Raw genomic sequence first — 144,179 nt, forward strand, 5'->3', positions numbered from 1 at the left:
CTCAGTTTTGAAAGAGCAGCCCCTTATTCTAAGACTATGCCCCCTAGTTCTAGTTTCACCCATCATCGGGAACATCTTCCCTGCATTCACCCGATCCAACCCCTTCACAATCTTATATGTTTCAATAAGATCGCCTCTCATTCTTCTGAACTCCAATGAGTAGAGTCCCAATCTACTCAACCTCTCCTCATATGTCCATCCCCTCATCCCTGGGATTAACCGAGTGAACCTTCTTTGTACTGACTCGAGAGCAAGTATGTCCTTTCTTAAGTATGGACACCAAAACTGTACGCAGTATTCCAGGTGCGGTCTCACCAATACCTTGTACAACTGAAGCAATACCTCCATATTATTATATTCTATCCCCCTAGCAATGAAAGCCAACATTCCATTGGCCTTCTTAATCACTTGCTGCACCTGCATACTAACCTTTTGAGTTTCGTGCACCAGGACCCCCAGATCCCTTTGTACTTCAGTACTTTCCAGTTTCTTGCCATTAAGATAATAACTTGCTCTACGATTTTTCCTGCCAAAGTGCATAACCTCACACTTTCCAGTATTGTATTCCATCTGCCAAATCTCTGCCCACTTACTTAGCCTGTCTATGTCCCCTTGCAGGTTTTTTATGTCCTCCTCACTCACTACATTCCCCCCCATCTTAGTATCATCTGCAAACTTTGATATGTTACACTTGGTCCCCTCCTCCAAATCGTTAATATAGATTGTAAAGAGTTGGGGACCCAGCACTGACCCCTGCGGAACACCACTAGTTACTGATTGCCAGTCTGAGAATGAACCATTTATCCCAACTCTCTGCCGTCTGTTAGATAGCCAATCCTCTATCCATGCCAGAATATTACCCCCAATCCCGTGATTTTTTATCTTAAGCAATAATCTTTTGCGTGGCCCCTTGTCAAATGCCTTTTGGAAGTCTAAATACACTACGTCCACTGGTTCCCCTTTATCCACCCTATATGTTACTTCCTCAAAGAACTCCAGCAAATTTGTCAAACATGACTTCCCCTTCATAAAACCATGCTGACTTTGTCCTATTAAATTATGATTATCCAAGTGTCCTGTTACTGTCTCCTTAATAATGGACTCCAAAATTTTACCTACCACAGATGTTAGGCTAACCGGTCTATAGTTTCCAGCCTTCTGTCTACTGCCCTTTTTAAATAAGGGTGTTACATTTGCAGTTTTCCAGTCTGCCGGGACCATTGCCGAGTCCAGGGAGTTTTGGAAAATTATTACCAATGCATCCACAATCCCTACCGCCACTTCCCTCAAGACCCTAGGATGTAAGCCATCAGGTCCAGGTGATTTATCCGCCTTGAGTCCCATTATTTTACCGAGTACCACTTCCTTAGTGATTTTGATCATGTTTAGCTCCTCCCCCCCTTTAGCCCCCTGTTTGTCAAGTGTTGGGATATTCTTAGTGTCTTCTACTGTAAAGACTGATGTAAAATATTCATTCAGTGTTTTTGCCATCTCCATATTTCCCACCATTAATTTCCCGGTCTCATCCTCTAAGGGACCAACATTTACTTTAGCCACCCTTTTTCTTTTTATATAACTATAAAAACTCTTACTATCTGTTTTTATATTTTTTGCTAATTTACTTTCATAATCTATCTTCCCTTTCTTAATCAATCTTTTTGTTATTTTTTGCTGTCTTTTAAAGTTTTCCCAATCCTCTATCCTCCCACTAGATTTGGCTACCTTATATGCCCTTGTTTTTAGTCGAATACTATCCTTAATTTCTTTACTTAGCCACGGATGGCTGTCTTTTCTTTTACACCCTTTTCTTCTCAGTGGAATATATATTTTTTGGAAGTTGTAAAATAACTCCTTAAATGTACACCACTGATCATGTATCGTCTTACCCTTTAATCTATTTTCCCAATCCACTCTACTCAATTCCGCTCTCATACCTTCATAGTCTCCTTTATTCAAGCTTAGCATGCTTGTTTGAGATCCAACCTTCTCACCCTCTAATTGAATATGGAATTCAACCATGTTATGGTCACTCATTCCAAGGGGATCCTTTACTGGGACATTTTTATTTCATCCTGTCTCGTTACACAGGACCAGATCTAAGGTTGCCTGCCCCCTGGTCGGTTCAGTTACATACTGCTCAAGAGACCCATCCCTAATACACTCAATGAACTCATCCTCAAGGCAGCCCTGCCCAATTTGATTTGTCCAATTAATATGATAGTTAAAATCCCCCATAATTATAGATGTTCCCTTATTACAAGCCTCAACTATTTCCTGATTGATACTCCGTCCAACAGAGTTGCCACAGTTCGGAGGCCTATAGACTACGCCCACTAGTGTTTTTTTCCCCTTATTATTCCTTACCTCCACCCAAACTGTTTCACTATCCTGATCCTTTGACCCAATATCATTTCTCTGTATTACAGTGATTCCTTCCTTTATTAACATAGCCACCCCACCTCCCCTTCCTTCCTGCCTGTCCTTCCTGATCGTTAAATAACCTGGTATGTTTAATTCCCAGGCATTGTCACCCTGCAGCCATGTTTCTGTAATGGCCACAAGATCATACCCATATGTAGTTATTTGTGCCATTAACTCGTCTATTTTGTTACGAATGCTACGGCATTCAGATAGAGAACTTTCAAAGATGTTTTGTGACACTTAGTTCCTGCTTTTGCCCTTTTTATTACTTTACCTTTTACTCCATACCTTCTGCCCCTTCCTGACATGCTCTGGTTTTTAATTTCCCCACTGCTACCTAAGTCTATGACCTTCTCTGTTGTCATTTGTATTATTTGCTCTCTAGGAACCTCCCCCCCACTAGTTAGTTTAAAGCCCTCTCTACAGCCCTAGTTATATGATCCGCCAGGACTCTAGTCCCAGCACTGGCCAAGTGAAGCCCATCCCAACGGAACAGCTCCCTCCTGCCCCAGTACTGGTGCCAGTGTCCCAGGAAGCAAAACCCATTTCTCCCACACCAGTCTTTGAGCCACGCATTTAACTCTCTAATTTTATTTGAGTGCGCAACGCCCCGGTAGCGCCCCGGACCGGACATTGAGTGGCGCCCCCTGCCTTACCGCCTGCCGCTAGCAATGACAGATTGAGGGTAGCGTTTTGCAGTCAGGAAGGGACTGGGGGAGCGCTATTTAAAGGCGACCACTTCCTGCCTTTTTTTGTTGGTGACATTTTAGCACCACGCATTCTGAGAGAGAGAGAGAGACTTCTGGAGAGATTCAACACTGTGTAAAGGAGTTTTGGGTACTGAGCAGCACTTTGCAGGTTCATTTTGATTTTAATCTCAGGATTGCTACCAGTGACACGTGCTAGTCAGAGTAGAAATAGAAGGATATTTCAGATGATTACGTGGCTAGAGGAATGGTGCCAGGGGGAGGGATTCAAATTCCTGGGACATTGGAACCGGTTCTCGGGGAGGTGGGACCAGTTCAAACCGGACGGTTTGCACCTGGGCAGGGCCAGGACCGATGTCCTAGGGGGAGTGTTTGCTGGTGCTCTGGGGGAGGGTTTAAACTAAAATGGCAGGGGGTTGGGAACCTGAGCAGGGGGACAGAGGAAAGGGAAACAAGGATAAAAGCAAAAGATAGGAAGGAGAGAAACAAAAGTGGTAGTCAGAGAAATCAACGGTTTAAATCAGTAAATAATAATTCTAATAGGCCTAAAAGCATTAAAAAAAACAAGCCTCAAGGCCTTGTGTCTTAATGTGAGGAGCATTTGTAATAAGGTGGATGAATTAGCTGTGCAAATAGAGGTAAAAGAATATGATTTGATTGGGATTACGGAAACATGGCTCCAGGGTGGCCAAGGCTGGGAACTCAACATCCAGGGGTATTCAATATTCAGGAAAGATAGGCAAAAAGGAAAGGGAGGTGGGGTAGCATTGCTGGTTAAAGAAGGGATTAACACAATTGTAAGGAAGGATATTAGCTCTGACGATGTGGAATCTGTATGGGTAGAACTGAGAAATACCAAGGGGCAGAAAACGTTAGTGGGAGTGGTATATAGACCTCCAAACAGTAATGTGGAGGTTGGGGATGGCATTAAAAGGGAAATTAGAGAAGCGTGCAATAAGGGCACAACAGTCATCAAGGGTGACTTTAATCGACATATAGATTGGGCTAACCAAATTAGTAACAATACTGTGGAGGAGGAATTCCTGGAGTGTTTATGGGATGGTTTCCTGGACCAATATGTCGAGGAACCAACCAGAGATCAGGCCATCTTAGACTGGGTATTATGTAACAAGAAAGGATTAATTAGCAAGCTTGTTGTACGAGGCCCCTTGGGTCAGGGCGATCATAATATGATCGAATTCTTCATTAAGATGGAGAATGAAGTAGTTGACTCAGAGACTAGGGTCCTGAATTTAAATAAAGGCAACTACGATGGTCTGAGGCGCGAGTTGGGTAGGATTGATTGGGGAATGTCACTCAAAGGGTTGACGGTGGATAGGCAATGGCAAACATTCAAAGGCCGCATGAATGAACTACAGAATTTGTTCATCCCAGTTTGACTCAACCATGGCTAACAAGGGAAATTAGGGATAGCATAAGATCCAAGGAGAGGACATATAAATTGCACAGAAAGAGCAGTAAACCTGAGGATTGGGAGCAGTTTAGGATTCAACAAAGGAGGACAAAGGGATTAATTCAGAAGGGGAAAATAGAATATGAGAGTAAGCTTGCAGGGAACATCAAAGCTTTTATAGATATGTGAAGAGAAAAAGATTGGTGAAGTCAAGCGTAGGTCCCTTGCAGTCAGAATCAGGGGAATTTATAATGGGGAACAAAGAAATGGCAGAAGAATTAAATTCATATTTTGGTTCGGTCTTCACAAAGGAGGACACAAATAACCTCCCAGAGATGTTGGGAAACATAGGGTCTGATGAAAGGGAGGAACTGAAAGAAATCAGTATTTGTAGGGAAATGGTGTTAGGGAAATTGATGGGATTAAAGGCCGATAAATCACATGGGCCTGATAATCTACATCCTAGGGTACTTAAGGAAGTGGCCCTAGAAATCGTAGATGCATTGCTGATCATCTTCCAGCATTCGATGGAATCTGGAACAGTACCCATGGATTGGAGGGTAGCTAATGTTACCCCACTATTCAAAAAAGGTGGTAGAGAGAAAACGGGGAACGACAGACCGGTAAGCCTGACATGGGTAGTGGGGAAAATGCTGGAGTCCATTATAAAAGATGTAATAGCAGAGCACTTGGAAAACAGTGACAGGATCGGACAAAGTCAACATGGATTTACAAAAGGTAAATCGTGCTTGACTAATCTACTGGAATTTTTTGAGGATGTAACTGGTAAAATAGATAAGGGAGAACCAGTGGATGTGGTGTATTTGGACTTTCAGAAGGCTTTTGATAAGGTCCCTCATCAGAGATTAGCGTGTAAAGTTAAGGCACATGGGATTGGGGGCAAGGTATTGACTTGGATAGAGAACTGGTTGGCAGACAGAAAGCAAAGAGTTGGAATAAGCGGGCCTTTTTCCGAGTGGCAGGCAGTGACTAGTGGAGTACCGCAGGGATCGGTCCTTGGACCCCAGCTATTCACAATATATATTAATGATCTAGACAAGGGAACTAGATGTAATATCTCCAAATTTGCAGACGACACAAAGCTGGGTGGGCGTGTGTGCTGTGAGGAGGATGCCGAGAAACTCCAGGATGATTTGGACAGGTTGGGTGATTGGGAAAAAGCATGGCAGATGCAATATAACATGGATAAATGTGAGGTTATCCACTTTGGTGGCAAAAACAGGAAGACAGATTATTATCTGAATGGCAATTGATTGGGAGAAGGAGAAGTGCAACGAGACCTGGGTGTCCTTGTGCACCAGTCGCTGAAGGTAAGCATGTAGGGGCAGCAGGCGGTTAAGAAAACAATTGGTATGTTGGCCTTCGTAGCGAGAGGGTTTGAGTACAGGAACAAGGATGTCTTGCTGCAGTTGTACAGGGCCTTGGTGAGACCACATCTTGAGTATTGTGTGCAGTTTTGGTCGCCTTATCTGAGGAAGGATGTTCTTGCCATGGAAGGAGTTCAGTGAAGATTCACCAGGCTGATACCTGGGATGGCAGGAATGACGTATGAGGAGAGATTGGGATGATTGGGCTTGTACTCGCTGGAGTTTAGAAGAATGAGAGGGGATCTCATTGAAACTTTAAAAATTCTAAAAGGACTAGACAGACTAGATGCAGGAAGGATGTTCCTGATGGTCGGGGAGTCCAGAACCAGGGGTCACAGTCTAAGGATAAGGGGTAGGCCATTTAGGACAGAAATTAGGAGGAATTTCTTCACCCAGAGAGTGGTGAGCCTGTGGAATTCTGTACCACAGAAGGCAGTAGAGGCCAATTCATTAAATATATTCAAGAAGGAGTTGGATATATTTCTTAAGGCTAAAGGCATCCAGGGGTATGGGGAGAAAGCAGGGTTTGGGTACTGAAATTGGATGATCAGCCATGATCGCATTGAATGGCGGAGCAGGCTCGAGGGGCCGAATGGCCTACTCCTGCTCCTATCTTCTATGTTTCTATGCCCTTCCTTGTATCGATTTAGAAGAGACTGTGCGGGCTGCACTCTGAGCTCTTTCCCTGGGTCTCTGCATTGTTCTTTCCAGTAGATTTGATGTACAGGTCTCTCCAGGCCGAGATTCAAGGCTGCAATGAGCAGGATTTGGATGGAGAGCAAAATCAACCCTCCCCTTTAAGATAAAAACAGAAAATGCTGGAGAAACTCAGCAGGTCAAGCAGCATCTGTGAAGAGAGAAACAGAGTTAACGTTTCAGGTCGATGACCTTTCTTCAGAACTCCCCTTTAAGAACTGGCCGGCGCCAGTGTGTCTGTGTTCCATTGTTGACTGACATCACGAGCTTCGCCAGCGCTCTGAGGTAGCGTCTCGCTCCTTGGCCTTTGCGCCTTAAGACAGGTGTGAAGCGCCTGATTTAGCGCTCCAATCTCCTCCAGGGGCGATAAAAGCCAAGTTTGCCGTCGGAGGCGATAATTAGCGCCAGGCGCTAAACTTTGCGCACAGCCAATAATGGCGCCCCAAACGGGGCGATACTGAATTTATTCCCTATGGAGTCATAACGGCACAGAAGGAGGCCATTTGGCCCAACAAGTCCATGCCGGCTCTCTGAAGAGCAATCGAGTCAGTTCCATTCTTTTGCTCTATCCCTGTAGCCCTGCAAGTTTATTTCCCTCAAGTGCCTATGCAGTCTCCCCTGGAAAACATTGAGTGTCTCCGCTTCCACCACTTCCGTCGGCCGTGAGTTCCAGGTCCTTACCACTCGGTGCGTAAAAAAGTTTTTCCTCACATTCTCCCTGTATCTCTTGCCCAAAACCTTAAATCTGTGTCTCCCAGTCCTTGTACCATCAATAAGAACATAAGAAATAAGAGCAGGAGTAGGCCATACGGCCCCTTGAGCCTGCTCCGCCGTTCAATAAGATCATGGCTGATCATCAACCTCAACTCCACTTTCCCGCCCGATCTCCATATCCCTTGATTCCCCTAGAGTCCAAAATTCTATCGATCTCAGACTTGAATATACTCAAAGGCTCAGCATTCACAGCCCTCTGGGGCAGAGAATTCCAAAGATTCACAATCCTCTGAGTGAAGAAATTCCTCCTCATCTCAGTCTTAAATGGTCTACCCCTTATCCTGGGACTATGTCCCCTAGTTCTAGACTCTCCAGCCAGGGGAAATAACCTTTCAGCATTTACCCTGTCAATCCCCTTCAGAATCTTGTATGTTTCAATGAGATCACCTCTCATTCTTCTAAACTCCAGAGAGTATAGGCCCATTGTACACAATCTCTCATCATAGGACAACCCTCTCATCCCAGGAATCAATCTAGTGAACCTTCATTGCACCGCCTCCAAACCCATCATAATCTTGTACACCTCTATCAAATCACCCCTCAACCTCCTTTGCTCTAATGAAAACAAATCCAGCTACTCCAACCTGTCCTTGTAGCAAAGACCCCCCATCCCCAGAACCATTCTGGTAAATCTCCTCTGCACCCTCTCAAGGGCCTTCACATCTTTCCTAAAGTGTGGTGACCAGAACTGGATGCAATACTCCAGTTGTGGCCTAACCAGCGCTTTATAAAGGTTCAGCATAACTTCTCTACTTTTGTACTCAATACCTCTATTTATGAAGCCCAAGATCCCATATGCTTTGCTAACCACTCTGTCAATATGTCCTGCCATCTTCAGGAACCTATGCACATTAACTCCCAGGTCCCTCAGTCCCTGCACACTCTTTAAAACTGTGCCATATTGCCTCTCCCTGTTCCGTCTGCCAAAATGCATCACCTCACACTTCTCTGTATTAAATTCCATCTGCCACTTGTCTGCCCATTCTGCTAGCCTTTCTATGTCCTGTTGCAGTCGATTGGTATCATCCTGACTGTTTGACATACCCCCAAGTGTGGTGTCATCGGCAAATTTAGAAATTCTACTTTGTATTCCAATATCCAGATCATTTATATGTATCAAAAAAGGCAGTGGCCCCAGCACTGACCCTTGGGGATCACCACTGTCTACCATCCTCCAGTCTGAAAAACAGCGATTTACCACAATTCGCTATCTTCTGTCTTTAAGCCAATTCTTTATCCAAGCTGCCACTGACCCACCTATTCCATGAGCCTCAATTTTGTTAACCAGCCTTCTATGTGGTACTTTGTCAAACGCCTTCCTAAAATCCATGTAGACAAAATCCATTGCATTCCCTTCATCAATCCTTCCTGTTACTTCATGAAAAATTCAATTAGATTAGTCAAACATGATCTGCCTTTTACAAATCCGTGTTGGCTCTCCTTAATTAGCTTAAACCTCTCCAAGTGCCCGTTAATTTTTTCCTTGATTATTGTTTCTAAAACTTTACCCACCACTGATGTTAAACTGACCGGACTGTAGTTACTAGGATTGTCCTTACACCCTTTCTTGAACAATGGTGTCACATTTGCCACTTTCCAATCCTCAGGCACCTCCCCCACATCTAGGGAAGATTGCAAAATTATGGCAAGCCCTTCTGCTATCTCCTCCCCCAATTCCCTTAGCAATCTGGGATGCAAGCCATCTGGACCAGGTGACTTATCCACTCTAAGCATACCCAACCTTTCTAGTATATCCTGTCTATCAATTTTCACCCCTACCATTGCTTCCACCTTTTCCACTGCTACCGATATTTTGTCAGCATCCACCTCCTTAGTAAACACCGATACAAAGTACTCATTGAGTATTCTAGCCTTGCCCTGTGCCTCGAAGCATATATCACCTTCTTTGTCTCTAATAGGCCCTGTTGAATCCGTGAATGTTGATGTATGGTGTCCTTCAATAAATCGACAGAGACTGCAGAGGAACAATCAACAGGTGTTTACTGGATGCCGGTTACTCTAAAACTAAAGTACAAATCCCTACTCAGGGTTTATATACAGGTGTGGTCACTGCCGGTACTACAGTATACAGGAGCTGTAAAAAGTAGTTCTCCCCTTAAAGGTACATACACTACAATTCCTCCCCTTTTAGATTAACAGTACCATAACATTCATTTAACAATTAACACTTTTAACATGCAACATTAACTGCAAATAGTCCATTTATAAATTCAGTCTTTGGGGCGGCTTCCTGATCCTTTCTGGATAGCGCCTTTCCTGAGTGTCTTGCTCTTGGTGCGGAGGCGATTCTGGCCCCCTGTCATCGGTTGGTTCATCAGCTCCCGATGCTACTGTTTCTGGGGTAGATGCTACCTGTATGTCAGGTTCATCACGAGACCTGGGGTTGACTCGTTCCTGTGACGCTAGGATCTGGTCGACATGGCGTCTCACAATGTTCTCCCCAACATCCACTGTGTACATTAGTGGCCCCTGCCGTGTGCATATCGTTCCTGGTTGCCATTTCTCTGTTCGGTAGTCGCGGGCCAAGACTGGTTGCCCTACATTGAAGCTCCTTGTCGGCTTCTCATTGACGTGCTGGAATTGCTTATTCTCAACATCTCTTCGTACATTTGGTCTGAGCAAATCCAGACGAGATCTCAACCTTCGGTTAAAGAACATCATGGCCGGGGTCTGGTTGGTGACTGCATGTGTCGCATTTCTGTAGGCTAACAGGAAATTGTCCACCTTATGCTGCAGTGGAATGTCGTCATCGCACATGGCCCTTACTGCTTTTTTAAAGGTTTGTACGAACCTCTCAGCCAATCCATTGGTGGCTGGATGATACGGGGCGGAGGTGGAATGCCTTACCCCATTCCTTTTCATAAATCTTCGAAACTCTTCGGACACAAACTGTGGTCCGTTATCAGAGCAAATCTGCTCTGGCGAGCCGTTCCTGGCAAAGATGGTCCATAGGACTGCAATAGTTTTCTCCGTGGTGGTGGAGGACATTTTGATCACCTCAGGCCATTTCGAGTGCGCATCCACAGCTATTAAAAACATTGAGTCCATGAATGGACCAGCAAAATCAATATGCACCCGTTGCCATGGAGATGAGGGCCACTCCCATGGGTGTAGAGGGGCATGTGGTGGTGCATTTTGGACCTTCTGGCATCCTGAGCAGCTCTTTGTCAGGTCCTCGATTTGCTGATCGATCCCCGGCCACCACACATAAGCCCTAGCAAGGCTTTTCATTTTCACCCCTCCCAGATGGCCTTCGTGAAGCTCATTGAGCACTCTCTCCTTTAACTTGGGTGGAATTACCACTCGGGATCCACACATCAAGGTCCCCTGGCATACTGACAGCTGTTCTCTTCTGGATGAGAATGCTGGCAACAGTGAGTCGCCATGTGCTGGCCATCCCTTCACCGTCAAATCATATACCCGAGACAGTGTCGGGTCATTTCGGGTCTCCTCTATACCAGCGTTAGTTACTGGCAAGCATTCAATTATAGTCGAATGAAATATTTCGACAGGATCCACTGCTGGTGCTTCCTCCGCAGTAGGCAGTGGCAGGTGTGATAGCCCATCAGCATTTCCATGCTGTTTCGTGCCCTTATACTCGATATCATATTGGTGCACCCCTAGAAAAAGGGACCATCTTTGTAGCCGTTGCGCAGTCATCACCGGAACGCCCTTCTTTGGGTTAAAGATGGAGACAAGTGGTTGGTGGCCAGTCAGCAAGGTGAACTTCTGCCCGTGCAGATAGTGGTTGAACTTTTTCACTCCCCACACTAGGCTGAGGGCCTCCCTGTCAATCTGGGCATAGTTACGCTCAGCTGAGGTTAGTGACCGAGACGCAAAGGCTACTGGCCTCTCCGAGCCGTCTGGGAATTTGTGCGACAGCACCGCTCCAATGCCATAGGGTGATGCATCACACGCCAGCCGAATTGGTAGTGCTGGGTTGAAATGAGCCAACACCTCTTTTGATGTGATCCATTCTTTGCACTTCTGGAAAGCTCGTTTACATTCGTCATTCCACTTCCATGGTACCCCCGTTTGCAGTAGTGTGTTCAGTGGGTGTAGAACTGTAGACAAATTCGGCAAGAACTTATGGTAGTAGTTCACCAACCCGAGGAACGACCTCAGTTGTGACACATTTTCCAGTGCTGGAGCCTTGACTACTGCCTCAATCTTTTCAGGGGACTTATGTAACCCCTCTTCATCAATAACGTGGCCACAATACGAGATCTGCTTCTGGAAAAACTCGCATTTGTGGCGATTAGCTCGGAGCCCATAATCCTTCAATCTAGTGAGCACCTGCTCCAGGTTGGCGAGGTGATCACAGTCATTTTCGCCCGTGACCAGGATGTCGTCCAAATAACACTGGGTCCCTGGAATCCCTTGCAGGACTTGATCCATTGCCCTTTGCCAAATAGCCGGAGCTGATGCTACCCCGAACACCAGCCGGTTGTATTGGTAGAGACCTTTATGAGTGTTGATCGTGAAGTACTGTTTCGAGGCTTCTTCTACCTCCATTTGCAGGTACGCCTGGGCCAGATCAATCTTAGTGAAGCGTTTCCCTCCAGATAGCTAGGCGAAAATATCTTCAATCCGCGGAAGCGGATATTGTACAGTGTGAAGGACTGGGTTCACTGTCACCTTAAAGTCCCCACAGATTAATTCTCTGGGGTTATTAGGTTTCGCAGTAAGCCATACGTTCACCCTTATTTTTCCTTTGGGGTAGACTTTTTGCCCCGTGTATGTCTTCAAGACAATCTCTGTATCTCTCAAGGGTATATGTGAGAATAGCCACTTGTAGTCCCTTCGGTTTATGACTGTTAGGGCTGATCCTGTGTCCAATTCCATTTTCACTTGGACTCCGTCTATCTTGAGCGTGACCCAGATAGTTTGGTGATCCTCCATTTTGATTACATGATGTAGTTTCAGACAACCCAGCTCCTTGCTTCCGGAGTCTGTATCACGTTTCTGTTCATCTGAACTACTCTCCGTCACCTTATGTACCTTTTTGTACTTCTCCTGTGGAGATTTCTTGCTGCTGGTTTTCTTTCCCGACCTGCAGACACTTGCTATGTGTCCTACTTTTCCACACTGTCTGCACACTTGGTCCTTGAACCAACAATCCTTATGGTCGTGTGTTGTTCTGCCGCAGCGATAACACTTCACTGCTCCATATGACATTTCATTTGTGCCATATTCTTGCGATCTCCGTTGTATCTCTGCAGCGCCCCGTGCGGCTGCTTCATGTGATACTGCCATGCTGAAAGCCTTGTCCAGCGTAAGATCCTTTTCTGATAGAAGCCGTTTCTGGGTTCCTTCACTTTGAAGCCCACACACAAACTTGTCCCTTAAAGTATCTGCTAGTGCCGTTCCAAACTGGCAGTGTTTTGATAGTTTGCGCAGTTCCGTTAAATACTCAGCATTACTTTTGTCTTTATGCTGGTTCCTTTTGTGAAACTTAAATCTTTCTGCTATCAACAGTGGTCCTGTAGGATTGCCACTATGCTTTCAAAATCCTTTTCCACTGGCTTCTCTGGGGTTATTAGGTTTCGCAGTAAGCCATACGTTTTTGCACCCATGGAATTCAACAATACCAGTGCTTTCCTGGCATCTGGCACTTCATTCGCCTTGCAGTACACTTCTACACGTTCTATATATGTTGCCCAATCTTTGACTTCATTGTTGAACACTGTGACACTGCCACTCTTCTGCATCCCTGGGTGTGGTTAGACTGGCTAAAAACGGCGTCTCCCGCGCTCTCCCTTCTTCTCCGCTGGCTCAAAATGGCGTCTCCTGCGCTTCTTTCTTCCCCCGCGGACGCTGCTCAGCCCTTGAAACCCCAGCCGTGCTCTGCGCGTTTTCCCTTCTCTCGTTGACGCCGCTCGGTCTTCAACCCCGGCTGCACCCTGTGCGCTTTACCCTCTCTCTTACCCCGTCGATGCTGCTCGGCCTTTTTCTGTGCTGTCGGTCGGCTCCAGCCGCTGCCGTCCAGGAAGGGTCTGCGCCGTACCTGCTGCCAGCCCGCTGCGCCGGATCGTCTCTCCCAGCTCTCCACAGCCTCCTCTGCGATGTTCAAGTCCTCTCCGGATGGTCGACGCCCACACTGGTGGAATCGGCCACCTTCTACAGAGTTGCAGGTAGGTTCGAATCGACTCGTCGCCACTGTTGAATCCGTGAATGTTGAGGTATGGTGTCCTTCAATAAATCGACAGAGACTGCAGAGGAACAATCAACAGGTGTTTACTGGATGCAGGTTACTCTAAAACTAAAGTACAGATCCCTACTCAGGGTTTATACAGGTGTGGTCACTGCCGGTACTACAGTATACAGGAGCTGTAAAAAGTAGTTCTCCCCTTAAAGGTACATACACTACAGGCCCCACCCCGCCTCTTACTACCCGCTTACTGTTTACATGCCGGTAGAAGATTTTTGGGTTCCCTTTTATGTTAACCGCCATTCTACTCTCATATTCTCTCTTTGCCAATCTTATTTTCATCTTCACTTCCCCTCTCAACTTATTGTATTTGGTCTGGTTCTCCCTTGAGTAATTCACCTGACATGCATCATACACCCTCTTTTTTTGTTTCATCATCTTCTCTATCTCCCTCATCATCCAAGGAGCCCTTGCTTTGGTTCCCTTACCCTTCCCTCTTGTTGGAATGTAACTAGTCTGTACTTGGAACATCTCCTCCTTAAAGATCACCCATTGTTCCGTTACAGTTTTTCCTGTCAGTCTTCAGTTACATTTTACCCTGGCTAGATCCTTTCGCATCCCATTGAAGTTAGCCCTATTCCAGTTTAGAAGTTCCACTCTAGATTCTTCTTTGCTCCTCTCCATTGCTAATCTAAATCTTATGATATGATGATCACTCGTACCCAAGTATTCTCCCACAGACACTTGGTCGACCTAGCCCACCCCAGCACCAGATCCAGCAATGCCTCCTTTCTAGTTGGGCCAAGAACATACTGGTCAAGGAAATTCTCCTGAATACATTTCAGAAATTCCTCCCCCTCCTTTCCCTTTACCCTAGCATTATCCCAATCGATATTTGGGTAATTAAAGTCCCCCAATATCACCACTCTATAGCTCTTGCATATCTCTGTGATTTCCCTGCAGATTTGCTCCTCTACCTCCCTCTCACTATGTGGAGGCCTGTAGAATACCCCCAATAGCGTGATCATACCCTTTTTGCTCCTCAACTGCCAAATGGATCTGTCCTTGTCCCCTCAAGAACATCCTTCCTTTCCAACACTACGATGTCTTCCTTAATCAGCACTGCCACCCCACCTCCCTTTTTTCCTTCCCTATCTTTTCTGAACACCTTGTACCCTTGAATATTAAGTGCCCAGTCCTCACCGTTTTAAAGCCACGTTTCTGTTATTGCCACAACATCATATTGCCTCACGGATAATTGTGCTTGTAGCTCACCAACCTTATTAACCACACTTTGTGCATTTACTTACATGTATTCTAAACCCATTTTTGAATTTTTCGTAGTCTTTCTTAGTCTGCTCCTATCTAATATGGTACTATTTCTGCCTCTAGTACTACTTTCTTCTCTAGTACTATACAACACACTCACTCTTTCATGCACCTTATTCCTCTTTTCTACTCCTATATGCTGGTGCCCATCCCCCTGCCAAGCTAGTTTAAACCCTTCCCAACAGTACTGGCAAGCCTCCCCACGAGAATATTGGTCCCGGCTTTGTTGAGGTGTAACCCGTTCCACCTTCCCCAGAAATGGTCCCAATGCCTCAGGAATCTAAAGCCCTCCCTCCTGCACCATCTCTCCAGCCACGCATTCATCTGTTCTATCCTCCTATTCCTGTACTCACTAGAACGTGGCACCGGGAGTAATTCAGAGATTACTAGTAAGGGCATCAAGGGATATGGCGATAGGGCCGGTGAATGGAGTTGAGGCAGAAGATCAGCCATGATCTCATTGAATGGCAGAGAAGGCTCGAAGGGCCGAATGGCCTACTCCTGTTCCTATTTCTTATGTTCTTATGTACTACCTTTGAGGTTCTGCTTTGTAATCTCTCTCCTAGCTCCCTAAACTCTGCCTGCAGGACCTCATCCCTCTTTCTGCCTATGTCGCTGTTACCGATATGGACAACGACCCCTGGCTGTTCACCCTCCCCCCTCAGAGTGTCGTGCAGCCGCTCAGTGACATCCTTTACCCTGGCATCAGGGAGGCAACATACCATCCTGGAGTCACGTCTGTGCCCGCAGAAATGCCTGCCTGCTCCCCTAACTATCGAATCCCCTACCACTATTCCACTCTTTTCCCTCCCCCGCTGTGCAGCTGAGCCACCAGTGGTGCCTTGGACTTGACTCTGGCTGCACTCCCCAGTGGATCTATTGCCCCCACCAGTACTCAGAACAGGTTGGAGAGTGAGATGCACTCCGGGGACTCCTGTGCTACCTGCCTAGTCCTCCTCTTCTGTCTGGCGGTCACCCATTCACTCTCTGCCTGCATACTCTTGAGCTGCGGGGTGACCACCTCCAGAAACCTGCTATCCACGTAACTCTCAGCCTTGCGGATACACTGCAGTGACTCCAGCTGCTGCTTAAGCTCTGAAACATGGATCTCGAGCTGCTGTAGCTGGTGACACTTCCTGCACATGTGATCGTCCAGACTACGCGAAGTGTCCACGACATTCCACATGGCACAGGATGTGCACTCCACGGGACTGAGCTGCCCTGCCATGCCTCTATTTAAAAGATTAAGAACTAAATTAGCAGAAATAAACTTAAAACTTAAAAAAAAAACACTCACCAGCTACTCACAAATCAGCTCCTTCACTTGTGCTGACGTCACTTTTTCTACTCAACCACCACAACCATCTTCCTTTGTGCTAGGTGTGACTCCAGCCAGTGGAGAGTTTTCCCATTGATTCCCATTGACTTCAGTTTGACTAGGGCTCCTTGATGCCACACTCGGTCAAATGCTGCCTTGATGTCAAGGGCAGTTACTCTCACCTCACCTCTGGAATTCAGCTCCTTTGTCCATGTTTGGACCAAGGCTGTAATGAGGTCGGGAGCGGAGTGATTTTGGCGGAACCCAAACTGGGCATCGGTCAGCAAGTTATTGGTGAGTAAGTGATGCTTCATAGCACTGTCGATGACACCTTCCATCACTTTGCTGATGATTGAAAGTAGAGTGATGGGGCGGTAATTGGCCGGATTGGATTTGTCCTGCTTTTTGTGGACAGGACATACCTGGGCAGTTTTCCACATTGTCGGATAGATGCCAGTATTGCAGCTGTACTGGAACAGCTTGGCTAGGGGCACGGCTAGTTCTGGAGCACAAGTCTTCGGCACGATAGCCGGGATGTTGTCGGGGCCCATAGCTTTTGCTGTATCCAGTGCGCTCAGCCACTTCTTGATATATGTGGAGTTAATCGAATTGGCTGAAGACTGGTTTCTGTGATGGTGGGGACCTTAGAAGGAAACGATGTGGATCATCCACTTGGCATTTCTGGCTGAAGATGGTTGCAAACGCTTCAGCCTTGTCTTTTGCACTCAGGTGCTGGGCTCCACCATCATTGAGGTTGGGGATATTCATGGAGCCTCCTCCTCCCGTTAGTTGTTTAATGGTCCACCACCATTCACGACTGGATGTGGCAGGACTGCAGAGCTTTGATGTGATCCGTTGATTGTGGGATCGCTTAGCCCTGTCTATAGCATGCGCTTACACTTTTTAGCATGCATGTAGTCCTGTGTTGCAGCTTTCCCCGGTTGGCATCTTATTTTTAGGTATGCCTGGTGCTGCTCTTTTACACTCCTTATTGAACCAAGGTTGGCCCCCTGGCTTGATGGTAATGGTATAGCGAGGGATATACTGGGCTATGAGGTTACAGATTGTGGAATACAATTCTGCTGCTGATGATGGCCCACAGCGCCTCACGGATGCCCAGTTTTGAGCTGCTAGATCTGTTCTGAATCTATCCCATTTAGCACAGTGGTAGTGCCACACAACACAATGGAGGGTGTCCTCAGTGTGAAGACGGGACTTCGTCTCCACAGTGACTGTGCGGTGGTCACTGCTACCAATACTTTCATGGATAGATGCATCTGCGATAGGTAGATTGGTGAGGACGAGGTTAAGTAGCTTTTTCCCTCGTGTTGGTTCTCGCACCACCTATCGCAGGCCAAGTCTGGCAGCTATGTCCTTCAGGACTCGGCCATCTCGTTCAGTAGTGGTGCTACCGAGGCTCTCTTGGTGATGGACATTGAAGTCCCCCACCCAGAGTACATCCTGTGCCCTTGCTACTCTCAGTGCTTCTTCCAAGTGGTGTTCAACATGGAGGAGTACTGATTCATCAGCTGAGGGAGGGCGGTAGATGGTAATCAGCAGGAGATTTCCTTGCCCATGCTTGACCTGAAGCCATGAGACGTCATGGGGTCCGGAGTCAATGTTGAGGACTCCCAGGGCCACTCCTTCCCGACTGTATACCACTGTGCCACCACCCTGGTGGGTCTGTCCTGCCGGTGGGACAGGACATACCCAGGGATGGTGATGGAGGAGTTTGGGACATTGGCTGAAAGTTATGATTCTGAGAGTATGACTATGTCAGGCTGTTGCTTGACTAGTCTGTGGGACAGCTCTCCCAATTTTGGCATAAATCCCCAGATGTTGGTAAGGAGAATTTTGCAGGGTTGACTGGGCTGGGTGTGCCGTTGCCATGTCTGTAGCCAGTGCCCAGGTGGATGCCGGGTGGTCCGTCCGGTTTCATTCTTATTATTGTGTTTCGTACTGGTTTGCTAGGCCATTTCAGAGGGCAGTTAAGAGTCAACTACATTGCTGTGGGTCTGGAGTCACATACAGGCAAGACCAGGTAAGGACGGCAGATTTCCTTCCCTAAAGGAGATTAGTGAACCAGATGGGTTTTTACAACAATCCGATAGTTTCATGGTTACCATTATTGATACTAGCTTTTTATTCCAGATTTATTTCATTAACTGAAATTAAATTCCCCAGCTGCCGTGGTGGGATTTGAACTCACGCCTCTGGATTACTAGCCCAGTGGCATCAGCACTATGCTACCGCTCCCTGGAACCCGGAAACCAGCTCTCCCGCCACCATTCCGCCTCCACTGGGAATTCGCGGCCTTTGTGTCTGTCTTCACAGAAGAAAACTCAAAATACTTCCCAGAAATAGTGGACAACCAAGGGTCTAGCGAGAATGAGGAACTGAAAGATATTAGTATTAGTAACAAAGTAATACTGGAGAAATTAATGTGACTGAACGCCGATAAATCCCCATGACCTGATGGCCTACATCCTAGGGTTTTGAAAGAGTTGGCTATAGAACATAAGAACATAAGACATAGGAGCAGGAGTAGGTCATTTGGCCCCTCGAGCCTGCTCCGCCATTCAATAAGATCATGGCTGATCTGATCTTGGCCTCAACTTTACATCCCTGCCCGCTCCCCATAACCCTTGGCTCCCTTATCGTTCAAAAATCTGTCTATCTCCACCTTAAATATATTCAATGGCCCAGCCTCCACAGCTCTCTGGGGAAGAGAATTCCAAAGATTCACAATCCTTTGAGAGAAGAAATTCCTCCTCATTTCCATTTTAAATGGGTGCCCCCTTATTCTGAAATTATGCCCCCTAGTTCTAGATTCCCCCACGAGGGGAAACATCCTCTCTGCATCTACCCTGTCAAGCCCCTTCAGAATCTTACATGTTTCAATAAGATCCCCTCTCATTCTTCTAAACTCCAATTAGTATAGGCCCAACCTGCTCAACCTTTCTTCACAAAACAACCACTTCATCTCCGGAATCAACCTCATGAAACTTCTCTGAACTGCCTTCAATGCAAGTATATCCTTCCTTAAATAAGGAGACCAAAACTGTACGCAGTACTCCAGGTGTGGTCTCACCAATGCCCTGTACAATTGTAACAGAACTTCCCTACTTTTATACTCCATTCCCTTTGCAATAAAGGCCAACATTCCATTTGCCTTCCTAATTTTTTGCTGTACCTGCATGCTAACTTTTTTGTGATTCATGTACAAGGACCCCCAGGTCCCTCTGTACCTCAGCATTTTGTAACCTCTCCCCATTTAAATAATAATTTGCTTTTTAATTTTTCCTACCAAAGTGGATAACCTCGCATTTTCCCACATTATGCTCCATCTGCCAGATTTTTGCCCACTCACTTAGCCTATCTATATCCCTTTGGAGATTCTTTGTGTCCTCCACACAATTTGCTTTCCCACCTATCTTTGTATCATCAGCAAATTTGGCTACATTACACTCAGTGCCTTCATCCAAGTCATTAGTATAGATTGTAAATAGTTGAGGCCCCAGCACTGATCCCTGCGGCACCCCACTAGTTACAGTTTGCCAACCTGAAAATGACCCATTTATCCCGACTCTCTGTTTTCTGTTAGTTAGCCAATCCTCTATCCATGCTAATATGTTACCTCCAACCCCGTGAGCTCCTATCTTGTGCAGTAACCTTTTATGTGGCACCTTATCGAATGCCTTCTGGAAATCTAAATACACGACAGCTACTGGTTCCCCTTTATCCACCCTGCTCGTTACATCCTCAAAGAACTCCAGCAAATTTGTCAAACTTGATTTCCCTTTCATAAAACCATGCTGACTCTGCTTGACTATATTATGATTTTCTAAATGTCCTGCTACCACTTCCTTAATGATGGACTCCAGCATTTTCCCAATGACAGATGTTAGGCTAACTGGTCGATAGTTGCCTGCTTTCTGTCTCCCTCCTTTCTTAAATAGGGGCATTACATTTGCGGTTTTCCAGTCCGCTGGGACCTCTCCAGAATCCAGGGAATTTTGGTAGATTACAACCAATGCATCCACTATCTCTGCAGCCACCTCTTTTAAGATCCTAGGATGCAGGCCATCGGGTCCAGGAGATTTGTCCACCTTTAGTCCCATTAGTTTGCCTAGTACTTTTTCTCTACTGATAGTGATTGTTTTAAGTTCCCCCCCCCCCGCCACCCCAATAGCCCCTTGATTATCCATTGTTGGGATGCTTTTAGTGTCTTCTACCGTGAAGACCGATCCAAAATATTTGTTCAAAGTCTCTGCCATTTCCTGGTTTCCCATTATTAATTCCCCAGACTCATCCTCTAGGGGACCAACGTTTACTTTAGCTACTCTCTTCCTTTTTATATACCTGTAGAAGCTCTTACTGTCTGTTTTTATATTTCTTGCTAGCTTTCTCTCATAAGCTATCTTCACTCTCTTTATCATTTTTTTTGTCGTCCTTTGCTGGTTTAAAAAAATTTCCCAATCCTCTGGCCTTCCACTATTCTTCGCAACATTGTATGCCTTTGATTTCAATTTGGTACCATCCTTTACTTCCTTAGTTAGCCACAGATGGTTCATCCTTCTCTTAGTCTTTCTTTCTCATTGGAATATATCTTTGCTGAGAGTTATGAAATATCTCCTTAAATATTTGCTGCTGCTTTTCTACAGCCTTACCCTGTAATATATTTTCCCAGTCCACTTTAACCAAGTCTGCCTTCATACCCTTGAAGCCTGAGATAGTGGATGCATTGGTTGTCATTTTCCAAAATTCTATAGATTCTAGAACGGTTCCCGCGGATTGGAAAGTAGCAAATGTAACCCCACTATATAAGAAAGGAGGGAGAGAAAACGGGAAACTACAGACCAGTTAGCCTGACATCAGTAGTAGGGAAAATGCTAGAATCTATTATTAAGGATGTGGTAACAGGGCGCTTAGAAAATAATAATAGGATTGGGCAGAGTCAGCACGGATTTATGAAAGGGAAATCATGTTTGACAAATCTGTTAGAGTTTTTTGAGGTTGTAACTAGCAGAATAGATAAGGGGGAACCAGTGGATGTGGTATATTTTGATTTTCAGAAGGCATTCGATAAGGTGCCACACAAGAGGTTATTAAACAAAATTAGGGCTCGTGGGATTGGGGGTAATATACTAGCATGGATTGAGGATTGGTTAATGGACAGAAACAGGTCATTTTCGAGTTGGCAGGCTGTAACTAGTGGGGTACCGTAAGGATCAGTGCTTGGGCCTCAGCTATTCACAATCTACATCAATGGTTTGGATGAGGGGACCATATGTAATATATCAAGGTTTGCTGATGATACAAAGCTGGGTGGGAATGTAAGTTATGTGGAGGATGCAAAGAGGCTTCAAGGGGATATAGACAGGCTAAGTGAGTGGGCAAGAACATGGCAAATGGAATATAATGTGGAGAAATGTGAAGTTATCCACTTGGGTAGGATAAATAGAAAAGCAGAGTACTTGTTAAATGGTGAGAGATTGGGAAATATTTCTGTTCAGAGGGTCCTGGGTGTCCTTGTACACGAATCACTGAAAGTTAACATGCAGGTACAGCAAGCAATTAGGAAAACAAATGGTATGTTGGCCTTTATTACAAGAGGATTTAAGTATAAGAGTAAAGACATCTTACTGCAATTATATAGGGCCCTGGTGAGACCACACCTGGAGTATTGTGTACAGTTTTGGTCTCCTTACCTAAGGAAGGATATACTTGCCATAGAAGGAGTGCAACGAAGGTTCACCAGACTGGTTCCTGGGATGGGGGGATTGTCCTATGAGGAGAGATTGAGTAGACTAGGCCTATATTCTCTAGAGTTTAGAAGAATGAGAGGTGATCTCATTGACACATACAAAATTCTTACAGGGCTTGACAGGGTAGATGCAGGGAGGATGTTTCCCCTGGCTGGGGAGTCTAGAACCAGGGGTCACAGTCTCAGAATAAGGGGTCGGCCATTTAGGACTGAGACGAGGAGAAATGTCTTCACTCAGAGGATGGTGAATCTTTGGAATTCTCTACCCCAGAGGGCTGTGGAGTCTCAGTCATTGAGTATATTCAAGACAGAGATCGATAGATTTTTGAATATTAAGAGAATTAAGGATATGGGGATAGTTCAGGAAAGTGGAGATGAGGTAGAAGATCAGCCATGATGTTATTGAATGGTGGAGCAGGCTCGAAGGACCAAATGGCTTACTCCTGCTCCTATTTCTTATGTTCTTATGATCCTGGGCTTCATAAATAGAGGCATAGAGTACAAATGCAAGGAAGTTATGTTAAACCTTTATAAAACACTGGTTCGGCCTCAGCTGGAGTATTGTGTCCAATTCTGGGCACCACACTTTAGGAAGGATGTGAAGGCCTTAGAGAGGGTGCAGAAAAGATTTACAAGAATGGTTCCAGGGATGAGGGACTTCAGTTACGTGGATAGATTGGAGAAGCTGGGGTTGTTCTCCTTAGAGCAGAGAAGGTTGAGAGGAGACTTCAGGAGTCCAGACAGAGTAGATAGAGAGAAACTGTTCCCATTGGCGGGAGGGTTGAGAACCAGAGGACACAGATTTAAGGTGATTGGCAGAAGAACCAAAGGCGACATGAGGAAACAAATTTTTACGCAGCGAGTTGTTATGATCCGGAATGCACTGCCTGAAAGGGTGGTGGAGGCAGATTAAATCATGGCTTTCAAAAGGGAATTGGATAAGTACCTGAAGGAAAAAAATTTGCCGGGCTACAGGGAAAGGGCGGGGGCGTGAGACTAGCTGAAGTGCTCTTGCAGAGAGCCGGCACAGGCTTGACGGGCCGACTGGCCTCCTTTTGTGCTGTAACCGTGATTCTAAGATTCTACATACTGCTTGAATAATAGTCAAAAATGGGGTAGAGGAGCAAAGGGATCTTGGCGTACAGATACACAAATCACTAAAAGTAGCAATGCAGGTTAATAAGGCTATAAAAAAAAGCAAACCAAGCACTGGGGTTCATTTCTACAGGGATAGAACTGAAAAGCATAGAAGTTATGTTAAACTTGTATACAATATTGGTTAGATCACACTTGGAGTACTGTGAACAGTTCTGGTCTCCATATTATAAAACAGATATAGAGGTACGAGAAGATGCAAAAAAGATTCACAAGGATGAGACCAGAACAGAGAGGCTATAACTATCAGGAAAGATTGAACAGACTGGGTCTCATTTCTCTAGAAAAGAGAAGGCTGAGGGGTGACCTGATACTGTGATTATGAAAGGGTTTGATAGGATAGTAGTGGATAAAATGTTTCCACTTGTGGGGAGACCAAAACTAGGGGGCATGAATATAAGATAATCACTAATAAATCCAATAGGGAATTTAGAAGAAACTTCATTACCCAAAGAATGGTAAGAATGTGGAACTCACTACCACAAGAAGTAGTTGAGGCAAATAGCATAGATGCATTTAAGGGTAAGCTAGATAAGCACATGAGGTAGAGAGGAATAGCAGGGTATGCTGATAGGGTTAAACAAAGAAGGGTGGGAGGAGGCTTGTGTGGCCGAATGGCCTTTTTCGTGCTGCAGACTCTACGTAATTCCCCTTCTTTTATTCAAAAAACTGCCATGGGAACATTTACGTCCACCTGAGAGGGCAGATGGGGCCCTGGATTAACGTCTCATCCGAAAGACAACACACCCAAGTGCAGCACTCCCTCAGTACTGCACTAGAGTGAAAGAATCACATGGCCTCCACCTCAGGCTCAAAAACAATCACTATGTTAATTGTGACAATCCAGATGTGGTACTGTGGCGGTACCACTGGTTATCCCTTACATTGAGATATACATAATTCCCTTTAACTTACCTTACTGTATGTGTCTGTTACTATACTCAGGCTTCTCTCCTGTACTCTGCGTCATGACGTCATGACGTCAGAACCTTCCAACAGTAGAGCTCGGAACCTGCTGGCAGTTGAGCTCGGAACCTGCTGGCAGTTGAGCTCGGAACCTGCTGGCAGTTGAGCTGGGAAACTTCTAGTTAGCCCTCGTGGCGTCCCCACTGGGGAAAGACCTACATCACGGTGCTCCTACAGTCAGCCATCTTACCTGCTACCTTATCTGTTGTATTTAACCTGTTCCTGTAAATAAACAACTTATTTATAGTTCGTCGAAATCGAACTCGATTATTTAGTGGCGATGTACACGAACCGCTACATTGGTGACCCAACGACGTGAGTACGGGAGCTCATCAATTCCTACACTACAATTGGTGACCCCGTATCCGTGAACGATTTTCACGGAAGCAACGCGCAGCCTGACCCTCGTCTTCACAGAAGATGACCGACGAACACCAATCGCTACATTGGTGACCCAACGACGTGAGTACAGGAGCTCATCAATTCCAACGCTACAATTGGTGAACCCGTATCCGTAAACGATTTTCACGGTAGCAACGCGCACCTGAACCTCGTCTTCCCACAAGACGACCAACACACAACCGACAAACAACCACGGAACAGCAACCGCCTCACTCTGCCAAAGACGACCCCGTCTTTGCGAACGTATTCGCAAGGTAAGCGCAGCCTGGAGCAGATCCCGTTTGACACGGACAAACCTCAACCGGACACCGTTCGTTTTTTTGTGAGCAATTTTCACAAAAGAAGCATGCCATGGAAGCACCAGCCATTTTGCTGTCGCTACCGCAATCCAGGGAGCCACAGTCTCCCTCGTGCTTTATACCGGTAGAAGCCCCGTTCGACGAGAACATCGATGCGGCGCCGACCACGCACTTGCTCACGGTCCCCGTACTCGTCTTTCCTACCGCCACACGGATCGTCCGCCTCTACGTCCACAGCGACAGCAAGTATAAATCTCTCCAAGCGCGGGGTACAGCATGTTCGGGCCCACAAAATCGGAGCGCGCCCTGCGGGGATACCACGAGGACTCACCCCCGCGAAACACGAGGGCCCATCCCTCGCAAACCACAAGGACCCATCCCTCATGAAAAACGACGACTCCTCCTCCGCCGATGACGCACCAGCCCTTCAGCCTGCTGGTTGTGTTACCTACTACACGATTCAGCATGAACAAAAGGCGTGCCGCCCTCCCGGCTGTTTTCTCCTAAATCTACAACTGTTACAAGTGTTGCCGCTCTCCAGGCAGAGTTAACCCCTCCTGAAAGCAACAACAACCTGGGCTGTTGCCGCCCTTTCTCCAGTTTTCCCTTTAACAAACGCAAACGTCTACTGAAGCTGCACACATCGAGGACGGGCCAACGGGCATCCTGCGGCCGCGATCAGCCACGTGAAAGTTGCTGGCCTCACCGATCACAGGTTAACGCAGTAACTCTTCACCCTCTGTTGTGTTAACGTCGTAGCCCTATGGCACGCACCGTTCTGCGTGTTCCAGCCTCCTGAAGGTTTCGCTCACCTGTCGGCGAGTTCACTCACCTCGCCTGTCAAGTCCTTCTGGAACGTTCATTTGGCGTTCCTGCAGAGTTCGTTATAACAAGGACTTGTTCCAACATCAACAGAATCATCGCCCGCGTCCGCCCAACCCGCCCGTCACTCTGACAAGGCCTGCTGTTTCGCACGTCTCCACAGTCCTTCGCCTGACGGATACACTTTATTCGCCACGACGCGCGTACGGATCCCCTCACGAGCAGCATCTTCGGAACTCGCTCGCCAAGCCGAGACAGCACGACCGCTGAGACCACCAGCGTCACACCATCTCATCCTTGGACTTTCGTTAAAGCGAATTCTGGGCGGGCCTATGTGGCGGTACCACTGGTTGTCCCTTACATTGAGATACACAATTCCTTTTAACTTACCTTACTGTATGTGTCTGTTACTATACTCAGGCTTCTCTCCTGTACTCTGCGTCATGACGTCATGACGTCAGAACTCAGAACCTTCCAACAGTAGAGCTCGGAACCTGCTGGCAGTAGAGCTCGGAACCTGCTGGCAGTTGAGCTGGGAAACTTCTAGTTAGTCCTCGTGGCGTCCCCGCTGGGGAAAGACCTACACCACGGTGCTCCTACAGTCAGCCATCTTACCTGCTACCTTACCTGTTGTATTTAACCTGTTCCTGTAAATAAACAACTTATTTATAGTTCGGCGAAGTCGAACTCGATTATTTAGTGGCGATGTACACGAACCGCTACAGTACCACAATAAAGTGTGCAATTAAATGGCAAGTTTGTACAACACGCTTTCCCTACGCACCATCAAAGAAGCAACAGTTATTCTGATAGTGGGTTTCCAATCAGATCCTCCCACTCAAGATAAAAAAAAATTACACAATCTCCGACTAGACTATGCATGGACAGCAAGCCGTTTTAATAGACTGGAGCACTGTTGATTTTTAAATGGTGTCCAGAAATTTCTAAGTCCTTAAATTTTCTACTTATCTCTGCATTTTAAAAGATTGAAGATTGTGATTCTCTGTGAATTGTCAACAGCAGTCAAACAATTATTAGACATTGCTCCATGGTCCAACCCCTTTCCTAGCCTTGGCCAGTATTGGACTTAGCAAGCCATAATGGGATCCAAAAATGTTAACTAACGTGTCACTAGCACGTACCCTAACCTTACTGATTCCTGGGATTGGGGGATTGTCCTATGAGGAGAGATTGAGGAGACTAGGCGTATAGTCACTAGAATTAAGAAGAATGAGAGGTGATCTCATTGAAATGTATAAAATTCTTACAGGGTTTGACAGGGTAGATGCTGAGAGAATGTTTCCCCTGGCTGGGGAGTCGAGAACTAAGGGTCACTGTCTCAGAATAAGGGGTCGGCCATTGAGGACTGAGATAAGGAGGAATTTCTTCACTCAAAAGGTTGTGAATATTTGGAATTCTCTCCCCCAGAGAGCTGTGGATGCAGAGTCGTTGAGTATATTCAAGGCAGAGATCAATAGATTTTTGGGATATTAAGGGAATCAGGGGATATGGGGAAGGTAAAGTTGAGGTAGATTCAGCCATGATTTTATTGAATGGCGGAGTGGGCTCAAAGGGCCGAATGGCCTACTCCCAGAGAAGATTTACAAGGATGATACCAGAAATGCGAGGGTATACATATCAGGAAAGGACGAATAGACTGGGTCTCTTTTCTCTTGAAAAAAGGCTGAGGGGTGACCTAATAGAGGTCTTTAAAATTATGAAAGGTTTTGATAGAGTGGATACAGAGAGAATGTTTCCACTTGTGGGGAAGAGCATAACTAGAGGCCATCAATATAAGATAGTCACCAAGAAATCCAATAGGAAATTCAGAAGAAACTTCTTTACCCAAAGAGTGGTGAGAATGTGGAACTCACTGCCACAGGGAGTGGTTGAAGCGAATAGTATAGATGCATGTAAGGGGAGGCTGGACAAGCATATGAGGAAGAAGGGAATAGAGGGTTATGCTGATAGATTTAGATGAGGAAAGACGGGAGGAGGCTTGAGTGGAGCATAAACACTGGCACGGACTGGTTGGGCCGAATGGCCTGTTTCTGTGCCGTTTGTCCTATGTAATCCTTATGTTCTTATGTTCGTTTAAAAAGACGATAATCATTTTTTTCATACAAGCACTTTAGACTTCTTAGCCCTACTACGGCATATTTAAAATAAACTATAATCAACCTGTTCCAATTGAGTCTGATAACATTCCTGTGACGCGCCTTGGGACAATTTACTATGTTAAAGGAGCTATATAAACACAAATAAATGCTAGAGTCCATTATAAAAGATGTAATAGCAGAGCACTTGGAAAACAGTGACAGGATCGGACAAAGTCAACATGGATTTACAAAAGGTAAATCATGCTTGACTGATCTACTGGAATTTTTTGAGCATGTAACTGGTAGAATAGATAAGGGAGAACCACTGGATGTGGTGTATTTGGACTTTCAGAAGGCTTTCGATAAGGTCCCGCACAAGAGACTAGCGTGTAAAGTTAAAGCACATGGGATTGGGGGTAAGGTACTGACTTGGATAGAAAACTAGTTGTCAGACAGGAAGCAAAGAGTTGGAATAAACGGGTCTTTTTCCAAGTGGCAGGCAGTGACTAGTGGGGTACCGCAGGGATTGGTGTTAGGACCCCAGTTATTCACAATATATATTAATGATCTAGACGAGGGAACTAGATGTAATATCTCCAAGTTTGCAGACGACACAAAGCTGGGTGGGCGTGTGTGCTGTGAGGAGGATGCAGAGAAACTCCAGTACGATTTGGACAGGTTGGGCGATATGGCAGATGCATGGCAGATGCAGTATAATGTGGATAAATGCGAGGTTATCCACTTTGGTGGCAAAAACAGGAAGGCAGATTATTATCTGAACGGCAATAGATTGGGAAAAGGGGAAATGCAACGAGACCTGGGTGTCCTTGTGCACCAGTCGCTGAAGGTAAGCATGCAGGTGCAGCAGACAGTTAAGAAGGCAAATGGTATGCTGGCCTTCATAGCGAGAGGATTCGAGTACAGGAGCAAGGATATCTTGCTGCAGTTGTACAAGGCCTTGGTGAGACCACACCTTGAGTATTGTGTGCAGTTTTGGAAGGATGTTCTTGCCATGGAGGGAGTGCAGCCAAGATTCACCAGACTGATACCTGGGATGGCAGGAATGACGTATGAAGACAGATTGGGTCGATTAGGCTTATATTCGCTAGAGTTTAGAAGAATGAGAGGGGATCTCATTGAAACTTATAAAATTCTAACAGGACTAGACACATTAGATGCAGGAAGGCTGTTCCTGATGGCGGGGGAGTCCAGAACCGGGGTCACAGTCTAAGAATAAGGGGTAAGCCCCTTAGGACTGAGATGAGGAATTTCTTCACCCAGAGAGTGGTGAACCTGTGGCATTCTCTACCACAGAAGACAGTTGAGGCCAATTCATTAAATATATTCAAGAAGAATTTAGATATATTTCTTAAGGCGAAGGGGATCAAGGGATATGGGGAGAAAGCAGGGACAGGATACTGAATTTGGATGATCAACCATGATCGCATTAATGGCAGAGCAGGCTCGAGGGGCCGAATGGCCTACTCCTGCTCCGATCTTCAATGTTTCTAAGTTGTTGTTGTTGTTCCGTTTAAAATAAAGTGAAGGTTCGCGCATGCGCAGATTTACCGGCCAACGGGCGGGGCAGGGATCGGGCGGCGAGGTGCGCGCGCGTGCACAGCGGCCGGGCGGTTCCTTTGAGGTTTAGAGCGCGCTCGGGATTGTAACTGTCGCGCGCGCACACACGCTCTGTCTCTCGCCGAAGTTTCTGCGTCTCATAGAGATCGCATTTTGATCAATCTTTCTTCCATATACAATCTCTAGGGATCTGAAAAATAGCATGTTGGAACCTATCCACTGTGTAAATTGCTCCTTAATTCCTGCCGGCAGCACGGAAGCTTCTAATGTGAAAGCGCTGGGCATGCGTTTAACGGTCGGGCGCGCGAATACGTTTCGCCGCGTATGCGCATGCACAACTCGGCAGGCCCGCGTTTGCCGGTCGTGTGCGCACGCGCAGTTCAGCGGGGACGCGAGGGTGGTTTGGTGCGCGCACGCGCAGTACAGCGGGGACGCGAGGGCGGTTGGTACGCGCAGTTCAGTGGGGACGCGCTGGCTGATGGTACGCGCACGCGCAGTTCAGCGGGGACGCGAGGGCGGTTGGTACGCGCACGAGCAGTTCAGCGGGGACGCGAGGGCGGTTGGTACGTGCGCGCGACGTTCAGCGGGGACGCGAGGGCGGTTGGTGCGTGCACGCGTAGTTCAGCGGGGACGCGAGGGCGGTTGGTACGTGCATGCGCAGTTCAGCGGGGACGCGAGGGCGGCTGGTGCGCGCACGCGCAGGTCGGACCTCTTGTACCCCCATCTCCCCTCACCGGAGCCAAGTGTGGGCGAGCAGAAGCGCGCGTGCGCAGAGTCGATTCCCTGCGCCGGAGCCAGCCGCTCAGTCAGTCAGTGAGAGAGAGAGTGACGCGGTGGAGGTGTAAGGGACTGACGCGGTGTTTACGTCTCGGTGTGAGTGTCCAGTGGCAGCAGAGAGAGCCGGGACTGAGGGAAATAAAACCGGTAAGAGACAGAGAGCAAGATAAATCAAGAGAGAGAGAACCGGGGGGCGAGGGGGGAAGCAGGAGCCGCAGAGAGCGCGGGGAGGGAGGGAGGTGGCTGGGGGGTGAACAGCAGCTTTCTCCTGCATCTGAACAATGGCGGCTGCGAGTGCACAGGGCTCCCAGGCTGGAGAGGGAGAGAGAAGAGGGAGAAGGGCTCTCTCTGCTCATGCAGCAGCCTCCAGCACTGTTTACATCGAAAAGGAATTTCCCCCCCTTCCAGAAAAAACCCGCCAAAAATCTTATTAAACCACCAGCCATTTTTTTCCACTTTCGATTTTGGCTTGTTAGCTGGAAATAGTTTTTAAGTCCAAATGCAGACAGAAAAGCAATTTTGTTCCGATTGCAACACCACATTAAAAAAAAATCATTGCTGTTTAAAGAAAATGGGCGCGAGACCACTAATATTAACAAGAAGTGAGAGACCACGAAGTAAATGTTTCCTGTGCCATTGCTGTCATGTCTCTACACACATATAACCAAAAAAACACAATCCTGCTCATTTTCTCTCTCCTGTTTCATGGGTTTACAAGAAGTAGGTAATTGCTGTACAAGTACCCTCTGAATATAAAGGTGCAGAAATACATAAGTTGCACACGTAATGGTGCAGGGTATGAATTCTTCCAGGAGTGCAGAAGACCCATGGTTGTGGGTTCATAATGGTCTTTTGTACAAGTGAAAGAATGTAGTTTAACCACAGTTACTGATTTGTGTCACTGTTTACAGCAGTTGTATGCAAAATTACATCAAAATTATACATTTTCACAGGTATTAGCTCCACGATAATGAATGATGTTGCAAACAGCTTCAACTGATTTTTTTGGCTTGTTTTTGTTGATGAAGCTGCAGTAAAATGCAGATTATTAAAAGTTATAAGTAGAATATGCCTGACCAATTGTGACATTTCCTCAATTTGTAGAACCAGTTCAAATTTAAAATGTTCTATGCAACACCTAGAGGGTAGTTAAAGGATTCATTTTGTTTCATAGGAACCATGCAAATCGATAAAGCAAATTGGTTTTTTTGTTAACTATATACAGGTATGTTAACATTTTTTTGTATATTTCCTGGGAGATCTTTGGATTTAGTGCTGTTGTGCTGGCCTAGATTTTCCTGCAACATGTAATACAGCAATAAGAAAGAAAAGAGCTGACTTTTAAATAAAATGACTATTGGCATCAGTGCATTCTTGGTTTTACCATCAAGACTTAAAAAAAATGAAACAGCTGCTAATCACAGTACATAATACTGTACAGTCAGAAGTCTTTGTGATATATTTTTGCATGAAGTACACAGTGAAGTGCTGATTTTATCTGAGGTCATAACACTATACAGCCAGGTGATGCTGTGTACTTTGGTTGGATTGTATATTTTGGTGGCCCACATATAGTAATTGCTCTCGGGTATTGGTGTCTGTTCCAGTCAAGGGATTAGAAACCACTCATATTACAGGAATTTTTTTTAATTGACATTTTTACCTTTGCAGTCATAAGTGGAAGAGTTAAGACTGGGAATCATTTATCTAGGTATTTTTTAAAACTGCAAGTAGGTTTCAAGTGATGTAACATACATATTTTTCAGAATACTTGGTATCAAAGTTTTTTTTAACTTTTATTAATTCATAATTTATTGTAAAGTGTCATACAGATTTACACAGGATATCTTGAACTTGGTGTCAGTATGGGACAGATGGATGTCCACTTTATAACCATTAGACCTCATTAAAGAAACACTAGTAAATTGCCTCTGGCATTGCCAATGGTCAGTTGGTGAATATAACTTTTTTTAATATATTGGGAGAGACTTCAGAACTTGCTGCACAGAGCCGCCTAGTGGCTGGAACCCACACTACATCTGGCTTGGCCATCTATCTATCACCAGATCTGGCAGGAACACAGCAAGCTGTACTGGGCCTCACTCTCTGCCAAAACTGCTCACCCATATAGGATCATTTTGGATAGCACCCCGCCCCTTCCGGCTGCTTTTCTCCACTACCAAGCACCTCCTTGGATCCCACTCCTCTGCCCCTTCCACTCTCTAACTGTCCCGCATGCTAGATGACATTGTAAATGGTTCCCGCTCCTTTGGGACTGTCCCCCCTCCCTTTTTAAATACACGGTCATCACCCCACTCCTCAAAACACCCTTGATTTCTCTAATCTTGCAAGCTATCGCCCCATGTCCAACTCCGCTATCCTCGCTAAAGTACTTGAGCATGTTGTTGCCTCCCTCGCCTGTTTCCATCTCACCTGCTGATTCCTGTCAGTCAGATTTCACTCCGAAGCACTGAACTGGCCCTAACCATAACTGACCATACCCTCCTCCCCCAATGCCTTTCCTCTCACTTGGCTCCACTATTACCAAATTGAGAGATGTTTTTCTTCTCATCTACACACGGTTACCTCGGGTAACCCCCCACCCCCAGGATACATCCTTAACCCCATCTACATGCTGCCCGTTGTCGATGATATCTGCAGACATGAGGTCAGCTTCCACGTGTACATTGATGACACCAGCTGTACCTCTCCACCACCTCTATTGACTCCTTCACTGCCTCTGTCAGTCTACTTGTCTGATCCATTCTTGGATGAGTAAGAATTTCTTCTCGCTGAGCATTGGGAAGACTGAAGCCTCCCCATCTCCCTCTGCAGCCACTGTTTGCAACCTCGGTGCCCCATCCGACCCCAAAACTGAACTTCCGCTATGTCAAGTGTCACGATATGCAACGACTTGCATTTATTTAGCCTCCTAACATAGAAAATCATCCCAGAGGACTTCATAGAGGAGCAAGGAAAAAATGAACAGTGAGACAAAGAAGGAGCTGTTAGGGGTGACCAAATGTTTGGTGAAAGAGGTGGATTTTACTTCCACCTCTCTTGAAATGACCTGTCTCTGCCTCAGCCCATCTTCCAACGAAACCCTCATCTGTACCTTTGTCACTTCCAGACCCAACTATTCCACTGCTCCGAGCCAGCTTCCCATCCTCCGCCCTGCACAAACTTATGCTCATCCAAAACCCTGCAGCTATTATCCTGTCTGTCTTGTCCAATGCTCCTGGTCCCCCAAACCGCATTTAAAATTCTTGTCCTTGTGTTGAAATCTCTTCATGGCCTCGTCTCTCACAATTTTTAACCTCGTCCAATGATACAACACCCCCTTCCCCTGAATGCCTGTTTCTCCGAATCCAGCCTGTTGTGCATCCACCCCCTTTCTCTTTGCCCACATTCTGGAATTTTCTCCCTAAACCTTTCTGTCTCTCCATCTCCCATTCCTTCTTTAAGACGTTCCTTAAAATTCACCTCTTTCACCAGCATTTTGTCACCTCTTTCACCAAGCATTTTGGTCACCCCATCTAATATCTTCTTTGTCTTGTTGTCCATTTTTTCCTTTGAAGCCCTTTGGGATGATTTTCTATGTTACGGGGCTAAATAAATGCAAGTTGTTGTTGCATATCATGATATTTGACGTAACAAAATTAATGGGAAATGTATGACTAAATATCGAGACTTCAGGGAGTGCGGCCTGTAGATAGGAAGTGCACATGCTACTAGTTTTTTTTGTAGAGGTTATATGTCAATGTCAAAAAAGTATGTATTTAAGTAGATCTAAGTTTACTGTTGCCCACTCAATACTGCATTTGTAACTTTCCTGTCTGCCATAAAGACCAGTTTTATGCTTCAGTGGTGTGTGCAATCCTGTGTGTACCATAGCAGAAAACTAGTGGTTGTAAACTTTACAGAACAAGCTATTTATTTCAAAATAGATAAGAGGAGGTTACCCAGACTGTTGCTGAATTATTGGGTGAATATTTGTTTTTTTTCCCATTTTGATGTGCTTTGCAAAAAGCAACCAGACTTGAAGAGTTAACATATACCTGTCATTGTTTGACACTTACAGTTTGGGAGATGAAGAAAGAAAGAACTTGCAATTATATAGCACCTCTCACAATCTCTGTCCCAAAGTACTTTACAGCCAATTATGTACTTTTGTTGACGTGTACTCACTGTTGTAATGTAGGAAACACGACAGCCAATTTGCGCACAGCAAGGTCCCACAAACATCAGTGTGATAATGACCAGATAATTTGTTTTTAATTATGTTGGTGCAGGGATAAATATTGGCCAGAACATCACGGCTAACTCCCCTGCTCTCTTTCGATATAGTGGCGTGGGATCTTTTACATTCACCTGAGGGGGCAGCCAGGGCCAGGGTTTAATGTCTCATCCAATAGACGGCACCTCCGACAGTGCAGTACTCCCTCAGTACTGCACTGGAGTGTCAGCCTTGTTTTTCTGCACTGCAGGTGGACTTGAACCCACAATTTTCTGACTGAGGTGAGAGTGCTACCACTGAGCCACGGCTGACCCCGTTGGGTCCAAAGACTTCTGTTGTACATATAGCTAGGAGGGAGACGGAAATGGGGAAAGTATCAGAGCAAGCTTTTTAATAGATGGATCGGCTAAAGAATGGCAGTTTGATTTTTACTGTAACTAAATGAAAGTCGTGCACATTGAGACATGAAGTGCACAGGATAAAGATATATTGGTCATCCAAGCTGGATGAGGGAAAGGATTTTGTGATTATTAATCATTCACTGATTCTATTCTGTTAATGTGAAGCTGTTATCACCATATACTGAGATGCCGCTCAAGGGCATTTGATTGCAAGCTGAAACAAGTTATTCTAACCTTTATACATAGTATTTCAATGGGGCCTTGTCAACGATGTGCAGTTTATCTTCAAAAGAACAATTGATGTGTAGAAGAAGGTTCATGAAAAGCGAGAGCGATTCCAGGAGGTCTAAGTTATGAAACGAGACTGACAGAACTGAAACATAGAAGATAGGAGCGGGAATAGGCCATTCGGCCCCTCGAGCCTGCTCCGCCATTCAATGCGATCAAGGCTGATCATCCAAATTCAGTACCCTGTCCCTGCTTTCTCTCGATACCCCTTGATCCCTTTAGCCTTAAGAAATATATCCAACTCCTTCTTGAATATATTTAATGAATTGGCCTCTACTGCCTTCTGTGGTAGAGAATTCCACAGGTTCACCACTCTCTGGGTGAAGAAATTCCTCCTCATTTCTGTCCTAAATGGCTTACCCCTTATCCTTAGACTGTGACCCCTGGTTCTGGACTCCCTGACCATCGGGAACATCCTTCCTGCATCTCGTCTGTCCAGTCCTGTCAGAATTTTATAAGTTCCAATAAGATCCCCTCTCATTCTTCTAAACTCCAGCGGGTATAAGCCCAATCTCTCCTCGTATATCATTCCTGCCATCCTAGGTATCAGCCTGGTGAATCTTCGCTGAACTCCCTCCACGGCAAGAACATCCTTCCTCAGATAAGGTGACCAAAACTGCATACAATACTCAAGGTGCAGTCTCACCAAGGCCCTGTACAACTGCAGCAAGACATCCATGTTCCTGTACTCAAACCCTCTTGCTACGAAGGCCAACATACCATTTGCCTTCTTAACCGCCTGCTGCACCTGCATGCTTACCTTCAGTGACTGGTGCACAAGGACACCTAGGTCTCGTTGCACTTCCCCTTCTCCCAATCTATTGCCATTCAGATAAGCTGCCTTCCTGTTTTTGACACCAAAGTGGATAACCTCGCATTTATCCATGTTATATTGCATCTGCCATGCTTCTGCCCAATCACCCAACCTGTCCAAATCATCCTGGAGTTTCTCGGCATCCTCCTCACAGCACACACGCCCACCCAGCTTTGTGTCGTCTGCAAACTTGGAGATATTACATCTAGTTCCCTTGCCTAGATCATTAATATATATTGTGAATAGCTGGGGTCCAAGGACCGATCCCTGCGGTACCCCACTAGTCACTGCCTGCCACTCGGAAAAAAACCCGTTTATTCCAACTCTTTGCTTTCTGTCTGCCAACCAGTTCTCTATCCAAGTGAATACCTTGCCCCCAATCCCATGTGCCTTAACTTTATACGCTAATCTCTTATGCGGGACCTTATCGAAAGCCTTTTGAAAGTCCAAATACACCACATCCACTGGTTCTCCCTTATCTATTTTACCAGTTACATCCTCAAAAAATTCCAGTAGATTAGTCAAGCACGATTTACCTTTTGTAAATCCATGTTGACTTTGTCCGATCCGGTCACTGTTTTCGGAGTGCTCTGCTATTACATCTTTTATAATGGACTCTAGCATTTTCTCCACTACTGATGTCCGGCTTACCGGTCTGTAATTCCCCGTTTTCTCTCTACCACCTTTTTTGAATAGTGGATTAACATTAGCTACCCTCCAATCCATGGGTACTGTTCCAGATTCCATCGAATGTTGGAAGATGATCAGCAATGCATCTACTATTTCTAGGGCCACTTCCTTAAGTACCCTAGGATGTAGATTATCAGGCCTTGGGGATTTATCGGCCTTCAATCCCATCAATTTCCCTAACACCATTTCCCTACAAATACTGATTTCTTTCAGTTCCTCCCTTTCATCAGACCCTATGTTCCCTGACATTTCTGGGAGGTTATTTGTGTCCTCCTTTGTGAAGACAGAACCAAAATATGTATTTAATTAATCTGCCATTTCTTTGTTCCTCGTTATAAATTCCCCTGATTCTGACTGCAAGGGACCTATGCTTGACTTCACCAATCCTTTTCTCTTCACATATCTATAAAAGCTTTTACAGTCAGTTTTTATGTTCCCTGCAAGCTTACTCTCATATTCTATTTTCCCTTTCTTAATTAATCCCTTTGTCCTCCTTTGTTGAATCCTAAACTGCTCCCAATCTTCAGGTTTACTGCTTTTTCTGTGCAATTTATATGTCCTCTCCTTGGATCTTATGCTATCCCTAATTTCCCTTAGCCACGGTTGAGTCACCTTTTTTGTTTTATTTTTATGCCAAACTGGGATGAACAAATTCTGTAGTTCATCCATGCGGTCTTTGAATGTTTGCCATTGCCTATCCACCGTCAACCCTTTGAGTGACATTCCCCAATCAATCCTACCCAACTCGCGCCTCATACCATCGTAGTTTCCAACTGAGCTTGGTTTCATTCGAAAAAGATTAAGAGGCATGATGCATATTTTTAAAACACTGAGGATTGCATAATATAGTTGCAAATAGGTCATTTAATTTAGACTAAATGCAGAATTAGAGGACGTGAATGTAAGTCTACGACATCTCAAGCAACACCGGATTAAGAGGCCTGCTATTCTACCCCCGCCCCGTAGAGTTGTGGATCTGTAGAATAGACTTCCACATAAAACAGTTAATGTGGTTCTGATTAATACCTTTTAAAATAGGAGCCAGATAAATGTTTGGAAATCCTACTCCACCTCCTCCGGCACTTTCTCCTCCTTTGAGCATCTCACCTTATTCCACCCCTCTCACCTCTCATTTAAAATTCTTGTTCTCTACCGCCCACCCAAGTACCATAAAAATTCTATTACCGAGATATCTTCACTGCTCTCCTTCCTCAGCCTCTGCACTGAATGACTTCTCATCCTCGGTGACTTCAACCTCCATCTCAATTCATCATGCTCTCTTTCCTCTGAGTTCACTAGCCTCCTATCCTCCCTTAATCTCTCTTTCCATGTAAACTCCCCAACCCATATTCCCGGCCACCCCCTCGACCTCGCCATCTCTCATGGCCTTGCTACTCCCATCGTGTCAATCGCAGATAAGGCCATCTCTGATCACTTCCTCATATCGCTCTCCACCCCCCCCCCCCCTCCCCAATCCTACTTCCTTCTGTGTCTGCCCCTGGGAAAAAAAACTCTCCCAACTCTCAAAGAACTGCACTTATGAAATCCCAACTGTCCAGCCTTTGGCCCTCCGTTCACCACGACATTTCTGCAGCTACCGATCTGCTCAACCACACCCTCCTCATCACCACCTTTGATGTCCTAGTCCCTATTAAAACAATTACCCTCTCTCACCCTGGCCGTTCCCCCTGGTATGGCCCTCATCTTCGCTCCCTTAAGTCTAAGGGACGCAAACTTGAACGGATATGGCGGACAACTGGTTTAGCCATTCACTGCCAGATCTGGCTGGACCACATAAAGCATTATCGGGTCCTGCTCTCGTCTGCCAAAACTGCTCACTGTTCCAGGATCATTCTGGAATGCAAAGATAAACCCCGGCTCCTATTCTCTACTGCTAACCGTCTTCTTCAACCCCTGTTTCCTCTACCCTCACCTCCGACAAGAAGTGTGAGGAGCTCATGGACTTCTTTGTCTCTAAGATTGAGACCATCCGTTCAGCTGCCTCTGCTACTTCCCTTCCTTCCCCTAGCCCACCGGGCCAAACTTCCTCTAAGGTTCCCCCCTGCCCTAGCCCTGAACTCACATCTTTCTCCAGCTTCTTTCCGATCTCCCCTCATGACCTCGCCACGATCATCTTGTCCATGAGACCCACTTCCTGCTGGCTCGACCCTATTCCCACCAAACTGCTGACCACCCAACTTCCTTTTCTGGCTTCCATGTTAGCTGATATTGTTAACGGTTCTCTCTCCTCAGGTACTGTCCCCCTCCCTCAAATCTGCCGTCATCACCCCCTCCTCAAAAAACCAACCCTTGACCCCTCCGTCGATGCAAACTACCACCCCATCAACCTCCCTTTCCCCTCAAGTCCTTGAACGTGTTGTCACTTCCCAAATCCGTGCTCATCTTTCCTGCAATTCCATGTTTGAATCCCTCCAATCTGGTTTCTGCCCCTGCCACGGTACTGAAACAGCTTTCATCAAAGTCACAAATGACATCCTTTGTGACTGTGACAAAGGTAAACTATCCCTCCTCGTCCTTCTTGACTTGTCTGCAGCCTTTGGCACGGTTGACCACTCCATCCTTCTCCAACGCCTCTCCACCGTCGTCCAGCTGGATGGGACTGCATTCGCCTGGTTCCATTCTTATCTATCTAATCATAACCAGCGAAACACCTGCAATGGCTTCTCTTCCCGCTCCTGTATCGTTACCCCTGGTGTCTCCCAAGGATCTATCTTTGGCCTCCTCCTATTTCTCATCTACATGTTGCCCCTTGATGACATCATCCGAAAACACAGCGTCAATTTCCGCTGATGACACCCAGCTCTACCTCACTATCACTTCTCTCTACCCCTCCACGGACTCTAAATTGTCAGACTGCTTGTCCGACATCCAGTTCTGGATGAGCAGAAATTTTCTCCAATTAAATATTGGGAAGACTGAAGCTATTGTTTTCGGTCCCAGCCACAAACTGTTCCCTAGCCACTGACTCCATCCCTCTCCCTGACATCTGTCTGAGGCTGAACCACACTGTTCGCAACCTTGGTGTCATATTTGACTCTGAAATGAGCTTCCGACCACATATCTGCAGCATAACTAAGACCGCCTATTTCCACCTCCATAACATCGCCCGCCTCCACCCTTGCATCAGCTCATCTGCTGCTGAAACCCTCATCCATGCGTTTGTTACTTCTAGACTTGACTATTCCAACGCACTTCTGGCTGGCCTCCCACATTCTACCCTACATAAACTTGAAGTGATCCAAAACTCGGCTGCCCGTGTCCTAACTCACACCAAGTCCCATTCTCCCATCACCCCTATGCTTGCTGACCTACGTTGGCTCCCGATTAAGCAACGCCTCAATTTCAAAATTCTCATCCTTGTTTTCAACTCCCTCGCCGCTCCCTATCTCTGTACTCTCCTTCAGCTCCACAACCCCCCCACATATCTGCGCTCCTCTAATTCTGCCCTCTTGAGCATCCCTGATTATAATCGCTGAACCATTGGTGGCCGTGCCTTCTGTTGCCTAGGCCCTGAGCTCTGGAATTCCCTGCCTAAACCTGTCCGCCTCGCTACCTCTCTTTCCTCCTTTAAGACGCTCCTTAAAACCTACCTCTTTGACCAAGTTTTTGGTCACCTACCCTAATTTCTCCTTATGTGGCTCAGTGTCAAATGTTTTGTCTTGTAATACTCCTGTGAAGTGCCTTCGGACTTTTTACTACGTTAAAGGCGCTATATAAATACAAGTTGTTGGAATGAGATTGAGGGTTACCTAGAAGGGTAAGTACACATATGTGATTGAATGCTTTGTTTGAGCATGCTTCCTGAATCACTAATACCCCCATGGAGAATGAATGCCAAGAAATGCACCTGGTTTAGAATGTATACTAGGTAGGCTGTGTATACTGTGGAGTTTTGCTTGATGCACCTTCAAAGAGGCAGGTGGATCTTCAAGACTTTGCTGAGGATGTTACGAGGGTTGGGTAGAGTCCACAAAAGAGGGAAGATGGTAGAATAGGTTTGATGACATGAAAAGGTGGCTTTCATTGTTTTCTTAGGTTCTTGATCTCCATCATCTCATAAACCCTCTCTCACCAGAAGTTATTAATTATAGTCTATGAAGCAACCCATTTCTTCCACTGCTATCTGCCCAGAGCAAGATATTTGACATCATCTTGCCTCACACCCAGCAGATAACCATTTTCTACAGTTAATGTTTATATTTGCAAATCTGTACCAGATTAGTCTTGTCTGTGGGTTGTTTCCACAACGAAAGGCATTTTTACATGGACAGGTCATTAGCCTGACTCTCAGCCCCCTACGTTCGTGGGTTCAAGTCCCACTTCAGAGACTTGAGCACAAAATCTAGGCTGACACTGCAATGTTGCACTGAGGGAGTGCTGCACTGTCGGAGGTGCATCTTTCGGGTGAGACGTTAAACCAAGGCGCCATCTGCCCCCTCAGGTGGGCGTAAAAGATCTCGTGGTGCTATTTTGGAGAAGAGCAGGGGAGTTCTCCCTGGTGTCCTGGCCAATATTTATCCCTCGACCAACATCACTAGAAATAGATTATCTAGTCAGATATCTCATTGCTGTTTGTGGGACCTTGCTGTGTGAAAATTGGCTACCATGTATCCCACGTTACAACAGCAACTACACTTTAAAAGTGCTTCAGTGGCTGTAAAGCGCTTTGGCACCTCCGACAGTGCAACACTGCACTAAAGCGGTGCTTGGTGATTAGGATATTAGAGGCAATATAGCACAAATTCAAACATATACAACAGTTGATCACTTCATGCAACTACAGCATACTAAAGCACAAATTCCTGTCACATTCCTACAGTCACACCTCGGTTCAAGAAAAAGACTTTCCCTTTCTGCCACAGCTTCACTCCACATGTTTGATTCCCATTCTCTGCTCAGTTTGGTGATCTGAGGCAGGGCCGCTGTTGGCTGCAATCGTTGTTCAGTGGCCCCTGCTGGGAAATTCACGTTTGTGGGTCTTGGCTGATGTCTTCCATGACCGGCTTGGCTGATGTCTTCCATGACCAGATAGGCTGCTGACTGTCCCAGTGACGGTGTGTTATGATTCCCGTTCTGTGCTAAGTTAGCTGATTTCAGCCAGATGGCAGCACGTGCAGAATTGGCCAACATGCCCCAAAGCCTGGCGAGGGAAAATACATTCCCGATTGCTGTCCAAGGATCCCTGTTAGAATGAGCATGTGTGTGGATACCTGGTCAGGACAGAATTGGGCTTGGTTGTGATGCTCATTTAAGTTGAATATACCACCAGCTCTCACTGGGCAAGTTATTGGGGTGTTGCTGGCACTCGTAGAACTGTTCACCAGCATGAGACAGCACCTTCCAGAGAAAATGCAAGAAAATCTGGTCCGAAAAGAACTTTATTAGTGCACACTGTTGTGGGGAGGGGCTGACGACAGAGGGAACATTCCAGTTTTACAGTTACTATGTTGCCCCCCCCCCCCCACCCCTCATTATAATTTCCAAATTGGAGATGTGTATGCATATTATTGGAAATAAAAACAGAAAATGCTGGAAATACTCAGCAAGTCAGGCAGCATTTGTGGGGAGGGAAACAGTTAACGTTTCAGGTCGATGACCTTTCGTCAGAACTGGAAAAAGTTAGAGATGGAACAGATTTTAAGCAGGGGAAGGAGGATGGGGAGGAAAGAACAAAAGGGAAGGCCTGAGAGGGTGGAAGGCAGGAGTGATTAAATGTTACGGTATGATAATACAAAGCAAAAGGAGATGGTAATGGGACAAGTAAAGAAACAAAAGGTGAGTCTGGAAGAGGTGTAAATGGGAATGGCAGAATCATCAACAGCTGCCGTGTGAAAAAATAGGGGCAGAGGTTATGGTCTGAAATTGTTGAACTCGATGTTGAGTCCAGAAGGCTGGAAAGTGCCCAATCGAAAGTTGAGGTGCTGTTCCTCGAGCTTACGTTGAGCTTCGTTGGAACAGTGTAAGAGGTCAGAGTGGGAGTGGAGTGGAGAATTAAATTGATAGGCGACCAGAAGCTCGGGGTCATGCTTACGGACTGAACAGAGGTGTTTTCCAATAAGTTTTTTTTATTCATTCTCGAGATGTGGGCGTCGCTCACAAGGCCGCCATTTGTTGCCCATCCCCAGTTGCCCTCAAGAAGGTGGTGGTGAGCTGCCTTCTTAAACCACTGCAGTCCGTGTGGTGAGGGTAGTCCCACAGTGCTGTTAGGTCGGGAGCTGCAGGATTTTGAGCCAACGACGATATATGTCCAAGTCGGGATGATGTGTGACTTGAGGGTGATGGTGTTCCCTTGTACTAGGAGGCGATGGAGACTGTGGGTTTGGAAGGTGCCACCAAAGAAATAAGTTCAATAAAATATAAACTGCCTTCGTACAGTCCCCACCACTTAAACTGTCCACATTTAAAATGGGCAGTCGATTATATCGGCTAAAAGCGATAACCATTTGTATTAAGGTGTATTTCAAAGTTACTGGCTATAGCATCTTAAGTGCTCCGTTTATTTTGGGCAGACGCTGTCCGTACTCACTAGTTCTCGCCTTAAGGTGCACTGAATGCAAGAACAATCATAAGTAAATAATACAAAAGCAAAATACTGCAGCTGCTGGAAATCTGAAATAAGTAGCAACACCTCATTAATGTTCAGTTACCTTTTGAATACTTAAACCCTTCTAATCCCTCTAAGCGGTGTGGTTACAGTTTGTACTAAGCACTGACTACGGGTTAAGTAAAGCTAGGTGCATTGCATGCAGTCTTGTTTACTTTATTCAGTGGTGATCTACAACGGGTTCTCAACCATTTTGCTTCTGAGACCCCCCCCCCCCCCCCGCACCGTGTTATAAAAATTCCACGGACCCCATGTAACACAGCTATTTTTTAAGAGTGGCTCCTATCACGGTAAAAACCGGCAGCAAATTCACGCACAGCATGATCCCACAACAGCAAATCAGATAGATCACCATATACGAAGTGCACCTAAGCTCCAGGCTCACTTCCCAATGCAAAATAGAGTCAACTTTCATGGCACGTGAGTGATGCCCCTGGGACTCGGATCGCGAGCTCCTGGCGGCAGCAGGCAGTTTGATCAGCCGCCCGTGCCTTGCTCGGCTCTATAAACAGCTGCCATGGACAAGCAGCGGTTGGCCGCATAAAGAGCAAAAGGTGAAGTCAGCCGAACATTCGCTGGCACTTTTTGGTTAATTCTCAGCACATTACCCCACAAAACAGACATCAAACCCCACCGACCTGTTGCTTCACTTACCTGATTTAATCATGGCAGGCAGGAGAGCGCGTGCCGTGCAGCCTGCCAGGAAAAGAACCTGCTGCCAACTGTCACTACCAGACCTGGGGAGGAGAGAGGGCGGGCTCTCCTCTAATATCAACATCAGCGGCACATCGGCTCAACCTCGCATTGGTGCTCTGAATGAAACTTTTTTTGGGAAGTGGGTAAAAATATATATAGTCTATTTCGAGGTCTCATTCTTGGTAATAAATGGGGCACCACTGACATCGGTAGTGATCAGTCTTGCTCTTTTTTTTTGTTGACCCTGTTTGCAGAATTAGATTTTTTTAAAGATTTTATTCTTGAAAGGTGCTGATTTGGCAGACCCCTTGAAACTTTCTTGCGAACCCCGGTTGAGAACCCTGGATCTACAACATTCGTGTTGATTACTGTAATAGTCCTACCACGCTATACGCGGTAGGGACTGTATTGGCATCCTTTAAATTATGACATTGATTTCATGCACTACAGGTTAACTGATAGTTGAAAAAATGAGATAGCTTTCTGAATAACAAACAAGGGGCAGAACTGGTACATTGTCTTGCCTAGAAAAAGACAGCAAGTAGTACAGTTCTCTAACTGGAACATCTCCAACTCTGTAATTCCAGTGGGAAAATTCTGAAATTTAATTTGAAGTTAGCCGCAAAGGAATTAAACTGATGTGTTAAGTATTAATTGGTGATTTTTTTTTCCTTCTGCAGTTGGGGACACTGGCTTCACCCTTTCATCACCATAAACTGAGGCCTTACCCCCAAAAATGTGTTTAATGTTACCTCCCTGACATTTTCTAATGTTTGCTGTGAGCATTGATGACACAAGCGTGCTGATCTGGTACTCAACAGGTGTTACCTCTTTAGAGACATTTTGGGCTTTTTTCAACCTCCATCCTTAAAGTAGTGGTGCTAATTGATTAACTTGGGGACAGCCCTTTTTATTCATTCATGGGATCTGGGCGTCGCTGGCAAGGCCAGCATTTATTGCCCATCCCTAATTGCCCTTGAGAAGGTGGTGGTGAGCCGCTGCCTTGAACCGCTGCAGTCTGTGTGGTGAAGGTACTCCCACAGTGCCGTTAGGGAGGGAGTTCCAGGATTTTGACCCGGCGACGATGAAGGATCGGCGATATACTTCCAAGTCAGGATGGTGTGTGTGTGACTTGGTGGGGAACTTGGAGGTGGTGGTGTTCCCGTGCACCTGCTGCCCTTGTCCTTCTAGGTGGAAGAGGTCGCGGGTTTGGGAGGTGCTGCCGAAGGAGCCTTGGCGAGTTGCTGCAGTGCATCTTGTAAATGGTACACACTGCAGCTACGGTACACCGGTGGTGGAGGGAATGAATGTTTAAGGTGATGGATGGGGTGCCAATCAAGCAGGCTGCTTTAAAGCAATACCTTTGTGAGCAACGAAAATCTATGTTTAGGTTTCAACTCCAGCCTTCATATCTTAATGAGGTACTAGAATTGCATAGCATTTGTGTGTCATTTTTATGAATAAAGTGATTTCCATTCTCGAAAGGATCTTTTATGATCTTTAAGGTAAAGTAGTTCTATGTGAAAAAGGTGTGAGCTACCTTCTATGTGAGTATGCAGACAGCATCTTATTTCATGTTATTAATCCCTGGTAGCAACAAAATAAATTGCCTCCCAAATCGTGGACTCTATCTTTCCTCATCCTTTGTGCTCTACTGAACATGTAGTGCTGGAATACCACCTTCCATATCAGTGATTCCAATATATGTCTTTTCCGCAACCGAGGATTCCACCCCACCCCCCAACCGTGTTTGACGGGACCCTTGACCGTGTCCACCCCATTTCCCTGCACTTCTGCTTTCACCCCTTCCCCTCCCTCCCAGAACCACGATAGGTTTCCCCTTGTCCTCACCAGCCTCCCAATTCAACGGTTCATCCTCAGCCATTTCTGCCACCTCCAGCATGATGCCACCGCCAATCACATCTTCCTCTTCCCCATCCCTTTCAGCATTCTGAAGAGATCGTTCCCTCCACGACACCCTGGTCCTCTCTTCAGTCACCCCCTCCCCATTCCACAGCACCTTCCCGTGCAGGCGCAGGAGGTGCAACACCTGCTCTTTTATCTCTTTACTTCACACGTCCAGGGCCCCAAACACTCCTTCCAGGTGAAACAGCGATTTACTTGTACAGGAAACTTTGGTTTATCCGGAGGTTATATGTCCGGAATACTCGATCTAACGGCAAAAATCAGGAGCCATTTTCTTTATGTTTTTTTAGTTCTCGTTGCTTTTTTTTTCCCAGTCAAGCACTGCAAGGTCTGTAGCTATAGCAACAGCTTCAGCTACAGGCGCTTACAGCTGCAGCCAATTGTTTTGAAGCTGTTGCTAAGCAACAGGGTTTGTTGATTCACACGGAGCTTCTCAGTTCTGTATGTTTAAACATTAACTCTGGTATGTCCGGCACTTTTGATGTTACGGAGTTTCCTGTACTACTTTCAATTTAGTCTACTGTATTCGCTGCTCATGATGCGGTCTCCTCAACATTGGGGAGACTGAACGCAGATTGGATGATCGTTTTGCGGAACACCTCTGTTCAGTCCGCAAGCGTGACCCTGGGCTTCCGGTCGCTTGTCATATTAATTCTCCGCCCCACTCCCACTCTGATTCTCTGTCCTCGGCCTCCTACACTGTTCTAAGGAAGCTCGAGGAACAGCACCTCATCTTTCGATTAGGCATTTTACAGCCTTCCGAACTGAACATTGAGTTCAACAATTTCAGATCGGAGCCACTGCTCCCATTTTTTTCGGACATCAGTTGGAGGTCACAATTCTGCTTTTGTCATTTTCATCTCCTCTAGACCCCTCTCTTTTTATTATCCCATTACCACCCCATTTGCCTTGCATCACCATCCCTTTTGTCATTTAATTTCTTCTGCCTTCCACCCGATCACAAAGCTTCCTTTTTGTTGTTTCTTTTCCTGCCTCTGCTTGCTTAAAACCTGTTTCATCCAACGTTCCCTATACCCTGTGTGAACGTGCGGCTCTCTGCTGATCCCGGGTTCTGCACAGCCTGGGACAGGCTTTTTCAGTTTTAAAATTCGCACAGCTGCACACCCAAAACAAAAGTTACAGGGAACATTGATTACATCTCTAACTTTTTCCAGTCTGATGAAAGGTCATCGACCTGAAATGTTAACTCTGTTTCTCTCTCCACAGATGCTGCCTGACCTGCGTATTTCCAGCATTTTCTGTTTTTATTTCAGATCTCCAGCATCTGCAGTATTTTGCTTGATGTATGTAGTGCTGGGATACAGTTCCATGGGAGTCAGCGGCACTTAGATGTTCTGCTCCATTTCTGAATAACTTTGAATTTATGATCTATGTATCTGTGTTTCTTCTGGCAGGCATGCAATTCTACTAAATGACCTGTCCTGTTTTGACTGTAAACAAATTTGGAAAAGTGTTTAAAAAGTTGCAAGTAGTCTTTTAAACTCACTTAAATTAACTTTTCATAAACAGAAAATGCTGGAGAAACTCAGCAGGTCAGGCAGCATCTGTGGAGAGAGAAACAGAGTTGACGTTTCAGGTCGATGACCTTTCATCAGAACTGGAAAATGTTACAGATTTGTCATGTACTCATCTGTTAACATTTTTCAGCTCTGATGAAAGATCCGTGATCTGAAACATTAACTTTGCTTCTGTCTCCACAGATGCTGCCTGGCCTGCTGAATATTTCCAGCATTTTCTGTTTATCTTTTAGATTTCCAGCAGCTGCAGTATTTTGCCTTTTAAATTAACTTGGCATTCATCAACATTTTTTTTGAACTTTAATCAGAGAAAATTCATCTTCAAATGGAATAAGATGGATCATTATTATAGCTGAGAAGAGCAGGATAGGAAATATTTGGAACTAATCTCAAAGAATGAAATGCAACAGGAAGTCAGAAAAAGAAGCTGGGAAGAATGAGAAAGTGCCTGAATAATAGAAGCTAATATTAGTTGCAAACTGTGAGTTGCTTTGTTTTCAGCTCAAAGGTGGTGATTACCCAGGTTAGTTGGCATGTGAAATTATAGGTGCTATACAGTCACGCCGTCCACAGTGGTGGCTTATACATTCCTTTTGTGCAAGAGTCTGTGGCACAGCTGCAGGATGTCTGTCATGTAAGGGATGTGATGAGCAAGAATTGACTGATCACATTGTCATAATAACTGCTCGTCAACGGTATGGGGCTTGTGTAGCTTTGAGGATTAGAACATGTGGTCTGTTGTCGTGTTGCTAAGTAAACATAGTTATCAAACTATGCCTGGAAGCCTTCCTCAGGCTGCAATACCAAGGATGAATTAGTTTATTCGTAGGAGGTGGCAGCATATGTGGGTTGCGCTTGATTATACATCGTTCCTTCGATTTTTATAAGTTTGTCATTATCATCATGAGAACTGTCAGTGCTGGAGAACCAAACACTTTTCCTACTTTTGAAACCGTCAGTATTTAGTACCCCAGGATAGGTGTAGTTTCTGTGTGAGTTTTCCATACCAGTCAGCCTTGTAGTTCTCCAGGGTGCCTTTACATTACAAGTTCAGCATCGGTGTAAAGCAGTCTTCATTCTCCATTGACACTGAACTTGTGTAGTGCAAATTGGAATTAGGGCCCAACTGACTCTAGGGGGAAGTGAAGCAAGACTGGCCTCCTGAAGTCGAGCCATGACTCTGGGTTTAGGTTGCAATAACTACTATTGAGACAAAATGGTTCCACATTGTGCATTTACACTACACCTGTGGCTTTGATACAATGTGTGACCCTGTCAATTAGTGCCAGATAATAACTGGACACTGTTGCGTCCGTGTATAATAAGACACAGACTGCGGAGAACGGTACAACAGGTGTTTACTCAACGTGGTTCACACTGCAACTGATCTGTACAGATTACTACTCAGTGCTATATACAGGTGTGGTCACTGCCGGTACTGCAGTATACATGAGCTGTAAAACATAGTTCCCCCCCTTAAAGGTATATACATTACAATTCCTCCCCTTTTAGATTAACAGTACCATAACACTAATTTAACAATTAAATATCAAACTAATTACAATTAACACTTTTAACAGGCAACATTAGCTGAAAATAGTCTATTTATATATTCAGTCTTTGGGGAGGCCTCCTGATCCTTTCTGGATAGCGCCTTTCCCGAGTGTCTTGCTCTTGGTGCGGAGGCGATTCTGGCCCCCTGTCGTCGGTTGGTTCATCAGCTTCCGATGCTACTGTTTCTGGGGTAGATGCGACCTGTACGTCGGGTTCATCACCAGGTACGTATGGGCGAGGTTAGTGATCGTGACGCGAAGGCTATTGGCCTCTCTGAGCTGTCCGAGAATTTGTGCGACAGCACCGCTCCAATGCCGTAGGGTGACGCATCACACGCCAACCGAATTGGTAATGCTGGGTTGTAATGGGCCAATACCTCTTTCAATGTGATTAGTGTTTTGCTCTTCTGGAAAGCTCGTCTACATTCGTCACTCCACTTCCATGGCACCCCGGTTTGCAGTAGGGTGTTCAGTGGGTGTAGTATTGTAGACAAATTTGGCAAGAACTTATGGTAGTAGTTTACCAGCCCGAGGAACGACCTCAGTTGTGACACATTTTCCGGTGCTGGAGCCTTGACTACTGCCTCAATCTTCTCTGGGGACTTATGTAACCCCTCTTTATCGATAACGTGGCCACAATACGAGATCTGTTTTCTAAAAAACTCGCATTTGGGGCGGTTAGCTCGGAGCCCATATTCCTGCAATCTAGTGAGCACCTGCTCCAGGTTGGCAAGGTGATCACTGTCATTTTCGCCCGTGACCAGGATGTCGTCCAAATAACAATGGGTCCCTGGGATCCCTTGCAGGACTTGTTCCATTGCCCTCTGCCAAATAGCCGGAGCTGATGCTACCCCGAATACCAGCCGGTTGTATTGGTAGAGACCTTTATGGGTGTTGATTGTGAGGTATTTTTTTGATGCTTCTTCTACCTCCATTTGCAGATACGCCTGGGCCAGATCAATCTTAGTGAAGCGTTTCCCTCCAGATAGCGAGGCGAAAATATCTTCAATCCGCGGAAGTGGATATTGTACGGTGTGAAGGACCGGGTTCACTGTTACCTTAAAGTCCCCACAGATGCGAACCTTCCTTGGTTCCCCAGGCGTGCTGCTCAACGACTTTTTCATCACAGGGACGATGGGTGTAGCCCACTCGCTCCAGTCTACCTTGGACAGTACACCTGAACGTTCCAGACTCTCCAGCTCTGCTTCGACGGCTGGGTGGATCGCATAAGGTACCGGTCTGGCCTTAAAAAATTTTGGGCTTGCGTTTTCTTCAATTTTAATCGTCGCTGTCATGCCTTTTAGTGTTCCGAGTCCTTGCTGGAACACTTCTTTCACGTCAGTTAGGATCTTTGACAGTCGCCCGGGTGTGACGTCGTCATCCTTTTTGTCAGCCACAGTCAGTGCCTGTTTGGAATGCCAATCCAGTTGTATTTTCCGGATCCATTCACGTCCCAGTAATGGTGGTCCTCCATCTTGCAATACATACAGGTCTAGTTTTGGTGTTTCCTTACCGTTATATATAACGGTCACCCTTATTTTTCTTTGGGGTAGACTTTTTGCCCCGTGTACGTCTTCAAAATAATTTTTGTGTCTCTCAAGGGTATGTGTGAGAATAGCCGCTCGTAGTCCCGTCGGTTTATGACTGTTAGGGCTGATCCTGTGTCCAATTCCATCTTTACCTGGACTCCTGCTAACTTGAGAGTGACCCAAATGGTTCGGTGATCCTCCGTTGTGATCACATTATGTAGTTTCAGACAACTCAGTTCCCTGCTTTCGGAGTCGTTATCACTCTTTTGTTCGTCTGAACTATTCTCCGTCATCTTATGTACCTTCTTGTACTTTCCTTTGGTAGGTTTCTTATTGCTGGATTTCTTTCCCGACCTGCAGACTCATGCTATGTGTCCTACTTTTCCACACTGTCTGCACACTTTGTCTTTGAACCAGCAATCATTCTGGTTGTGTGTTGTTCTGCCGCAGCGATAGCACTTCTCTGTTCCATATGACATTTCGTTTGTGCCATATTCTTGCGGTCTCTGTTGTATCTCTGCAGCGCCCTGTGCTGCTGCTTCATATGATACCGCAATGCTGAAAGCCTTTTCCAGCGTAAGGTTCTTTTCAGATAAAAGCCGTTTCTGGGTTCCTTCACTTTGAAGCCCACACACAAACTTGTCCCTTAAGGTATCTGCCAGTCCCGCTCCAAACTGGCAGTGTTTCGATAGTTTGCGCAGTTCTGGTAAATAATCAGCATTATTTTCATCCTTATGCTGGTTCCGTTTGTGAAACTTGAATCTTTCTGCTATCAGCAGCGGTGTGGGGTTTAAATGTTCCTTTAGTATCATTACTATGTCTTCAAAACTCTTTTCCATTGGCTTCGTTGGGGTTACTAGATTTCGTAATAAACCATACGTCTTTGCACCCATTAAATTTAACAATACCGATGCTTTCTTGTCATCTGACACCTCATTTGCCTTGCAGTACACCTCTATTCGTTCGACATATGTAGTCCAATCTTCGACTTCATTGTCAAATGCGGTGATACTGCCACTCTTCGGCATTTTGGGTGTGGTTTAAAATGGCACCTCCCGCGCTTTCCTTCCTCCCCTGCTGCTGCCAACGCCGCTCCCGGCGGTTCTCGTGGCAATGGCGGCGCCCTGTAGGTTTCGCGCACTTCTCCTGCGCTGCTGCCAACGCCGCTCTCGGCGGTCCTCGTGGCAATGGCGGCGCCTCGCGGGTTTCTGCGCGTCTCTCTCTCCCTCTCTCCGACGCTGCTCGGCCCCTGAACACCGGCTGCGCCCTGTGCGCTCTGCTCTCTCTCTCTCTCTCTCTCTCTCTCTCTCCCTCGTCGACGCTGCTCGGCCCTTTGCTGTGCCGCTCGGTCAGGCTCTAGCCCGCCGCTGTCCGGGAAGGGTCTGCGCACTACCTGTGGCCAGCCCGTTTCGCTGGACCACCTCGACTGGAAAGCCAAGCCTGGCTCTCGACAGCCTCCCCCGCAATGCTCGAGTCTCTGCTGGATGACTGGGCGGTTGCCCGTGGTCGACGCCCGAGTCTCTGGCCTTGACCTCCAATCCACTGATCTCCAGGAACGAATCCCCGGGAGGTGATGCAGAGTTGCAAGTAGGTTCAAACCTGCCTCGTCGCCAATGTTGCGTCCGTGTATAATAAGACACAGACTGCGGAGAACGGTACAACAGATGTTTACTCAACGTGGCTCACACTGCAACTGATCTGTACAGATTACTACTCAGTGCTGTATACAGGTGTGGTCACTGCCGGTACTGCAGTATACATGAGCTGTAAAACATAGTTCCCCCCTTAAAGGTATATACATTACAGACACGTGCTTACTTTGACTAGGTCTGAGGCTGTCCAATCTCATTTCACGGAGGTCCTTTACAGCCAAAGGTGACTATTTCATCCAGTCAGTTTGGTCTGGATTTGAATCTAGAAATAAAAGACCAGTATTTCAATCCACTGCACCACCCAGTCTCCTAAGGATTTGATTTTAAATGAGCAGTTTCACAAGGTAAAATACCTCGCCAGTTAATGAGGTTGGGGAAAACTGCAGCGGGCCACAAAAGAGTTGCTGTGACAACCATAACCGCTTCCCTTCCCTCAATGGAAGAACATCCAGTGATAGCCACCTGAGAGACACCTGGAAGCTTCAGACTGTCGTCCTTCTAGTAATGTTTGTCTGAAACCTTCCAACTCGTGCCTCATCCATTTTGAACCTGTGATTTCACATGATCCTAAGCTCTTCCCTTCTAACTCCATATGCTCTTAATGCTCAAAGATTTTAAAATCCTCAATAAGTACCACCAAAATATTTGTTGCTCCACCATTCTTTATATACTGTTCATTGATAAAAGTTCCATTTCATCCATGCGACTGCAGCCTGTTGAATTCAATGGAATGGATGAAGTGAAATCAGGGGAACCAGTATCATTTTGACAACATTTAAGTAGATTGAGGATTCAACATTTTTAATCACTGATTTTCCCTAAGGTATCCATTAACAGTTAGGATTTTAAAGAGCGTGCTGTTTGCTGTTAATTTATATAGATGCTGTTAACTTTTTACATGATATTCTTGTGTCCACATTTAAACTGGAAACTGCCTATGTAAACTTGTCACACTGTAAGTACAGCCTCCTCCCACTGGATGTGCTGCAAAAACTGGCAGGAGGATGTAATTGCAGTGTGACAAGATTATGTAGGCAGCCCCCTTTACAAATGCAGACATAGGAATTTATAATGCAAATATATAAAAATAAGGACAGAATATATGACTAGCATGGGGACTGAATTATGTTTGTGCACCCTGTTCCAATTATCTTCCCCCTCCAATTATCCTCCCCCTCCTCTACACTTGATCTTGATTCCCTGTGTGCAAAGCTATGGTGAAGGTAGAGACCATTGCTCACGGGCAAAAGAGTCTTGTCCTAAATATGTCTGCTTGTCTCTCTCTTTGTTGACTACTATTTTTGTTTCTTTTTTTCCTCTCGCTATGCTCACAAGGTCTTTTGATTTTGTGCTTGTCTCTACCACTTTTTCTCATTTTCTCTTTTTGTATGGCTTGCCTTGTATCAGTCTCCCCTTATTTGTATATCTTGTGCTCTGCCAATGCCTTCCACACATTGTCCTTTTCACATATATAGGGATGGATACATGCTCTCGCACACATTCTCTCCCTTTGTTACTGTCTGTCTTGCACTCTTTAATTTTCCTCTTGGCTGTCATGGAAACCTGGAGGTAAACTTAGGGCTCCAAATTTCTGGTAGGTGTAGAAATGACCTTGTCTTTCTGGGAGCAGTAGGAAGGGGCTGCTGAGCTGGGGTGTGCATTGATTTGTTCCTCCATGCAAAGGAGTACATGGGTTGGGGCTGAGTGGGGAGGGAATTTGGTGGCTGGATATAAGGACAGGAATGGTTGGGCATCTGGAGTTTGGGAAGGAGCAGGGAAGCAGGGCCTAGGAAGCATGAACCAATCCGATCTGTCGGACGCAATGGAAAACTAGGGACAAAATCTTTTGAGATGAACTACAGTAATAATGTTATAAATTGTTATGCAAACACCCAATAGATCATCAATTATAATCTCGAAGTGAGTATTGACAGCACTGTCGGACAATGAATTGGAGGTGGGCAGGACTTGCAGCAAATAGAGCCTATATAAACTACTGTGAAGTGAGACAATGTCTCGCAATACTTAGTCAGATAGTAAAAATACAAGACAGTAGAGATTAAGCTGTATGCCATGGGTGGGGAAGATGCTGTTGTAGCAGGCATAGGCCACAGAATCGTTTTGGTGTGGGTGATTGTTTACAAACAAATTACACTACAGAAATGGTTCTTCAATCTGATGGGATTTAGTTGAAGAGAATGTGGTTTTGCAATTTGATTAGTTGCAGGGGCTCTACGCTATTATGGAATTGCATTCACACAGGCAAAAGCTGTTAATAGCAGATAGGCTTTGTTCCTTGAAATAGCTTGAAAATAATTGATTTTGTCCTACCCTTTCAAATAAGGGTAGGGAAGTCCATCTGGCTGAGGGTAGGAAATAGAAAATATCTGAGATGAGTCAGCCCATTATGGTATATGAACACACTGTTTGGAATGCAACCTTTGATTAGGTGGGTAGAGCAAAATAGTGCAGGACAACTTAAAAATGTGCTTCTTTTGTTTTTAGGCACCTTGTAGAATTTGGTGAAATACTGGTTATTGCTCACTGTCTAATTGTAACATCTGCTGAAGACCGTGACCTCCTCCAAGTCTAGATGGAAGTCTTAGTCTGCAGTAGCAACACAGCGAGGGTTGAACTTGAAGTAATTCAGTTACTGTCACAAAAATAAAGCTTAACGTACAGTTCACCTGGACTGTGTGCAAACTAAACCTCAGCAATTAACTTTTTTTGTATCCTTCAACTAGTTCTCCCTGGGAGCAGTGTGCTTTAATCCCCACTGTTGGCAAAATAATTATACAGGAAACTTTGGTTTATCCGGAGGTTGTATGTCCGGAAACCTCGATCTAACGGCAGAAATCAGCAGCCGTTTTGGTTAGGTTTTTTTTCTTCTAGCATTTTTTTTAATTTTTTTTTTATATTAAACAGTCAGGCTCTGGAAAGCGTCTCTGTAGCTTAGCAACAGCTTCAGAGACGTTGCCAAGGTACGGGCCGAGTGTTTACAAGCTGTTGCTAAGCAACAGTGTTTGTTGTCAGATACGGAGATGAAAACCTCCGTATCCTTCAACATTAGCGCTGGTCTATCCGGAAGTTTTGATAGATCGGCAGCAGGTCGGTGCCGGATATCGCGAAGTTTCCTTTATATTCTCCATGAATTATTGCTTGGTTGAGAGGAGGTGGGCAAACATCCTGCACCCAGGCCTATACAATACAAATCTTGAGCCAAAAACTCAGTGTGTGACAGCATAGCCCTGTTGTAAGGCAGTCCATTGATGGGGCAAGACATTTTTTGTGTGACAGAAATTGCTATAAAAAGAAATTACAGGCAATTGTTGTGTAAGGCTGTCTTTTTTTGCCCTCATGTTGTTTGCTCTGCCTTTTAAACTTGCCTTTCTTGTTCAGTCACTGATGCTGGGTATGCTGACGCTGCAGTTACTTCTAACTTGGTGAGCTCTAACTGCTTCTGCAACTTTTTAAGCAAAATCATGCGACTGGGACAGGAAAATGTGCTACAGGTAGTAAGCGAAGAAATTTGCATACTACAAATCACTTGGCTGATGCAAGGCCTGCGTTTGTGCACGGTCTCCCTTCAATGGCATTAGGAACACAGGAACGGGAGTAGGCCATTCAGCCCCTCGAGCCTGTTCCACCATTCAGTGAGATCATGACTGATCTGTGATCTAACTCCATATACCTGGATCTGGAAATTATATGGTAGTTATGGATGAAACGCCATATTCTAACTACTTGTGGCATGGGTGTTGGTAATTTTGCTGCGTTGGATACTAGATATCCAGACTTCAAGAGGTTACAGTGACCATTCAGTACTCAGTGGTAGTACTCTCGTCTCTGAGTCAGAAGATTGCGGGTTCAAGTCCCACTCCAGGGACTGAGCAGATAATCCAGACTGGTACTCTAGTGCAATGCAGAGGGAGCGCTGCACTGTCTGGGGTGCCGTCTTTCGGATGAGACGTTAAACCGAGTCCCCGCCTGTCCTCTCAGGTGGACATAAAAGATGTTATGGCACTATTTTGAAGAAGAGCAGGGGAGTTCTCCCCGGTGTCCTGGCCAATATTTATCCCTCAACCAACATCACCAAAACAGATTATCTGATCTTTATCACATTGCTGTTTGTGGGAGCCTGTTGTGCACAAATTGGCTGCTGCGTTTGCTACATTACAGCAGTGACTACACTTCAAAAATACTTCATTGGCTGTAAAGCGCTTTGGGACGCGGCGCTATGAAAATGCAAGTCTTTCTCTTTCAAAGGGTTAAAAATGTGTATCTTGTGTCACATGGTCAGAATGAAAATTTTGGAATTAATCACAAAGACCAGCATATGGTGCAGCAGTGGTTACTTTTGTTGCTAAGGCTACTAATAATTGGTGTAAGGCGACAACTGCTTGACCTTGTATTTTTCGAGACGATCATACCATTTAGCTAATCTTGTAATTATGGCTGAGTAAATTGTGGCCACTTAAACTTACAAATAATATTACAGGATTTGTTGTCATTTGTGTGACCATTTTTTTACCTCGAGTTGGAATTCATTTCTCATTTGATAAGTGCTCGTGAAATGTTTGTGATTGATCAAAGGATAGCGGTGTTCCCATCAGTAATGTATAATTGTCATTTTTTTACGATCACCACTTGAGCAGTGAAAAACATCCATCAGTTTGCCTGGACAGAGCATGTTGGACTCTAACATTAGAAGTAGTGCTGGTGGTTACATGTGGTGGGAGCAATGCTACCACTTTCTCATACATTGGCTCAGGTATTGGTACAGAAATTAAACAGTAGAAGTTATATAACCATGTGCTGATACAGTGGTTCTGTTGGGATAGTTATACATGTTGGGACACAGGGTGGGCATGGGGAGCGGATGTAGTTGGTGCATAGGAGCTAACCCTCGCATTGACTTGTTCCATTATTCTTGTGATGCCAGAAGCATTTAATGGTGTGTTTCCATCGTCCCTCTTGTATCGTGATGGGAGCAATTTTAGGTGATGCATTAAGAATATCACACAAGAAGCATGTTGGTTCAGTACTGAGTCACACAGAATTAAGTACTTTTTTCCCATAGCATATTTGTACCAATACATTAAGTAAGACTTGTGACAAACTGGGGTGTTCTGAAAATCTAAAGCATGGTAGAAGTGTGCCACAGACTGTTTAGGCTTTAAGCCTGTGGTTTCTGCATATAACAACAACTTGCATTTATATAGTGCCTTTAATGTAGTAAAACATCCCAAGGTGCTTCACGAGAGTGTTATGAAACAAAATTTGACCAAGCCATGTAGGGAGATATTCAGACAAGTGGCCAAAAGCTTGGTCAAAGAGCTAAGTTCTAAGCGTCTTAAAGGAGGAAAGAGAAGCGGGGAGGTTTAGGGAGGAAATTCCAGAGCTTGGGTCCTAAAGAGCTGAAGGTACGGCCGCCAGTGGTGGAGTGAAGAAAATTAGGGATGTACAAGAGGCCAGAATTGCAGAGATCTCTGAGGGTTGTAGGGCTGGAGAAGGTTGCAGAGATGGGATGGGGCAAGGCCATGGAGGGATTTGGAAACTATGAGAATTTTAAAATCGAGGCGTTGCCGGACCGGGAGCTAGCATAGGTCAGCGAGCACAGGGGTGATGGTTGATGAGCTGAATTCCTAATCTTGGCTGTACCATCTGAGGGAAGTGGTGAGTGGAGACAAAAACAAATTTAAAAGCAGCACTTCACTTCTTAAAAAGCAGTTAACGGAAAGCATTTGCAAATCCTGGGACCAGAACGCCTGCCTGCCTGCCCTCACAATTAGGGAATGGTGCAGGGAAACTTGAAGAGGAAGAAAACAAAATTAAATAGGGGAAGTAAAAGAAATTGCAAAAAATATTTCTGTATCACAGCTGGAATCAGCTATAGTTAACAAACAAGTGCTTGAACCGTGCTTCCTTTAATGTAGTAAATAGTTTCTGTTGATGTGTTATTTACTGTATAAGAATTACAAATTCAGAATTAAATTAGCTCCCCTTTTAAACAGAGCCTAGCAAGTAATTTCAATCCAAACAAGCCTGAACCAGTTATGCAAATGAGAAATCATTGAACAACTGACATTTCTTCTTAAGCTATATACACAAATTTATAGACATCTGAAGGGAATTTCCCAGTTCCACAGTAAAGAGCTTCTTCCTCGGAGAGTCTCTGGGACCTACCTCCATTTAAAATATCAAAGCATTTTTACGTAAGATCAAGGAACCTGAACAACTCCTGGCTTGCAAAGGAACTGACTGCATAGGTTTAAAAAAAAATCACTTTCTGCCACAATGCGGAGGTGCTAGTAAACATATTCATTAACCCTTTGAGTACAGGATTTCCTCTGCAACATTTAGCATGCCATGCACAGGACAGTTATTTAACCGTATTATCTTAATATCATTTGGGTAAATTTTGGGTGAACAAATAAACATGCATTAGGTGTACAGATGCATCGAAACTTTAAATTATGGCATTCCCCAAATTACCAGGGCATAATTTTGATTTACTTTTTGGTCAAAAATATGAACCTCAAAGCAAATCTCATTTTAATAGGATTTAACCTTTCGTACCAGGCTACACATGCAGGAACAGGAAGAGGCCATTCAGGCCACCAAGGTTTGGTCCATGCTGAGCTAGTTTTGATTCCCCTCTTTCCTCAGACCCAAGTGTTTAATCCATTACGTCCCGTTCAATCTGTAAGCTGTTTCATTTCTTTAATCCTTTAACCAAGCTGAAATTCAATAAATTGAAATAACTCTTTACATTAGGGAAATTACTACATTTTATGTTCAGCTATTCATAAGTGTTTTTAGGAACGGAAAAGTCATTCGATTCAACTGGTGAGCCTGTGTATACTACCTGCTTCATTACATTAATCAGTGCATTACATCTTGTTACACATCTTTATTTTTTAGGTGAACATTTTTTATCTGATTTCACTTTTTCTGACTTCCCAGTTTTAATTTGTGTCCCCCATATATTCGAGACCTGCACGATAGTGAAAGATTTGTATGGATCAACTTAATCAATTCCTTTCAATTAGATTACCTCAAAGTATTTAGTTTTATAATGAAAAGAACATCAGCTATTTTTAACATTCCCCTCAGTGTGAATTCCTGATATTTGGAATCCTATTTGTTGTTTGCCTCTGTGGACTGTACTCACAGAACTGCCCACGCTGATGGGGTCTGTGGAAACCTGAATTTTGCCCGGGTTGCTGGAGCTGGATTTTTAAACTCATATTTCTGTAATGGCCTGAAAGTTAATTTTGGCTTACAGTGTCAATTTTTAGTGTTAATTAGTAAACAGAGGGAGCATATTCAAGTACAATCTCAAACGTTTCTTGCAATACCCGAGGATCCTGGTGTCAACCCATTTGTACAGTGAGGGGCTTAGCTGAAGCACATGCTGAGAAACTTCCTGCTTGCAAGGTATCAGCCTTGGCTCAGTGGTAGCACTCTCACCTCTGAACCAGAAGGTTGTGGGTGCCACTCGAAACTTCAGCACATTTTCTAGGCTGACACGCCAAGGGAGTCCCTAGAGGTTCCCAGACAAAATCCTGCAATTCATTTGCCTCTCAGGAAATATTTGTTGAATTTTATGCAAAGCTGAGACAAATGCTCCATAATTACATCTTTAACTTCTGGGACTGACATTTTGCAGTCCATGATAACAGAAGACAATGTCAGGAATATAGTTACATTGTCTTGCAGCACAAAGCTGCTCCGCAGCAAACGTTTTTTGCAAAGCTCTGTGCTTGTTCGTGCACAATGAAAATGTTACCGTCCTTACCTTACAATGAAAGGTTGAGTTCATTGAGCCTGTCAAACACGTCAACCGAATAGCCCAGTAAAATCTGGAAGCGCTGGTTGAGGAATTGAAGTAGATTCAGAGTCAATCAAAGCCATGCAGCACTCCTCCCAAGGTTCGCAGAATCACGCCAAAACTTTACTATAACCATTGAACTTCTTCGGTTTGTTGTTTCAGTTGAAGGAATCTCTGAAAAAATCCTGTAGTTTATCTTTGAGGGCAGGATGTTTGGACTCCAAGTGGCAATTTAGTTTGCTATCCTGAGCAAGACCGTCGGCACAGACAACACATTGTGCTTGATGATTTTTGTCAGAACCAATAAATGAATCCCAAATCCAAGTAGGAAAGATTGCATTTACTATTTTTCATTTTCTCGGCTCTATTTCTTCGTTATAAGGGATCAGTAACGAGCTGTTTTTTGTGCAAACATGATGTTAAAAGAGCCTATTTGGACATGGAAGCACTTGTTAAATGATGCATGGACTTAGGCTTTAAAAAGAGTTAAAAGGGAACAAGTAGTGTTTGGTATGAAGCAGAAAACCATGGGGGGGAAATTGGGTCGCACTCCCTTAGGGCTGCTAACTTCGCCAGAGCGCTACTTTTAACGCCCCGAAAAAGTTAGCACCCCGGTGCCCGAAATTGAATGGTAGCACCCCAAGCAGGAGGCGGGGCGCTACTGGAAGCGCTCCCCCCCCCCCCCCTTGTGCGCTCCCATTGAATATCGCGGTGCCACGTGCGTCGAAACATAGCGCCGCGGTACGATTAAAGGGGAGGGGCCTAGCGCACCGGGGCCCTGCTAGACCACTGGGGAGCAGGGTGCCGGCAGAAGCGCCTGGCACTCCAGCGTCCGGCAGTAGGTCAGAGGGCGCGAGCAAAGTTTGCGGCCGGGGTGCTGCGCAAGGCAATGACATCATCGCCAGCGGTGCGGGGTGCTACCGCCGCCGCTAACCTTCTGCTGAATTTCGCGGGAAGTGTTTGCCGTGCCCGGGCGCTAGGTGCTTTGCACCCCATTAGGGGCGCTAACGGGAGGTGCAAAGCAACCAAATTTTTCCCCACAAGCTTTTTGGAAGCAATAGAAGATATGTGAAATAACAACAGAGAATGCTGGAAAAATTCAGCAGGCCAGGCAACATCCGTGGAGAGAAACAGAGTCAACGATATGTGAAGTTCTATTTGAATCAGAGGAGATAGTGCAGCAAAAAGTGTGGGTAGAAGAGGACTCGGCCTAGAGCCACTAAAGCGGTTGGTTTGACTTGTGAAAGATCAGAGTCCCCTGATCGCTCAAGATCTGCATCCAGTAATCAGCTGAGATAGACAAATCAGAAAGATCCTGGATTCGATTTCTGGTCTGTGCTGAATAAGCTGACAGCACAGGCGACCCTAGTGACACTACAATTGGCCTCAACCCCCTGGTTAGGAATCAGAACACCAGCCTGGATTATTCCTCCCAGTCACTATCCAGTTACTTCTGCTTAAAAAGTGCATTTGTACAAATATTGGATGGGTACAGGATTGGGCTCAGCTGTGATTTCTTCACTCCCTCTCCCCGCAGCCCATGGTCTCCTGTATGGGATCAGCAGTACGGGATGCCACCTGAGTGTTTTATTTAAGGCTGCAACAATTTGTAATACCAAAGTTCTGATTGGTTTCCTTGGAGGATAAGACCAGATTCCTGATTGGTCCCCTTGGAGGATAAGACACACCCAGCAGTTTGTCTGGAATGTGTAATTAGACCCTGCCTGCCTACGTAATCAGGCACTTTGCAATTTGTAATTTGATCCATTTATTCTGACTGCCAGGCTCCAGACACACTACTGCTTTCAGAGAACAGACAGGGCACACCTTTGCGGGTTAAGACCGTCTCCACCCACCCCCGCAACAGTTCCTGACCGTCCGCCCACACCCCAAGTTCATGACCTTCCCTCTCTTCCACCCCACCCCAAACAAGTTCCTGACCTTTTCCCTCCTGGACAAGTTCCTGATCTTCTCTTCCACTCCCACCCCAAGTTCCTGACCTTCTCCGCCCCCAACAAGTTCCCAGCCTTCGTCCACGCGTCTTCCCCCCGCCCCCCCATAGAAGGGGCATTGTGTGTGTGTGTCACGGATTGTTAACAGGTTTATTGGGTGTGAAGTGCATAGTGACAGTGTCATGACTTCTGGATTTCGTCCAGTCCAAAGATATCACTTGCCACACACATGGCTACCTGAAAAATCAACCAGTTCCAGCGGGAGGAGAGGGAGAACACGGTGGGGTTGGAAGAACGTGATCTGTCTTTCCATCTGTAACATGTCCTCACTCTCACCTCTTTTCCCCCCCCGCCCCCCCCCCGTCGATTCTCTCTCTTTCCCCCCCCCCGTCGATTCTCTTCCCCCCCTTCGATTCTCTCTCTTTCCCCCCTTCGATTCTCTCTCTTCCCCCCCTTCGATTCTCTCTCTTCCCCCCTTCGATTCTCTCTCTTTTCCCCCCTTTGATTCTCTCTCTTTCCTCCTTCGATTCTCTCTCTTTCCTCCTTCGATTCTCTCTCTTTCCTCCCTTCGATTCTCTCTCTTTCCCCCCTTCGATTCTCTCTCTTTCCCCCCTTCGATTCTCTCTCTTTCCCCCCTTCGATTCTCTCTCTTTCCCCCCTTCGATTCTCTCTCTTTCCCCCCTTCGATTCTCTCTCTTTCCCCCCTTCGATTCTCTCTCTTTCCCCCCTTCGATTCTCTCTCTTTCCCCCCTTCGATTCTCTCTCTTTCCCCCCTTCGATTCTCTCTCTTTCCCCCCTTCGATTCTCTCTCTTTCCCCCCTTCGATTCTCTCTCTTTCCCCCCTTCGATTCTCTCTCTTTCCCCCCTTCGATTCTCTCTCTTTCCCCCCTTCGATTCTCTCTCTTTCCCCCCTTCGATTCTCTCTCTTTCCCCCCTTCGATTCTCTCTCTTTCCCCCCTTCGATTCTCTCTCTTTCCCCCCTTCGATTCTCTCTCTTTCCCCCCTTCGATTCTCTCTCTTTCCCCCCTTCGATTCTCTCTCTTTCCCCCCTTCGATTCTCTCTCTTTCCCCCCTTCGATTCTCTCTCTTCCCCCCTTCGATTCTCTCTCTTTCCCCCCTTCGATTCTCTCTTTCCCCCCTTCGATTCTCTCTCTTTCCCCCCTTCGATTCTCTCTCTTTCCCCCCTTCGATTCTCTCTCTTTCCCCCCTTCGATTCTCTCTCTTTCCCCCCTTCGATTCTCTCTCTTTCCCCCCTTCGATTCTCTCTCTTTCCCCCCTTCGATTCTCTCTCTTTCCCCCCTTCGATTCTCTCTCTTTCCCCCCTTCGATTCTCTCTCTTTCCCCCCTTCGATTCTCTCTCTTTCCCCCCTTCGATTCTCTCTCTTTCCCCCCTTCGATTCTCTCTCTTTCCCCCCTTCGATTCTCTCTCTTTCCCCCCTTCGATTCTCTCTCTTTCCCCCCTTCGATTCTCTCTCTTTCCCCCCTTCGATTCTCTCTCTTTCCCCCCTTCGATTCTCTCTCTTTCCCCCCTTCGATTCTCTCTCTTTCCCCCCTTCGATTCTCTCTCTTTCCCCCCTTCGATTCTCTCTCTTTCCCCCCTTCGATTCTCTCTCTTTCCCCCCTTCGATTCTCTCTCTTTCCCCCCTTCGATTCTCTCTCTTTCCCCCCCTTCGATTCTCTCTCTTTCCCCCCCTTCGATTCTCTCTCTTTCCCCCCTTCGATTCTCTCTCTTTCCCCCCTTCGATTCTCTCTCTTTCCCCCCCTTCGATTCTCTCTCTTTCCCCCCCTTCGATTCTCTCTCTTTCCCCCCCTTCGATTCTCTCTCTTTCCCCCCCTTCGATTCTCTCTCTTTCCCCCCTTCGATTCTCTCTCTTTCCCCCCTTCGATTCTCTCTCTTTCCCCCCTTCGATTCTCTCTCTTTCCCCCCTTCGATTCTCTCTCTTTCCCCCCTTCGATTCTCTCTCTTTCCCCCCTTCGATTCTCTCTCTTTCCCCCCTTCGATTCTCTCTCTTTCCCCCCTTCGATTCTCTCTCTTTCCCCCCTTCGATTCTCTCTCTTTCCCCCCTTCGATTCTCTCTCTTTCCCCCCTTCGATTCTCTCTCTTTCCCCCCTTCGATTCTCTCTCTTTCCCCCCTTCGATTCTCTCTCTTTCCCCCCTTCGATTCTCTCTCTTTCCCCCCTTCGATTCTCTCTCTTTCCCCCCTTCGATTCTCTCTCTTTCCCCCCTTCGATTCTCTCTCTTTCCCCCCTTCGATTCTCTCTCTTTCCCCCCTTCGATTCTCTCTCTTTCCCCCCTTCGATTCTCTCTCTTTCCCCCCTTCGATTCTCTCTCTTTCCCCCCTTCGATTCTCTCTCTTTCCCCCCTTCGATTCTCTCTCTTTCCCCCCTTCGATTCTCTCTCTTTCCCCCCTTCGATTCTCTCTCTTTCCCCCCTTCGATTCTCTCTCTTTCCCCCCTTCGATTCTCTCTCTTTCCCCCCTTCGATTCTCTCTCTTTCCCCCCTTCGATTCTCTCTCTTTCCCCCTCCCTTCGATTCTCTCTCTTTCCCCCTTCGATTCTCTCTCTTTCCCTCCTTCGATTCTCTCTCTTTTCCCCCTTCGATTCTCTCTCTTTTCCCCCTTCGATTCTCTCTCTTTCCCTCCTTCGATTCTCTCTCTTTCCCTCCTTCGATTCTCTCTCTTTCCCTCCTTCGATTCTCTCTCTTTCCCTCCTTCGATTCTCTCTCTTTCCCTCCTTCGATTCCCTCTCTTTTCCCCCTTCGATTCTCTCTCTTTTCCCCCTTCGATTCTCTCTCTTTCCCTCCTTCGATTCTCTCTCTTTCCCTCCTTCGATTCTCTCTCTTTCCCTCCTTCGATTCCCTCTCTTCCCCCCCCCTTCGGTTCTCTTTTTTCCCCCTGTTTATTTTGAATGTGTATTAGAATTGTCCCACATGGGATACCGGAGTGGTGATTTGCAATGCACTATGGGAAATGTAGTGCATTGAGTGAAGAAGTACATTGTAAATGAAACGGCCGTTAACTAAACTCTCCAGCCCGGAGTCCTTCTTAATTGTTATATAGGTAAGGGTATAAAACCCCTTGAGACACAACAAAACTGGCGACCAGGACGACGGATTTGCGCATCACTTTGCACTGGAATCGGCGATGTTTAAAGTAAGAAGTTCCTGTCTTAATGGCGCGCCCGCAGTTTAATGCTAATGCAATCGCCTCGTAAAGGTGACGGTTCGTGTGTTACACAAATAAGAAGGGGGAGAGTAATGATACAGTGAAACGAAGTGGAGGAAAAGGACTGTAAAGATTTTTAAAAAAAATAAGATGGCTATGCTAACCGGAGCGTTTGGACCATTTGATGAAACGGCGGAGCAATGGAGTGCTTATACAGAGCGTTTCGGATTTTTCGTGACTGCAAATGGCATTAAAGATGATGTGAAAGTGGCGACGTTCCTCAGTGTGATCGGAGCAAAAACATTTGGCTTGTTACGGAGTTTGATGCACCCGGATAAGCCCGGCGCTAAGACATATGATCAGATTGTGGAAGTTTTGGAAACACATTTCGCACCCAAGCCACTGCTGATTGCCGAGAGGTTCAGGTTTCACAAACGAAACCAAGGGGAGGGTGAGTCTGTAGCCGAATATGTTGCAGTGCTAAAGAAGCTAACTGAGCATTGTGAGTTTGGTGAAACTCTAAATGACACTGTCCGTGATAGGTTTGTGTGTGGATTAAGATGTGAAGCAACACAGAAGCGCTTGCTCACGACTGACAAACTGACGCTTAAATCAGCAGTGGAGCTCGCTGTGTCTATGGAGTTAGCAGCTGAAGATGCACAGCTGTTGGGGGCTGCAACAAGAGTGCACAGGGTAGCAGCTACACTGGATAAGCATGCAAGGGGCGCCAGAGAGTGTTACAGATGTGGAAGGTCAGGTCATCAGCCATCTGACTGCTGGTGTAAAGACCTGACCTGTCGGAAATGTGAAAAGAAAGGACACATTGAACGTGTGTGTAAAGGGCAAAGCAAACAATCCTACACAGAGACACACAAAAACAAACAAGGAAACACATCCAACTGGCGTTCTAAAAAGAAAAACCTACACATGGTGAAACAAGAACAGGAAGACAGTGACACAGACTCTGATGGGGAGCTGAATCTCCATGTGTTAACGGTGAATGGAGGCTCATCAGGCTATGGAGTCACTCCACTACTAGAGGGAATACCGGTCAAAATGGAGCTGGATACGGGGGCCGCTGTCTCCTTGATTTCAGAGAAGCTATTCAAAGAAAAACTGAACCACCTATCACTGACGCCGGCCAAGCTCATCTTAAAGACCTCCACTGGGGAAACAGTCCCAATGCTGGGTAAGATGGAGGTCAAGGTGGAGCTTAATGGACAAACCGTGATGCTGCCAGTTTACGTGGTCAAGGGTGACTATCCATCCCTGATGGGCAGGCCATGGTTGGAGAAAATTCATCTGGATTGGAAAAAAGTGAATGCGGTGTCAGTCGAAGAGGTGGGGCTAGCGGCAGTGTTGACAAAGCATGCGGCTGTCTTTGACGGAGAATTGGGGAGTATGAAGGGGATTACGGTCAAACTCAAGGTGAAGCCTGACAGCCAGCCACGATTCCTGAAGGCCAGGAACGTTCCCTACGCACTCAGACCAAAGGTGGAGGCTGACCTGGAGTGTCTGGTCAAGATAGGGGTCCTGGTGCCGGTTTCGCACAGTGAGTGGGCCACGCCCGTGGTACCAGTGATGAAGAGTGATGGCGCAGTTCGCTTATGTGGAGATTTCAAAGTAACAGTGAATCCTGTGCTCTCAGCTGAACAGTACCCCCTCCCCATCATTGAAGATCTTTTTGCGGGTCTAGCAGGCGGTCAGAAGTTCAAGATTGATCTATGCCAAGCCTACTTGCAGATGCATGTAGAAGAAGACTCACAGAAGTACCTCACCATCACCACCCACAAGGGCCTCTACAGGTACTGCCGCCTACCCTTTGATATAACGTCAGCACCAGCATTGTTTCAGCGGGCTATGGACCAGATCTTAAACGGCATTCCAGGGGTACAATGTTATCTCGACGATATCCTTGTCACAGGAAAGGACGACAACGAGCATCTGCAGAACCTGACGAAGACACTGGGAAGACTTGAAGAATATGGCTTACGCGTTCGCAAGGACAAATGCGAATTTTTCAAGCCATCAGTTGAGTACCTAGGCCATGTCATCGACGCGGACGGCCTACACACAGCACCGTCGAAAGTGAAAGCCATTGCCGACGCTCCTGCACCTACAAATGTCAGCCAGCTGCGGTCATTCTTAGGTCTCCTGAACTATTACGGAAAGTTTATTCCACAGCTGGCATCACTGTTGAAGCCATTACATGAGTTGTTGTGTCAGGGCAAGGCCTGGGCGTGGACGAAGGAGTGCGAAGCTGCATTCAAGAAAGCCAAAGCAGCTTTGACTGACCCCAGAGTGTTGACGCACTTTGACCCGTCGTTGCAGATTCAGCTGGCCTGGCCTGTCCCTGGCGCTGTGTTGCCTCACAGCGCCAGGGACCCGGGTTCAAATCCGGCCTTGGGTGACTGTCTGTGTGGAGTTTGCACATTCTCCCCGTGTTTGCGTGGGTTTCCTCCGGGTGCTCCGGTTTCCTCCCACAGTCCAAAGATGTGCGGATTAGGTTGATTGGCCATGATAAAATAAAAAAAAATTAAATAAAAATTGGCCCTTAGTGTTAGGGGGGATTAAATACGTGGGGTTATGGAGATAGGGCTTGGGTGGGATGGCTGTCGGTGTAGGGACCGGGTGCTAGGGTTTGGATGATCAGCCATGATCTCGTTGAATGGCGGAGCAGGCTCGAAGGGCCGAATGGCCTACTCCTGCTCCTATCTTCTATGTTTCTATGTGACGCGTCGCCTTATGGCGTCGGCGCGGTCGTGTCCCACATCTTTCCCTCAGGCGAAGAGAAGCCGATTGCATTCGCGTCAAGGTCCCTGAGCAAGGCGGAGGTGAAATACCCGCAGATCGAAAAAGAGGCTTTGGGCATCATCTTTGGAATCAAAAAGTTCCATCACTACTTGTTCGGAAGGAAATTCACCTTGCTGACGGATCATCCTCCTCTGACATCGATCTTTGGTCCACACACAGGAATACCCTCCCTGGCAGTGTGCAGGATGCAGCGCTAGGCGCTGATGTTAAGCGCTCACAATTACAACATCAAATACCGGAGGTCAGCAGCACATGGCAGTGCGGACGGATTGTCAAGACTTCTGCTGCCGGTGCCCTCTGAAGGCTGTGAGCAGAAGATTTTCTACTTTGACATGGTGAGCAATGCCCCTGTCACGGCCCGGCAGGTCAAGAAAGAGACCAGAGTGGACCCTACGCTATCCAAGGTGCTGGATCGGGTGATGCGAGGAGACGGATCACGGGTGTCAGACGCACCACCTGAGCTCCTACCTTACCTGTCGAGGGAAGGAGTTGTCTGTCACGTCAGGATGCCTCCTTTGGGGCATGCGAGTGATCATACCACCAAAGCTGCGGAAACATGTCCTCAACGAGCTGCACTCAGGACATTGTGGTATTGTCCGGATGAAGGAGCTGGCACGAAGCTACTTCTGGTGGCCCGGTCTGGATCATGAAATTGAAGTTGAAGCGAAATCATGCCCATCATGCGAGACAACCAGGGATACGCCAAGAGCAGCGCCACTGCATCCAGCAGGATCAAGTCAGCAGACGAGCTCAGAGGTCCAAAGAACGACACTTTGTGGTGGGGGGCAAAGTCCTCGCGCGTAACTACACCACCCCGGAGCGGTGGGTCCCGGCTACGGTCATTCAAAAGACGGGCCCCGTTTCCTACCGAGTCCGCACCGGAGACGACCGAACATGGAGACGGCATGTAGACCAGTTACTGCCAAGACAGTCGCCACAGGTAACCCAAGAAACAAAGGATCAAGGACCTGCTGGGGGCTCCAGCAGGGACTGGTCGTCCAACCCTGAGACGGTGGCACCATCCACTCTTGTGCCATCGAGGGAGGAAGCCACGCCTGCAGAGTCACGGGAGAGCCAGCCAGAGCCTGCTCCTGAGACTAGGCGTTACCCCCAAAGAGAAAGGCAGCCTCCAGAGCGCCTTAGTTACAGTTAGTGCTAACCTGTGTGCATGGGGCAGAATAATCCCCAGGGTTAGCGGAATGTAGAGGCAGTCTACCCTCTCTTCCAAAGTTAAAGTCATTTTCAGTTATTCTGTTTTGTGGACATTCTATTTTAAGGGGGAGGAAATATGTTGTGTATTTTGAATGTGTATTAGAATTGTCCCACATGGGATACCGTAGTGGTGATTTGCAATGCACTATGGGAAATGTAGTGCATTGAGTGAAGAAGCACATTGTAAATAAAATAGCCGTTAACTAAACTCTCCACCCCGGAGTCCTTCTTAATTGTTATATAGGTAAGGGTATAAAACCCCTTGAGACACAACACCCCCCTTCCGTTCTCTCTCTCCCCCCTGCCGTTCTCTCTCTTTCCCCCCCCTGCCGTTCTCTCTCTTTCCCCCCCCTGCCGTTCTCTCTCTTCCCCCCCCTGCCGTTCTCTCTCTCCCCCCTGCCGTTCTCTCTCTTCCCCCCCCCCTGCCGTTCTCTCTCTTCCCCCCCCGCCGTTCTCTCTCTTCCCCCCCGCCGTTCTCTCTCTTCCCCCCCGCCGTTCTCTCTCTTCCCCCCCCTGCCGTTCTCTCTCTTCCCCCCCTGCCGTTCTCTCTCTTCCCCCCCTGCCGTTCTCTCTCTTCCCCCCCTGCCGTTCTCTCTCTTCCCCCTGCCGTTCTCTCTCTTCCCCCCCTGCCGTTCTCTCTCTTCCCCCCCTGCCGTCTCTCTCTTCCCCCCCTGCCGTTCTCTCTCTTCCCCCCCTGCCGTTCTCTCTCTTCCCCCCCTGCCGTTCTCTCTCTTCCCCCCCTGCCGTTCTCTCTCTTCCCCCCCCTGCCGTTCTCTCTCTTCCCCCCCTGCCGTTCTCTCTCTTCCCCCCCTGCCGTTCTCTCTCTTCCCCCCCTGCCGTTCTCTCTCTTCCCCCCTGCCGTTCTCTCTCTTCCCCCCCTGCCGTTCTCTCTCTTCCCCCCCTGCCGTTCTCTCTCTCTTCCCCCCCTGCCGTTCTCTCTCTTCCCCCCCTGCCGTTCTCTCTCTTCCCCCCTGCCGTTCTCTCTCTTCCCCCCCTGCCGTTCTCTCTCTTCCCCCCCTGCCGTTCTCTCTCTTCCCCCCCCTGCCGTTCTCTCTCTTCCCCCCCTGCCGTTCTCTCTCTTCCCCCCCCTGCCGTTCTCTCTCTTCCCCCCCCTGCCGTTCTCTCTCTTCCCCCCCCTGCCGTTCTCTCTCTTCCCCCCCCTGCCGTTCTCTCTCTTCCCCCCCCCTGCCGTTCTCTCTCCTCCCCCCCCTGCCGTTCTCTCTCCTCCCCCCTGCCGTTCTCTCTCCTCCCCCCTGCCGTTCTCTCTCCTCCCCCCTGCCGTTCTCTCTCCTCCCCCCTGCCGTTCTCTCTCCTCCCCCCTGCCGTTCTCTCCTCCCTGCGTCTCTCCTCCCCCTGCCGTTCTCTCTCCTCCCCCCTGCCGTTCTCTCTCCTCCCCCCCTGCCGTTCTCTCTCCTCCCCCCTGCCGTTCTCTCTCCTCCCCCCTGCCGTTCTCTCTCCTCCCCCCTGCCGTTCTCTCTCCTCCCCCCTGCCGTTCTCTCTCCTCCCCCCTGCCGTTCTCTCTCCTCCCCCCTGCCGTTCTCTCTCCTCCCCCCTGCCGTTCTCTCTCCTCCCCCCTGCCGTTCTCTCTCCTCCCCCCTGCCGTTCTCTCTCCTCCCCCCTGCCGTTCTCTCTCCTCCCCCCTGCCGTTCTCTCTCCTCCCCCCTGCCGTTCTCTCTCCTCCCCCTGCCGTTCTCTCTCCTCCCCCCTGCCGTTCTCTCTCCTCCCCCCTGCCGTTCTCTCTCCTCCCCCCTGCCGTTCTCTCTCCTCCCCCCTGCCGTTCTCTCTCCTCCCCCCTGCCGTTCTCTCTCCTCCCCCCTGCCGTTCTCTCTCCTCCCCCCTGCCGTTCTCTCTCCTCCCCCCTGCCGTTCTCTCTCCTCCCCCCTGCCGTTCTCTCTCCTCCCCCTGCCGTTCTCTCTCCTCCCCCCTGCCGTTCTCTCTCCTCCCCCCTGCCGTTCTCTCTCCTCCCCCGCTGCCGTTCTCTCTCCTCCCCGCTGCCGTTCTCTCTCCTCCCCCCTGCCGTTCTCTCTCCTCCCCCCTGCCGTTCTCTCTCCTCCCCCCTGCCGTTCTCTCTCCTCCCCCCTGCCGTCTCTCCCCCCGTCTCCTCCCCCCTGCCGTTCTCTCTCCTCCCCCCTGCCGTTCTCTCTCCTCCCCCCTGCCGTTCTCTCTCCTCCCCCCTGCCGTTCTCTCTCCTCCCCCCTGCCGTTCTCTCTCCTCCCCCTGCCGTTCTCTCTCCTCCCCCCTGCCGTTCTCTCTCCTCCCCCCTGCCGTTCTCTCTCCTCCCCCCTGCCGTTCTCTCTCCTCCCCCCTGCCGTTCTCTCTCCTCCCCCCTGCCGTTCTCTCTCCTCCCCCCTGCCGTTCTCTCTCCTCCCCCCTGCCGTTCTCTCTCCTCCCCCCTGCCGTTCTCTCTCCTCCCCCCTGCCGTTCTCTCTCCTCCCCCCTGCCGTTCTCTCTTCCTCCCCCCTGCCGTTCTCTCTCCTCCCCCCTGCCGTTCTCTCTCCTCCCCCCTGCCGTTCTCTCTCCTCCCCCCTGCCGTTCTCTCTCCTCCCCCCTGCCGTTCTCTCTCCTCCCCCCTGCCGTTCTCTCTCCTCCCCCCTGCCGTTCTCTCTCCTCCCCCCTGCCGTTCTCTCTCCTCCCCCCTGCCGTTCTCTCTCCTCCCCCCTGCCGTTCTCTCTCCTCCCCCCTGCCGTTCTCTCTCCTCCCCCCTGCCGTTCTCTCTCCTCCCCCCTGCCGTTCTCTCTCCTCCCCCCTGCCGTTCTCTCTCCTCCCCCCTGCCGTTCTCTCTCCTCCCCCCTGCCGTTCTCTCTCCTCCCCCCTGCCGTTCTCTCTCCTCCCCCCTGCCGTTCTCTCTCCTCCCCCCTGCCGTTCTCTCTCCTCCCCCCTGCCGTTCTCTCTCCTCCCCCCTGCCGTTCTCTCTCCTCCCCCCTGCCGTTCTCTCTCCTCCCCCCTGCCGTTCTCTCTCCTCCCCCCTGCCGTTCTCTCTCCTCCCCCCTGCCGTTCTCTCTCCTCCCCCCTGCCGTTCTCTCTCCTCCCCCCTGCCGTTCTCTCTCCTCCCCCCTGCCGTTCTCTCTCCTCCCCCCTGCCGTTCTCTCTCCTCCCCCCTGCCGTTCTCTCTCCTCCCCCCTGCCGTTCTCTCTCCTCCCCCCTGCCGTTCTCTCTCCTCCCCCCTGCCGTTCTCTCTCCTCCCCCCTGCCGTTCTCTCTCCTCCCCCCTGCCGTTCTCTCTCCTCCCCCCTGCCGTTCTCTCTCCTCCCCCCTGCCGTTCTCTCTCCTCCCCCCTGCCGTTCTCTCTCCTCCCCCCTGCCGTTCTCTCTCCTCCCCCCTGCCGTTCTCTCTCCTCCCCCCTGCCGTTCTCTCTCCTCCCCCCTGCCGTTCTCTCTCCTCCCCCCTGCCGTTCTCTCTCCTCCCCCCTGCCGTTCTCTCTCCTCCCCCCTGCCGTTCTCTCTCCTCCCCCCTGCCGTTCTCTCTCCTCCCCCCTGCCGTTCTCTCTCCTCCCCCCTGCCGTTCTCTCTCCTCCCCCCTGCCGTTCTCTCTCCTCCCCCCTGCCCGTTCTCTCTCCTCCCCCCTGCCGTTCTCTCTCCTCCCCCCTGCCGTTCTCTCTCCTCCCCCCTGCCGTTCTCTCTCCTCCCCCCTGCCGTTCTCTCTCCTCCCCCCTGCCGTTCTCTCTCCTCCCCCCTGCCGTTCTCTCTCCTCCCCCCTGCCGTTCTCTCTCCTCCCCCCTGCCGTTCTCTCTCCTCCCCCCTGCCGTTCTCTCTCCTCCCCCTGCCGTTCTCTCTCCTCCCCCCTGCGTTCTCTCTCCTCCCCCCTGCCGTTCTCTCTCCTCCCCCCTGCCGTTCTCTCTCCTCCCCCCTGCCGTTCTCTCTCCTCCCCCCTGCCGTTCTCTCTCCTCCCCCCTGCCGTTCTCTCTCCTCCCCCCTGCCGTTCTCTCTCCTCCCCCCTGCCGTTCTCTCTCCTCCCCCCTGCCGTTCTCTCTCCTCCCCCCTGCCGTTCTCTCTCCTCCCCCCTGCCGTTCTCTCTCCTCCCCCCTGCCGTTCTCTCTCCTCCCCCCTGCCGTTCTCTCTCCTCCCCCCTGCCGTTCTCTCTCCTCCCCCCTGCCGTTCTCTCTCCTCCCCCCTGCCGTTCTCTCTCCTCCCCCCTGCCGTTCTCTCTCCTCCCCCCTGCCGTTCTCTCTCCTCCCCCCTCCGTTCTCTCTCCCCCCCTGCCGTTCTCTCTCCTCCCCCTGCCGTTCTCTCTCCTCCCCCTGCCGTTCTCTCTCCTCCCCCCTGCCGTTCTCTCTCCTCCCCCCTGCCGTTCTCTCTCCTCCCCCCTGCCGTTCTCTCTCCTCCCCCCTGCCGTTCTCTCTCCTCCCCCCTGCCGTTCTCTCTCCTCCCCCCTGCCGTTCTCTCTCCTCCCCCCCCGCCGTTCTCTCTCCTCCCCCCCCGCCGTTCTCTCTCCTCCCCCCCCGCCGTTCTCTCTCCTCCCCCCCCCGCGTTCTCTCTCCTCCCCCCCCCGCCGTTCTCTCTCCTCCCCCCCCGCCGTTCTCTCTCCTCCCCCCCCGCCGTTCTCTCTCTTCCCCCCCGCCGTTCTCTCTCTTCCCCCCCGCCGTTCTCTCTCTTCCCCCCCGCCGTTCTCTCTCTTCCCCCCCGCCGTTCTCTCTCTTCTCCCCCCTGCCGTTCTCTCTCTTCCCCCCCCCCTGCCGTTCTCTCTCTTCTCCCCCCTGCCGTTCTCTCTCTTCCCCCCCTGCCGTTCTCTCTCTTCCCCCCCTGCCGTTCTCTCTCTTCCCCCCCTGCCGTTCTCTCTCTTCCCCCCCTGCCGTTCTCTCTCTTCCCCCCCCTGCCGTTCTCTCTCTTCCCCCCCCCCCTGCCGTTCTCTCTCTTCCCCCCCTGCCGTTCTCTCTCTTCCCCCCCTGCCGTTCTCTCTCTTCCCCCCCCTGCCGTTCTCTCTCTTCCCCCCCTGCCGTTCTCTCTCTTCCCCCCCTGCCGTTCTCTCTTCCCCCCCTGCCGTTCTCTCTCTTCCCCCCCTGCCGTTCTCTCTCTTCCCCCCCTGCCGTTCTCTCTCTTCCCCCCCTGCCGTTCTCTCTCTTCCCCCCCTGCCGTTCTCTCTCTTCCCCCCCCTGCCGTTCTCTCTCTTCCCCCCCTGCCGTTCTCTCCCTCTTCCCCCCCTGCCGTTCTCTCCCTTCCTTCCGTTCTCCCCCTCCCTTCCGTTCTCTCCCTCTCCCCCTCCCTTCCGTTCTCTCCCTCTCCCCCTCCCTTCCGTTCTCTCCCTCTCCCCCTCCCTTCCGTTCTCTCCCTCTCCCCCTCCCTTCCGTTCTCTCCCTCTCCCCCTCCCTTCCGTTCTCTCCCTCTCCCCCTCCCTTCCGTTCTCTCCCTCTCCCCCTCCCTTCCGTTCTCTCCCTCTCCCCCTCCCTTCCGTTCTCTCCCTCTCCCCCTCCCTTCCGTTCTCTCCCTCTCCCCCTCCCTTCCGTTCTCTCCCTCTCCCCCTCCCTTCCGTTCTCTCTCTCCCCCTCCCTTCCGTTCTCTCCCTCTCCCCCTCCCTTCCGTTCTCGCCCTCTCCCCCTCCCTTCCGTTCTCGCCCTCTCCCCCTCCCTTCCGTTCTCTCCCTCATCCCCCTCCCTTCCGTTCTCTCCCTCATCCCCCTCCCTTCCGTTCTCTCCCTCTCCCCCTCCCTTCCGTTCTCTCCCTCTCCCCCTCCCTTCCGTCCTCTCCCCCTCCCTTCCGTTCTCGCCCTCTCCCCCTCCCTTCCGTTCTCGCCCTCTCCCCCTCCCTTCCGTTCTCTCCCTCATCCCCCTCCCTTCCGTTCTCTCCCTCATCCCCCTCCCTTCCGTTCTCTCCCTCATCCCCCTCCCTTCCGTTCTCTCCCTCTCCCCCTCCCTTCCGTTCTCTCCCTCTCCCCCCTCCCTTCCGTCCTCTCCCCCTCCCTTCCGTTCTCTCCCTCTCCCCCTCCCTTCCGTTCTCTCCCTCTCCCCCTCCCTTCCGTTCTCTCCCTCTCCCCCTCCCTTCCGTTCTCTCCCTCATCCCCCTCCCTTCCGTTCTCTCCCTCATCCCCCTCCCTTCCGTTCTCTCCCTCTCCCCCTCCCGTTCTCTCCCTCATCCCCTCCCTTCCGTTCTCTCCCACCCTTCGATTCCCCCCCCCGCCTTTCGATCCCTTCGACCCCCTCTCTTCTCCCCTGGCTACCAATGGATCCCCTGACCTTTGCACGGAGCCGAGTGACACATGGCAGTGTAGGCCGCTGCCGCCCACACCGTTTGGCGCAGAGAGAGACAGAAATGCGGTGCAAATAATCACTCCATTTACTTAAATCACTGATTTCATTGCATTTGCGCTGAGCACTGAGAGACCATGTGATCTTACTGAATGAATGTGTTCATTGCTCCAACATTACTTTGTATGTTGGGTCTGTATGGGGAAAATCACAATGCTCTGTATTTTTATATAAACGAGTGATAAGCTTGACTGAATTAAATTTTAGCAGCTGTGTTTACACTTGTGTTCTAAAACAAATTTGAATATTATTCGAAGCTTGTGTGTTTTACAGACGAGAGTGATGAATCAATTTTACTTTGAAGCCAAAACATCTTTAATGTACAGGAAACAGTTTGCACAGGTCTGCTTGCAGTCCATGGAGAGCCGCTTCACAGAGTGGAGCTCTCTGATATGTTAAAAGTAATTCTGCACGTGATTGTGGCATAGTGCAGGTTTTTAAACTGTCTACAGTTTTTATTATGGCTTTCACCAGTAACTTCCTGAATGTTAAATTAATCTCACTGAATTTTGATTGATTTTTCACCCGACAGACATGCGAAACATGCAACTATCTCCAAATCTTTCTGTTTTTGAGTCTCGCCATATTAGGTTTCTGTGTACCTCTTTCAGCTGCGATGGATGTGTGTTCTGTCCGGTTTCCCCTGTCCTCTTCTCGAGTACACCATTTAAAAAAATTGTGTAACCTAAATTTAAGGAGAGTATGTTTCAACAAACTAGAAAGGGACTAATTAGAGGCTGACATTTCTAATGAAAAACCAGGAGCATTCCTGTTTTACTCAGTAATTAACAAACCGCTAGTAAAATTGCATTCCCAGAAATCGCACATTTCAAAGCTATGAGTTGCTATGATTGTGATATTATGGAGAAAATTCAAGCATTTTAATGTCTTGTGTTAAGAATGAATAGCTCAAAAGGTTTTTAAAGTTTTTTTTGTAGCATTGAATTTTTCCTCCTCAGTTTTGACCCAGAACATTTTTGTTCTCGATTTTTGGTGGTTTTGGTACTGAATCATACAGATCATAAAGGTACAAAAGCAAAATACTGCGGATGCTGGAAATCTGAAATAAAAACAGAAAATGCTGGAAATGCTCAGCCGGTCAGGCAGCATCTGTGGAGCGAGAAACGGAGTTGATGTTTCAGGTCGATGACCCTTCGTCAGAACTGGAAAACGCTGGAGGTTTTTAAGCAAGGGCAGGGATAGGTGGGAGGGGAGGAAAGAACAAAAGGGAAGGTCTGTGATAGGATGGAAGGCAGGAGAGATTAAAAGACAAAAGGGATGATGGTGTAAGGCAAAAAAAGATGGTAATGGGACAAGTTAAGAAACAAAAGATGATTCTAGATGAGGTGTAAATGGCACTGGCAGAATGAAAGACAGCTGCCATGTGAGAGAGAGGGGGGAAAAAGATAGGGGCAGAGGTTATAGTCTGAAATTGTTGAACTCGATGTTGAGTCCAGAAGGCTGGAAAGTGCCTAATCGAAAGATGAGGTGCTGTTCCTCGAGCTTACGTTGAGCTTCATTGGAACAATGTAAGAGGCCGAGGACGGTGAGGTCTGAGTGGGCGTGGAGCGGAGAATTAAAGTGACAGGCGACCGGAAGCTCGGGGTCACCCTTACGGACTGAACGGAGGTGTTCCGCAAAGCGGTCACCCAATCTGCGTTTTGTCTCCCCAATGTAGAGGAGACCACATCGTGAGCAGCGAATACAGTATATTAAATTGCAAGAAGTAAAAGTAAATCGCTGTTTCACCTGGAAGGAGTGTTTGGGGCCCTGGACAGTGGGAAAGGAGGAGGTAAAAGGACATGTGTTGCATCTCCTGCGCTTGCATGGGAAGGTGTTGGGAAAAGGGGTGTTGGCGGTGATAGAGGAGTGGACCAGGGTGTTGCAGAGGGAGCGGTCCCTTCGGAATGCTGAAAGGGGAGGTGAGGGGAGGGGAAGATGTGTTTGGTGGTGGGGATCACGCTGGAGGTGGCGGAAATGGCGGAGGATGATCCGTTGAATGTGGAGACTGGTGGGGTGAAAGGTGAGGACAAGGGGAACCCTATCGTGGTTCCGGGAGGGAGGGGAAGGGGTGAGAGCAGTAGTGTGGGAGATAGAACGGACACGGTCAAGGGCCATGTCATCCACAGTTGAGGGGAATCCTCGGTTGAGGAAAAAGGAAGACATGTCGGAAGCATTGGTATTGAAGGTGGCATCGTCAGAACAGATGCGGCGCAGATGGAGAAACTGGGAGAATGGAATAGAGTCCTTACAGGAGGCGGGGTGGGAGGAAGTGTAGTCCAGGTAGCTGTGGGAGTCAGTGGACTTGTAGTGAATGTTTGTTAATAGCCTATCCCCAGAGATGGAGACAGAAGTTGAGGAAGGGAAGGGAAGAGTTGGAGATGGACCATGTAGAAGTGATGGAAGGGTGGGAATTGGAGGCAAAGTGAATGAAATTTTCTAGTTCAGGGCGAGAGCAGGAAACCGCACCGATACAGTTATCAATGTATCGGAAAAAGAGGTGAGGGAGGGGACCGGAGTAGGACTGGAACAAAGACTGTTCCACATATTCCATGAAAAGGCAGGCATAGCTGGGACTCATGCGGGTTCCCATAGCAACACCTTTAATTTAGAGGAAGTGAGTGGAGTCAAAGGAGAAGTTGTTCAATATGAACAAGTTCAGCCAGGCGGAGGAGGGTGGTGGTGGATGGGGATCCTAAAGGTGCCAGGTTGAATCCCCTGCCTGTGCTGGGTGTGTGTTGCCAGACCTGTCCCTGGGCTGGGGGTGGTCGGCGTGCCGTGGAATTGCCCTGCGAGCTCACCCCTGGTAGATATCCAGTGATCCAGGACGAGGCTCAGCTTTGTGCCCCCTCGCTTCCCTTTCTACAGTCGGATGCTTATTACAGAAGCTCCGGTATGAATGATGGTCACTTGGACATGGTACTGAAAGGCTGATGCTACCTGTGAGTCCACTGCCTTCAGGAAAGGCAAACAAGAGAAAACTGCACCTGAATTTAAATTTTTCAAAATGAAAACTGAAAAATTACTGAGGGAAGAGGAGCCTAAAAACAAATACCCGCTATACATGTTACATATGTCCACGCTATACATGTTACATATGTCCATCAGCCATTTATTGTATACTGACCAGCAGCAGCAGCATCTCATAATTAGACATGGCATATTTATGTAACCATCAAAGTACAGTTGAGATACATCAGTGCAGCTACTGAATATAAATCTTAGGTGCAATGCAGGTATTCGCTCTTTTGTGAAGCAACACCTGACTTTCACTGTTGTGAAAGAAACTATGGGCTAGAAATTGCGTAGCGCCCTGTTTGGGACGATAACTTTTGCAGGAGCCATTGATTCCAACGGGAACTTCCAGTTTAGCGCTCCAAGAGGGAAGTGGAGCGCTAAATCAAGCGCTACCACTTCCCTTAGAGCGCTAAAGGAAGTGAGAGGGGTGGTAGCGGCAGAGCGCTACACAATGTTCCATGCAGCGCTGACGATTTTACAGGCTGCTTCCCTCCCTTAAAGGTAAGGGCCACGGCTACGATCATTGAAGGCTACGGCTGGGAATGGTCGTCGATGGCACCTGTGATACGTGCACAGCAGCCCCAAGCACTCAGAGTGCAGGTCTGATCAATTGTTGGCTGGAAAACAATCAAAATACAGCACACTGGGGACATTATTAAATTTTGGCCTACTGGACCACCACTGCCAAGTGGTCAGCCGAGGTGACGACGCCTCCTGCAACTGCCATTGTTGACGCCTGGCAACGCTGCAGCAGACGGAGGCGAATTTTACATCCGGGGGTGATAACGGGGCGCTGCACACTGGATGACGTCACGCTCTCCGGGGTGCATGAGATCAAGGCGGTAAGTTTTAGCGCAGGCGTTAACCCGCCATGGAAGTTCGCCGGCGCTGGTAATTTTGCTGCGCCCAGTTGGTAAACCCTTGGCACCCTGTTATCGCCCCCTGGAGGTGCTAACAGGAGGTACAAAGGAAGCCAATTTTTACCCCTATATCTAACTCACTGTCACTGATGGTGGCACAGTTTTTCTTTTCTTCCTCCCCCTCGCCATCATTCCTCAAGAAACAATTCTGTTCAATATACTGAGGGTCCATTTAAGCTGTCCAATTAGTCCCACTCCCCCACTGTTTCCCCATAGCCCAGCAAAGTTTTCCTTTTCAAGTATATATCCAATGCCCTTTTGAAAGCTATAATTGAATCTGCTTCCACCACCCTTTTAGGCAGTGCATTGCAGATCATCATAACTCACTGTGTAAAAAAAATTCTCCTCATCTCCCGCCTGGTTCTTTTGCCCGTTGTCTTAAATCTGCATTCTCTGGTTATCGACCCTCCTGCCAGTGGAAACAGTCTCTCCTTATTTACTACATCAAAACCGCTCATCATTTTGAACACCTCTATTAAATAGGGATGGGCAATAGATGCTGGCTTTGCCAGCGACACCCACATCCCATAAACGAATATTTAAAAAAAAATAACCTTTTCTGCTCTAAGGAGAACAATCCCAGCATTTATGTGTGGCTACACAAACAGGAAAGCATTCACTTTTTTGAATAACTTGCCAAATACGTAACTTGATATATAGTGGGCACCTGCTTTTCCCTGTAAGTTATATTGCCGAGGGTGTGTGTTGCTTATGCTTTCATTGTGTTTTTTGGCACTGCAGGTAAAGGACGCAATGGATTCCAGTGCAGAGGCTCAACATGGTGACCCTGCAATTTCAGAAACGGAAACCCACCAGCTAACAGTTCAGACACAAGCACAGCTTGCCACTATAGCACAGGTATTTTTTCAGTGTGCTTAACAAATGACATTTTGTGACCAGTGACAGCACGAGTATTTCCAGCATCAGTTATAAATCTTTTGAGATATTCCCCATACCCACCTTCACAGAATCACAGAAACCCCACAGTGCAGATAGAGGCCATTTCGGCCCATCGAGCCTGCACCGACACACATCCCACCCTATCCCCGCAACCCCACGTATCTAATTCCCCCAACACTAAGGGTCAATTCATCATAGCCAATCAACCTAACCTGCACATCTTTGGACTAGAATGTCGGCCTGACTGGTGCACACTGCATTTGCAACTGTCCTTTCACCTCAGAATTGGTTTCAAAACCTTCTGTCTGATAAAGTTAACTCTGTCAGGTGATAGTACCAGTGCCACAATTGGTCTCAGTAGACCTGGCTAGGGAGGGGGGAAATCAGCCAGGGTTCCTGCTTCATGCAGATCCAGTAACAGGCTCAGTGGTAGCACTCTCGCCTCTGAGTCAGAAGGCTATGGGTTCAAATACTGTCTAAGGTGGCGTCTTTCGGATGAGATAGATGTTAAACAAAGGCCCCGTCTGCCCCCTCAGGTGGACTTAAGATCCCATGGCACTATTTGAAAGAAGAGCAGGGGAGTTTTCCCCGGTGTCCGGGCCAATATTTATCCCTCAACCAACATCACTAAAACAGATGATCTGGCCATTATCACATTGCTGTTTGTGGGTGAAAATTGGCTGCTGTGTTTTTTATAATACACCAGTGACTTGTTAGTCAACCTCCTTCCATGGTTCACAACAACACGTTTCGAGTAAGCACGAGACACTTCGTAGTGTAGCACAGTATACGGAACAGACTTTATCGATATACAGCACAGCGATCGACCTAACTGTATACAGAGAGAGCAGCTTTTCGGTTTCTGTATCTTTCGAGCTCTCTGGAAAAACTATTGGAAACCCTGCTCCTTTATACACCACTTTTGCCGACATCAAAGGTACATGTCATAGATAAGACTTCATGACGTATCTCTTCCCAAATCCTTTGAAGACAGTCTATTCATCTAAACAGTTGTAATTGTTTATCCCTTAGATAAAGCTTCTTGATGTAACTATTCCCAACCTCTTTCAAGAACAGGCTTTATCAACTCATTTTTCCATACTATAGCTAATGGATCCTCTACCTATGTTTATTACCCTAGCCCCTAAAATTACACATTACTCGCTCATGGCTGACGCCATGATTGTCATGTATTTCTTTGCACAAGCACTGTACATATCAGAAGACAAGCTATACATTCCTCTCATGACATTTCAAAGCCATCCTGTTTAAAAGAAAGACAGACTTGCATTTATATAGCGCCTTTCACGACCACCGGACGTCTCGAAGCGCTTTGCAGCCAATGAAGTACCTTTGAAGTGGAGTCACTGTTGTAATGTGGGAAACACGGCAGCCAATTTGCGCACAGATAGGTCCCACAAACAGCAATGTGATAATGACCAGATAATCTGTTTTTGTTATGTTGATTGAGGGATAAATATTGGCCAGGACACCGGGGATAACTCCCCTGCTCTTCTTTGAAATAGTGCCATGGGATCTTTTACATCCACCTGAGAGAGCAGACGGGGCCTCGGTTTAACGTCTCATCCGAAAGACGGCACCTGTGCTCAAGTCCCTGGAGTGGAACTTGAACCCACAACTTTCTGACTCGGAGGCGAGCGTGCTGCCAACTGAGCCACAGTTTATATTGGAAAGGCTATTGCTCCATGATACAAAGAAGTGTGACTGTTAATCCTTTAAATCTTCACGATGTCCAACACACTTCAAAAGTACTTCATTGGCTGTAAAATACTTTGGAATATCCTGAGGCGCTTTATAAATGCACGTCTTTTCTTTTTACTGGACAGTGAGCATGTCATGTAGGAACACAATTCGGCTGTCAAATATCTCACTCGCAGTTACTGTCTAGGCTCATGTGATGGATGGCTTTAGGTGAGCTGCTGGAAGGCTGTCGATGTCCATGGAATCGTAACCAAGCATAGGTCAGTGACCTCCAGAAGACGAGAGGGGAAAGTTTGAGGTGCAAAAGGTGGATTTATGTGTCACTAGCTCAGGTAGTCTCAGTCCAGTTCCTAGTTGGCCAAGCTCACAGCACAAACCTGTCCTTAATTCACCATTAGTTGAAAGAACAGAAGTGCCACTGCGAGTCAGTACTTTTTTGACTTTTGGGGCAACTTTTGCTGAGTCCTAACCTGTTGTGTTAATTACTACATGATGCTAATATTATGCATTAAATCTGCATTCTTGAGCACTGTCTTCATTCACCTTAGACATTCTGTCTTACAAAGCAATAGTTGCCATTCATGTATCAATGGAGGGATACCGTTTATAGTGGTGACATTGGAGCCTGCTGCATTTTTTGAAATAATTATGTTTGTTTTTAAAGGCTTCAGTACCATCATGTGACTTTACATAGTTTCCTAGCAGTGTCAAGCATAACAACAGTTAAAAATGGAGTGGATCTTTTGATTTGGCTCAGAATTGTAACATATTTGTTTCACTGGGTAGATCAGCCCAGCCAAGAAAGAATAAGACTCAGTTTATTCAAAAAAATTAAGTGCACTGTCTTTCCTCGACCACTGTACATGGTCGACCACACCATCCTCATCCAATGCCTCTCCTCCATTGTCCAGCTCAGTGGGGTTACATCATGCTTACTTATACAATCGTAGCCCGAGCATCTCCAGCACTGGCTTCTCTTTTGCCCCAGTAGTGTTATCTCTGCAGTCCCCCAAGGATTTTTCCTCAGCCCACGCCATCCTTATCTACATGGTACCCATTGCCGACATCATCCATGGACATGGGGTCAGCTTCCACGTGTACGTTGATGACATCCAGCTCTTCTTTATTTATTCCTCATCTTCACTGCAACCTTTTTCTTTTTCCTGGGGAAAGTTCCTGCTCCTTTTAAAATTAAATCCTTTTCTCCTGTGTATTGTAAGTGGCTGTTACATTTCCCTACATTACACCAGTGACTATACCTCAACAGTACTTCATTGGCTGTGAAGCACTTGGGGCACCCTGAGGTTACGAAAGGCCGTACATAAATGCAACTTCTTTCTTTTTCTTTAACGATTACTCAATATTGTATGAAGAATCCATGCTCCTAGTCTTTTATCACATTGTTAAATTTTGCCCTAATAAAATTAGGTACTGATATTAGTTATCCCTCAGTTTACAGCACCTCATTAGTTCAAATATAATTGTTTTTACACTGGTCCCAACTCGTAACATACTGTATTGGAAAAACTGTTGCTAGTCTCAATAATTTCTGTATTGCCACATATCTTCCCATTTTCAAAACCCACCTCTTCAACTGCATCTCTGGCCACCTCTTCTAATCCTTCTCTAAAACTCCTCTTTGGTGTCTGGTTGCCCCTTTGTAAAATACCTACAGATATTTTATTTTCAAAACCACCATCATCTACCTCCTCAAAAAAACTCACCTTTGCTTCTGTTCTTACAAATGCCCCCATCCCCAACTTCCCTTTCCTCTCCCAAATCTTTGTTCTCCCAAGTGTTGTCACCTCTCAGATTTGTGCCCATCTCTCCTGCAATCCCTGTTTGGATGAGGTTACTGCCCTTCCCACAGCACCGAAACAGCCTGAACAAAATGATTTGTGACCGTGGTGCATTATCACTCCTCGTCCATTCTGCAGCCTTTGACACAGCTGACTAAACCATCCTCCACCAGTGCCGCTCCTTCATTGCTATGCTTGGTGATATTTCCCTCGCTTGATTCAACTCTTGCCTATCCGATTGTAGTTGGAACATCTCTATCAAAGGCATCTCTTCCTACCTCACAGCGTCACCTCAGCAGTTCTCCATCGATCCATCCATGGCCCCCTCCTCTTTCGTATCCACATGCTGCCCCTTAGTGACTTCTTCCAATTGACATGGGGTCAGCTTCCACATGTATTCTGATAACATTCAGCTCTACATCTCCACTATCCCTCTCAACCCCTCTGCTATCTCTATGCTGTTAGACTGCTTGTCTGGGATGACTGCCAAGCTTCTCTAACCAGCCATTGAGAAGATTGAAGCCTCTGCCTTTGGCCCCTGCCACAAACTCTACCTTCACCACTGACTCCATCCCCCTTGCCAGTCACTAGCTTAGGCTGGACCAGATTGTACGCATCCTCAATGTCTTATTCGACCCCAAGCTAAGCTTCCGGCCGTGTACCCTCTCCATCACTTCTGTAACATTTCTCTTCTCTGCACCTACCTCAGCCTATCTGCCACCAAACCCTTGTCCATGCCGATGTCCCATCCAAGCTCAACTATTCCAGTGCTCTCCTGGCCAGCAGCCTTGTTATCCAGCTTATCCGTAACCCACCTTATTGACCCCGCCCCCCCATATTTATTTTTGAATAACAACAACCTGCATTTATAAGCGCCTTTAACATAGTAGAAGTCCCAAAGTGCTTTACAGAAGCATAATAATCAGGCAAAAAAATTGACACCGAGCCAAAGAAGGAGATATTAGGACAGGTGACCAAAAGCTTAGTGAAAGAGGTAGGTTTTAAGGAGAGACTTAAAGGAGTAAAGAGAGAGGCGAAGAGATTTAGGCAGGGATTCCAAAGCTTGGGGCCCAGACTTCTGAATGTACAGCCGCCAATGGTGGGGAGAAGGAAATCAGAGTGCACAAGAGGCCAGAATTGACGGAGCACAGAGTTCTCACTGAGTTATAGAGCTGGCAGAGGTTGCAGAGATGGGGAGGGTAGAGGCCATGGAAGCATTTGAACACAGGATGAGAATTTTAAATTTGAGGTGTTGGTGGACCGAGCAGGAGCCAATATAGGTCAGTGAGAACAGGGACACCTCCATGAAGAGCCTTGGGGCATTTTTCTACATTAAAGTCAAATTGTTGTTAACTGTTTAAAAAAAAATAAAAAGTTTGTGTTTCCTGCATACAGCAGCTTTTCTGCATATTTTATTGTGTTGAGCATGTTTTTTTTTTCATGTTACTGTATCTAATATTTGAATGAAAAGATTTGAATTAATGTTTGAAGAATGAACTAATTGCAGTAACGAAGTTTCCTCATATTTGATATTTACAGGTAACCATGCCTGGGATCCAGTCAACAACCAGTCCAACAGTAACTTTAGTGCAGTTGCCCAATGGACAGACTGTTCAAGTCCAAGGAGTTATCCAGGCAGCTCAATCATCAGTTATACAGTCACCTCATGTCCAGACTGTCCAGGTAACTCCCACTAAAGTAGCTATGTGCTCCGAGGTGTATACTATATTGACCCAAATATAAGCCACACTTTTCAAGCATTAGGAATTAATTTATAGAATAGCAAAATACTACGGATGCTGGAAATCTGAAATAATAACAGAAAATGCTGGAAACACTCAGCAGGTCAGGCAGCATCGAGGAGAGAGAAACAGAGTTAATGTTTCGGGTCGAGGACCCTTCATCAGAACAAGTTCAACATAACTTGAACAAGAATTAGTTTATGTTTGAGATGCAGCCCACATGCAAGCATGAATTATTTTCCAGGGGGTTTTGCTCAAACCTGGGAAGGAGGGTGGTCTACTTGTGAGTAAACGAGCTTCCAGCTTTCTTTTCCATGTTTATTTTTTATGATTTGTTGCTTGTTTTTGTAATTTTTCTGATTGTCCCACATCCAGGAATTACAGGTGCTTTCCATTTTTCTTAATGTAGAGAAAGCTTTACCCAAATTTGCAAGAGGCTGTGCAATGTTTTGTTCAGCATAAAGCTTTATTCCTTTCATGAGTTTATTAGATGAGTATGTCTTTGAATTTCTTTTGCTCTAAATTTGTCATCCTTCCTTAAAAGAAAATGGCTCAATAAGCGTCTGTTTTTTTCTCCTTCTAAAATACCCAGTCTTTGTCTCCTCTTAAATTTGGCCAATAAGCTTAGTTGTATTCTCAAATTAATGTACAGCAGATATATTCAGTTTGTTTGACTGGTGGTTCACTCACCAAAAATATTAGTGAATGTGTGTTTCAGTATTTGATGTCAAACCCTGAATGAATGATCCTTGACCATGGTACAGAAACAGACACAGTAAGACCACTATTGTATCTTAGAAATTACCATTCGCCACACCATGAGAAAGTAATTCACAAGAGGCCATTCAGATATATTACATGGTGAGACATTTCATTTTCTACCAGGACTTTACCATGAAATTGTGTGACATTTCATTGCAAAAATAACCAACTCATATGATAAAGTTGACTCCCAGCCAGGCTTGACACATTTTAAATTTAGTGGCCCATATACTTTTAACAGGCTGCTGGTGGGAATTTATATCTCTGGACTTCACCTCAGGGCATATTGTACATCTAACCAACACCATGTTCTGTGCTCACAAACAAACCTATTTCACAGAACTGAGAACAATTGTGCTGCATCATTTCTACAGTCATTATAGTTTGCTTAATGCAAACTGCTTCTCGGGCTATTTACAAGGCAGTGGCACTAGAGAGCGAGCACAGCTTGGGTACAATATTTTATTACATAGAATATACAACACAGAAACCGGTTATTTGGCTTAACTGGTTCAATCAAGTGCTCCACAAGAGCCTCTTCTCGCCCTACTTCACCTAACCCTATCAACGTATCCTTCTATTTCTTTCTCCCTCATGTGTTTATCTAGCTTCCTCTTAAATGCATCTATGCTATTCACCTCAACTACCCCTGGGGTAAACACCTGCCATGGTCCAGTTGGAAGAGATCTGTAGTCCAGATGTGGACCACTGCCCATCATTTGAGTAGCCTCAGTGTGCAGTATGATGGGTTGATGAGTAAGAGTGGATGGAGAGGAGGAGAAGGTTGGCCCAGTAAGGCTGGATTACACACACGTTTGGAATTAATTACTAGCATAAACAGAATGGAAAGAGTTGGTAAAACGATTGAATTATCAACACTGTTGTTTGAACAGTAGGTGACTCACTTCCCTTGGTTATGATGCAGCATGCATTCCTTAGTGTGGTTTGCCTGCCTTAGTTTTTTAAAAAATTTGTCTTGAAATTACCGTTGCACTATTTGCATATGAAGTTTCTTGGTCTATTTTTAAATGTTAACATCTCCGTTAAAATATTGGTTAAAAGAAGCGAATTAAGTGTGCCCATAGATTAATATCAGATGACACAGATTCAACGCCATTGAGTTTAAACATTTCATCATCTTTTGCATCCACTGTCTACATCAGGCATTTCCACATCAATTAAAGCTCTGCTCCTTGCAGAGTAAAGCTTTTACCACAATAAAATGAGATTTTCAGTCCAAACTGAATTCTGTCCCAGGTCCCAGAAATGAAAGGGTAATATTCATCCAGTACCGTGAGGTTACATTGCTTTTAACACTTGCATTGTAAAGTCTTTCTCCGTATAAAAAATTGCATAATGCCTTTAATACGGTAAAACATCCCTTTACAAAGTGGATGTGGAACATCGAGGAGAGTTGGGGGATGTGAGCAGAGGTAGGTTTTGGGGAAATTGCTGAATGTGGGGAGAAAAGTAGAGACAAGGTAGAGGGGTTGAGGAAGAAATTTCCAGAGTGTTTTGGTGTGATGACTGAAGGCTGTTACTGATGGTGGAATGGAAGTCAGATATATATTTAATTGCCCATTCTGACCCAGCTGTAGACATGTTTCAGTTACGTGCTATTATGTCAATATTTATTTTAATCAATGACGCCCTCAAATTTGTTGCTTATAGTCTCTGCGTTAATATACTGTACATACATTTTAGTTTAATTTTCCTTAGTTTGACATTTTTTCCTTTTTATGCCTTCCCGTAACCTGATTTAATTTTTTACTATCGTGTCCTGTTTAGCTTCCTTATTGCTATGCACATAATAAACCCAGTTAAAAGCTAGCTAGTCAGAAATTTTACAATAGCAAAATACTGTGGATGCTGGAAATAAGAAATAACAACAGAAAATGCTGGAAACACTCAGCGGGTCAGGCAGCATCTGTGGAGAGAGACGAAGGGACTGAGCCACAGTTCTGATGAAGGGTCATCGACCTGAAACTTTGACTCTGTTTCTCTCGCCACGCTGCTGCCTGACCTGCTGAGTGTTTCCAGCATTTTCTGTTGTTAGTCAGAAATTACAATTTAATAGCAGAGGCAGGGTTGGAACAAGACCATGGAGGGATTCATAGACTAGGACGAGGATGTTGAATTCCATGTGCCGGGGGATAAGGATTCAGTGGAGTTTAGCAGGAATGCTGTTTATAGTAATAAGGGAGTAGAAAAAAGTTAAACAGAACAAGATGGTGAGTGGGATAGGATGCAGTTGGTAGAGTTCTGGATGGGTTGGAATTTGTGAGGCCAACGAAGAATGGTTTGGAGAAGTTGAGCCTGGCGGCAGAGACAAGTGATAGTTCAGAGAAAAGAAAGAAAGACTTGCATTTATATAGCGTCTTTCATGACCGGATGTCCCAAGCGCTTTACAGCCAATGAAGTACTTTTTGAAGTGCTGTCACTATTGTAATGTAGGCCATGCAGCAGCCAATTTGCGCACAGCAAACTCCCACAAACAGCAATGTGATAATGACCAGGTAATTTGTTTTTTAGTGATGTTGATTGAGGGATAAATATTGGCCAGGACACCGGGGATAACACCCCTGCTCCTCTTTGAAATAGGATCATGGGACCTCTTGCGTCCACCTGAGAGAGCAGATGGAGCCTCGGTTTAACCTCTCATCTGAAAGACGGCACCTCCCTCAGTACTGCACTGGAGTGTCAGGCGAGATTTTTGTGCGCAAGTCTCTGGAGTGGGACGTGAACCCACAACCTTCTGACTCAGAGGCAAGAATGCTACCCACTGAGCCACAGCTGACACCGTGGAGGTGGAAATAGGTAGCCTTGATGGGGCACCACATGAGCATTGAAGATTAGCTCGGGGTCAAGCAGGACACCGAGGTTGCACACTGTCCGGTAATGAATTGATAGACGCAAGTATTTTTTAAAAAAAAGAGAATTACAGGGGATGGCTAGCTTATTACATACCATATAATCTGCAATAAAGGATTTAAACTAGTGGGATGTTGTCACATATTGTGAACAAATTAGAATTGCATTCTCTATGTAAGGTCCAGGATGTTGGGCAGTAATTGTTACTGCAGTGATTCCCAGGAACTGATTGCACCCCTCTCCCAACAGCTGGGAGCGGTACTGAAGAGGTTTAGCTTGATGTACTTTAAATTCCCCTTCCCATCCACAGTGTTGACGGGTGGAGGAGGGAAATATCAGAATAATTCCAGAGATATGAATTGGCAGATGGAACTGTTGGAAGGATCGGAAGAAAACTCCTTTCTTTCCTCTTATGTAATGCCTATCACATAAGACCAGGCATCAGCTGGCTCTGTGAACAGGGTGACTGTGTTTTTGCCCCACCTTGATGCACATTCATTAGGACCCTCAGATTTTTGGATTTTATACTTTTGGTAAATTCCACGAATCTATCATTTCTTCAAAATGTCTGCTGAATATGCTATTCAAGCGCAATATGCTTCACACATAATCTGTGCAGTTTCGGTCATGTGCTGAATAGTTGTACTATTGTGTGAGCTTAATAGGAGTCTTAAAGAAGAGGATCTCCAGTGGGGGTCTAGAGTATGGTTTAATGTTAGGGAGGGTTTAAACTAAAATGGCAGGGGGTTGGGAACCTGTGCAGGGAGACAGAGGAAAGGGAAGCAAGGATAGAAGCAAAAGACAGGAAGGAGAAAAGCAAAAGTGGCAGTCAGAGAAATCAAGGGTGTAAATCAAACATGGCCACAGTAAATAATAATTCTAAACAGTCTAATAGTGTTAAATAAAACAAGCCTGAAGGCTTTGTGTCTTTGTAATAAGGTGGATAAATCAGCTGCGCAAAGAGATGTAAACGGATATGATATAATTGGGATTACGGAGACATGGCTCTAGGGTGACCAAGGCTGGGAATTCAACATCCAGGGGTATTCAATATTTAGGAAAGACAGGCAAAAAGGAAGAGGTGGGGTAGCATTGCTGGTTAAAGAGGAGATTAACACAATAGTAAGGAAGGATATTAGCTCTGATGATGTGCAATCTATATGGGTAGAGCTGAGAAATACCATGGGGCAGAAAACGTTAGTGGGAGTTGTATACAGACCCCCAAACAATAATGCTGAGGTTGGGGATGGCATTAAACGGGAAATTAGAGACGCGTGCAATAAGGGCACAGCAGTTATCATGGGTGACTTTATTAATCTACATATAGATTGGGCTAACCAAATTAGTAACAATACTGTGGAGGAGGAATTCCTAGAGTGTATACGGGATGGTTTCCTGGACCAATATGTCGAGGAACCAACTAGAGATCAGGCCATCTTAGACTTAGTATTATGTAATGAAAAAGGGTTAATTAACAATCTTGTTGTGCGAGGCTGCTTGGGGAGGAGCGATCATAATATGATAGAATTCTTCATTAAGATGGAGAGTGAAGTAGCTGACTCAGAGACTAGGGTCCTGAATTTAAATAAAGGAAACTACAATGGTATGAGGCGCGAGTTGGCTAGGAGGCATTGGGGAACGTTACTTAAAGGGTTGACGGTGGATAGGCAATAGCAAACATTTAAAGATCGCATGGATGAACTACAGAATTTGTTCATCCCTGTTTGGCATAAAAATAAAACAAAAAAGGGGACTCAACCGTGGTTAACGAGGGAAATTAGGGATAGCATAAGATCCAAGGAGAGGACATATAAATTGGCCAGAAAAAGCAGCAAACCTGAGGATTAGGAGCAGTTTAAGATTCAGCAAAGGAGGACAAAGGGATTAATTAAGAGGGGGGAAGAGTATGAGAGTAAGCTTTCAGTGAACATAAAAACTGACTGTAAAAGCTTCTATAGATATGTGAATTGAAAAAGATTGGTGAAGTCAAGCGTAGGTCCCTTGCAGTCAGAATCAGGGGAATTTATAATGGGGAACAAAGAAATGGCTGACCAATTAAATACATATTTGGTTCTGTCTTCACAAAGGAGGACACAAATAACCTCCCAGAGATGTCGGGGAACATAGGGTCGAATGAGAGGGAGGAACTGAATGAAATCAGTATTTGTAGGGAAATGGTGTTAGGGAAATTGACGGGATTGAAGGCCGATAAATCCCCAGGGACTGATAATCTACATCCTAGGGTACTTAAGGAAGTGGCCCTAGAAAGAGTAGATGCATTGCTGGTCATCTTCCAAAATTCTATAGACTCGAACAGTTCCTATGGATTGGAGGGTAGCTAATCTAACCCCACTATTTAAAAAAGGTGGTAAAGAGAAAACGGGGAATTATAGACCGGTAAGCCTGACATCAGTAGTGGGGAAAATGCTCGAGTCCATTATAAAAGATGTAATAGCCGAGCACTTGGAAAGCAGCGACAGGATCGGACAAAGTCAACATGGATTTACAAAAGGTAAATCATGCTTAACTAATCTACTGGAATTTTTTGAGGCTGTAACTGGTAGAATAGATAAGGGAGAACCAGTGGATGTGGTGTATTTGGACTTTCAGAAGGCTTTCGATAAGGTCCCACATAAGAGATTCGCGTACAAAGTTAAAGCACATGGGATTGGGGGTAAGGTACTGACTTGGATAGAGAACTGGTTGGCAGACAGGAAGCAGAGTTGGAATAAACGGGTCTTTTTCCGAGTGGCAGGCAGTGACTAGTGGGGTACCGCTGGGATTGGTGCTAGGACCCCAGTTATTCACTATATATATTAATGATCTAGACGAGGGAACTAGATGTAATATCTCCAAGTTTGCAGGCGACACAAAACTGGGTGGGCGTGTGCGCTGTGAGGAGGATGCAGAGAAACTCCAGTATGATTTGGACAGGTTGGGGGATTGGGCAGATGCAGTATAATGTGGATAAATGCGAGGTTATCCACTTTGGTGGCAAAAACAGGAAGGCAGATTATTATCTGAACGGCAATAGATTGGGAGAAGGGGAAGTGCAACAAGACCAGTCGCTGAAGGTAAGCATGCAGGTGCAGCAGGCGGTTAAGAAGGCAATGGTATTCTGAGCTTCATAGCGAGAGGATTCGAGTACAGGAGCAAGGATGTCTTGCTGCAGTTGTACAGGGCCTTGGTGAGACCACACCTTGAGTATTGTGTGCAGTTTTGGTCGCCTTATCTGAGGAAGGATGTTCTTGCCATGGAGGGAGTGCAGCGAAGATTTACCAGACTGATACCTGGGATGGCAGGAATGACTTATGAAGAGAGATTGGGTCGATTAGGCTTATATTCGCTAGAGTTTAGAAGAATGAGAGGGGATCTCATTGAAACTTACAAAATTCTAACAAGACTAGACAGACTAGATGCAGGAAGGATGTTCCCGATGGCTGGGGAGTCCAGAACCAGGGGTCACAGTCTAAGGATAAGAGGGGTACGCCATTTAGGACTGAGATGAGGAGGAATTTCTTCACCCAGAGAGTGGTGAACCTGTAGAATTCTCTACCACAGAGGGCAGTGGAGGCCAATTCATTAAATATATTCAAGAAGGAGTTAGATATATTTCTTAAGGCTAAAGGGATCAAGGGATATGGGGAGAAAGCAGCGACAGAGTACTGAATTTGGATGATCAGCCATGATCTCAGTAAATGGCGGAACAGGCTCGAGGGGCCGAATGGCCTACTCCTGCTCCTATCTTCTACGTTTCTATGTAATTGGGCATTTTTCAATGGTTACCTCAGTGATTGATTTAAGTTCCTTAGACATTATAGACACCACGACCAGATCAGTGGACAACAACAACTTTCATTTAGATAGCACCTTTAACGTTGTAAGACGTCCCAAGGTGCTGCACAGGAGCATTATCAAACAAAATTTGACACCAAGTCGTATCAGAAGCTATTAAGACAGATGGCCAAGAGCTTGGTCAAAGTGGTTTTAAGGAACATCTTAAAGGAGGAAAGAGAGGCAGAGAGGTTTAGGGAGGGAATTCCAGACCTTGGGGCCTTGGCAGCTGAAGGCGGGGGCGATGAAAATTGGGGATGCACAAGAGGCCAGAATTGGAGGAGCGCAGAGATCTCGGAAGGTTGTAGTGCTGGAAGAGGTTACAGAGATAGGGAGGGGTGAGGCCATAGAGGGATTTGAAAGCAAGAATTTGAATTTTAAAATCAAGGTGTTGGCCAGGCTGGGAGCCAGTGTAGGTCAGCAAGCACAGGGGACAGCTCTAGATGTGTCAAATCCGAAGCTTGTACGATGGACAATTCTTGACTCATTGTGAAGTGTAGGAGTTTCATTTGGTCTCATATGTCAGACATTATGGGATAGTGATTATATGGTGTTCACCCTCTAGAGTGGCAATATAGAATCGTAACAATAACAAAGTAAATCGATGGTGTAGGAGGAGTAAGGCACAGCTCTGTTTGATTCTCTTTTATATCTGCCATATGATTTCTGAGGGTGGTGCCCAAATCTTCCCATTGATTGGGGCATATCTTGCATCTCTCATCATATTGTTTTAGGAAGGAAGGTCAAATTTAGAACTGAACCTGCTGCAGCCAGACTGAGCAAGTTATTCTCCATAGCATCTGAATCCAGGCGGTTTGCCTGGGAACCACTGGCTGGTGCCATGTGACTGGGATGAAGTTTCGTGCAGCATATGAAAGGAGTTTAGAAAGGCATCTAGTACCAGGGTACAAGAGGATTTCCAGGTGCTGGTGGAAAGTGGGGAAGGGTCCTAGACCCCAGTGAAGCCTAATGGTTAACTTATTGATTTAGGCAAATGTTGAATTTATCATACAATCTTAGCAGCAATGCTGTAACATGCCCTAAATTGTTAGCTAATCCTGTTCTAAATTATAGCACTTTATACTGTGGATAGTATCTTCTGCTTTAAAACTGCTACTTAGAGGCAGGCTGAGAATGGATGCCTTGAGTAGAACATGTCACCGCTGTCACACGAGATGATATTCCATATAAAAATGAATTTCCCAGGCTGTCTGTAAATTATATGTTCCAACAGCATCTTCAAACAGATTCTGGAGGTGTGAAGTATTATCCCTCCCTGTTTGGAAGTCCTTAACCTGTGTTTTGACACATCTCCTGTTAGGCCAGTTGAGGTGAGGGTCTGTCGGAACAAGCTCCACAGCTCAGCTGTATGTTTTGATGGTTGTATGGTGTCTGTTTGTTTTATCTTTAGGTTTGTAAGACTTGAGGGGGGAGATGAAAATAGGGAGTTGATCCGAAACCACTTTGCTGTTAGATTGACTGATTGTGTGCATCCATCAGAAGGCCTACCTGGTGGTTCACGTTAGTAGCACTCTCACCTGAGTCAGAAGGTTGTGGGTTCAAGTCCCACTCCAGAGACCTGAACACACAATCTCGCCTGACACTCCAGTGCAGTGTGCACTGGTCAGAGGTGCCGTCTTTCGGATGAGACGTTAAACCGAGGACCCGTCTACCCCCTCAGGTGGACGTAAAAGATCCGAAAGCACTGTTTCGAAGAAGAGCAGGGGAGTTTGTCCTGGCCATTATTTATCCCTCACCCAACATTCCCAAAAGAAAAAGATTATCTGGTTATTATCACATGGCCGTTTGTGGGCTATAAATGCAAGTCTTTATTTTTCTTTTTACCTTGTCCAGAGCTTACAACAGGATTGGTTAGAAAAATATCACTGACCAAACTGTTAGTTTTAAGACCCCTTTATGCTTGTAGTCCGTCCCTGGTCTGAAAACTACAGTTTCAGTTAATAATCTATTGCTGCCAGAGTATTTACCTTGTGGCTAAATTGTAAACTGGAAGTAAACAACAAGATGGGCAGAAAACTGAAACTTCTCTTTTATTTCAGATTTCCACTATACCAGAAAGCGAGGACTCCCAGGAGTCTGTGGACAGCATGACTGACTCGCAGAAACGTAGAGAAATTCTATCAAGACGGCCTTCATACAGGTAATGGAGAACTTATCAGTTGTTCTTTCTGTGACAGACTCAATTCTGAATTGAACTGCTGACTCTTGAGGAGTTTTAACCCAAAATGCTGTCCTCCTCTGCAGCAGGTTCCTTCATGGGAAGGAGAGCTGTCTTAAGCCCAAATAGACAGTAAGATGAGCACCATTCATTTTCCTACTTTTTTAAAAACAAATCTGAACAGGCTAATTGAAAAGTTGCACAAGTTGGCTCCTTTATTGGCCTAGTGGGCAAAGGCAATGCATGATGCACTGAACCATACAGACAAGAAAGGTACTGAATTCCACTCCCAACTGGGGCAGCAGTTGATGCCGAACAATTGGTCTTGTGGGGACAAGTGAAGATATAAACTAGCCATGGTTCATGATTTTCTGTCCAGCGACCTCTGTATATGCGTTAACGTCAGGTAATGGGATTAAGTTTGTCGGTGACATCCTCTTTTGTACTCTCCACTTACAAACCAGCTCTCGCTGTCTGGGTTCAAAGGTGAAAAATGGTCGCTTTACCCAGATAACGGAGGGAGGCTGATGGAAGTGTAGTTGCAACAGATTTTGTGACGTTAGCATCAAGTTAAAGAGCAGCCAGCAGGAAAATGTATTTACCCATGTGAGTTATATTGGTCGCAAATAAAAATCAGGGACTTTCCCAGTTGTTAAGTGTCCCCACCACGCTCTCTGCCTGAAGATTAGTGAGGACGGAGAGTCTTGAGGGAATACGCTTTGTTCAAGCTCTCCCCTTTTATATTCTGACCTGAATTTGCTTTGATTTTTTTTTAACATGAATTTGTTTGTCGATAAGTAGACCCTCAAGTAGAATTCCTTGATTGACCAGACGAGAGTCAATTACAGAATATCTCAGCGCAGTTTCATAACAGACAGCCATGAGGAAAGGAGTTTGGCTCCAAACAAGCCTTGAGATCTGCTCCAGAGTTGTCTTCCCACTCTGGCATGGTTTACAAGTTGGCTGGTTCCAGTGTGGCTTTTGGCCCGCTTTGTAGTAATTGCTTCCACTGTTTGCATTGGAACCACCCACTGCAGCTGATGTCACTGGAATGGTCAGACGCAGAGAAAGAGCCTACTTGAGGATCTCCACATCAACGTCAAAAATGAGTCGAAGAAATTACGAGTGACCGTATTAATTTCTAATACGACAACAACTTGCATTTTTATAGCGCCTTTAACATAGTAAAACGTCCCACAGCACTTCACAGGAGCGTAATCAGACAAAATTTGACACAGCCACATAAGGAAAGGTACGATTTAAGGAGTGTCTTAGAGGAGAGTGAGGTGGAGAGGTTTAGGGAGGGAATTTCAGAGCTTAGGGCCTAGGCAGCTGAAGGCACGGCCACCAATGGTGGGACGAAGGAAATCAGGGATGCGAAAGAGGTCAAAATTAGGAACGCAGAGTTCTTGGAGGGTTGTAGGGCTGGAGCAGGCTAGAGATATGGATATTGAAAGGGCTGATTGGAAACAAAAAGTACTCCCTCTTCCTCCCCCTTGACCCTCGGACCTGCTTTAAATTTAATGTTACTTGTGTTAAACCTGGCTCCTAGCCAGTCAGATGCATCTATTTCTACCATCGATTGCTAATTCAGCTTGGAAATGTGATGTGCAGTTTTAATTACTAACCAGGATATATGGAGAAGAGCTTTGTCTGTAGTTGACCTAATCTACTGTTTGTTCACACAATTTGGCAGAAGGTCTCAGAATATAACATTGTTAGTCTCCTAATGACTTACCATTGTTGGAAAACTGCAAATCATTTTCTTTGGCTGCAATACACTTCAGTAATGTAAAGTACCATTTTCTATGTAAGCTAAATCATTTATCATCTGTAGAAAGAATGAAGTTGCATTTATATAGCGAGTTGCCACGTCCTCAGGACAATCTGAAGCACTCCACAACCAGTGGAGTACAGTCACTATTGTTACGTAGGTAAAAGTGGCAGTCAATTTTCACACAGTAATATCCTGCCAACAGCAAATGAGATGAATAACCAGTTACTTTTTGGTGGTGTTTGTGGGAGGAATGCTGGCCACAGATTACACCTGTAGTTATAAAATAAAAGCTTTCAAATAATGTTAATCTATAAATGATTAGGGTAGGTTAAGGAGTCACCTTTCTTTAATGGGACACATGTCTGTACTGTTCTGGTCAGATGTATGTCTAAATGTTCAATTTTACACAAAAAATGTTCCCCTCTCTTTTGTATAAAATACAATTCCCTGCCAGTGAGATTAAGCAGGTAACCAGCTCTGAAGTCTCTTTCTGTCCTTCTTCATAACTAAGAGGTGCGCAAAAACGCTTGTTTGTTTTTTCTTTTAAATTATTTCCCCAGTCACATTTGTGATGCCATGTCTGAGATTGAAGATTGGTGTCCTCTCATTCCAAACTTCTAATTGGCTGATTTATAATGTACTCAACAACAATAACTTGCATTTATACAGCACCTTTAATGTCTTTAGGCACTTCACAGCGTTATCAGACTCAATTTGACACCAAGCCATATAAGGAGATATTTGGACAGGTGACCAAAAGCTTGGTTGGCTTTAAGGAGCATCTTAAAGGAGGAGCGGTCGAGAGGTTTAGGGAGGGAATTCCAGAGCTTTAGGGCCTAGGCAGCTGAAGGCACGGCCGCCAGTGGCAGAGCGAAGCAAATCAAGGATGCACAAGAGGCCAGAATTGGAGGAACGCAGAGTTCTTGTAGGAATGTAGGGTTGGAGGAGGTTACAGAGATAGGGAGGGGTGAGGCCATGGAGGGATTTGACCACAAGGATGAGAATTTTAAAATTGAGGCGTTGCAAGATCGGGAGCCAATGCAGGCCCGCAAGCACAGGGTTGATGAATGGACTGAAATCTAGTGATCCTCAGCTAGAAAAGAATTGGCTTTAGAGCTATCTACTGTCACCAAACAGTATTTCTAGAATACTGTTTTGTCCAGCAGCTGACTGGTTCTTTTTTTATGCTGAAATGTTGTTTCCTGTTAAAGTTATACATGGTTAAATGTTTGGTCAGTTCAACATGAGATATTTCACTGCTTTGACTACATTTGTAGCTTAGCATGAGTCTGTTTATTGAGAGATTTCCTTTCGAGTCCCTAATCAAGTCTTGTTGCATTTTTTAAGGAAAATCCTGAACGAACTCTCTTCTGACACCCCTGGTGTGCCAAGAATCGATGAGGAGAAATCTGAAGAAGAGTCTGCTCCGACAGTTACTACAATGACGATGCCAACTCCCATCTATCAGACCAGCACCGGGCAGTACAGTATGTACACGTCCCATATCCTTTCCTTACAGAAATACTACCATTTCACTGAAATTAACACATTATCAGGACTGAGAACTTTCCTTTCCAGTTATATGGGGGGAAATATCCAAATTACAGGAAACTTTGGTTTATCCGGAGGTTGTATGTCCAGAATACTCGATCTAACGGCAAAAATCAGGAGCCGTTTTCTCTAAGTTTTTTTCCCCCCCCAGTCAGCCACTGCAAGGTCTGTAGCTATAGCAACAGCTTCAGCTAGAGACGCTTGCAGCTGCAGCCGAGTCTTTAGAAGCTGTTACTAAGCAACAGTGTTTGTTGTCAGATACGGAGATGAAAACCTCCGTTAACTTTGTATGTCCGGCAGTTTTGATAAATCGGCAACACGCCGGTCCCGTCGCTGCCGGATATCACAAAGTTTCCTGTACTTGGTAACATTGTTTCCTACATTACAACAGTAACTGCACTTCAAATGTACTTCATTGGCTGTAATGTGCTTTGGGACGTCCTGAGGTTGTGAAAGGCGCGATATAAATGCAAGCCTGTCTTTTTGCATCGATATTAAAGCACAGGAACAGGCCATTTAGTCCAACTGGTCTGTGCCAGTGTTTATGTTCTACACGGGCCTCTCGCTCTACTTCATCTCACCCTGTCTGAATATCCTTCTATTCCTTTCTCCCTCATGTACTTATTTAGCTTCCCCTTAAATGCATCTATGCTATTCATCTCAACTACTCCATGTGGTAGCAAGTTCCATATTCTAACCACTCTTGGGTAAAGAAGCTTCTCCTGAATTAATTTAATAGTGACACTCTCATATTTAATATTACCTCTAGTTTTTGACTACCCCCACAAGTGGAAACATCATCTTTACGTCTACCCTGTCAAACCCGTCATAATCTTAAAGAACTCTTTCAGGGCAGCCCTCCTTTCCAGAGAAAAGCCCCAGCCTGTTTAGTCTTTCCTGATGGTTATAACCTCTCACATCTGGTATCATCCGTGCAAATCTCTGCACCCGCTCCAGTGCCACAACATCCTATTTGTAATATAGAGACCAGAACTGTGCACAGTGCTCTAAGTGTGGTCCACCCAAGGTTCTGTACAAGTTTAGCATAACCTCTCTGCTTTTCAATTCTATTCCTTTAGAATATGATTGAGATTTTCGAAATGATGAAGGGAATGGACTTAGTTGGATTGGTTATTTGAACTGGATAGGGCTGAGAGGACCAGAGACCATCCATATAAAATCCGTAGAGAGAGTTAGGTTAGATTCGTGTTGTCCAATACATTAGCTACTAGCTACCTGTGGCTAATTGGGAATGCAGAAATGGCTAATTGCATTTCTGATTAGTAAATTTAAAAAATGAGTAATTGTTGGGCATTTGATCTCAATACTCATTCACGCATTGAAGCACTTTTACTTTGACCCTTTTGTGTGTTTTTTTAGTGCTGATCAGCAATAACCCCTGTGAGCAATGTTCCCGTTAATTTTTTTTGTGCGGCCCATTCAAAATGCTGCTCATTGAAAAGCCAGCTGTGCGGGAGGACCAGAGAGCCGCGCAGCTTAAAGGGAACAATGCCTGTGGGTCAGATATTTATCACTTTCATTATTCCAGTATAGAGTAACAATTACGCATTAACTGAGAACCAAACCCAGTGGTGGTGTCACTCTTTAAGGAGTTCGCCCTCCATTTAATTGCTGTGGCTGTTTCTTAACTGCTTGAAGAATTATTTTTAATCACTTATTTAAATCTCTGGGTAAATGATGTCACCGTCAACTCCCAGTTCCTGTGTTAATCTCGCCCTATTTTAGTTCTGAAACTGATACAGTTATGGCAAGGTTTACACAAGAATTGCAAGCCCTCAATTAATATGATTTAGAACACGAGAAAAGGACATTCGCCCGATCATAGCTCATTCCTCTAGATTTATACACAGTATTTACCAGGAGAAATATTCACCATCTCAACTTGAGCAAGCTGAGTAAGTGCTCTTGGGTTGTTCAAAGGTGCAGACAATGGACACAGTAGAGAAGAGACCCAAAAATAGACTAAACTGAGTGGTACCACCTCTAGTTTAGTTCCCTTTGAAAAATTTTTACGTTTGAGGCAACTAATGTCTGGGTACATAGTTGGTTGAGACTATTCTAGGACTTGAGCACATGATCTAGTCTGACACATCATTACAGTACTGAAGGAGTACTGCTCTTGTCTGAGGTACCATCTTTTTGTATGAGACATTAAACTCAGACCCTGTCTGGTAGCTCAGGTGGTTGTCAAATATGCCACAGTACTATTCGAAGAAGAGCAGGGAGTTCTCCTGGCATGCTGGCCAATATTCTTCTCTCAACAACGACCACTAAAAAAGATTTAACTTGTCATTCATTTTGTTTGTGGGACCCTGCTATGTGCAAAATGGCTGCCACGTTTGCTGACCTAAATGTGGGGAATGCCTGTGTGATGCATCAGGCATCACAACTATATGGAACTGGCTTGATGGACCAGTGGGTCTCCTCCTGTTCATTATTTTTCATATGTAACAACTGCATTTCTAAAAAGCAATTTGTTGTCTGCGAAGCGCTGTGGGGAGTTCCTGAGACACCTGATAATGCTAAATATACTCTAGCTCTAACTGAGCATTGCTTTCTAAACCTTTGCAGGCCTTAATCTTTGCCTTAGTAATTATAAAGTAATCTATCTGCAGCACCCCAGTGTGGTTTCTGCTTCAGATGTAATCTTTTGCACAGCAGTGCAAAGATATTTACAGTACCACATTAGCTTTATCTTTTTGAATGCAGCTGTATAGGCAGGAGCTTGATGAGATTTTCACAGTCACTATTTCTCCCTCCCCCCCAAAATTGGAAGCAACCAGTAAGTTTGGAAAGAGATAAAAGTGCCAGCTTATCCAGTAGCTAAATTAGGTTTGGTCAGAGGAAGCTAAGTACTGTTTGTTTTGTAATTGTATTGTATTAACAAGGGTGGATAATCGTGTGATAATGCTGTCACAGTCCATCGGTGGTTGTGGATTTTCATGGCCACTGCAGTATGACTGTTGTAGAATAGAATCAAACAGCACAGAGAGGCCATTTAGCCCATCGTGCCTGAGCTGACTCTTTGAAAGAGCTATCCAATTAATCCCACTCCTCTGCTCTTTCCCCATTGCCCTGCAATTTTTTCCTTTAAGTATTTATCCAATTTCCTTTTGAAAATTATGATTGAATCTGCTTTCAGGCAGTGCATTCCAACTCACTGGCCTAGAAATTGAGTTTTGGCGCAGCCAGGGCTTTAGCGCCGGAAGTTAGTGCCGGAGCTAAGTCGCGCTGGTCGGGCCCAAAATTCAATAGTTCTGCGCCCAAACGGCTGCCGGCGCTGCTGAGAGCTGTTTGCGCCTGAAAACTGGCGCAACGCGCTGAATTTCGGCGCTATTCCGGCGCTGCGGCGCCCGCTGCGGTGCGGCAGGTTCGGGAAGTGCAGGCCTCCTCCTTCCCTTAAGGAGGAGCTGCCTGCACCCGGCCGCGGCCCGCGAAAATCTTTTTTAAAATGAGCCCGGCACCTCGGACAAGTGCCGGGCTTGCTTCTGTTCCGGGGGGGGGGCGGGGGGAAGTCCGGGGAGGGAGCTGCGGCCGGCGGGAAAGCGGCCGGCCGCCGCGGGGCCTTTAATGCGCCGGCGCAAAGTCATGTAAGACTCTGTTGCCAGAGTCTTAGTTGCGGCTGCCACGGGCGAGGCGGCCGCAACTGAATTTCGGCGCTGGGGCCCGTCGGCATGGCAACCGGGACGCTGCGCACACCGATGACGTCATCGGTGCCGGCGCAGCGCTACCGGTCTACCGCGGCGGAAGGGCCCCAGGCAATTTCGGCGCCGGCGCCAATTGCAGCGCTAGGCCCTCTTGCGCCGCAAAATCGGCGCTAAGGGCACTGAATTTCTAGGCCACTGTGTTTATAAAAAAAAAAAAAAAAAAAAATTCTCCTAATTTCTGGTTCTTTTGCTAATTATCTTAAATCTGTTTCCTCTGCTTACTGACCCTCCAGCCAGTGAAAACAGTTTCTGCTTATCTACTCTTATCAAAACCCTTCATAATCACATCTCTATGAAATCTTCCCTTAACCTTCTCTGCTCCAAGTGGAACCATCCCAGCTAGTCTCCACATTGGATGGTCAACTTTGATTCATCTTATTAAACTCTCTTAAAAGGATTGGCACAAATGCCTGGAGGGTGTCACTATCAATCCTCTAGTCAAACCAAACCAAACCACTTCTCTTCAGTCAGTCTGCTTCAGCCATACTCTGATTTACCACATTGTGCCTGGGAAGGGAGATAAAACAATAATGAATAATGTACTGTCAGCTCCTGTTGAGAGTGGAGCAGTCCAGTGCTCAGAACACTTCATGGGTGCTGTCAGTTTGAAGCTCCAGGAACAGGGCATGATTGAGAGATGAAAGTAAGGTCTCCCCTCAGCCTGTTTATTTGTATGCCACCCTGATAGATGCAACCCTTCAAAAATAAATGAAACCCGTCTATCTAGAAAGCCAAAGGGCAAAGATTTGTAGAGCCTATAATTGGAACTAGGGTTCCAAAAAACCCTCCTAGGAACAGCTGCTGGTCAGTTTTTGAGTTAACAGCCCAGAATATTATTAGAAAATGATGTTCCAATTCTGGCCTCTTGTTCATCCCCAATTTTCATCGCTCCACCATTGGCAGCCATGCCTTAAGCTCCCAAGGCCCGAAGCTTTCGAATTCCCTCCCTAAACTTTTCCACCTCTTTATCTCTCTCTCTCCTCCTTTAAGACACTCTTTAAAACCTACCTCTTTGGCCAATCTTTTGGTCACCAGTGCTAATACTTATTAGGTGACTGTCAAATTTTGCCTGATAACGCTCCTGTGAAGCGCCTTGGGAGATTTTACTAAGTTAATGCGCTATATAAATATACGTTCTTGTTGCAGACTAAAGTTGTTATTGATTAAAAGGCTGCAGAAATATTCAGGTTTTATATTTATAGCAGCATTGTCTGCTCCCAATTGTAGATCTACTAATATTGGGGAAGAGAGCTCAAATGAAATTACTCTTCCCCGCCCAGCCCAAATTGGAACTACTTTTAAAAGTCTCCATTGTAATAAAGAGGCTTCACTGAGTCTTTCTAAATTTAAGTCCCTGTTTGATTGCAAGTTTTCATTGACCTCATTCTTTGCTTTTGCCAGTTGCTATCACACAGGGAGGTGCAATCCAGCTGGCCAACAATGGCACGGATGGGGTGCAAGGACTCCAGACGCTAACCATGAGTAACGCAGCGACGACCCAGGGTGGAGCAACCATTGTACAGTACGCCCAGAGTCCCGATGGGCAGCAGATCTTTGTCCCGGGCAGCCAAGTGGTTGTACAAGGTGAGGCATTTTGTCAGGGACTTCTCAAAAAAAAAAACGGATGTCCTGTCTAACTTTACAGTTCTCATGCAGTGTGGCAACCTTCACTTTGATTACCTTTGCCATGGAACTAACTAGTCCAAAGAGTCCGATTGTAAGGTCACTCACGCTATGCCTCACTCTGCTGCGATGCTGGGTACCCTGTCTGAGGTGCCCTGAATTAATCAGTATGGTGTACGAATGAGTGATGAGAAATACTCTGTGATGTTTAATAATGCCTGTGTGCGCCATGGCACAATGGTGCCCAGCTGAGAGCAGGAACGTGATGTGTGAGATATCGCAAGTCTCGTGTCTATGTTCTATGATTCTGTGGCACAGCCTATCAATGCAGTGTTTCACTAAGGTTGATTTTATTGTTTGACTGCTGACTTTTATCCCTGTTACGCATCCTGTTTTGTATTGGCTAAATTTCGAGCCATTTTGACAGACGGGAGGGGAGTTAAATAACGTACCATGGATTCATAGAATCTTACAGCACAGAAGGAGGCCATTCAGCCTGTGCTGGCTCTTTGAAAGATCTATCCAATTAGTCCCACTCCCCTGCTCTTTCCCCATAGCCCTGCAATTTTTTCCCCCTTCAAGTATATATCCAATTCCCTTTTGAAAGCTTCCACCACCCTTTTAGGCAGTGCATTCCAGATCACAATTCGTTTAACATTTTGTTATGTATTTTTTGAATTGGATATCGTAAATCAATGACAAACATCATGAATTGCTTGGCACTCTGCCATCTGCTGCTGAGAGTGGAGTGGTCAGTGCTCCGAACACTTCCCCAGGTGCTGTCAGTTTGGAGCACCAAGGACGAGGCATTCTTGAAAGCAGAAGATAAGGGCTCCCCTCAGCCTGTTTATTTTTCTCCCTCCCTGCTACATGCAGCAATTCAAGATTTGTCTGAATAGAAAGCCCTGCTAGGTTAAGAGCTTTGCAGACCGGCTGCTACCTTTTCCGTTATGGCACAACTAAATGTTCAAAATGTGTAATTTTCTTTGTTGACAAATGAGATTATTGAAAAGCAATTTAAAGTGAGAGGGGGTTAACGCAGTTACAGATTCTGCCATTAGGTGTTGCTAGTGCGCTTTTGAATAAAGCATGGTGGAGCCAGCAAGTGGTGATAGAAAGTATTGCATCCCGTCATCTGCGATCCCAGCATTTTGACATTTTCAACTCCTCATTTGCATCCCTCTTACAAATTGATCTGTTAAATACATATTGGAAGCAACCATGGATCGTGACGGCTTAGCTGCAATGTCCCTCAAGCTTTGAGAGGTTTTTTTCTTAAACGTTGACAAGGGATTCTGGGCAGATGTGTATGTAGTTGGTCGGCAAAGACACGTTCAGTGATCTTAGAGAGGAAAGGGAGATTACAGATGAGGCGGTAGTTTGATAGGGTGATGGGTTGAGGGTAGGCTTTTTGGTCGGGGGGGACTGTGTGATGATGATTTTGTAAAGAAGAATGGTGCCTCAGTAAAGTGAGCCATTTACAATGTTGGCTAGCATGGGCAGGGGGTGTGAGGGGTTATTGAAAGGTCAGCAGTTGAATGGAGAGGGGATTGAGAAAGCAGTAGGTGGATCTCATGGAAGAGATGAGCTTGGAGTTGGTAGGGGGAATTGGAGGCAACATGCAGTCTCTGGCAGGGATGGCGATAGTTGTTTTTTTTTTAAACCTGCTAGCCCAGGAACATTCAAGCCATGGCTGAGGTCAGTTAACTCAGCACAACAAATGATGAGAATTAAACAGGATATTTATCCAGCCTGTATGATTGGCACCATAAAAGTAGATTAGTGAGGCCTTGACCTGAAAGCAGTGGCGTTTAATTGGATTAATACTGGGTGCCATACAAGAGGTAGCACATCACTCAAATAATAGGAGATTCTGGGGCTCAGAACAAGGTTACAGCTCTTCCGTCAAGTATAACACTCTGTTTACACCACCCGTCTGTTACAGACTCCACTGTGAACTGAAGTTAACTAAGATCAAGCTCTCACTATCCAAGGAAATACAAGAGAAAAACTCACATCCCATCACTCTGGCATACATATTTTCAGCTTTTCTGTCATGAATTTTAAAATTTTATTCAATATTTAAAATTGTGACAATGTTCAAAACAAAAAATCTGCACAGACCCCACGCTGTATGGATCGTATCAGTAAATATTGAAAAGCTATACAATACTATTTTTATGTGCAAGATTACTATTTTCTGGTAACTTGAGATTGAGACTTCAAGTATCCTTGTTAAATTATATTTTGTATGTTAGAAGTTAATGTCTGCAGTATTCTGATGTGGATCAAGGTAGTTCCTTTAGTAATTAAATCAGTCAGGAATGTGCTGGCCAGTTCTCTCTAGTACTGATACATTAGGACATTGACAGAGTTGACATTTATTTGTTTGTCTCTTTTGTCCTGATGTACACTCTTATTGTGATTTTCACTCAGGTACCACTGGAGATGTCCAGACCTATCAGATACGTACCACTCCCAACTCCACTGCCGGCCAGGGAATGGTGATGGCGTCATCCCCAGTCCTGCAAAACCAGCCACAGAACGCTGAAGAAACCACTCGCAAACGAGAAATTCGCCTCATGAAAAACAGGTACTTTCCCTTTCCTCCAATCCTGGAACGCGATGGCTATGCCTTCATGGAAAGGTCATCCAAGTAGGTTACACGAAACCCATGACTGGCTCTTCTGATGGGGTTAGTGGGTAAAGCTGCCACCTTGAGTAAGTCCCAGCTTCCAATTCTGGATCCGTGCTCACTAAACTGATCTCAGCTGAGGCAACAGTTGCTACAATTGTTCTCAACAACCCTGCGATAGAGGGAGGACAAATCAGCTGGAGCTCCCGGTCCTCATCACTAGACTGTGAGCCTGACCGACTGACAATTGCAGAATGTGAACATCAGATGAGAACATGATCAGACTTGACTGTGATGTCTGCCACAGTCAACTCTTGCTTGCACGTAGGACCATAGAAGCTTACGGCATAGTAGGTGGCCATTCAGCCCATTTCATCTGTGCCAGCTCTTTGCTAAAGCAGTCCAAAGCTCCCTACAATACAGTATGTTTACCTGCTCTTCTTTAGAAAATTTAATGATCTCTGACTCAACTACTCCCTGTGGTTAAGAATTCCATGTAACAATGTTGTGTAAAAAAAAAAAAAGAATTACCCTAACCTCTCTTCTCATTCTCTTAGTTTTAAATTGACGACTCATTGTCGCTGACCCCTTAACCAGAGGAAATAGTTTTCCCCAATTATCCCTATCAAAGTGATTCATAATTTTAAAAATCTCATCTTAGTTTTCTCTGCTACCTTGGAAATAATACCAGAATCTCACAAATATGAGCCCTGAATTTGCAGGGCTGGTGACGGCGTACGCATAGCGTAGAAGGTGCCATCTTTTGGATGAGACGTTAAACCAAGGCCTCATCTGCCCTCGGGTAGATGTAAAAGATCCCACAGTGCTTTCAAAGAAGAGCAAGTGAGTTTCTCCCGGTGTCCTGATTTATCCCTCAATCAAGACCTAAAACAGATTATCTGGTCATTTATTTCATTTGCTGTTTGTGGGAGCTTGTTGTGCACAAGTAGCTGCTGCGTTTCCTACATTACATTTCGTAAGTACATAATTGGCTGTAAAGCACTTTGGGACATCCTGAGGTTGTGAAAGGTGCTATATAAATGCAAGTCTTTTTTTTCTTTATCTCCACATTATAGTACAGGTTGAGCGTCCCAAATCCGGACTCCGGGACGATTGGTGGCAGGGGTCCGGAATCTGTAAAATGTTCCGGGAACCCAGACACCCTGAGGGAGGCGTACCAAAAACTGGAACCTGGGCCCAGGCATTTCTGGACTCGGCACGTGTTTCTGATGTCCGAAGTCCGGAAATATTGCAACCTGGGCTCGGGCATTTCCGGACACGTTCCGAAAACCGGCTTGGCCTCGGTCCCGAGGTTGCCGGATTCAGGACGTTCTACCTGTATTCAGATATCTGTATTTTACTGTTCTTTTCCTACGTGTGTTAAACATTTTTCCAATTCTTTTTCCTTAATGGAAGTGAAACTCGGAGTACTCCCAATGATTCAGTGCATAAATGCACCATGTGTGTGGTATTCAACCGAACAGAGCAGCAAAGTACTGGGCTTGAATCCTGGTCCCTACAGAGTTTGTTGATTTCAGTGAGCCTCGGGAGGAGAAAGAATAAAGCCGAGTCCCCGCTCCTGAGTGCTCTCCAGTGATCCCCACTTATGGGCAGGGTGTGGGGACCAGGTTCAGGCTCAGCTATGCATAACTAACTAGTTGACAGTCTACACAGAGATGCATAATGGCTACTCGATGGTTGGATACCAACAACAACAACTTACTTTTAATATAGTAAAATGGCCCAAGGGGCTTCACAGGAGCATTATTAAACAAAATTTAACATTGAGCCACATAAGGAGATATTAGGACAGGCAACCAAAAGCTTGGTCAAAAATGTGGGTTTTAAGGAGTGACTTAAAGGAGTAGAGCGGTTTAGGGAGGGAATTCCGGAGCTTAGGGCCTGGACAGCTGAAGGATCTAGCCAGGGTAAAATGGAACCAAAGACGGACAGGAAAAACTGTAATGGAACAATGGGTGATCTTTAAGGAGGAGATGTTCCAAGTACAGGCTAGGTTCATTCCAACAAGAGGGAAGGGTAAGGGAATCAAAGCAAGGGCTCCTTGGATGACGAAAGAGATAGAGAAGGTGATGAAACGAAAAAAGAGGTTGTATGATGCATGTCAGGTGAATTCTTCAAGGGAGAACCAGACCAAATACAATAAGTTGAGAGGGGATGTGAAGATGAAGATGAAAATAAGATTGGCAAAGAGAGAATATAAGAGTAGAGTGGCACTTAACATAAAAGGGAACCCAAAAATCTTCTACCGGCATGTAAATAGTAAGCGGGTAGTAAGAGGCGGGGTGGGGACAAAGAAGGTGATATATGCTTAGAGGTGCAGGGCAAGGCTAGAGTACTCAATGAGTACTTTGTATTGGTGTTTACTAAGGAGCTGGATGCTGACAAACTATCGGTAGAAGTGGTAAAGGTAGAAGCAATGGAAGTGGTGAAAATTGATAGACAGGGTGTACTAGAAAGGCTGGGTATGCTTAGAGTGGATAAGTCGCCTGGTCCAGATGGCTTGCTTCCCAGGTTGCTAAGGGAATTGGGGGGAGCAGATAGTGGAAGGGCTTGCCATAATTTTCCAATCTTCCCTAGATGAGGGGGAGGTGCCTGAGGATTGGAAAGTGGAAAATGTGACACCATAGTTCCAGAAAGGGTGTAAGGACAATCCTAGTAACTACAGGCCGGTCAGTTTAACATCAGTGGTGGGTCAAGTTTTAGATACAATAATCAAGGAAAAAATTAACGGGCACTTGGAGAGGTTTAAGCTAATTAAGGAGAGCCAGCACGGATTTGTAAAAGGCAGATCGTGTTTGACTAATTGAATTTTTTGACGAAGTAACAGAGGATTGATGAAGGGAATGCAATGGATGTTGTCTACATGGATTTTTGGAAGACGCTTGACAAAGTACCACATAGAAGGCTGGTTAACAAAATTGAGGTCAGTGGCAGCTTGGATAAGAAATTGGCTTAAGGATAGAAAACAGCAAGTTCTGGTAAATGGCTGTTTTTCAGACTGGCGGATGGTGGACAGTGGTGTTCCCCAAGGATCAGTGCTGGGACCACTGCTTTTTTGATACATATAAATGACCTGGATATTGGAATACAGAGTAGAATTTCTAAATTTGCCAAGGACACCAAACTTGGGGGTGTGGCAAACAGTGAGGATGATACCAATCGACTGCAACAGGACATAGAAAGGCTAGCAGAATGGGCAGACAAGTGGCAGATGTGTGAGGTGATGCATTTTGGCAGAAGGAACAAGGAGAGGCAATATATACTTAATGGCACAGTTTTAAAGAGTGTGCAAGGACTGAGGGACCTGGGAGTTAATTTGCATAGGTTCCTGAAGATGGCAGGACATATTGAGAGAGTGGTTAGCAAAGCATATGGGATCTTGGGCTTCATAAATAGAGGTATTGAGTACAAAAGTAGAGAAGTTATGCTGAACCTTTATAAAACACTGGTTAGGCCACAATTGGAGTATTGCGTCCAGTTCTGGTCACCACACTTTAGGAAGGATGTGAAGGCCCTTGAGAGGGTGCAGAGGAGATTTACCAGAATGGTTCTGGGGATGGGGGATCTTAGCTGCAAGGACAGGTTGGAGAAGCTGGATTTGTTTTCATTAGAGCAAAGGAGGTTGAGGGGTGATTTGATAGAGGTGTACAAGATTACAACGGGTTTGGAGGCGGTGCAACGAAGGTTCACCAGATTGATTCCTGGGATGAGAGGGATGTCCTATGATGAGAGATTGTGTAGAATGGGCCTATACTTTCTGGAGTTTAGAAGAATGAGAGGTGGTCTTATTGAAACATACAAGATTCTGAAGGGGATTGACAGGGTAGATGCTGAGAGGTTGTTTCCCCTGGCTGGAGTGTCTAGAACTAGAGGACATAGTCTCAGGATAAGGGGTAGACCATTTAAGACTGAGATGAGAAGGAATTTCTTCACTCAGGGTTGTGAATCTTTGGAATTCTCTGCCCCAGAGGGCTGTGAATGCTGAGTCTTTGAGTATATTCAAGGCTGAGATAGATAGATTTTTGGACTCATGGGGAATCGAGGGATATGGAGATCGGGCGAGAAAGTGGAGTTGATGTCGATGATCAGCCATGATCTTATTGAATGGCGGAGCAGGCTCGAGGGGCCGTATGGCCTACTCCTGCTCTTATTTCTTATGTTCTTATTGATGATGGTACAAGGACTGGGGGACACAGATTTAAGGTTTTGGGCAAGAGATACAGGGGGAATGTGAGGAAAAGCTTTTTTACGCAGTGAGTGGTGTCCTGGAACTCGCTGCCGATGGAAGTGGTGCAAGCGGAGGGACTCGGTGTTTTCAAGGGGAGACTGGATAGGCACGTGAGGGAAATAAACTTGCAGGGCTATGGGGATAGAGCGGGGGAATGGGACTGACTGGATCGCTCCACAGAGAGCTGGCACGGACTCGATGGGCCGAATGGCCTCCTTCTGTGCCGTTATAACGCTATGGTTAGGAAATTGGCTGAGCGGCAGGAGACAGGCAGTAGGGATCATGGGTAGCTACTCAAATTGGCAGGATGTGACTAGTGGTGTCCCACAGGGATCTGTGTTGGGGCCTCAACTATTCACGACTATTTATTAACGACTTAGATGATAGCATAGAAAGTCATATATCCAAATTTGCCAATGACACAAGATAGGTGGAATTGTAGACAATGTAGATGAAAACATAAAATTACAAAGGGATATCAACAGATTAAGTGAATGGACAAAACTGTGGCAAATGGATTTCAGTGTAGGCAAATGTGAGGTCATCCACTTTGGACCTAAAAAGCATAGAACAGGGTACTTTCTAAATGGTGAAAAACTCGAAACAGTGGAGGTCCAAAGAGACTTGAGGGTACATGTACATAGTTCATTAAAATGTCATAAACAGGTACAGAAAATAATCAAAAATGCTAACGGGATGCTGGCCTTTATATCTACAGGACTAGAATACAAGGGGGTAGAAGTTATGCTGCAGCTATACAAAACCCTGGTTAGACCACACCTGGCGTACTGTGAGCAGTTCTGGGCACCACACCTTAGGAAGGATATATTGGCCTTTGAAAGGAGTGCAGCATAGGTTTACCAGAATGATACCCGGACTTTAAGGGTTCAGTTACGAGGAGAGATTACACAAATTAGGGTTGTATTCTCTGGAATTTAGAAGGTTAAGGGGTGATCTGATCAAAGTTTTCAGGATATTAAGGGGAACAGATAGGGTAGATAGAGAGAAACTATTTCCACTGGTTGGGGATTCTAGGACTAGGGGGCATAGTCTAAAAATTAGAGCCAGATCTTTCAGGAGTGAAATTAGGAAACACTTCTACACAGAAAGGGTGGTAGAAGTTTGGAACTCTCTGCCACACACGGCAATTGATGCTAGGCCAATTGTTAATTTTAAATCGGATATTGATCGCTTTCTGTTAACCAAAGGTATTAAGGGATACATGCCAAAGGCGGGTGTATGGAGTTAGGTTGCAAATCAGCCATGATCGCATTAAATGGCGGAACAGACCTGAGGGGCTGAATGGTCTACTCCTGTTCCTATGTTCCTAATTGGAAGAGCGCAGAGATCTCGGAAGGTTGTAGAACTGGAGGAGTATGCCAGCTTGCGTCCCTGCTTTAAGGTGACTGGGGAGTGGAGGAAAATTTAGGAGAGAAAGATACTTGTCGGGGGTGGCGATGTCTGCTTATTCTAATTCTTTCCTTCCCACTTTCAGGGAAGCAGCACGGGAGTGTCGTCGTAAGAAGAAAGAGTACGTGAAGTGCTTGGAGAACCGGGTTGCTGTGCTGGAAAATCAAAACAAGACGCTCATTGAAGAGCTCAAGGCACTCAAGGACCTGTACTGCCATAAATCCGACTAGCACGCCACTGTCATTCCTGCGAATGATCGAGAGACTTGCCCCAAAAGACTATCGGCATGAGCTGGGCGACTCTGCTATCTTTTCTAATGATTTCTCTCCTACACGGGAAAAAAAACAAAAACTGCATGGATGCAGTTCCGGCAGCTGCACGCCCATGCGCCAGGGAATCATGCGTCGGATCGCAGGATCCAACCTGGTCAAATCTTTCTAGTTCCAAACTCGAGACGGCCTGGAACCTGGTTTGGACAATTGGGTTTTTTCACATGAACATTTTTATATACGAACTAACTTATTGGTACAAAAAAAATCTTGTCTAGCGTGACCAGGAAAAATCATAAGCAAACATTTTAGTTTAGTGTCTTCCCACCCCTTCATTCTTTTTTCTGCTCCTTGTTGCTCCTGAGCGCAGTGTTGTCGCAGTCATCCCATCGAGTGGAGTGGGAGCTCGTGTCTGCAGCCATGGCCTTGCCTTCGTGGCACCTTCAGGCCCATATTATTAAAGGTGCACATTCGTAGGGTGACACGGATGGCTATGCTATCCTATTCTCACCAAGCCATTTGTAGGATATGCCAGATTACAGCCCAGCAACAATACAAAACCAACACTGCATAATGTTAGTAAGCGGCTCAGAGTGGTCGACCCATGTTGGGGCTGGAGACCCCTTTTATCCAGAGAGTTGTGGATATCAAGCGCCTAAACTGCTTCGCTTACCCGGCCGTTCAATTAATCACCATTTTTTTTTAAATCTGAGCTTGAATTTTAAAAGTCTTGTGGGTTTGCATTATGTATCTATATATATTTTTTCCTCTCTCTCTAAACGGTGTTTTGATCTAGCCAGACTGTTCTGTCAGTCAAATTGAGCTGACTGAACCCACGCCCAAAAGGTGAGGCTGAAAGGAATGTTTTTGTATTTATCATTCGACAAAAAAGTATGTGAGGGATCGAACCATAAAACCAATTAATGCTGTAAAACAGCACCCAGTGCAAAGTGGGTATAAAGCGCTGTTTTTTTTTGGGTGGGGGGGTGGGGGGAAAGAATAATTGTTGTGAAACTGGTCACCTTGTTTGATGCCTTTGCACTGTATTAATAACACTTTACATTTTTATACTGTATATATATTTCTAAAAGAAGTGTGACTCTGCAAGGAAAAAGAAAACTAGAAAAGGCCAAGGGTTTGTGATGCAACCCCTTTACTGCTCTCAGTAGAGAGAGCTGTGCTGTTCCATCAATCTGAGGTTCAGCTTCTTGTCCCCACCCCACAAAATAAACTAGCCCAGTGCAAATTTTAACAGAACAAAAGAGCAATCTACTTTTCTTTTTGAAGCTTTCTTTTTAAAGATGTTGTAGTACGAAGAGGCTAACAAGACGTACAATGCAGGGTATCGCATGAAAGAACTCGGTGCACCAATGCATACAAAGGTTCAGTGTCTGGAGCTGGAATAACACCCACCCCAAGCGATCGTTTAATGTCTCACTACGGGTCGTAGTGTTGGGATTGCACTAGTTAGGCAATTCTGCCATCGTTGAGGAGCAGCCTTGACCGAGGATCTAATTTAGCGTAAACTGAGCAGTCGGTCTCAAGGTAGCCAGGGTGTTGTTACAGAGTCCGCTAATTGCAGCCTAAGACACTTTTTGACATTTAAGACAGTCAAGCAAGTCAAGTGTAGAAAAATTCATCTGTTAGTGCAAAACATAACAGAAAACCAGGAGGGGAAAGAGATGGTGAAAGAAAGAACTTGCATTTGTATCGCGCCTATCACGACCTCAGGACGTTCTCAAAGTGCTTTACAGCCAATGAAGTACTTTTGAAGTGTAGTCACTGTTGTAATGTAGGAAACGCGGCAGTCAATTTGCACACAGTAAGCTCCCACAAACAACAGTGTGATAATGACCAGATAATCTGGTTTAGTGATGTTGATTGGGGGGATAAATATTGGCCAGGACACTGGGGAGAACTCCCTCTTGTAATAGTGCCATGTGCCCTTTTACATCCACCAGATGGGACCTCAGTTTAATGTCTCATCCGAAAGACAGCACCTCCGACAGCAAAATACTACCTCAGTGCGGCACTGGAGTGTCAGCCTAGATTATGTGCTCTGGAGTGGGACTTGAATTCAAGCAGCACGGAAGGAGGCCATTTCGGCCCATCGTGTCCATGCCGGCTTCTGTGTAGTACATAGTAAGGAGTCAGTTAAGTAGGATCGAGCAGAATTTTCACTAGTATTCTCAGTAAGTGTGTGTGATAGGCCGAGTTCAGTTGCTGATCTAGGTTACAACATCCGTGCTGCTAGCAGCCCAGTGAGGTTCGACCCTGGTTCAGGTCCACAAGATGTGAAGATGTTTGCTGACTCCTCTACAACCTGGCTTAGAGGCTGTAGAGTTCCTTTGCTTAACACCTGCAACGGGGAAATATGTGCAGTGTCCTTTAAAGCAATTGATCCCTGGTCATATGAGACAGACCAATATCCTCCCACTGCTCACCTTTTACAAGTGCCTTACTACTTTCAAAAGAAAAAATGTTTAGTTCCACAGCTTAAACATTCACTCCCTCCACCACCGGCATACCGTGGCTGCAGTGTGTACCATCTACAAGATGCACTGCAACAACTTGCCAAGGCTTCTTCGGCAGCACCTCCCAAACCCGCAAACTCTTCCACCTAGAAGGACAAGGGCAGCAGGCGCGTGGGAACACCACCATTTCCAAGTTCCCCTCCAAGTCACACACCATCCTGACTTAGAAGTATATTGCTGATCCTTCATCATCACTGGGTCAAAACCCTGGAACTCCCTACCTAATAGCACCGTGGGAGTACCTTCACCACACGGACTGCAGCGGTTCAAGAAGGCGGCTCACCACCACCTTCTCGAGAGCAATTAGGGATGGGCAATAAATGCTGGCCTTGCCAGCGACGCCCACATCCCATAAACGAATAAAAAAACAGCTGCACAAATTAGAAACTTTTAAGTATCCACAAGAGCCAAACACATTAAATGTGGGGATGACATGAACTACTTAAACCTGTAGTTGATCAGGAAGATTTGTTATTGCTTGTTGGATATTTATGGTTGTAGTTATGCTGTCACTTGCGCATAGATACTAATTTTTGGGGTGACCATCAATAGAAGAAGTGGCAGTATGATTCAGAAGACTGCTGCATGTACTAAAGGTGAGAGGTCTCCTCAAGGAGGCTGTTTAAAATTGCAGCACAACTCCAGTCTAAGCCTCCGATCGTGCGGCACTAATCTTGAGGGATAAATATTGGCCAGTACACTGGGGAAAACTCCCCTGCTCTTTGAAATAGTGCCACAGGACCTTTACCGTCCACCCGAGAGGGCAGACGGGACCTCGATTTAACATCTCCGAAAGACAGCACCTCCGACAGTGCAGCACTCCCTCAGTAAAGCACTGGAGTGTCGGCCTAGATTTTGTGCTTGGGTCTCTGGAATGGGACTTGAACCCGCCACCTTATTACTGAGAGGCGAGAGTGCTACCCGCTGAGCCATGGCTGGCATGTTTTAGCGTGCTTTAGAGGGGGAGAGAAGAGGATAATGAGCAGGAGACAAAAGACTTGGGATGGGGAGGCAGATTCTAGGTTGAAGAGTTTGGATTTTAAGAAGCTCTTTCACAGGCTTGGAACAGTGCAAATTAAACCCACAGCCTTACAAGGGAGTCCCTAATCTTGTCATGGAAGCCAATCCACAAGTATGAGCAGGAATGCTATCAGCCCAGCTTTGTGTTTACAATTTTCTTCTCCAAACAATCACTGGTGTAAAATGTTATTGTCGTCTTATTGAATTCAGTTAGAACCCCGTGCTTGTTTTAAGAGGAATCTGTTGTGGAAGCTCACTGGTCCCGCAGAGCTAGTACTCTGCAATGAATCAACCTGTCCCTCCCCGGCCCCCCTCTCCCGCACACACAAGCCTAGGCAACCATAAGTGGCAAGGTTTACATTTACAGTATCAGTAAAGTTTAACATGCCAGCCACTGCTTGTACAAACAGCAAAGCCAAGCACGAAAATGGACCTTAATATTACAACGACCACTTTACAAAAAAAAATAGGAAGACTTGGATTTATATAGCGTCTTTAACGCCCTCCGGATGTCCCAAGATGCTTTACAGCTAATTAAGTGTTTTTTAAATGTAGTCACTGTTGTAATGTAGGAAATGCGTCAGCCAATTTGCACATAGCAAACTCCCACAGTAATGTGACAATAACCAGATAATTTTTTTTTAGTGATGTTGGGTTGAGGGATAAATATTGGCCAGGACATTGGGAAGAACTCCCGTGCGCTTCTTTGAAATAGTGCCATGTCCACCTGAGAAGGCAGATATGGGGCATGCAGCCAGTTATGATCTGGAATGCTCTGCCTGAAAACGTTGTGGAAGCAAATTCGATAGTAATTTTCTAAAGGAAATTGGATATATACTTGAAGGGGAAATTTTTTCACGGCTTTGGGGAAAGGGCAGGGGAGTGGGTAGCTCTTTCAGAGAGCTGGCATATGCACGATGGGCCGAATGTGCTGTATGATTCAATGAAAACCCATTTGCAAAGAAAGTGCTTTTGAAAAGCAAAAAAAAGCCTCCTTTGGTGCTCAAAGCAGTTGACCTTTTAAAAATATTTCCACTGCTTCTGACTTCAGAACAGCTGTTCTGCCCCGGAGACCCGACCGAGACTGCCAGTCTGTTGTGGAATTCACAGTTGGTTTAACTCAGCTGGGTCTACTCATAAACTGATTCTCGATTCCAACGCCCAGAAAGCTTTTCAGTTCCTTCCTAGTAACTTTTAAATGGGAGACTTCCCAAGAAAGAACTTTGTTCCATTTCCCTCACTACCGCCCCCCCCCAATTTAAAAAATGTTTAAGACCGGACTTTTGAGGAGAGATGTTCAGGGTCCTTGCCTGTGATTGTCTGATTATGACTAGCATAGACAAGGACTCTGAGAACTTCCACTTTAGTCTCCATTAAACCACTTCAGAAGTTGCAAAAGAGCCAGAGGGGAGTTGAGAATTTTTTTTACACAGCAAGTTGTTATGATTTGGAATGCGCTGCCTGAAAGAGTGGTGGAAGCAGAATCAATAGTAACTTTCAAAAGGAAATTGGATATATACTTAAAGGAAAAAAATTTGCAGGACTATAGGGGAAAGAGCAGGGGAGTGGGACTAATTGGAAAGCTCTTTGAAAGAGCCAGCACAGACACGATGGGCCGAATGGCCTACTTCTGCGCTGCATGATGCTGTTGTCTGTCTGTAAGTTTGTCATCTTGATGATTTTATCATTCACACTTACAGCTGGTGTTAAATAAAAGTGGTTAGTGGAACAAATTTCAGGTTTTGCAGTTCGTGATCTGTGTTGGGTGTGGCGAGTGATGAATCAGCTGTTTTCAGTTCACACTCTCACCACTCAGTAGTAGTGGGTGTTTGAAAACCCTGGTGATGGGTGAGTATCCCTCTTGCATGACCTGAGAGATGGGCAAAACCAACAGAGAGGATAGAGTTCAATCAAAACAAGTCATGATTCATTTTTGTAGTTTATACAGTAATTTTTTTTCATTTCCCCCCCCCCCCCCCTTCTGATTTTTCCTCCCATTAGAGGATCACTCCTAGAATCGTACAGCACAGAAGGCGGCCATTGGGCCCATCGTGCTTGTGCCGGCTTTTTGAAAGAGCTATCCAATTAGTCACTTCCCCGCTCTTTCCCTATAGGCCGGCGTTTTTTTCCTTTTCAAGTATATATCCAATTTCCTTCTGAAAGTTACGATTGAATCTGCTTCCAGATTCAAGATCATCATAACTCACTGTAAAAAGAAATTCTCATCTCCCCTCTGGTCCTTTTGCCAATTAACTTAAATCTGTGTGCTCTGGCTACCGACCGTCCTGCCAGTAGAAACAGTATCACCTTATTTACGCTTTCAAAATCCTTAATGGGTTCCAGACACCATCCAGTGCGTGCCCACATGTGAGTTTTTACAGCGAGTGCCAGCAAGACACTCTAGCCATGGGGAACATCACAGCACACATAGGAACACAGGAACGGGAGTAGGCCATTCAGCCCCTCGAGCCTGTTCTGCCATTCGATGAGATCATGACTGATCTGCGATCTAACTCCATATAGCTGCCTTTGGCCCGTATTCCTTAATACCTTTGGTTAACAAAAATCTATCAATCTCCGACTTAAAATTAACAATTGGCCGAGCATCAATTGCTGTTTGTGGAAGAGAGTTCCAAACTTATACCACCCTTTCTGTGTAGAAGTGTTTCCTAATTTCACTCCTGAAAGGTCTGGCTCTAATTTTTAGACTATGCCTCCCCAGTCCTAGAATCCCCAACCAGTGGAAATAGTTTCTCTCTATCTACCCTACCTGTTCCCCTTAATATCCTGAAAACTTCGATCAGATCACCCTTTAACCTTCTAAATTCCAAGGAATACAACCCTAATTTGTGTAATCTCTCCTTGTAACTTAACCCTTGAAGTCCGGGTATCATTCTGGTCAATCTTCGCTGCACTCCCTCCCAGGCCAATATATCCTCCCTAAAGTGTGGTGCCCAGAACTGCTCACAGTACGCCAGGTGTGGTCTAACCAGGGTTTTGTATAGTTGCAGCTTAGCTTCTGCCCCCTTGTACTCCAATCCTCTAGATATAAAGGCCAGCATTCCATTGGACTTTTTGATTATTTTCTGTACCTGTTTATGACATTTTAATGATCTATGTACCTGAACCCCCAAGTCTCTTTGGACATCCACTGTTTTTAGCTTTTCACCATTTTGAAAGTATCCTGTTCTTTTTAGGTCCAAAGTGAATGACCTCGCATTTGCTTACATTGAAATCAATTTGCCACAGTTTTGCCCATTCACTTAATCTATCAATATCCCTTTGTAATTTTATACTATCATCTACAATGCCGCCTATCTTTTGTGTCGACAAATTTGGATATATATTGGAAATTCACACACACGTGAATTTCCAATAGGAGTCAGTGTACAATGTTCCAGAGCATCAACCTTGCCTGATCTTTCCCTTTCCCTTTCCCTAACCCAGGCCAAATACAGTGCTCCTACTAACTGGCCTGGCTGATATTAGCTAACTCAGCACAGACTAAACGTGGAACCTTCCGAATCTGGTTCCTGTCACAGTACCGAAACGGCTCTCATCAAATGACAAAGGTAAACAATCCCTCCTTGTCCTTCTTGACCTGTCTGCAGCCTTTGACACAGTTGATCACTCCATCCTCCTCCAACGCCTCTCCACAGTCGTCCAGCCGGGTGGGACTGCACTCGCCTGGTTTTGTTCTTATCTATCTAATCGTAGTCAGCGAATCACCTGCAATGGCTTCTCTTCCCGCTCCCGCATCGTTACCTCTCGTGTCCCCCAAGGATCTATCCTTGGCTCATTCCTATTTCTCATCTAAATGCTGCCCCTTGGCGACATCATCTGAAAACACAGTGTCAATTTCCACATGTACGCTGACAACACCTAGCTCTACCTCATCACCACTCCTCTCTACCCCTCCACGGTCTCTAAATTGTTAGACTGCTTGTCCGACATCCAGTATTGGATGAGCAGAAATTGTCTTCAGTCCCCGCCAGAAGCTCCATTCCCTAGCCACTGACTCCATCCCTCTCCCTAGCATCTGTCTGAGGCTGAACCAGACTATTTGCAACCTTGATATCATATTTAACCCTGAAATGAGCTTCCGACCACATATCCGCGGCATAACTAAGACCGCCCATTTCCACCTCCATAACATTGCCCTTGCCTCAGCTCATCTGCTGCTGAAACCCTCATCCATGCCTTTGTTACCTCTAAACTTGACTATTCCAACGTACTCCTGGCTGGCCTCCCACATTAAGCAATGCCTCGATTTCAAAATTCTCATACTTGTTTTCAAATCCCTCCATGGCCTCGCCCCTCCCTATCTCTAATCTCCTCCAGCCCCACAACTCCCCAAGATAATCTGTGCTCCTCAAATTCTGCCCTCTTGAGCATCCCTGATTATAATTGCTCAACCACCGGTGACTGTGCCTTCAGCTGTCTAGGCCCTAAGCTCTGAAATTCCCTGCCTAAACCTCTCTACCTCGCTCTCCTCCAAATTGTGTGGAGGATGCAAAGAATCTCCAAAGGGATATAGATAGGTTAAGTGAGTGGGCAAAAATCTGGCAGATTGAGTATAATGTGGGAAAATGCGAGGTTATCCACTTTGGTAGGAAAAATAAAAAAGCAAATTATTATTTAAATAAGGAGAGATTACAAAATGCTGAGGTACAGAGGGATCGGGGGGTCCTTGTACATGAATCACAAAAAGTTAGCATGCAGGTACAGCAAGTAATTAGGAAGGCACATGGAATGTTGGCCTTTATTGCAAAGGAAATGGAGTATAAAAATAGGGAAGTCCTGTTACAATTGTACAGGGCGTTGGTGAGACCACTCCTGGAGTACTGCGTACAGTTTTGGTCTCTTTATTTAAGGAAGGATATACTTGCATTGGAGGCAGTTCAGAGAAGGTTCACGAGGTTGATTCCGGAGATGAAGGGGTTGTCTTATGAAGAAAGGTTGAGCCTATACTCATTGGAGTTTAGAAGAATGAGAGGGGATCTTATTGAAACATAAAAGATTCTGAAGGGGCTTGACAGGATAGATGCAGAGAGGATGTTTCCCGTCGTGGGGGAATCTAGAACTAGGGGGCGCCCTTTTAAATTGGAAATGAGGAATTTCTTCTCTGAGGGTCGTGAATCTTTGGAATTCTCTTCCCCAGAGAGCTGTGGAGGCTGGGTCATTGAATATATTTAAGGTGGAGACAGACAGATTTTTGAAAGGTAAGGGAGTCAAGGGTTATAGGGAGTGGGCAGGGAAGTGGAGTTGAGGCCAAGATCAGATCAGCCATGATCTTATTGAATGGCGGAGCAGGCTCGAGGGGCCAAATGACCTATTCCTGCTCCTACGTCTTATGTTGTAAGGGTTTTTTTTGCTAGGTCTCTCTGGTGAGACCTCTCTTTTGCACAGTAATTTACCGAGTGGTTCGACCCACTCACCCCTTAGGTTCTGTTCACTGGACTTTGAGGCAGGAACTACAATGCAGAGAATACGCTGTAGACCAAGTTTAATGAAACGAAGTGAAATTTTATTGCATAAAGGAAAAAAGTGAATGTAAGCCAAAATAAGGTACATGGGAAGGAAAAACAAATCATAATACAGTACTAACCAATATATCCACAGGCATATTATACTTTACAAGGTTCATCATGAAATAGGGAAACACACAGAACATCGAGGGACAACAACTCATTGTTAATTATCCCCTAAAATGCCCACCCCCTAAACCTAGCTAGATTATGAGGGGCCAGAAACATGCTCACCAGTCCCAGTTAGAAAAACAAAGGTTTTGAAGTCTGCGTTTTGGTCCTCTCAGGCGTCCTGTCTCCACGTGGTCAGCGGAACGCAGCGGGCTGCGACACACTCTTTCCTCCCTCGAGGTAATGGACTCGGACAGGCTGGATGTTAGCAGGCCTGGACGTCGGCGTGGAGAGAGACCAACTCTTTGACCATTTTCATATAGGTTTCTTCCTGGAGGGTCGCCGTCTTTTCGTCTCGCCAAATGGCCTGGGGTTTGTCGATGATCTCCCGATAGCTACCCCGGGTCTGGGCGCTGACTCGATCTTCCCTCTCGAACCTCTCTCCAACTTCGAACTCGATCCTCGATCATCCGACCTTGAACCTCCAACTCGATCGTCTTCCGATTCTCTGAACCTTTTGAACTCGAACTTCTGAACTACTTCTACCGATAGCTACCCCGGGTCTCCAATCATACTTCTCATCGAGGCCCTTATCTCCCGCCATATCAAGGTTAGTCTTTGTTTAACTTTTGGCGGGCTTGTAGCATAGAGGGGTAGTCATTGTGTTTAAAGTACTTTCGGGATGGCCGGTAACTGCCATCACTGGTCTGGAATGACCTTGTATTGTCTTTAATGGGTCTTGATGTCCCCCTTTGAATTTGAAGCTGTTTCCCTTTGTCTGGGTAAACATTTTGATGGCCTTTATCTACAGGCCGATCTGATTGGATCTGCATCCAATCCATATGTATGGGGTTCTGTCTGGTTTCGCATTCTCCGAAATTGCATTCCAGAACTTACTGTGGGCTGAATCCACAAAAGCTGTCTATGGACTGCAGGAACCATTTTAAAATGTCCCAAAAAGCTGGTCACGGGGTCTGGTGGCCATTTTGTGTGCCCCTTTTTCTGGGCTTCTTTTAAAACAGTCTTTAAAATTAAGGCCTTTTCTGCCAATAGACCCTTATAGGACAAAGTTCAATTTTGCGAATCCTACAATGTCTTATGATTAAGACACTCCTTAAAACCTGCTTCTTTGACCAAGCTTTTGGTCAGCTGCCCTAATTTCTTCTTATGTGGCTAGGTGTCCAACTTCTGTCTTCTAACGCCCCTGTGAAGCGCCTTGGGTCGTTTTACTATGTTAAAGGCGCTATATAAATACAAGTTGTGTTGTTGACCTATATAGTCTGAGCCCTTCGGGATAGCTTTCAGGGCAAATTTGAATGGTGGAAGATTAACTCCAGTTCTGTAGAGGTAGCTCTGCATAATATCTGATATTGTTAATACTAACACTGAGTGTAATGTGGAGAGAGAAACAATACATTTCAGAATATACATCATTAGAGTTTTAGGAGGGAATAGTTTGTGGTTTTCCGAAAATTCACTGATCATTATTGAGTGATTTTCATCGCTCCACCATTACCACGCCTTCAGCTGCTTAGGCCCTAAGCTTACCTTTTTGAGCAAGCTTTAGGATGCCTGTTCTAATATCTCCTTTATGTGCCTCGGAGTCCGCTTTATGTCTGATTACGCTCCTGTGAAGCACCTTGGGATGTTTTACTGCGTTAAAGGCGCTATGTAAATGCAAGTTGTTGTTGGTGAGTGTAATGTGGAGAAAACGCATTACATTTCAGAAAATAGATCATTAGAGTTTTAGGAGGGAGCAGTTTGTGGTTTTCCAAAAATCAGTGTTCATTAATGTTAATGATGTTGATCTCTGGGCTTATTTTAAATTTAAGCATTAAGTTTCAAAGGATGGGCTTTCATCAGAAGTCACTTTCCTTTACTGAGATATTGGCACTGCTATCTCCTTGGAGATCAATTGGCAACAAGATAGAATCTAAAGTAATTTACTGCAAACATTTAGAACTAATAGGATCTTTTTAGTGATACGCTATATAAGGCAGACCATGTGAAGTCAGGAATCCTTGTGCTCATGCGCACTCTCGCTTGCTTGCTCGCTCTCTTCCCATCATCGAATACCCAAGACCGAGAACTTCTCCTGATCTGGATCGTTGCTTCCTCCCACTCTGTGACGAAAATGCTTTGGTACCCTGCAGCCAATTCTAAAGGTACAATGTAATAATGAGCCAGAAATTAGGATCGGGTGCTTGCCGCGCGTGCAAGCCCCCGATCTGCACTCACCCTGCGCGCTGACATCTGAAGCCCGGGCTTGCTTGCATTTCCTGGCCCTGGCCCGGTTCCGATGTCGGCGCGATGTGCTTACCTGATCCAGCGGCGTAGTTAGTGCGATGTGCCAGCTGGGATCAGGTGAGCACTCTGCAGCCAATCAGGGGAGGGGAAACTCATTCATGAGTTTGATCGTAAAGACTGTCAAACTCATGAAAAGTACGGGCGCCCAAAAGACTAGTTTAACTTTAATTAAAATTTTTAAAAACATCCCAATAATTAAATAAACTATAAATAACTTTTAAAAACTATTTAAAACAATAAAATTTTTGAAAAATTTTTTTTTTTTACGAATTCGGGTCTAAAAATAAACTTACCTTACTGTACAGTCCTTAAAAACAATGAAGCTGTGGAAAAAATGTAATAATTTTAAATAATAGACCACTTACCTTCAAGAATCCACTCCTTACGCCTCCTTATTTCATTTCCAAAAAGTCCAGGCCTTTGCACACGCGCAAACCTGTCAAAACGAAGGAAGTTCAACGCGTGCGCGCAGAGTCCTGCGCGCACGCGTTGGACCTCTTAACCCCTTAGTTCGATGGAGAGGAAATGCCGGTTTCCCGCGCATGCGCTGTGCATGCTGGAATCTGGCAATTCCTCCGGCCACACGCATGAGTACACCGTCCGTACTCACACGTTGGGAACGGAATTACGGGCCCAATATGTTTGAATGCTTCAAAGCAGCGCTTAGGGCTTCCAGCTTGAAAGCAGCGAGTAAAATTTTGGAAAAGCAAAAATTCCCAGCAGATGCCAAAATTATCATCGACACCAAGTACCTCTATCTGTTCCGTCTATCTGATTTATTGGCAGCAAAAAAGATCAGACCTTTGGTTGCTGAAAAGTGGTTTTTTTAAAGAATTCGTTTCCGCAGAACCTGATTCTCTTCAAAAGACCTCCTGAGGTGAACGTTTTGAGAATCATTTGGACTCCATGGGTATTTCTTCATGCATTCTTTTCTCAGAATATACACCAAGTGTTTGATCTAGTTGCACTTCTGAAATTTCATGCTGAGGTGCTGCTGCAGTTCTTTCAGAGGGCCTTGTTGATCCCGAGTGAAATGAATTTCAGGCAGTCTTGGCTCACAATAACTGCCACCAGTTTAGCAGCCTCGCTCAGAATGGCCTTGAACATAGTTCCATCTAGGAAACTGAACAGTTGGTGCACTCAGAGGTGGATCTCCTTCTACTCCACGGTCCATCCTGTACCTGCATGGAGTGCATTTGAAAGAACATTGCAGGTTGCAAAAGGGGATGTTTCCATTATTCAGCACTTTCATTCCTCACCTCTACTCCACCCACACGTGAAAAAAATTCAGACCTATCTGGCCTTGGAACGTTGCACAGAAACTACCAACAACTGTTTATTTTCTGTTAAATGAAATCTATTTTGCGTTTCGTCTGCTGTATCTAATATTCAGTGTGCCAGCTTCAGAAAGTGCCGCGAACAGAGGACATCGTGGGTAGAAAAATTACTTTCAGGCTATAACTCCCATAGAATTTACAGCACAGAAACAGGCCTTTCAGCCCAACTGGCCCATGCCAGTGTTTATGTTCCACATGAGCCTCCTCCTTACTTCATCTCACCCTATCAATATACCCTTCTATTCCTTTCTCCCTCATATACTTATCTAGCTTCCTCTTAAATGCATCTGTGCTGTTCACTTCAACCACTCTATGTGGTAGTGAGTTCCACATTCTAACCACTCTCTGGGTAAAGAAATTTCTCCTGAATTCCCTATTGGATTTATTTGTGACTATCTTATATTTATGACCCCTAATTTTGGACTCCCCACCACCATAAGTAGAAACATCTTCTCTATGTCTACCGTAGCGAACCCCGTCATAATTTTAAAGAACTCTATTAGGTCACCCCTCAGTCTCCTCTTTTCCAGAGATAAAATCCCCAGCCTGTTCAGTCCTTCCCACTTTTACAAGGGCCATGACAGTAAGTGCCAGTAATTGCCAAATAAAACATGCATTCATTGCGGCACTGGTCTCAATGTCTGCACGCGAAGGATACGTGGCCAATGGAGCGCCCAGTGACGTCTCGTGAGTCTCACGGGTGTGAGTAATGTACGGGGCCTACGACTCAATTGGCACTGCTAACTGATGTGTCCCTCATATCAACAACAAGCATTTATATAGCACCTTTAACATAAAGCATTCCAAGGCGCTTCACAGGAACGTAATCAGACAGAATTTGACACCGAGTCACAGAAGAAGATATTAGGAAGGTGAAAAAGACATAAGTTTTAAGGAGCATCTTAAAGGAGGAGAGAGAGGTGGAGAGGTTTAGGGAGGGAATTCCAGAGCTTGGGGCCTAGGCAGCTGAAGGCACGGCCACCAATGGTGGGACAATGGAAATCGGGGATGCGCAAGAGGCCAGAATTGGAGGAGCGCAGAGATCTCGGAGGGTTGCAGGCAATGTTCCCTTTAAGCTGCATGGCCACGCAGCACTCCAGGGGTTCCGCGCAGCCGGCTCGCTGGCTTTTAAATAGAAAAACCGCGCAAGCGCAGTGTTTTAAATGAGCCGCGCAGCCCATTAATGGGGCCAAATTACAGGGAACATTGGTTGTAGGGCTAGCGGAGGTTACAGAGATGGGAAGGGGTAAGACCATGGAGATTTGTGTATATATGATGGAGCAATTTTACCAAAATAAAATTAGGTGTAAGAGAGAACTGAAGCTGCTTCTGTGAGCTGTTGTACGTGAAAACCTATGATGCGGCGTGTCGAGACGTGGTTTGGAATGCCTGCAGTGAGTGCTACCGTGAGAAGGACAGACAGCAGATAAATTCCCTCACCACCTAAAATGGTATAAATGCACAGGATCTTTAGGGCAAGATTTTTTTGGCTTTGTTATAAGAGGTATTTTCTTTCACGGGAAACGGCAAATTGTTGAAGTATGTTCCAGGTATTGGTCGATACGTTTAAAAAAAATGTTTTGATTTTCTTTTTAATTTGCAACCGTTTTGTGCCAGAACCCGAGCTGCCTTTCAGAAAATAAAGTTGGAAGAGCCAGAGCCACACGTCTTCTATACTCCCCTCGCCACCAATGCGGCCAATTGTATTTCGTACACGTTAATTATCACCGCAGAAACTCTTCTTACAAAATGGGGACATGGCTAGTAACGAGCAAAAGTAAAAATGTTCACGATTAAACAGGGTTTAAAGTTTGATTCTCCTAAACTGTGAGGATGCAGGAGCTCATGACAACACTGAGTTCGGACCTTTCATGTGTAGTTATCTTTGCTGCTCCATTTCCTGCTAATTGCATCATTTTTTTGTACAGATACTTGAGTTGCATCTGTTACCTGTACTTCATTCAACTTGCGTTGCTTGAGATAGCTAATTCTCTCTTCTCTTCTTAGGCAGTCCCTCGGAACCGAGGATGACTTGCTTCCACATTAAAAATGAGTTCTCAGGTGGCTGATGAGTCCAATGTGCGGGACCTGACAGTCTCTGTCACAGGTGGGGCAGACGGTGGTTGAAGGGGTGGGTGGGTGGGGTGCTTGGGTTGACGTGCGCTCCTTGCGCTGCCTGTGCTTGGCTTCCGCTTGCTCCCGGCGAAGAGACTCGAGGTGTTTGGCGCCTTCCCGGATGCTTCTCCTCCACTTTGTGCGGTCTTGGGCCAGGGATTCCCAGGTGTCGGTGGGGATGTTACACTTTTTCAAGGAGGCTTTGAGGGTGTCCTTGAAGCGTTTCCTCTGCCCACCTGGGGCTCTCTTGCCGTGCCGGAGCTCCGAGTAGTGCGCTTGTTTGGGAGTCTCGTATCGGGCATGCGGACAATGTGACCCGTCCATCGGAGCTGATTGAGCGTGGTCAGAGCTTCGATGCTGGGGATGTTGGCCTGAGCAAGAACACTGACGTTGGTGCGCCTATCCTGCCAATGGATTTGCAGGATCTTGCGGAGGCAGCGTTGGTGTTACCTCTCCAGTGCTTTGAGGTGCCTGCTGTACATGGTCCATGTCTCTGAGGCATACAGCAGGGCAGGTATCACTGCTGCCCTGTAGACCATGAGCTTAGTGCCGGGTTTGAGGTCCTGGTCTTCAAACACTCTCTTCCTCAGGCGACCGAAGGCTGCACTGGCACACTGAAGGCGGTGTTGGACTTCGTCGTCGACGTCTACCCTTGTTGACAGTAGGCTCCCGAGGTATGGAAAGTGGTCCACGTTGTCCAAGGCCTTGTCGTGGATTAATTAATGGACTTGGTACAACATCAAGACATCAGAAGAGCTAGCAAACACACTGGTGTATATATACAGTTGTGAAACGTTAGTGCTTTAATCCCTCCCCACCCAATAACAATGTGAAGTAATTTTGTATCATCTGAAATATACCAGTACATTAACTAGCTCCCCTAGTGGCCCAATGTAATGCTGAGAATCTAACCTCCCATCCCACCTCCAAAAAAAGAAAGAACAAATTTGCACGTACATAGTGCCTTTCACACCCTCAGTGTGTTGCAAAGTGATTCACAGCCAACAAATTATTTTTGAAGTCAAGTTGCTGTTAAGAAGTGGAGCCAGTTTGTGCACTGTGAGGCCCCACAGGAACGGTGGAGGTAACTGCATGACTAATCTGGTTTTTGGTGATGTTGGTTGAGGAATAAATATTAGCCTGGAGAACTCCCCTGCTCTCTTTTTTGAATCGTGCCATGAGATCTTTTACATGCACCTAAGAGGGCAGAAGGGGCCTCGGTTTAACGTCTCATCCGAAAGACAGCACCTCCGACAATGGAGCGCTCCCTCGGCACTGCACTGGAGTGTGTCAGCCTAGAGTTTCCGCTCAAGTCTCTGGAGTGAGACCTGAATCACATTCGCTGAGTTAACTGATCTCGGGCAAATGCAACAGTTGAGGCATTATAATTAGCCTCAGTTCTTCCGGGTTAGGGAAGCGAGGGAAAGATATTCTTAAATGTTGTCCAGCGACCCCTGCTACAAGTACATCTGTGGATGCCAGCTAAGGACATGTTCGGGCAAGGTAGCGAAGGGCTGCCAGTGCTTGTGGGACCCGTTATTCAGGCACTGTCTTAGCCATGGCACGGTTGGTTGCACTCTTGCCTCTGAGTCAAAACATTGTGAGTTCAACACCCACTGCAAAGACTTGAGTAGAAAATCTAGGTTGGCACGTCACCGCATTACTGAGGGAGTGCTGCACTGTCTGAGGTGACGTCTTTCGAATGTGATGTTAAACCTTCGCCCCGTCTGCCCTTTCAGATGGACGTAAAAGATCCCACGGCACTATTTCGATGAACAGCAGGGGAGTGCTCCCCGTTGTCCTGGCCAATATCCCCCAACCAACATCACAAACAGATGACCTGGTCATTTATCTCATTCAAAAAGAAAATACTGCAGATGCTGGAAATCTGAAATAAAAACAGAAAATGCTGGAGAAACTCAGCAGGTCAGGCAGCATCTGTGAAGAGAGAAACAGAGTTAACGTTTCAGGTCGATGACCTTTTGTCAGAACTGGAAAAAAGCAGGAAATGGAACAGATTTTTAAGCAAGGGTAGGGGCTGGGAAAGGGGGGAGGGGATGAAAGAACAAAAGGGAAGGTCTGTGATAGGATAGAAGGCAGGAGAGGTTAAGAGACATTAGGAGATATTCAAGGCAAAAGGAGATGGTAATGGGACAGGTTAAGAAACAAAAGAAATGTTCCATTTCCTGCTTTTTTCCAGTTCTGACGAAAGGTCATCGACCTAAAATGTTAACTCTGTTTCTCTCTTCATAGATGCTGCCTGACCTGCTGAGTATCTCCAGCATTTTCTGTTTTTATTTCATTTATCTCATTGCTGTTTGTGGGAGGTTGCTGTGCGCAAATTGGTTGCCACGTTTCCTACATTATAACAGTGACTGCACTTCAAAAAAAGTACTTAATTGGCTTAACTGGGACATCCTGAAGTCATGAAAGACGCTGTATAAATGCTAGTCTTTCTTTCAGTCCCTTCATGGGAGAAGACAAAAATAAATTTCACTTTTATATAAAAAGAACACATTTAAAGCAGCAGTGCGAAGAGAAATTTGGGTTAGTCCCTGTTTAATTCCAATTTAAACACCGTCTGTCGGTGAAGGATCGGTGGCAGTTTTGCTAAGTGGTATACCAGCTAGAAAAAACGAACCTGATGAAACCCCACAATCCATTTTGTACTTGGTCTTGTTATCCTTGTTTTATTTATTTCTTGCTTTGTGTGAGAGGAAAGGACATATTGGAAACCGGAGAAACCAGTAGCACAAAAACGTAATTTTTAAAAATAAAACCCTGGTTAAGTTATGACCATTCCATAATGATGTAGCGTTGATTCGATTGACCCACTTTGTAATGAAGTTAAAGCAATCGATCACCATTTTGCATTAGGGGAGCATTCTTTCATCCTGTTGAGCTAGTCGGGATTCTGGGTTTCTTGTGAGTATTTTGCTTCTACGTCTATCTGCCTAAAAAAGTATTTTTAATTGAAATATTACTTTTCAAAACTACCTGCTTATCAGTCATAGAATCATAGAATGGTTACAGCACAGAAGGAGGCCATTCAGCCCATTGAGCCCGTGCCGGCTCTCTGCAAGAGCATTTCAGCTAGTCCCACTCCCCCGCCCTTTCCCCGTAGCCCTGCAAGTTTTTTTCCTTCAGGTACTATTCCCTTTTCAAAGCCACGATTGAATCTGCTTCCACCACCCTTTCAGGCAGTGCATTCCAGATCATAACCACTCGCTGCGTAAAAAAGATTTCCTCATGTTGCCTTTGGTTCTTTTGTCAAGCACCTTAAATCTGTGTTCACTGGTTCTCTACCCTTCTGTAATGGGAACAGTTTCTCTCTCTCTACTCTGTCTAGACCCCTCATGATTTTGAACACCTCTATCAAATCTCCTCTCAACCTTCTCTGCTCTAAGGAGAACAACCTCAGCTTCGTGTTTGATCAGGTATCTGCCAAGACTCGGTTTTACAGCCACATCATTTTCCTCAGCAACTGTCTCCGGTTCCGACTTATTCCACGTGGATTCCAACTAAACTTCCACCCTTTGTGTTTTGGATCCACCCAGGATTACAAATATCTCCAAGATATTCATCGTTCCTCGAACTACTGCTCTCGCCGCATCTTGAGATCCACGCTCAATGCCATGCGGCGCCACATGAACACTCTCGACCTCTGTTCAGCAGCGCCGACGCACTCTATCTCAAAGCTGTCCAGGTCCACAGTTCCATTTCATCCTTCGACTCATCCGACGCTTCAACAAAAAACTTTTTTCTTCCTTTCCGATGTCAAGGATCGCAAGCTTCATCAACTCTTAAACACCAACGCCCCTCCGGAACCTTCTTCCCCTTCACTTTCCTCTGACCCCCCTTCTCCCAATCTCACCCCCTGCCATGTTTTCACTATACCCTCTGACCTTCCCCTCTCTGACCCCGAACAATCAGTCCTTAGCAAAGGCCTGAGCTTCATCACCTTACGCCCCCACCTCAATGAATTTCGAGCTCGGCACGATGTTGAGCTCTTTTTCCGCCGCCTTCGTCTCCGTGCCCACTTCTCTGCCCAGGAGTCTAACCGCCCCCCCCCCCCCCCCGCACGGCTGACCCTTTCTCCCGCTTTCAGAATTCCCGTTCCAACTGGACCCCTCCCCCTGGCCTCTTACCCTCTCTAGATCTTTTCATCGCTAACTGCCGCCATGACATCGGCCGTCTCCATTTCTCTGCTCCCCTCACTCACTCCAACCTACCTCCCTCTGAACTTGCAGCACTCCATTCTCTTAGATCCAACCCTGATATTGTCATTAAACCTGCTGACAAGGGTGGTGCTGTTGTTGTTTGGCGAACTGACCTCTACCTAGCGGCAGCTGAACGCCAACTCTCCGACACCACCTCCTACCTCCACCTGGACCATGACCCCACTACCGAACATCAAACCACTGTTTCCAAGACTGTCACTGACCTCATCTCCTCTGGAGATCTTCCCCCCCGCGGCCACCAACCTCATAGTCCCCCAACCTCGCACAGCCCGCTTCTACCTCCTTCCCAAGATCCACAAACGGGACTGCCCTGGTTTCAGCCTGTTCTTGCCCCACGGAATTTATCTCTTCCAATCTCGACTCTATCTTTTCTCCCCTTGTCCAGTCTCTTCCCACCTACATCTGCAACTCTTCAGACGCCCTCCGCCACTTTAACATTTTCCAGTTTCCCGGCCCCAACCGCTTCCTTTTCACCATGGACGTACAATCCCTCTACACCTCCATCCCCCACCAGGATGGCCTGAGGGTGCTCTGCTTCTTCCTTGAACAGAGGCCCAACCAGTCCCCATCCACCACTACCCTCCTCCGCCTGGCTGAACTTGTTCTCACATTGAACAACTTCTCCTTTGACTCCATTCGCTTCCTCCAAATCAAAGGTGTTGCTATGGGTACCCGCATGGGTCCTAGCTATGCCTTTCTTTTCGTGGGATATGTGGAACACTCTTTGTTCCAGTCCTACTCGAGTCCCCTCCCTCACCTCTTTTTCCGATACATTGATGACTGTATCAGTGCTGTTTCCTGCTCTCGCCCTGAACTAGACAATTTCATTCACTTTGTCTCCAATTTCCACCTTCCCTCACCTTCAAATGGTCCATCTTTGACTCTTCCCTTCCCTTCCTCGACTTCTCCTTCTCCATCTCTGGGGATAGGTGTGGTAAACCACTTTTATCGTTACACTATAGTTATCACTGTTGTATTGTTATCACCGTTATCACTGTTGTATCACGATACGAGGTCGCCTCTTGTCGCGCTGTTATACCTGGGCTGACCACCTCCGACTCCGCCCATGGCTCCACCTACCTGCCCAGGTATAAAGGTAGTCGACTGGCTGGTATTCCTCCTTGTTGGACCCGATCACCCACGAGGGTGGGCTCTGTTATTTAGTCAATAAAAACCTTTAGTTACGTTCCTAACTCGTCGCTTTTTATTGGACGAATTGATAGGTATATCAATTTTATTGACTAAATTTTAAAGATGTCTACTACTGGCCAGCCAGAAGCCCTCCCAGAAGCACAGCCACACCAGCCGGCTTGGCTGCAAGCCCTCAAACCACCGTACCTGGATCTAAACCCACAGGCAGCAAACGCAGCCCTCAACTTCAAACACTGGCTGGACTGCTTCGAATCCTACCTGGAAGAATCCGGCGCCCCGCAGAGATCCAAACTAAGACTTCTGAACGCCCAAGCGAGCCCGAGAGTATACGCACTCATCCAGGACACGACTACGTACGAGGCCGCTATCAACCTACTGAAACAGCAGTACCGCAGCCCGGTAAATTACATGTACACCAGGCACCTCCTAAGATCCCGCCCGCAACAGCCAGGAGAGTCTGTAGCTGAATTTTTACGGGCGCTAAGAGCACTCGGCAGGAACTGTGACTTTAAAGCGGTGACGGCTGTTGAAAATACGGAAGATAATATCCGCGATGCCTTTGTGAAAGGCCTACGGTCCGACTACTCACGGCAAAGACTGCTTGAAGCTAAAGACCTCGACCTGGACAAAGCTGAAGCCCTCGCTCTCTCCCTGGAGGTGGCCCATCAGGACCAGGAGGCGTTTTCCAGGTACTGCTCGCGACCCTGGGACTCGGGCCCGACCCCTACCGCAATACCCTTCGCAGCGCCGCCCCCGGGACCTACCTCAGCGTCGGCGTCCCGGACCCGACCGGGCCCGCCACCCCCGGTACCGGCTCCGACATCGGGCACCCGCGATCGGGCCGCCGGCTGCTTCTTTTGCGGCCAGGAGAAGCACCCGAGGTCGCGCTGCCCAGCCAGGAACTCTACCTGCACAACCTGCAGGAAGAAAGGCCACTTCTCTAAGGCCTGCAGGAGCGGATCTTCAGAGGCCAGCAGTGCCTCATGCGAACTGTGGGGGCGGCCATCTTCTTTCACGGCAACTGAGGCCAGTATCCCCACACGTGAGTCATGGGGGCGGCCATCTTTGATCAAGGCAACCGACCCCAATAGTGCCTCATGTGAGTTATGGGGGCAGCCATCTTCTCCGCCATTTTGTCCTACCTCGTGGGAGACGCCATTTTACCCACCACGCCCGACTGCCACCGGGCCCCCGGACCCGACGACCGCCTCGCCCGCAGACGACAACGACTCGCTTACCGACACGCTAGCCTCCGTCACTCTGGATCAAGCCCGCCCACACCACCTGTCCAAGTCGATGATGGACATCAAAGTAAACGGCCACGCCACGACCTGCCTGTTCGACAGCGGAAGCACGGAGAGCTTCATCCACCCAGACACGGTGAGCCACTACTCCCTCCCTGTCCTGCCAACGTGCAACCGAATCTCGATGGCATCGAGGTCCCACACCACGGACATTAGCGGCTACTGTGCTGTGACCTTGTCGGTTAAGGGTACAGAGTATAAAAACTTTAAACTCCTCGTCCTCCCCCAGCTCTGCGCTGCCGTCCTACTAGGGCTGGACTTCCAATCCCACCTCCAAAGTGTAACCCTAGCATACGGTGGACCCCTCCCCCCACTCACAGTCGACAACCAGCGAAGGTTAAACCGCCCACCGCGTAACACCTGCAGCCTATCCACCCTCAAGGTGCCGCCACCTTCCCTGTTCGCTAACCTCACCCCCGACTGCAAACCCGTCGCTACCAAGAGCAGGCGGTACAGCGCTGGGGACAGAGCTTTCATTAGCTCTGAGGTGCAGCGTCTCCTGAAGGAGGGCATCATCGAGGGGAGCAACAGCCCCTGGCGTGCCCAGGTCGTGGTCGTTAAGACCGGCGATAAAAATCGCCTGGTCATCGACTACAGCCAGACCATAAACAGATACACCCAGCTGGACGCATACCCCCTTCCCCGCATATCTGACATGGTCAATCAGATTGCACAATACCGCGTATTCTCGACCATCGACCTTAAGTCGGCCTACCACCAACTCCCTATCCACCCCGAGGACCGCCAGTACACCGCCTTCGAGGCGAATGGGCGCCTATACCACTTCCTTAGGGTCCCCTTCGGTGTCACCAACGGGGTCTCGGTCTTCCAAAGGGAGATGGACCGGATGGTTGACCAGAACGGACTGCAGGCCACATTCCCCTACCTAGATAACGTCACCATCTGCGGCCGCGACCGGCAGGACCACGACGTGAATCTGGAGAAATTCCTCCGTACAGCCCAACGGCTGAACCTCACCTACAATAAGGAGAAATGTGTGTTTAACACCTCGCGCCTTGCCATCCTTGGCTGTGTAGTAGAGAACGGACTCATCGGCCCCGACCCCGAAAGAATGCGCCCCCTCATGGAGCTACCCCTCCCCCACTGCCCTAAGGCACTTAAGAGAACCCTGGGGCTCTTCGCCTACTATGCCCAATGGGTGCCCAATTATGCGGACAAAGCCAGACCCCTCATGAAGTCCACATCCTTCCCCCTTACGGAGGAAGCGTGCGCAGCCTTCTCCCTCATTAAGGGAGACATTGCCAAGGCCACTATGCACGCAGTGGATGAGTCCATCCCCTTCCAAGTCGAGAGCGATGCATCCGACTTCGCCCTAGCCGCCACCCTTAACCAGGAGGGGAGACCGGTGGCCTTCTTCTCAAGGACCCTACAGGGCCCTGAGATCCGACACTCGTCGGTCGAGAAGGAGGCCCAGGCGATTGTGGAGGCGGTACGACGCTGGAGGCACTACCTGGCAGGCAAACGATTTACCCTCCTTACCGACCAACGTTCGGTCGCTTTTATGTTTAATAACAAGCTGAGGGGCAAAATCAAGAATGACAAGATCTTGAGGTGGAGAATCGAGCTCTCCACCTACGATTATGATATCTTGTACCGGCCAGGTAAGCTGAACGAACCCCCCGATGCTCTGTCACGAATTACATGCGCCAGCGCGCAAAGTGATAGACTTCAGACCCTCCACAACGACCTCTGCCACCCCGGGGTCACCAGACTTTACCACTTCATTAAGGCCCGCAACCTGCCCTACTCCATCGAGGAGGTCAGGACCATAACCAGGAACTGCCAGACCTGCGCCGAGTGCAAACCGCACTTCTTTAGGCCGGACAGAGCAAGCCTGATCAAGGCCACCCGCCCCTTCGAGCGCCTGAGCATCGACTTTAAGGGGCCCCTCCCGTCCTCTGACCGTAATGTGTACTTCCTCAACATTGTTGATGAGTACTCCCGTTTCCCCTTTGCCTTCCCCTGCCCAGACATGACCAGTACCACGGTCATTAAATGCCTGAACGACCTCTTCGCCTTGTTCGGGTTCCCAAACTATATACATAGTGACCGGGGCTCCTCTTTCATGAGCGAGGAACTCCGTCAGTTCCTACTAGCGAGAGGTATTGCAGCAAGTAGGACCACCAGCTACAACCCCCGAGGGAACGGCCAGGTGGAAAGAGAGAACGCGACGGTATGGAAGGCCGTCCTCTTAGCCTTAAAGTCTAAGGGCCTCCCAACCTCCCGCTGGCAGGAAGTCCTCCCGACAGCGCTGCACTCCATCCGGTCACTACTTTGCACTGCCGTTAACGCCACCCCCCATGAACGAATGTTTGTTTTCCCCAGGAAGTCGACTACGGGAACCACTCTACCAACCTGGCTGACCTCTCCGGGGCCCGTCTTGCTGCGAAAGCACGTGAGGGCCCATAAAACAGACCCCCTGGTCGAGAGGGTGAACCTCCTGCACGCCAACCCCCAGTACGCCTACGTGGCTTACCCAGACGGGCGGGAGGACACTGTCTCCTTACGAGACCTCGCACCCTCGGGCACTCCGGAGACACCACCTTTACCCCCCCCCACCACCCCCCCAATTCCAGCCCAGGTAGACGGCATGCCGGAACCCCACGAGCCTTCGCCGACCACGCAGACACCAGCACTAACACCGGATAATGCAGCACCGCCGCTGCGACGATCGGTGAGGCTTACGAGGCCTCCGGACAGACTGACATACCAGAACTGGTAGTACACTTCACCCCGCCGGACTCAAATCTAAACAAGGGGTGAATGTGGTAAACCACTTTTATCGTTACACTATAGTTATCACTGTTGTATTGTTATCACCGTTATCACTGTTGTATCACGATACGAGGTCGCCTCTTGTCGCGCTGTTATACCTGGGCTGACCACCTCCGACTCCGCCCATGGCTCCACCTACCTGCCCAGGTATAAAGGTAGTCGACTGGCTGGTATTCCTCCTTGTTGGACCCGATCACCCACGAGGGTGGGCTCTGTTATTTAGTCAATAAAAACCTTTAGTTACGTTCCTAACTCGTCGCTTTTTATTGGACGAATTGATAGGTATATCAATAGGTTATTGACCAACATTCACTGCAAGCCCACTGACTCCCACAGCTACCTGGACTACACTTCCTCCCACCCTGCCTCCTGTAAGGACTCAATTCCATCCTCCCAGTTTCTCCATCTCTGCCGCATCTGCTCCGACGATGCCACCTTCCACACCAGTGCTCCCGACATGTCTTCCTTTTTCCTCAACTGAGGATTCCCCTCTACCGTGGTTGACACGGCCCTCGACCGGGTCCGTTCTATCTCCCGCACTTCTGCCCTCACCGCTGCCCCTCCCTCCTGGAACCACGATAGGGTTCCCCTTGTCCTCGCCTTTCACCCCACCAACCTCCACATTCAACGGATCATCCTCCGCCATTTCCGCCACCTCCAACGTGATCCCACCACCAAACGCATCTTCCCCTCCCCTCCCCTTTCAGCATTCCGTAGGGACCGCTCCCTCCGAGACACCCTAGTCCACTCCTCTATCACCCCCAGCACCCCTTCCACTTCGCCTGGCACATTCCCGTGCAAGCGCAGGAGATGTAACACCTGCCCTTATATCTCCCCCCTTCCCACTGTCCAGGGCCCCAAACACCCCTTCCAGGTGAAACAGCGATTTACTTGTACTTCTTGCAATCTAGTATACTGTATTCACTGCTCACGATGTGGTCTCATCTACATCGGGGAGACCAAACGCAGATTGGGTGACCGCTTTGCGGATCACCTCCGTTCAGTCCGTAAGGGTGACCCCGAGCTTCCGGTCACCTGTCATTTTAATTCACCGCCCCATTCCCACTCGGACCTCACCGTCCTCGGCCTCTTCCATTAAGAACATAAGAACATAAGAAGTAGGAGCAGGAGTAGGACATACGGCCCCTCGGGCCTGCTCCGCCATTCAATAGGATCATGGCTGATCCGAATCCAGACTCACGTCCACTTCCCTGCCCTCTCCCCGTAACCCCTAATTCCCTTATCTGCTAGGAAACTGTCTATCTCCATTTTAAATTTATTTAATGTTGCAGCTTCCACAGCTCTCTGGGGTAGCAAATTCCATAGATTCACTACCCTCTGAGTGAAGAAGTTTCTCCTCATCTCAGTTTTGAAAGGGCAGCCCCTTATTCTAAGATTATGCCCCCTAGTTCTAGTCTCACCCATCAGTGGAAACATCCTCACCACATCCACCCGATCAAGCCCCCTCACAATCTTATATGTTTCGATAAGATCGCCTCTCATTCTTCTGAACTCCAATGAGTAGAGGCCCAACCTACTCAACCTTTCCTCATACGTCAACCCCCTCATCTCCGGAATCAACCGAGTGAACCTTCTCTGAACTGCCTCGAGAGCAAGTATATCTTTTCTTAAATATGGAAACCAAAACTGCACGCAGTATTCCAGGTGCGGCCTCACCAATACCCTGTATAACTGCAGCAAGACTCCCCTGTTTTTATACTCATCCCCCTTGCAATAAAAGCCAAGATTCCATTGGCCTTCCTGATCACCTGCTGCACCTGCATACTAACTTTTTGTGTTTCATGCACCAGGACCCCCAGATCCCTTTGTACTGTAGCAATTTGCAGTTTCTCCCCATTTAGATAATAACTTGCTCTTTGATTTTTTTCTGCCAAAGTGCATAACCTCACACTTTCCAATATTATATTCCATCTGCCAAATCTCTGCCCACTCACTTAGCCTGTCTATGTCCTTTTGCAGGTTTTTTATGTCCTCCTCACTCACTGCTTTCCCTCCCATCTTTGTATCGTCGGCAAACTTGGATATGTTGCACTCGGTCCCTTCCTCCAAATCGTTAATATAGATTGTAAAGAGTTGGGGTCCCAGCACTGACCCCTGCGGAACACCACTAGTTACCGATTGCCAGCCCGAGAACGAACCATTTATCCCAACTCTTTGTTTTCTGTTACATAGCCAATCTTCCACCCATGCCAGTATATTACCCCCAATCCCGTGATTTTTTATCTTGATCAGTAATCTTTTGTGTGGAACCTTGTCAAATGCCTTTTGGAAGTCCAAATACACTACATCCACTAGTTCCCCTTTATCCACCCTGTATGTTACGTCCTCAAAGAATTCAAGCAAATTTGTCAAACATAACTTCCCCTTCATAAAACCATGCTGACTCTGTCCTATTAAATTATGTTTATCCAAATGCCCTGTTACTGTTGCCTTAATAATGGACTCCAACATTTTGCCAACCACAGATGTTAGGCTAACTGGTCTATAGTTTCCAGCTTTTTGTCTACTTCCCTTCTTAAATAAGGGTGTTACATTAGCAGTTTTCCAATCTGCCGGGACCTTTCCTGAGTCCAGGGAGTTTTGGAAAATAATCACCAATGCATCCACAATCCCTACCGCCACTTCTCTCAAGACCCTAGGATGTAGGCCATCAGGTCCGGGGGATTTATCCGCCTTAAGTCCCATTATTTTACCGAGTACCATCACCTTAGTGATTTTAATCGTGTTTAGCTCCTCCCCCCCCCCCCCCCATTGCCCCCTGTTTGTCCAGTGTTGGGATATTTTTAGTGTCCTCTACTGTAAAGACTGATACAAAATATTTGTTCAGCGTCTTTGCCATCTCCATAATCCCCACCACTAGTTTCCCGGTCTCATCCTCTAAGGGACCAATGTTCACTTTGTAATGATATCAGCAAATAGTGATGGTATTTGCCTGTTTGATTATGATGCCTTACCAGCATATTTGCAGGTATTGATTATTTATGCCTGACCAGCAGAGGGCATGTGAGAGAGGCAGTTGAGTTTAGTTTTAGTTTCGTTTTAGATGGATCTCTAAGATGGTGTGTCGTCATTGAACCCACATACAAATCGATACACACTTTAGCCACCCTTTTTCTTTTTATACAGCTGTAGAAACTCTTGCTATCTGTTTTTATATTTTTTGCTAGTTTACTTTCATAATCTATCTTCCTGTAGTGGTTCGTGTAGCTCGCCACTAAATAAGAGAGTTTGACTTTGACGAACTATTAATAAGTTGTTTATTTACAGGAACAGACTAATTACATCAGGTAAGATGGCTGACTAGGAGCACCGTGGTATAGGTCTTGTCCCAGCGGGGACTCCACGAGGACTGAGTTCGCAGTCCTGTGGAGAGCGTGATGACGTCATCGCGTTTTTGTTGTGATGTCATCACGTTGTTCGCGTTTCCCACGCTTAGGGCGTCACGTGATGCGCGTCGTTGCATCGCTGGCCGTGAGGCCGAAGTCGCGGGAGCGGGAGGCCAGGCTAAGCTGGTGCTTGCCGCGGGAGCGGAAGATCGCGTCGCTCCCGTCGGCTGGCCGATGCGGCCGAAGACGCTAGGCCGGGCAGTGCCGGCGGCTGTCCTGGAAGGCCGAGTCGGGCCGGCAGCCGCCGCACGCACGTCACATCATACGTGACGTGACATCAGCGCGCTAGGGCGCGTCTTAAAGGGGCAATGGCCCAAACAGGTAGGTTAAAGGGGCAACGGCCCAAACAGGTAAGTTATACATGCAGTAAGGTAAGTTAAAGGGGATTATGTGTCTTTATGTAAGGTACAACCGGTGGTACCGCCACATTCCCTTTCTTAATTAATCTTTTAGTTATTGTTTGCTGGCTTTTAAATGCTTCCCAATCTTCTATCCTCCCACTAGATTTGGCTACTTTATATGCCCTTGTTTTCAGTCGGATACTATCCTTTATTATTTAGCCACGGATGGCTGTCTTTTCTTTTACTCCCCTTTTTCCTCAGTGGAATATATTTATCTTGAAAGATGTGAAATATCTCCTTGAATGTAGACCACTGCTATTGTACCGTCTTACACTTTAATCTGTTTTCCCAGTCTACTTTAGTCAATTCTACTCTCATACCTTCATAGTCTCCTTTATTTAAGCTCAGTACGCTGGTTCGAGATCCAACTCTCTCACCCTCAAACTGAATTTGGAATTCAACCATATTATGGTCACTCATTCCAAGGGGATCCTTTACTAGGACATTTTTTATTAATCCTGTCTCATTACACAGGACCAGATCTAAGATTGCCTGCCCCCTGGTTGGTTCAGTTACATACTGCTCAAGGAACCCGTCCCTAATGCACTCTATGAACTCTTCCTCAAGGCTGCCATGCCCAATTTGATTAGTCCAGTCAATATGAAAGTTAAAATCCCCCATGATTATAGCTGTTCCCTTATTACAAGCCCCAACTATTTCCTGATTTATACTCCGACCAACAGAGTTGCAACTGTTAGGAGGCCTATAGACTACGCCCACTAGTGACTTTTTCCCCTTATTATTCCTTATCTTCACCCAAACTGTTTCACTATCCTGATCCTTTGACCCAATATCATTTCTGACTATTGCAGTGATTCCATCCTTGATTAACATAGCAACCCCACCTCCCTTTCCTTCCTGTCTGTCCTTCCTAATTGTCAAATACCCTTGTATGTTTAGTTCCCAGTCGTGATCATCTTGCAGCCGTGTTTCCGTAATGGCCACCAGATCATACCCATGTGTATTTATTTGTACTGTCAACTCGTCTATTTTGTTACGAATGCTGCGTGCATTCAGATAGAGAACTTTCAAATATGTTTTCTGACAATTTATTCCTGCTTTTACCCCTTTTACTACTTTACCTTTATCATTATACATTCTGTCCCTTCCTGACACGCTCTGGTTTTTAATTCCCCCACTGCTACCTTGCTCTATTGCCTTCTCCGCTGTCATTTTTATTTTTCGCTCTCTTAAAACCTCCCCCCCACTAATTAGTTTAAAGCCCTCTCTATATGCCTAGTTATTCGATTCGCCAGGATTCTAGTCCCAGCACTGGCCAAGTGAAGTCCGTCCCAACGGAACAGCTCTCTCCTGTCCCAGTACTGATGCCAGTGTCCCAAGAAGCAAAACCCATTTCTCCCACACCAGTCTTTGAGCCACGCATTTAACTCTCTAATTTTATTTACCCTAGCCAAATTTGCACGTGGCTCAGGTAGTAATCCAGAGATTATTACCCTTGTGGTTCTGCTTTTTAATTTGGCCCCTAGCTGCTCAAACTCCCTCAGCAGAACCTCTTTCCTTGTCCTATCTATGTCATTGGTACCAACATGGACCACGACAACTGGATTCTCCTCCTCCCACTCCAAGTTTCTCTCCAGCCCAGAGGAGATGTCCTTAACCCTGGCACCGGGCAGGCAACACAGCCTTCGGGACTCTCGCTCTCGGCTGCAAAGAACCCTATCTATCCCCCTAACGATACTATCCCCTACCACTACAACATTTCTTTTAACTCCCCCCACTTGAATGGCCCCCCGCTCCACGGTGCTGTGGCCAGGTTGCTCATCCTCCCTGCAGTCCCCGTTCCCATCCTCACAGGGAGTAAGAGCTTCAAACCTGTTGGACAAGAGCAAGAGCTGCGGCTCCTCCAACACTACCTCCTGGATCCCCGTACCTGCCTCACTTCTAGTCACACCATCCTGTCCCTGGCCACGGACTACATCTGAATTAATTAATCTAATTGGTGTGACTACCTCCTGATACACAGAGTCCAGGTAACTCTCCCCCTCCCTGATGTGTCTCAGTGTTTGAAGGTCGGACTCCAGCTCTTCAACACGGAGCCGGAATTCCTCGAGCTGCCAGCACTTACTGCAAATGTGATCACCGTGAGCATCAATGGTGTCCACCAGCTCCCACATATTGCAGCAGCAACACATCACCTGATCTCCCATTCTATGTAATTAATTAAATTTATTAATATTTTTAAATACCCTCTGCCCCGATTCTAGATGATGAATATCACACCTTAGAAACTATAAACCACATAGTTTAACTTTAAAAAGAGAGAAATACTCACCAACCAATCACTTATCTGCTTTCTGGTGACGTCACACTTAGATTATTTTTTACCCCTCTCCTTCCCTTTGAGTTCCGAGTTCGGAGACTGGTACGCCTTACCTGGTCTCTGGAGCCTTTTATAGCCCCGCTCTGCCGCTCGAGTTTCCCGCCGACGCTCTGAGGCCTACCTGGGTCTCTGGAGCCTTTTATAGCCCCGCTCTGCCGCTTGAGTTTCCTGCCGACGTTCCACGGAAGCTCACCGTAAACTCGAGGAACAGCACCTCATCTTCCGATTAGGCACTTTACAGTATATCGAGTTCAACAATTTCAGATCATAACCTCGGCCCCTATTACATTTTTACTTATATTTTTTATCCACACCTTTGTTTTGTCCTTTTTCCCCCCCCCCCCTCTTTTTTTTCTCTCTCTCCCACATGGCAGCTGTCTCCCATTCTGCCAGCGCATTTCACACCTAATCTAGAGCCGTCTTCTGTCTCCACTAGTCCTATCACCATCTCGTCTCATTTTGAATACCTCTTAATGTCTCTTCTCTTTTGTTCTCTCCCAGCCTGGCCTATTAATCTATTTCATTTCCTGTGCTTCTTTAGTCTTGACAAAGGGTTTTCACCTGAAACGTTGACTCTATTTTCGCTCTACGGATGTTGCCTGGCCTGCTGAGTTTTTCCAGCATTTTCTGTTGTTATTTCAGCTTCTCTAGTCTATCCACGTAACTGAAATCCCTCATCCCTGGAATCATTCTCGTAAATCTTTTCTGCACCCCCTCTAAGGTCTTCACATCCTTCCTAAAGTGTGGTGCCCAGAATTGGACACAATACTCCAGTTGAGGCCGAACCAGTGTTTTATAAAGGTTCATCATAACTTCCTTGCTTTTGTACTCTATGCCTCTAATTATAAAGCTCAGGATCCCGTATGCTTTTTTAACTGCTTTCTCAACCTGCCCTGTCACATAGAAACATAGAAGATAGGAGCAGGAGTAGGCCATTCGGCCCCTCGAGCCTGCTCCGCCATTCAATGAGATCATAGCTGATCATCCAAATTCAGTACCCTGTCCCTGCTTTCTCCCCATATCCCTTGATCCCTTTAGCCTCAAGAAATATATCCAACTCCTTCTTGAATATATTTAATGAACTGGCCTCCACCGCCCTCTGTGGAAGAGAATTCCACAGGTTCACCACTCTCTGGGTGAAGAAATTCCTCCTCATCTCATTCCTAAATGGCTTACCCCTTATCCTTAGACTATGACCCCTGGTTCTGGACTCCCCGGCCATCGGAAACATCCTTCCTGCATCTAGTCTGTCCAGGCCTGACAGAATTTTATAGGTTTCGATGAGATCTCCTCTCAATCTTCTAAACTCCAGTGAGTATAAGCCCAATCGACACAATCTCTCCTCATATG

General features: G+C 46.6%; 1 protein-coding gene across 5 annotated transcripts; it reads left to right on the forward strand.

The window, feature by feature from the left end:
• The first annotated feature begins 29,987 nt into the window (after positions 1–29,987).
• creb1b (cAMP responsive element binding protein 1b) lies at positions 29,988–113,497 on the forward strand. Of its 5 annotated transcripts, none has more exons than XM_085985469.1 (9): positions 29,988–30,231; positions 31,259–31,309; positions 79,926–80,042; positions 85,145–85,288; positions 94,875–94,975; positions 98,118–98,257; positions 103,451–103,633; positions 106,109–106,265; positions 112,052–113,497. In XM_085985469.1, the coding sequence occupies exons 3-9, from the start codon at positions 79,938–79,940 to the stop codon at positions 112,194–112,196; spliced, it is 975 nt and encodes a 324-aa protein (XP_085841595.1). In that variant the 5' UTR covers positions 29,988–30,231; positions 31,259–31,309; positions 79,926–79,937; the 3' UTR covers positions 112,197–113,497. The 5 variants fall into 5 exon arrangements, with proteins under 5 accessions (XP_085841595.1, XP_085841591.1, XP_085841592.1 ...); XM_085985466.1 differs by lacking the exon at positions 31,259–31,309 and adding an exon at positions 78,766–79,106 and having other exon boundaries at positions 30,164–30,231; XM_085985465.1 differs by lacking the exon at positions 31,259–31,309 and having other exon boundaries at positions 30,102–30,231.
• Positions 113,498–144,179: the final 30,682 nt, after the last annotated feature.

Source organism: Somniosus microcephalus, chromosome 4 (assembly GCF_052327205.1).
Source record: "Somniosus microcephalus isolate GS21.2 chromosome 4, FLI_Smic_1.0, whole genome shotgun sequence".
Lineage (NCBI taxonomy): Eukaryota > Metazoa > Chordata > Chondrichthyes > Squaliformes > Somniosidae > Somniosus > Somniosus microcephalus.

Excerpts from the sequence above, each read along its gene's own strand:
- creb1b (XM_085985469.1), top strand. The coding sequence starts at position 79,938 with ATGGATTCCAGTGCAGAGGCTCAACATGGTGACCCTGCAATTTCAGAA. Across the intron at positions 85,289-94,874 it reads CTCATGTCCAGACTGTCCAG|ATTTCCACTATACCAGAAAG; the intron begins GTAACTCCCACT and ends CTTTTATTTCAG. Across the intron at positions 103,634-106,108 it reads CAGCCAAGTGGTTGTACAAG|GTACCACTGGAGATGTCCAG; the intron begins GTGAGGCATTTT and ends ATTTTCACTCAG.